General features: G+C 43.3%; 2 protein-coding genes and 1 long non-coding RNA gene across 3 annotated transcripts; 1 reads left to right on the forward strand and 2 right to left on the reverse strand.

The window, feature by feature from the left end:
- Window positions 1-9,796: 9,796 nt before the first annotated feature.
- On the reverse strand, window positions 9,797-18,804 carry LOC124551371 (prostaglandin reductase 1-like). The gene is made up of 3 exons (XM_047126415.1): window positions 18,358-18,804; window positions 17,589-17,936; window positions 9,797-10,411 (listed from the first exon to the last, which is right to left on the reverse strand). The coding sequence occupies exons 1-3, from the start codon at window positions 18,556-18,558 to the stop codon at window positions 9,959-9,961; spliced, it is 1,002 nt and encodes a 333-aa protein (XP_046982371.1). The 5' UTR covers window positions 18,559-18,804; the 3' UTR covers window positions 9,797-9,958.
- A 22,501-nt stretch (window positions 18,805-41,305) lies between these two features.
- On the reverse strand, window positions 41,306-83,819 carry LOC124551364 (prostaglandin reductase 1-like). Its single transcript, XM_047126403.1, has 3 exons — window positions 83,501-83,819; window positions 53,370-53,717; window positions 41,306-42,005 (listed from the first exon to the last, which is right to left on the reverse strand). The coding sequence occupies exons 1-3, from the start codon at window positions 83,699-83,701 to the stop codon at window positions 41,553-41,555; spliced, it is 1,002 nt and encodes a 333-aa protein (XP_046982359.1). The 5' UTR covers window positions 83,702-83,819; the 3' UTR covers window positions 41,306-41,552.
- A 19,626-nt stretch (window positions 83,820-103,445) lies between these two features.
- On the forward strand, window positions 103,446-103,804 carry LOC124602760. The gene is made up of 2 exons (XR_006978590.1): window positions 103,446-103,504; window positions 103,628-103,804. It is a non-coding gene; the product is annotated as an uncharacterized LOC124602760 (long non-coding RNA).
- Window positions 103,805-144,179: the final 40,375 nt, after the last annotated feature.

Below are 144,179 nucleotides of genomic sequence, written 5' to 3' on the forward strand. Positions count from 1 at the left end.
GATTTCCGGAAAGCATTAGACACAGTGCCACATTACAGTCTGTATGGAAGGTACGAACATATGGAATAAGTTAGCAGTTCTGTGAGTGGTTCGAAGATTCATTGAATAATAGAGCCTAGCATGCTGTCCTCGACGTCGAGTGTTCATCAGAGACAGGGGTACATCCAGGAGTGTCACAGGGAAGTGTGATAAAACCGATGTTGTTCTCTACATATAAAAAAGATTTGGCAGACAGATTGGGTAGCAATCTGCGGGTTTTTGCTGACGATGCTGTGGTGTACGGTAAGATGTCGAATTTGGGCGACGGCAGGAAGATACAAGACGACTTAGACAAAGTTTCCAGTTGGTGTGATGAATGGATGTATGTAAGATGAGGATGAGTAGGAAGAACAAACCTGTAATGTTCAGATACAGTGTTACTAGTGTCCATTTGGACACATTCAAGTCGTTTAAATATCTGAACGCAACGTTGCAAAGCTATATGAAATGGAACAAACATTCGAGGATTGTGGTGAGAAATGCGAATGGTTGACATCTGTTTACTGGGAGAATTTTAGGAAAGACTGGTTTATCTGTAAAGGTGACGTCATATAGGACGCTGGTGCGACGTATTCTTGACTGCCACTCAAGTGGTTGGGATCCGTACCAGGTCGGATCGGACTGAAGAAAGACATCGAAGCGATTCAGATGAGAGCAAAAACAAAAACAAAAAAAACAAAAAATGCAATGTGTGCGAATTCCTAAGGGACCAAAATGCTTAGGTCATCGGTCCCTAGAATTATACACTACTAAAACTAACTTATACTAAGAACAACACACACACACACGCACGCACACACACATGCCCGAAGGAGGATTCGAACCTTCAGCGGGAGGTGCCGCGCAGTCCGTGGCATGACGCCTCAAACCTCGGGGCCACTCCGCGCGACCATATGCGAGCTCCTAGATTTATTACTGGAAGGTTAGAGCAGCACGTAAGGTATACCCAGGTGCTTCGGCAACTCAAACGGGAATCCCTCGAGGGAAGGTGAAATTCTTTTCGAGAAACACCATTGAGGAAATGTGAAGAGAATCTGGATTTGAAGCTGTCTGCCAAACAATTCTACTGCCGCCGACTTACATTTCACGTAAGGATCAGGAAGATTAGATACGAGAAATTGGGCTCATACGGAGGCCTACAGACATCGTTTTTCCCTCACTGTATCTGCGAGTGGAACAGGGAAGGAAAGGACTAGTCGTGGTAAAGGGAATCCTTCGCCACGCACCATACGTTTGCTTGCGGAGTATCGATGTAGATGCACATTGTCCTAGAAGCATGACCTATGAACTCACACGAACCATCAGTTTATGTGAAAGCTATCTTTTTCCAGACGATGTTGTCCTTGAGAAATGATTTGCTTCTTTATGTGTCGTGCAGCAGGAATTATTGCAACAACTTTTCTAGCATTGATACTTCTTAGCTTGTGCTCTCTGGTTTCTTCTGCCAGAACGAGCTTTCGGTTTTGTAGGTTGTGGTGTCCGTGAAGGAATGGATATTTAAGAAATAGCATACGCAGTACAGTGGATGGTCTCCTGGACGAGGAAGTGCGAATGCGGAGTGCGCACCCAGGCTGTCCGTGCATTGTTGATATCGGCAGTGAGTCCATGGTTGTGCTGGAAGGGGTGATGCGTGTTGTCTCGTGCCAGACCTGCCCTGTGGTCTCTGTTCTGTAATATGGTGCTGGGCAGAGCTTCATAAGAAAGCCGATACTGGAACGACTACACGCAAAATACTGGACGGTAATATTGTGCCATACACCTTGTATTGGCTTGAAGTTTTGTGGACGTTGTCCATTAAATGGTGATTACTGCCCCCCCCCCCCCCCCCCTGTAGTTCTGTCTCTCTCCACTTACGTTCTGTACTGTACTGTCGATAAGCGACAGTATTATTATTGGCAGAATACCTGCAAGCATAGTAAGTCTCACTTATATGCAGCCGCAGATCTGCGAGAGCAATTTGCGTATTGGTATTTTGCTTCGCCTGTGTTATTCGTTGAAGGAATGATTTTTTAAATTATTTCTCGTGTCCTATGCAAGTTACTATAAGACTACGTATTTCAGGCCCAGCTGGTTTTGTAAGTGGATTGCTCTCTGCTTAATGGAAAATATTGAGTCGTTGCTGGCGAATTATACTAATGTATTGACCCAACAAATGTGGCTTGCATTAGCTCGTAATAAAGTCATGCTACAATTTTTGCGCAATTCATTGTGGGTCTCGGCATTGCTGTGGCATCTCAAATGTAAGGAAATACAATATGCTTGCTTTAGTGTAAAGGAAACTCACTAGTTAAACTATCGTGCCATTTGAACTGTTTACCGTATTAAAAATTGCGTGGTGTCTGCTCTTTCCGACGTGTGCGAAAGAACAGACACATCGCAGAATCCGCAGCTGTGATGTATCTTTCCCAGGAAAGGGAAGGAACTGATAATATCATCTGCATCGGGAATTTATGCGGAATCGGCGGTGATGAGCAAAAATGTGTTCCCGGCTTCGAGTCCCCGCCCTCCACCTTGAATTTACATAATCAAAATTTATTCTCCGGTCATAAATTTCGAGTTCCATTTATCAAGTATTTTCATTACTGTTGAAAGCCTCATATTGTCAATTGATCATGTACATTGTTTTGTGTGAAAGTTAAGCTACCTTAGAATGTAAGACTGCATCTTTAATAGTTTTAATGAGTTATATTTAATGTCATGTGTGATTACACACCAGTTTACATAAGAATGCTTTCTTATCAGGTCATACATTTCATATTCATTTACTGAGCATTTTCAGAACTGCTTGAAACCTCAATTTGCTCAGTTGATCATGTATGTTGTTTAGTGTGTCAGTTAAATTGCCTTAGAATATAAGATAGCTTTTTAAAATGTATCAGTATGGTATACTTGATGTCATGTGCGGTTACGTACTAACTTGTCCTGTGGATATGGCTAGAAATTATTGTTTCCAAAAGATAGTCAGTTTTTACTGGGTTCAGCTCAAAACTGTTTCGCTCCCTGCCATGTCAGTGGTAGCAAAGTTTGGTGATGTTAAGTTGGCAGTGTGCTCCGGTGTCGTAACACAGAAGATTTCAATGTGTGTACTGCATATTTTTTCAAAGTTTCAGGTAAACGTAATGTTCCTTGTGCCACGGGACAGGAAGGCACAGTGGCCCTTTCGTGTTTAACGAAGGGACAATTACAACACGAGCTTTCCGTACATCGGGTGAAGCCGAGAGCAGCGTCTCTGAATTGAATCACTATTTTGTAGGGAGCACATTGTGCTCATGTGTGAGCGATCTAGTTTCTTGTAAAACAATAAACTGGTACCCAAGTTCGCAGGAATTCTTTTTATTCCACGATTAACGGTTTCGGGGAAACTAAAGCCACCATCATCGGATCTTAGGACACATACAGGTTACGACATCAAGGCAAACAATGGTGATATTAGTAGTTGCCTACAACACGCAGTTTTTACAAAATTGTCGTAAGTAGCACTTAAGCGTTCAAGAGAGATGACATTATAAATGTTAAGTTTCTCCATCACCTACAAGCGCAAGCTAGCAAGTTGAAGAGTTGAGTAACAAAGTTATTCGTTCGCCGCTAGACAGTAATATGCTAAATTTGCAAGAAGGCTCGGAAGGGGGTGATGGTTCAATGATTGCTCAGGGTAAGCGTGAACAAGAATCTGAAGTCATGGGGAAGAGGTTGCATAGGGTCATCGACGTTGCTTGAGAAGCCGTCGAATCCACTGTTGTCCATAGCGCTGAATGTGTCAAGTCTGGAATGAAAAGTAAAACAACTGGTGCCGCGTCTTTCGCATTTGATTTATATACACAACAAATTTCGGTATTCCATTAAACCATCTTCAGGGTCATTGATCAAAGTGCATCCGAGGGATCAAATCTTGTTTGCAGTCGCAAACTGGTGTCCACAGCTCTCTGGTTTGTATGACATTATCCTTCCGTTCATCAGCCGACGAATAGCGTGTTGATGATCGAAGCCACAGTGCCACGTGAACGAGAGGTTCACTAGTCTACTTTAGATTATGTTACGCTGGGACATATAATGTTTGTTCTTTCTACTGTATTACAGTAGGAAAATGAGAAACAAAGGCTGAGAATCAAAATATCCACGGGTGTAATGCCGGTCTATAGTGTCCAACGGGCACAATATTTCGGCGATCATACATGTCGCCATCATCAGGTGAACTGACGCACTGAGCTCCGGTGAACGTGCCGGTACGGAGATCCGTACGCTATGGCAGCTCAGGGGTAACTGGGTTCGGTCGCGTCGGCGGCCGATTTAAATACCCTCCGCCCGCGGCGCACTCCCTCCACCGTCCGCGCCCTGTGCCACGGTCGCGCGGTGGAACAGATTGCGACGGCATCTGAGATGGCGTCGGTGTGATGGCTCTGTCCGCCGTGGTCGTCACAACTATACGTTTGCTCGATTTACTCTTGATTAACCCAATCGCTGGTTCTCAAGCCTTGCTAAGATTATAGCCACAGTCACGGTTTATGAGGTCGTCATTGGTGCGAATTTCGATGGCCTCTCTAACAACGCTGTCCCAGTATCTCGACGTCTGTACCAGAATCCTCGTGCGTTCATACTCCATAGCGTGATTTTCCGATAAACAATGTTGAGCGACCGCCGACTTGCTTGGATACATCAGTCGAGTGTGCCTCTGGCGTTCACGGCATCGATCCTCGACGGTACGCATCGTCTGACCAATATACGACTTGCCACATTGACACGGAATCTGGTACACGCCGGCCTTCCTCAAACCGAGGTCATCTTTGGCGCTCCCCACCAGCGCACGAGTTTTATTCGGAGGACAAAACACAGTCCCGACCCGGTGTTTCTTCAAAATGCGGGCGATTTTCCCCGAGAGTACGCCTGTACGTGGAATAAACGCAGTGCCTACCTCCTCCCTCGTGATTTCATCCATCTCCACAGGTTGTGCTGTAGTGGTTGTGCGGAGAGCACGTTGAATCTGCCACTCTGAGTACCCATTTTTTCGAAATACAGTTCTCAGATGTTCCAATTCCTGGGGTAGACTGCGTCAGAGATAGTGCGCGCCCTATGTACTAGAGTTTTAAGTACCTCATTCTTCTGTGAAGGGTGGTTGCAGCTGTCTGCGTGCAAATACAGATCAGTGTGCGTTGTCTTCCGATACACCCCATGACCTAGAGTGCCGTCAGCCCTTCTCTTGACCAAGACGTGAAGGAAAGGTAATTTACCTTCCGTTTCGGTCTCCATAGTGAATTTGATGTTGAGGTGTATGGAGTTTAGATGTGTAAGAAAGTCAAGAAGTTTATCCATACCATGTGGCCAGATGACGAACGTGTCGTCCACGTATCGGAAAAAGCAAGTAGGTTTCCATTTGGATGACGACAGGGCTTCCTCCTCGAAGTTCTCCATGTACAAATTCGCTACCACCGGTGAGAGTGGGCTACCCATGGCGACTCCCTCCGTTTGTTCGTAGTATTCTCCATTAAAAAGACATCACTAAAAAGTTAAGTGGTCTTCTCGTCAAACTTCTGACTAATCAATTCTAGTGACTCTAGTGACATCTCAGACGCCGTCGCAATCTGTTCCGCCGCGCGATCGAGGCGCGGGGGACGGACGGCGGAGGGAATGCGCCGTGGGCGGAGGGTATTTAAATCGACCGCCACCGTGACCGAACCCAGTTCCCCCTGAGCAGCCATAGCGTACGGATCTCCGTACCGGTACGTTCACGGGAGCTCAGCCCGTCAGTTCACCTGATGATGGCGACATGTATGATAGCCGAAATATTGTGCCCGTTGGACACTGTAGACCGGCAGTACACCCGTGGATATTTTGATTATCAAATACGCCAGGAGAAACTCAAGAATCACATCAAAGGCTGAGAATATTTCTAAAATCATACCTACTTGGCAAGCATTTCCACCACAGACCTAAAATACATAAAAGAAGAACATTCAGCTCAAGAGTGGAAATTGCGGAAAAGATCGATATCGTGTTGATGTTTGGCTATTGTGATCAAAATGCCCAACGGGCGTGCGGTATGTATGTTGCTCGGTATCCTGGACGACATCATCCAAATGTCCGGACCGTTACACAGCAGCACGATCATGATGCAGACCAATGCCGGACAACGGGACGACTAGGTTCCGCCAGCTGCAGCTATGGGTTCGAGACTGGGTCGGGCCAGCCGCCACGTCCACTATGTGTCTCCTTGCAGGGCTTGGTGCCAAAGCGCCGCTGACCTTCCATCTGGTCCTGCCACAGATCAACGGTTCACCTCCCACGCATGACAGTCTGCACCGGTATGTGCAGTCGATGTGTGCAGGGCCTGACTTACTGTCTGCGGCCGTTCCGCAGCAGAACAGAGTCGCAGAAGAAGAGGGAACGTGTCGCTAATGTCAGGGCCATGGCATGTTGACAGGCCAACGACCGCTTCCTGACCTGACGCCAGTAGCACAGAACCCCAATGCGTGCACGACTCTGGCCGCCTGCAAGCACCCATCCGTGGACCGATGCAGTCAGGGTCGCCAGAGTGGTGATTGTTGACCTTGCAGTATTAATGTTGTAATGTACATCTGTAGTTCAATAAAACATGTCTCTCTGTCAACAGCATATCTCAGGGCCCCCAGAACGCATCACGCCGTGCATTCAAATCTGTCGCTCTTCAGTGGTGTCAGCAGAGGGACCTTCTAGTCCGTCACCATGCCACTTGGTGACAGACAACGCTTACAGTCTCCATTAATGAACAAGAAAGATGCCTGAATTACTGCAGGTGTACAGTTTTATCGACTCGTGCTAGGGCGGGTGCAGTCTCCTTGTTTTGTTTCCGTTTGAGTGCGAGATCATGGCAAATCAGTAGTTTTTGGCTGGCGCTGATGTAGTAGTTGTGGTAAATGGAAATGAGCGTATGGCGTCGTTGGCCGGGAGGCCCCTATTCGAGGAAGTTCGGCTGCCAAGTGCAAGGCTTATTTCATTCGACGCCACATTGGGCGACTTACACGCCGGTGAAGAGGATGAAATGATGGAGAGGACAACACAACACCCAGTCCCCGAGCGGAGAAAATCCCCAACCCGGCCGGGAATCGAACCTGGGCCCGCTTACATGGGAGGAAAGGGCGTTACCACCCAGATAAGCTGGCGGACAGTGCTTGTGGTTTCAGTATGTGACAGGTGACCACAGACAGTATTTTTGAGATAGCGTAAATATGAGTGTTAATATTCACTCGGTTGATATGGCACTATTGGTGTCACGAGCAAGAGGTGTAGCTCGCTGTCTAGTAGCATATAAGTTATTAACCATTAGTAGTGATTCGGGAGGTGGAGCTAAGTTTATTCGTGGTTTCGATCTGTAGACCTAATTATGAGCAGCCATTCAGGGGTTTTAGTTAACTTACAGTGAGAAATACTACGTGAAATTTAAAATTTTCCCGGTGAAGTTCGAAGAGATTTGGAGACTGAAAGAGATTTCTCTTCGAACTTCGCCAGCTTTGATGGCTTAAATGAAGATGACTGGCAGGTGTCCAGTCGAAATATCATCGAGTGAAATTTACGGCGACCAAGTGCAACACCAAAATCTGTTCGAATAAGAAATGCTATGTTACCTTTATGGTGAAGTCTTTTCGTAATTTGATTTTGTTTTGTGCACAGAAAAGAGTATGTCTAGGTATTTAAGCATGTAAGGTAATAGGAAATGTTGGAATAGTGGCATGTTTAAGTGTTTCTTTCCTGTTCTGTTTGCGTAATTAATAAGAGGTAGTCATGTCGTGATCAGTACCACAGGGAGCAGGATTCTCGATACCAGAGTAGGTTACCGCAGAAGGGGTATTGAGAATTTTGAGAGACGAAGCAGGTAAGATGCAACTGGAAAATGAAAAGATGTCAAAGAGATGGAATGCGATTCAGGCTGAGGAGAAGGAAATAGTTTCTCGAAAATATAGGCGTATAGAGAGAAGTTGTTGAGAGAGCACAATGAATGGATCATCGAAAACGATTGGGAGGTCAAGGATATGTGGATTACGCTGAGGATGGAAAGGAGGGAATGACAAGAAGTAGAGTGTAGTGAGAAAGCGGAAGCTGAGAAGGGGAAGAGTAGGCTTATGTATTGTTTGCTTGTTCCTGCATAACGTCCGACTTCTGTTAGTGTAGTTAAATCGATCCTGGATGGATGGTCTTTTGAGTGTGAAGACTGAGGTATTTGTAGATGGTGCCGTGAAACGAGTTCCTGAGAATTTACGCAAGACGCGCAATAATCACATTGTAGAGGTTAAGAGTGGAATTGTAGAGTTTAATGTAGTGGGAATGAGTGTGTGTAGTTGTGAAGTGAAGTTTGGAAGGTAGGAGACGAGGTACTGGCAGAAATAAAGCTGCGAGGAGAGGGCGTGAGTCGTGCTTGGGTAGCTCAGATGGTAGAGCACTTGCCAGCCAATGGCAAAGGTCCCGAGTTCGAGGCTCGCTCCGGCACACACTTTTAATCCGCCAGGAAGTTTCATATCAGCGCACACTCCGCTGCACAGTGATAGCCTCATTGTGGTGAAAAAAGGTGTTTTCGAATTTTCGTTTATTGTATAATTCAGTAAACTGTTAAAGTAACAGTGATTTTAGATAGCATACGAAAATGAGAATTTAATGATAGATGTGTTCCTTACTGAATTTAACCTGAGGATACAACTTAGTACCTTCAGTACAATAAACAACCAATTCGTGCAACGCACTTATTATCAACATTATATACATTCCTTGCTAGTTTTGCATAGTTCTTAATAGCAGATACTATTTCTTGCTGAAGGGATTCTGATATGCACGTATTATGTTGTTCTATTACATATATGAGTGACGAATGAATGTTGCAATGATATTGTAAAAATGTTGCTTCATTATTGGTTGTTCTTTCCTATGCCTTGGGATTTACACTTTTATGACTTAAAGAGTTTCTCTCCCTTCTCTTTGTGGTCCAAAATTTTGCTTTACTGTGGAAAAAGACTTAATGGAGAAATTGAAGATTACTGTGTCTTTAGACTGATTTGAATTATGTTCAGTGTAGCTGAAGCTAACCTGGCGAACACAGTAATTCTGATTGTTTGATGTACAAAATGTCCCAGAGTTGTAAGCAAAGCGCCAAAGGACATGTGTTCATCAATCATTTTTCGACAGAAATAAGTGTTCCAGTGAAATAACATATTTTGATTTCAGTGTCGTCTTCTAAATGTTTTATGGCTCCAGTCTTCAAAGCAATAATGAGGTATTTTTAGAATGAACTATGTCGTATTTTTCGAGCATAGATCGATGGTTATCTGCTACCGTGTTCAATGAAATCGATAGCAGACTGTAAAAGTATTAATGGGACCTAGAATAAACTAAAAAATTAATATTATTTTATACAAACAATTATCTGTCCCTCATCCTCGTTTCCTAATGTTGCGCACAACTTCCCTCGACATTAATTTTTGTTTTGTGCGAAGTTAATATTTGGTTGGGTCGCTCCAGACTGTCGAGCCCTCTGGATGTACAGGCGGTTGCGACTTCCAGCGTGGAAATGTGAGGAAAATGAAGCCATTTCTTCCTCATAGTGTATTCTTGAGACATTGGTGATGTAATTTGATGGAACAGAAAAGTATCAGAAATCGATGGTCGCTGAATGTGACGGCTACTTGACGAATTTGATGAAATAATAGGCACCAGCGACACCAGTGTAATCGGCTAGCTGATAGGAGGATAATATACGTAAAAATTATTGTTGTTTATGGAGTGAAGGTCTACACAATAATTTTACAGAAATAACATTTTATTGCTAAGACAACTAAACATGTCTGGCAAATTCTATTCTTTTTGCTGATGATTTAACACGTACTATTTCAGTTCGTTGAATCACCAGAGTCCTTCATATCTTCAATGGAGCGAGGAGCATTTATCAAGCGTGAAAATCAACTCACACTTTGACAACCGCTTTGCCCAAGTTCTCGCCCCTGAGCATGCCAATGAAAGCTTTCGGCGTGTTCTGGAACCCTTCCGTGACGGTCTCCTTGTACTTGAGTTTGCCCTCTTTGATCCACTGCGCCATCTCGTTGAACGCCTGGTCCCAGTTGTCCAACCAGCGCCCCACGAAGAACCCCTCCATCTTGAGCTCCTTCCCCACCATGTACCTCTGTATGACGGGTGCCAGGGGCACCTTCGACTCGTTGTAGGACGAGATGCAGCCGCACACGGAGATGCGGCCGCGGTGCTTCATGTTGGCGATCACCGCACTGCTCTGTTCGCCTCCCACGTTGTCGAAGTAGACATCGACGCCATTTGGGGCAGCCTCCTTCAGCGCCTTCTCCACGTTCACCGTCTTATAGTTGAAGGCATGGTCGAACCCTAGCTCCTCCTTCAGCCACTTGACCTGAGAATGAATAGAGAAAAATTAAGTATTCACGTCCCACGCTCATGTGGCACACTAACGCCACCTGGAAAGAACAAAATGTTTGAGACTAAAAACAGAACTTTTTATTGGTAACGACAGTGACAGAATAGAAAGAACGACAATGAAATAGAAAGAGGTAGAATATCATCATGTGTTTTTACTGATAGTTCAATATACGTGAAAGAAGTGTGATAGGACTGCTGTTGTTCACCATGTCACTATTTTTACATAAATGATTTGGCGGACTCGTTGGGCAGCAATCTATCCCTGTTTGCCGATGATGCTGTGGTGTAAGGTAGGTATCGAAGTTAAGTGGCAGTAGAAAGTTACAAGACGACTCAGACAAAATTCCCAGTTGGTGTGATGAATGACAGCTAGCTCTAGGTGTAGAAAAATGCAAGTTGATTTGGATGAGTAGGAAGAACAAACCTGTATTGTTGGGATACACTATCACTAGTTTCATGCTTGACACAGTCAAGTCGTGTAAATATCCGGGCGCAAAGTCGAAAGGCAATATGAAACAGAGGGAGCGTGTCAGAAATGTGGTAGAGAAGGCGAATCCTCGACCTACGCTTATTTGGAGAATTTTAGGAAGGAGTGGTTCACCTGTAAAGGAGACCGAATATAGGACGCTGGTGCGACCTATTCTTGTGTACCACTCGACGCTTTGGGACCTGTAACAGGTCTAATTGAAGGAAACGTTGATGCAATTCAGAGGCGTACTGCTAGATTTGGTACCAGTAGGTTAGAAGAACACGTAGGTGTTAGAAGATGCTTTGGGATTCAAATCGAAAACCCTGGTGCGAAGGTGACGTTCTTTTCGAGAAACACTGTTGAGAAAATTTAGAGTACCGGCATTTGAAGCTGACTGCCAAACTGCTCTACTCCCGTCTTCATATATTGCTTGTAAGAACCTTGAACGTAAGATAGGAGGCATATAGACAGTCGTTTCTCTCTCGTCCTATTTACGAGTGGAACAGGAAATGGAAGGACTAGCGGTGGTACACGGCATCCGCCGACACGCATTTTGCGGTGGCGTGTGGAATATCTACGTAGATATAGGGGTAGATGTAGAAGTGCACCTTGTCCTCTGTTATTTTCATAAAAACAATTTATCTCCTTCGAAAATTATATGTAAATACATCTCTCTCAAGGAGGACACTGAAAACAGTAGTAGAATATTTTATGTACCTACTAACATCATGAGGCGGTGATATAAAGTTTTACTGAACGTGTCAAGGACCGAGGAAGCGAATGCTACCAACATGTATGATGTCTAGATCTCAATTCCTTTATGCCTTTATCTTCCAAGACTCAAACTACTAACAATATAACACGCAGTGCTCTGAAAATGAATATCAGCAGAGCTCATCGACATTTGTTCATTACCTTCATGAAGGACCAGTAGGTTCCACTCGTTTGTTGTATATATTCTACATCAAGCAAACGTCCGCCTATTTAGCTGAGTGGTCAGCACGCCTGACTGCCCTGCAGTGGGCTCTACTTGGATTCCCGATCGTGTCGAAGATTTTTTCCACTCGCGGACTGGGTGTTTGGTTGTCGTCCTCATAATTTCATGAAAATCGAAATGCAGGTCGCCCGGTGTGGCGTCATCTCTTAAAGAACTGCAACTTGGCGGTCGAACTACCCCAGATGAGGTCTCCCGGTCATCAATACCATACTATCATTTAGTCTTAAACAAAACAAATGTGTAGCAGTCACTTTTCTAACCAACAACCTTGCCCTTCATAAACAATGTTTGTACTGAAGGAACTATTCGAGAACAGCTTAAATTACACCAGTATATATGTCCCACATTCCAAGCTACTTAGAAGATTGGCTGTACACCTCAATGCCTAACTCTTCTAATTGAAAGGAATGGGGATACATGTCAGGAAGCATAAAAAACAGAAGGGAAAGAGAAAAGAGTAAATTTTAACCGTTCAGAATGAATAATCCATTCTCAAAAAAAAAAAGCCTGTCTTATGCCATTTTTCCATGATACCATTTCTTTGAGCAGTAGAAAACTTCCATTTTGTGCAGCGGACATACGGTGAAGCTTCGAAAGAGAGATGGTGATGCTGCAAGAATTGAAGCTGTGATTAAAAGTCATTAGTTGAGTCTAGATTGTTCAGTCTGTAAGAATTTTTCCTGCAGAAAAGTTTTATGCTCAAGTCGGTGTCAGACACATTATTTTAATACGGCACGAAGTTTCGAAAAATTGCGCTCATACTCCTGCAAAGTGAAAAATTCAGTTGGATCGCCGGCCACTGTGACCGAGCGGTTCCAGGTGCTTCAGTCCGGAACCGCGCTGCTCCTACGGTCGCGTGTTCGAATCCTGCCTCGGGCATGGATGTGTGTGATGTCCTTAGGTTCGTTAGGTTTAGGTAGTTCTACGTCTAGGGGACTGATGACCTCAGATGTTAAGTCCCACAGTGCTTATAGCCATTTGAACCATTTTCAGTTGGTTCTGTATTATTGGAAGTGGTTATAATAAAATTTTGCTACTTGTGACGACACCTAGGGGTTACTGCTACTGAGGTTGGTCTTCTAAACAGCGTCCATATGACCAAACCAGTTGCTTGTTTATCTGTGTTTGCTCGTATGTTAGGTACTTGGGCTACGCAACGCTCTGTTTAGAAGAAAGGCTCGTAATCTGTAACTATGATCCTACAGTCAAATAGTATGTACATTGGGTAGAATTGTTAGTTAATAAAATACACAGAACAACTAAATAAAAGTTCAATGTATCATTTAATGACAATGATTCTGTTATAACATGTATAATTGATGTAGACGACAGAGAATAACATTGAATCTTGTTGGCTACGCAATTTGAAACGGTAATCCTAAAATTTGGTTTTCTCCAAATGTTTTACGAAGTAACCGAGTGACTTCACGAGCAATGTGAGATTGAACTCCATCGTACATCAAAACAGTTGACACCAAAGCACCGTTCTCCCGTAGCTCAGGGATCACATGTTGGCGAGACAGATGGTAGTAACGTTTGAGATGATAGTAACGTGTGTTGTTCACGCTGCATGTCGTTGGGATCTGAGCTCCTCAAAGAAGAGTGGAGCAATTATGAACCGTGCCGTGAAGCCACAGCAAATGACGACGCTTTCTCTATGCAGAAGAACACAATGAACTGAATTTTCTCATTACAAGAGCTTTGAAGGGCGATTTGCTTTGTTTGTTAAAAATCATTGAAAAGCCAAGTTCACACAAAGTATTTTTTTTTTTATTAAAGACAACGGGATTCAGCAGTCTTGGCTGTCATCATCAGGTCTTAAACTTCTTTTTTTAATAGAATATGTTCATTTTACGCTGATCTCTTGCACAAGACGTCAAGTGGATAAAAGTTAGCACATCTTAAAAATTTGTCATCGCTAAAATATTTAAAAACGCACAACATCTTGTACAAAAGGTCATGTCTATATACATATTGCTCTGTAACAAGCATCTGTGAACGATATGTATGTGAACATGGCCTTTTGGACCAATTTCTGTGTGTTTTCAAATATTTTAGCGTTGACAAACGTTCGTAATATGCTGAGTTTTATCCGCTTGACGTCTTATGCATGAGATGAGCGTAAAATGAGCATATTTTACTACAAAAAGAATGTTTAAGACCTGAAGATGACAGATAAGACTGTTGAAAGCGGTTGTCTTGAATAAAAAAAAATTTGTGCGATCTTGGCTTTCGAATGGTTTTTAACAACTACCTGAACGTTCGTTGGCGGTTGTGAACCCCAGATGCAACAACTGTGAGCGTTAATTGGCACAGTGAGCTTTACGTGTGCTTCATCAGTTCACAAAACATTTCAAGACAACATGTCGATAACTTCAACCTCTGCAAGAAACGTAAGAGAAAAGTCTACTCGAATGTCTGCGTGACGTGGTAGAAGTTGGGGAATAGTGTTAAGTTCGTACAGATACCATTTCTCATTTGCTTGCAACACTTTCTCGAACGGTGGACCATGGAATGTTCAGCTTTCGTGACACAGCTGGTGCACTGCTTGAAGATCACACACTGCATTCAGCGTTCCAGGTGTGGTAACAGTATATTCTTTAACAACTTGAGGAGCAATTGGCCTTCGGCCTCTCCCAGAAGCAACGACCTAATCGCCAGTTAATTCGAACTTCCGAATCATGTTCTTCAGCTCCGGTGCAGAATGAGGACCTCTCCGTATTCCTTTTATGCGTCGGTTTTATGTGTCGGTGCTGCTGAAGAGCGGCAGCTCCGTTGCTGTTGTTTTAATATAACAGCTTTACGAGTAAAGCGGTGACAACCATACTACTAAGGATCTCGCTTTGTCTGCTATCCCCAGCAGCCATAATGGCGGTCAAAATCCTGAAATGGTCTGAGGAAAGGACCGAATCCGGTTGCTAACATATAAAAAAATCTGAAGACGCTATGGAGACTGTTCCATATTTGATTTTTACAAGTAAAGCCATGCTCACCTCGTCCAGATTCGCGTTGACTGTCTGGAACAGTAAGACTGGTGCCTGTATTCCAACCCCGAGTGGCCATGCTAGTACCGGCGTCTAACGGCAGATTATGGCACTAAAATTGCTAACGACGCAAATCCTGCAGTGCAAAACATCATTCCGTCTACACTGCTTCAAGCAGCGAAAGTTCAGCTCGCACCAACCTGGAGTAGTTACAACTCCATGCTACTAGCTCCAGCAATCAGCAAGGAATATGTACAGGTCTCGAGATTATCATCGATTGATCGAAACCGGTCAACATTTTCTTAAATGGAATATTTTATGCGATCTACACTGTTTTTATTAGATTAGTAATTATAAGCATCCTGTATCTCTAACCACATAGACATCGAAGATCCCCGGAGTGTACATGGTATTGGCGACAAACCGTCACAGATTTTTTCATGTCATTTATCTCAATCTAATGACTGGTTAGTGTTGTTTACAATAATTACCAGTAAGATTCTGGAAATAGTCTGAAATCCATACCTATAAGCAAACGCAGAAAAGCAACATATTTTGGCAACATATTTCTAAATGGTTATCACTGTTCCAACTAATTAATCATCCAAGGTGTGTAGAGGGAACCGTGCACTTCTACGATGACATTCACAGACACAGAATTTCCTATTCAGCAGCAAAATTAACGTAACTGTAACCTCAATTTCAGAGGCAGAAACCTGAAGGAAGCAGGAATCTGAGAATATCATGGAGTTGTTTTTGTATGTCCATCCGTTTCGCTGGAGATCTTCGAGAACACTACCGTTCACTATTGTAAGAAATTGAAACGCCTACAGGCGTCCTTGTGAACTTATTTATTGTGGAGCTACTAGTTCCTGGGCTCAGTGCGCCATTTGCAGATCCTGTTTGATGCTAAAGGGATTATCACGATCCATATATACACTATGTGATCAAAAGTATCTGGACATCCCCCAAAAGATACTTTTTCATATTTAATGCATTGTGCTGCCACCGTATGCCAGGCCAGATACTCCGTATCAGCGACCTCAGTAGCCGTTACGCATGGTGAGAGAGCAGAATGGGGCGCTCCGCGGAACTCACGCACTTAGAACTTGGTCAGGTGATTGGGTGTCAATTGAGTCATACTTCTGCACGCAAGATTTACACATTCCTAAACATCTCTAAGTCCACCGTTTACGATGTGATAGTGAAGTGGAAACGTGAAGGGACACGTACAGCACAAAAGAGTACAGGCTGACCTCGTCTGTTGACTGACAGAGACCACCGACAGTTGAAGGTCGTAATGTGTAGTAGATAGACACCTATCCAGACCATCACCCAGGAATTTCAAACTGCATCAGGATCCACTGCAAGTACTATGACAGTTAGGCGGGAGGTGAGAAAACTTGTATTTCATGGTCGAGCGGCTGCTCATAAACCACACATCACGCCGGTAAATGCCAAACGACGCCTCGCTATGTGTAAGGACCGTAAACATAGAGCGATTGTACAGTGGGGAAACGTTGTGGGGAGTGTCGAATCACGGTACACAATGTGGCGAACCGATAGCAGAGTGTCGGTGTTTGCGAATGCCCGCAAAACGTCTTCTGCCAGCACGTGTACTGCCAACAGTAAAATTCGGAGGCGGTGGTGTTATGGTGTGGTCATGTTTATTATGGAGGGGGCTAGCACCCCATGTTGTTTTGCGTGGCAGTATCACAGTACAGGCCTACATTGATGTTTTAAGCACCTTCTTGTTTCTAACTGTCGAAGAGCAATTTGGGGATTGCGATTGCATCTTTCAACATGATCGAGCACCTGTTGATAATGCACGGCCTGTAGCAGAGTGGTTACACGACAATAACGTCCCTGTAATGGACTGGCCTGCACAGAGTCCTGACCTGAGTCCTATAGAACACCGTTGGGATGTTCTGGAACGCCGACTCGTGCCAAGCGTCACCGACTGACCTCGATACCTCTCCTGATCGCAGCACTCCGTGAATAATCGGCTGCCATTCCCCAAGAAACCTTCCAGCACCTGACTGAAATTATGCCGGCGAGTGTGGAAGCTGTCATCAAGGTAAGGGTGGGTCAACACCATATTGAAATCCAGCATTATCGATGGAGAGCTCCACGAACTTGTAAGTCATTTTCAGGCAGGTGTCCGGATACTTTTGATCACATAGTGTACGACGCATCACTGGCTTATATAACTGGTTGAAGCAGACTATCTGTTCAACACTTGACAGTTGATGGTTGGAGAGACGACATCACAGTGTTACAGATAGTCTGTGTAAACTTATGTTGGTCGCTGATGCATCGTAGATATGGATAGTGATATCCCATTTAGCATCAAGTTAAGACCTGTAGATGGCGCACTGAGCTTCGAAACTGATAGCTACACAATAAATAAGATCATAAGGATAGCTGTAGGTGTTTCATTTTCTTACAATCATTCAGTTGTGTTTGGCAATATTCCGTAAAGGCGTTGGGGGTGGGGGTGGGGTTTGAGTGCGATGGAGCGAAACAGTGGGCAGAGAACGGGGATGTGGAGAAAGATAGTGACAGAGAGGAATAAAGGGCAACCTCAACTGATGGATGGAATGTATCAAAGGTTAATGAAGTATGGGAGGTGGCTGTGGTAAGACCAAAAGTTTAAGCCAAGGAAAGGGGACGACAGATAATGGGAATGTCTAGTGATTACCTTTACGTCAGAGCCTGTCATGCCGATGACCTTGCAGCCCTTGATGCGAGCTATCTGCCCGACGATGGACCCTACAGCGCCTGCCGCGCCACTGACGACCACCGTCTCTCCAGGCTTAGGGTCGCAGATGTCCAGCAGTCCGAAGTAGGCTGTAGCTCCAGGCATGCCCAACACTCCCAGCGAAAGAGACAGCGGCAGGTCTCCGTAGTTCTGCACCAGCATCGGTGGCAGAATTTCACCATCCTTCGCTGCTGGGTTCACCACTGTGCGGTCGCACCAGCCCCAGTAGCCGACGACATGACGTCCTACTGGATAGTCCGGTGACCGGCTCTCCACTATCCGCGACACCTGTAATATGGTAAAGAAACAGTATTGCAAACCTTGTCCTCTGAAACACTTGCAGATACACGTAAACGACGACTCAGTGGAATGTCATCGGTTTGGAAGGCACTCATAAACTGCATCAGCTAAGCTGGTCGAGACAAGTCTGAGAAAGAAATGACAGTTTTAGGCCAGAGACGGCTTCCCGATAATCATTCCCTGATCCCTTTCCTGAAGGGTTAGAGATATCCGCTCAGCTTTCATGTGGCAGAAATAGAAGAATACTTACTGCACGTACACTGAGCGTGATTTTTCTTTTATTTGATGAAAGTATACAGCGTCAATGACGCAACAAGAAGTACACCCAAAAGACGTACAAGTCAGATCCAGTGGTGAGGATGAAATACGAATGTGCATCGCTTCGTATCATCTTCTTGATGACTCATACCTGTGATCCTAACATGGTGGCGCCGACCTTATGCCTCTGGGAGTACGCCCGCTGGTATGGGTCCACGCTGATGTATTCTGCCTCGCACAGTATTTGGCCATCCTGCAACGCTGGGAGCTCTTCGGTCTCGATTTTGAAATCAGTAATTTTGGGCTCTCCTTTGAAGGGGCTCGTGATGACGATTTTCCGAGCATTCACCATGATTGACGGCTTCTGGCGTCTGCAGTAGGAATAACAACGATGTCAAGGAGCTGTTAACCGACTAACAGAGCGGTGTCGTGTTGCGTGAAGTACTCGCTCGCCAGCTGCTGCCCAGTTATTTATGCCCACGTCTGCTGCGATAAGACGATAACGTCCTGCACCTGAGTGCAGATAAGTCACGCACACACCGCCTGCCTAGGTGAGTCCGCTTATCTCTGTATGCGCATCAGCAGCACGGCGGCCTGTGTAACTTCTGGAAACGTATAGTCGAGATTGTTTCTGTTGTAAGATTCCACCAAGAGAATGAAGGTCACAGCCTTCCTTTAGATAATTGGTGAGGCCCACGCACTTCCGATTCACCATTATGTTCTGCTCATTAAATACACAGATTAATCATTACCTTGCAAATAAAGGAAAAACATTCATTCATATGTCTGTTTATTAGTAACTAGTAAAGGCTGCGGTGACGGTTTGGCACCAAGTGAGTTACCTCCACGAGTTGGATACTATCTGTAGAGACGGTGGCCAGCTGTCACAACATTAGACCATCATTGTCCGTCTCTGTAAGTTTGCACAACCAATCGATCGGCAATCAGCGGTGTTATGAAAATTCCAGGGAACTTCAGCAGCACTGCAATAGGTCAGGTGCGTGAAACCATGGGCATTTGCATGTCAGCTCACCCGGCCCTTACATATGTAAGTGCTCTCGAACCTATCTTGTAATGAGGATCAACCGCAGCCAGAAGCAGTCATTTTTGAACCAATAACGACCGCTTGAGTGTCCTTTGCAAATAATTTATTTAACGACCGATTTCCTTGCCTAGGAGCCACTTCATCAGTTTGTTGTTGTTGTTGTTGTTGTTGTTGTTGTGGTCTTCAGTCCAGAGACTGGTTTAATGCAGCTCTCCATGCTACTCTATCGTGTGCAAGCTTCTTCATCTCCCGGTACCTACTGCAACCTACATCCTTCTGAATCTGTTTACTGTATTCATCGCTTGGTCTCCCTCTACGATTTTTACCCTCCGCGCTGCCCTCCAGTACTAAATTGGTGATCCCTTGATGCCTCAGAATATGTCCTACCAACCGATTCCTTCTTCTTCTAGTCAAGTTGTGCCACAAATTTCTCTTCTCTCCAATTCTATTCAATACCTCCTTATTAGTTATGTGATCTACCCATGGTTCAGCATTCTTCTGTAGTACCACATTTCGAAAGCTTCTATTCTGTTTCTGTCTTAATTATTTATCGTCCACGTTTCACTTCCATACATATCTACACTCCTTACAAATACTTTCAGAAACGACTTCCTGACACTTAAATCTATACTCGATGTTAACAAATTTCTCTTCTTCAGAAACGCTTTCCTTGCCATTGCCAGTCTACATTTTATATCCTGTCTACTTCGACCATCATCGGTTAGTTTGCTCCCCAAATAGCAAAACTCATTTACTACTTTAAGCGTCTCATTTTCCAATCTAATTCCCGTAGCATCACCCGGTGTAATTCGACTAAATTCCATTATCCTCGTTTTGCTTTTGTTGATGTTTATCTTATATCCTCCTTTCAGGACACTGTCCATTCCGTTCAGCTGCTCTTCCAAGTCATTTTCTGTCTCTCACAATATTACAAAGTCATCGGGGAACCTCAAAGTTTTTATCTCTTCTCCTTGGATTTTAATATCTACTCCAAATTTTTCTTTTGTTTCGTTTACTGCGTGCTCAATATACAGATTGAATAACATCTGGGATAGGCTACAACCCTGTCTCACTCCCTTCCCAACCTCTGATTCCCTTTCATGCCCCTCGACTCTTATAACTGCCATCTGGTTTCTGTACAAATTGTAAATAGCCTTTCGCTCCCTGTATTATAGCCATGCCACCTTCAGAATTTGAAAGAGAGTATTCCAGTCATCATTGAAAAAACTTTCTCTGTGTCTACAAATGCTAGAATCGTCGGCTTGCCTTTCCTTAATCTATTTTCTTAGATAAGTCGTAGGGTCAGATTGCCTCGCGTGTTCCAACATTTCTACGGAATCGAAATTTATCGTCCCCGAGGTCGGCTTCTGCTAGTTTTTCGATTCGTCTGTAAATAATTCGTGTTAGTATTTTGCATCCGTGACTTATTAAACTGATAGTTGGGTAATTTTCAAATCTGTCGACCCCTGCTTTCTTCGGGATTGGAATTATTATGCTTCAAATGCTTCTGAGCACTATGGGAATTAACTTCTGAAGTCATCAGTCCCCTAGAACTTAGAACTACTTAAACCTAACTAACCTAAGGACATCACACACACCCATGCCCGAGGCAGGATTCGAACCTGCGACTGTAGCGATTGCGCGGTTCCCGACTGTAGCGCCTAGAACCGCTCGGCCACTCTGGCCGGCTGGAGTTATTATATTCTTTTTGAAGTCTGAGGGCATTTCGCCTGTCTGATACATCTTGCTGCCCAGATGGTAGATGTCAGGGCTGGCTCTCCAAAGGCTATCAGTAGTTGTAATGGAATGTTGTCTACTCCTGTAGTTCTAATGGAATACTGTCTACTCATTAGTTTAAATCTGTAGATAAATAGCAAGGACGCAATCACTTGTCCTGTATTATGGCTTCAGCACACCTGCATTTTCGTTTATAGTTTGGTTTTATGTAGACACAGCTTTTATAACATTAAGTACTAGCACACGTTCACTAACTCTCATTAGGACTCTATACTTGACACTGTATCGGGTTTAGACTGCTGATAAAAGCTAGTGCACGTGTGCTAGTAACGAGGATCCCACAGTAAATGCTCCAAGTATATCACTCTTTTGGTAGTGGTGGGACCTGGGGATGGCGGTAATGTGCCGCAGAAACTAGTCGTATGTTATAATAAAGACATTCTCAAGATATAGCTGTGGAAGAACGTCTTCTGATATATATCGTCAGTTGAAATCCCTCGTCCCTGCAATAAAAAGGACATCCATAAATTCTGCAGAGCATGTTTGGCTTGAACAGCGGTGTGCGGACAACCGTTATCCTGTTGGAAAACACTCTCTGGAATATTGATCACGAATGGCAGTACAACAGGTCGAATCAGTAGAGTGGCCTACAAATTCAGGGTGTGTGGGATAGCCACGACTGTGGTCCTGATGTCATAAGAAATTTCAGACCAGTGTGTCTAGAAAGCAGACAGGTTGATTGCAGGCCCTCCTTCTAGACAACACACAGCCATCACTAGCGCCGAGGTGGAATCAGTTTTCATCAGAAAACACGACAGATGTCCATCCTGCCTTTCAATGAGCTCTCACTTGACACCACTGAATTCAGGAGTGGCGGTGGTCTGGGATCAGTATTATGAATGCCGCAAGGCTTTTTTCGCAGACGATTTGTAACAGTTGGTTGTGTCGCTTTCATGCCAACTACTGCTCAAATTTCTGCTGCAGATACAGTACGACGAACACAACGGCTTCCATCTCGGTAGTGCCACGTGGCCATCCAGAGCCCGGTCTTCTTGTGACCGTACATTCTCGTGACAACCGCTGCCGGCAGTGATGTTCAGCGGCTACATTCCTGCCAAGTCTTTTTGCAATATCGCAGAAGGAACTTCCAGCTCCTTGTAGGCCTCGTTCAAACTCAATGGGGTGTTGATAATAGCAGCTTAAAGACATTCTTGACTAATATCGACTCACCACGTTCAGTGTCGAAGGCAAGTAACTCGCACGAGCGTTAAAACGTGTATTGAAAGCAAAAATAATTTCCATCCTCGAAGTGGTGCTGCTAGAGTCCCTATTAGGCGACTGAAGCAAAATCGGAAATTACATCGTGTTTCGGGGGTACAAACACGCTACCAAATTTCGTTTTTGTCGCACAATTCCTTCTTGCTGCAATTTCTTTGTGTGTCAGTGTACTTCCTGCTCATGTTTCTTTGTTGCCTGTAATCGTATTACGTTATTCGGGGCAGGATCCTATCTGTTTTGTCGGTGAATGTGACCACGGCACACAAATTTTCTATTGGCATATTGCCCCACTTCACCAGCGTAGAACCGTTTTCCGCCACCGACGTGGCTTATCGCTCAGTCCATAACTGGCCACTTTTCCGTCTGCTTGTCCATGCACTGCGATCTGCTCTATTTATAGTACGTCATTATCACACAAATTTCCCAAACAGATTTGTCTTCATGCTGTTACATACTTATACGGATATGGTGTCTGCTCTTTCGGACATGTCCGAAAGGACAGACACCATATCCATATAAGCATATAGTTCTGGCAACACCAGCCATGACCTTCTTCTTCTGTGCGGATGCACACATATTCCCCGAACTCTTACTGGACTTGGTAAGAATGTCTTCCACGAGTAATGAGTGTGTTGGGGTGGGACACTACGAATGTAGTGTGCGGACGTACAAGATGTGGATGTGGGAAATAGTCCCTGCAGTCGCACTATCCTCTGTGCCTTCGGTTTCTCAGACGGATAGAGCATCTGCCATGTAAGCAGGAGATCCCGCGTTAGAGTCCAGGTCGGGGCACACATTTCCACCTGTCCCCGTAGATGATATATCAATGCCCGTCAGCTGCTGAAGGGATTAATATAATTCTAATTTCATACTGTTATTGTTACCATGTGGGCTCTTGTTCATACTTCCCACATTTTATTAATTCTTAGGCACTCTGGGTGGGTTGTGCTTGTATATCCAATAGTTAACCGGTTAAAATCGGCCATTTGTCGTCGGCTAGGATTCTTGGTACGTGGTTTTAATTTTTAATTTTTGGATTGGTTTTCTAGCCAATTATTGGTTTTTTATTGCGATGGGTTGGAAGGCTATTTCTTGACGGTTTTTAAAGGTTGACGATCAGCTAACTGCGTTATTTATTTACAGCAAGAAATATTCAGTCCCGTCCATACTGCCAGATCAATGTCATGATTCAACGTGTAAGTAATTTTCTCTCTCACTATTGATTGTAACTGTAAGTCGAGCGCAATTGTGCAGAACGTTTATTGTAATTCGACAGATTTAATATGCTGATGTGGCTCCCAGGCTACGAATCCGGTCGTCAAATAAATTATTTACGAGAGTAGCCAAGCGATTATTACTAAAGAAGGCTCTCCACTTTGCCGACAGGAGGCACCAAATGGGCTACCGCTGCGGAGCATGCTAGAACTACGTGGCCTGTAGATGTACTGTCGTTCTACGCCGTCCACCGGAGCAGCCATCATTGTCCGTCATCCCACGGGACCACCTGCTGTATACGCACTAGCATCGACTCCTATGGGCAAAAGGTACAACTGGAGCCCTTCTGGTCATCAACCCCCAATCTTCTAGTGGCACCAGACACCACCAGCCGGTTATCGTTGACCAGAATTCGATGCGAGGAAGCCGTCGCTTCTGTCACCAGCTGCTGCTTCTGCAAGCCGCCAGCACTCTCTCTCTCTCTCTCTCTCTCTCTCTCTCTCTCTCGCTGCATATCTGCACCAGTCTGCCATGCCAGCAACTGGTTCTGTTAGCTAGGAATGCTTGCCGTGCAAAAGTGCTCCAATCCATAGCTGTGCCTAAGATGTGGCGGCCCCTGTCAAGAATACGACAGTGCATTATCGCCGTGGACATTCACTCTCTCACGTATGCCGAACCTAAGGAACGAATCAACCAGTTCCAACTCGGATGTGGGATATTCACGCCTTTTCCCGCTAGATAACAACATGCCTGAAATTAGGGAGTAGAACCCGACGCCGTGACTGCCGGCCTTCCGATCCTCGAATAGTTTCGACACTACGTGCGCTATCGACGACATCTAAGAAGAACATTGTCTTTTTTTTCTTTATTTTTTGCCTCTGTCGCGATATTTTGGCTGACTTTGCTGCTCACGTCATGAGGCATATAATATATTTCTTGTTGAAATAGAATATAATCATTTTGTGGCGTATTGGAGTAAGTGGAGCCGATCCATAACGCGAATGTTCGCTAGTTTCGACACTGAAGGTTATAAAACGGAACACTGCGTGAATTTTCTCATATTTATTTCTGACGTTATAAGACAAAATACAATAAATCTAAGCTATATTAGCTTTGTTCCCAATGAAAAGCTAACTGAATGACTCATTGACGCTTATCACATTCACATTAGATTAGATTATTAAGTATGTATAAATGGTGACCGAAGCTTTCCAACATTACGAGCCACCATATTTCTGCAAACGGACTGTTCAAAGAGAGCACAGGACGGATAGTGTTACAGGATAGATGTGATTCTTCTAGCTCGGATCTATGATCAGCAGCATGATGATTTAGAAAATTATGTAAACCATTAAATTAAAGACACATAATGTACATCCCATCCGCAAAAGATGGGTGTGCTTAATAATTGAAGAAAAATACTTGGAATAAACATCTTTTTTTGTCTTTAGAGTTGCCTGTGTCCTGTACAGGATGAAAAACTGTCACAGGGTGTCTACCCCTTAACTCACGAGGTGTGGTGATTCAGACGGCGCGAAAATTTTGTACTCGCTCTCCAAGGACAGTTGTGGTGGAATACTTCTGTACTCCCCCTGTCCCCTTGCAAACAATCACAATAGCAGCATACCTTCAAGACAAATCGCAGTGGTGCAAAACTTTTTTGCAGCGCCAGCTTACTATGTTTTGTTATCGGTTGCGGTATCGCCTTCTCTGTGTGTGGACACGTGTTATTGATAGGTGTTGGAGTCTCCTAGACCGCGCCTTCAGTACGGTACCCTACAGCTCAAAATGTGTTCTCACGAATGTGTCGGTTTTAACGTTCCCGAGTTCGATCACATTGTTAGTCGGACTGTGGAGGAAGGTGTCAGTGACATGGATGAAGAAATAAACGGAAAAAACGACGATTTTACATTAACCGTTGATCACAGTACTGCTATCGGAAAAGAATATCATTCAGAGGAAGAACTCCAGGAAAGTTTTGTTGGGGATCTGTTTCTTCAATGGAATATTTAGTGTCTGTTAAACCCGATTGTGTTCTGAGTGGTGATAAGAAAAATGTAATTCCCAGCAATGACTGTCAATTTGACAGACTTTCTTTTTGTATCTATCGGATGGAATTTTTATCCGGAAACTCAGTACTCAAACAGTCCATTTAAGTGCACTATTTAAAAGAACCACACAAAATTATATGCTTTTGTGTGATAAATAGTAATATGCTGCAGGCTTCGTTTATTGCAATAAAACGAACTAGGAGCATTTAAACAACACTTAAATACTTGCAGAAATAAATCTTATACAGCATAAATTAAAAATTTCATATGATTTTTGCCTTAAATCTCTGTTTAAATAGAGCGGTCGCAGAGACCGCACCTCGTAGTATACGTTACAGAAATGTCACCTACGCATGGACGACCCAGTTTGTATATTTTGCTTATTTTTTCATAGTTCCACACAACTTCTTCCTGTTTTCTCGATTGATCTGTGTTCAGTTTTTCAAGGCCTATCCACTGTGCCAACTTATAACTAAATCTGAGGGGGGTGCGATGGGGATGTTCCCTTGTCAGTAACGTATACACGCACCCACAGCGTAGTGAGATATCCCGACGTCAAGTTCCAAAACTGATATGGCGTAATGGGTTTGCGTTACGATTTGGAGCTTCCTGAGCGACGTGTCTGAATGGACTTTCTTGTTATCGCTCTTGGGGCTTATCGAGCATTTGACATTTCCTGCCGGGCGACACTGATGAGATACATATAGCTCCGAATCAGTGGAGTCACTGCATGAGGAAGGCGCCGACAATGGTTCAGCTTTCACAGTCGCTCTGTCACTGCTGACTAACAGAAAGTGGTGTGGTAGCTGGTAACGTAGATTCCTCTATTTCTCTTGATCTACATCGACATTCCGCAAGATACTTAGCGATAGTCGGAAGAGGCTGACTCTGCACCACTGTTATTTCTCCCACTCTCTGCCACTTCTAGAATGTAGTTTAAAAGAAACACTGTACACAAATTTCCGTATGACCGCTAACTTCAGTGATTTTTTTTTTTTTTCGTCGTGGTCATTTCGTTAGTGGCCGAGCGGTTGTAGGCGCTACAGTCTGGAACTGTGCGACCGCTACGGTCACATGTTCGAATCCTGTCACCGGCATGGATGTGTGTGACGTCCTTAGGTTAGTTAGGTTTAAGTAGTTCTAAGTTCTAGGGGACTGATGACCTCAGAAGTTAAGTCCCATAGTGCTCAGAGCCATTTTTCATTTCGCGAGAGGTATGCGGGAAGAATTAATACGTTGGCCAACTGTTCTTCCAAAGGACGAGAGTGAGTAAATAAATAAGTCGATAATGCCACAGTAATACATATCGTGTTAAATTTCGTGCCTATACATTTATAGAACGTGGCAGCAAATGTCACATGGAAAGTAGCTGATACACAGAATTCCGCGGTCAGTGGTTGACGTCCTGCAGCCAGAACAACAGAGCAGGTGTGCTGTGTGTGTGTGCACCGGTCTAGAATAACGCTATTTTCGTGAGCCGAGGGAGTGTCAGCAGAGCACGCTAGTAGTGAAATTTCTCCCGTGTCTGGTTAGAATTGTATTTCACGGATATCTGTGGTCAACTAGAGGAAAGAAAAAGTCAAAAATAAGGAGCGTACTGGTCGTCATGGTTATCGAGTGATGGCACATCACTTCCCCGACTCGGGAAATTTTTTTACTTTGTAGGTTGCAGCAAATTGAGGCACCAAATGCTGTTCACACTTTTCGAGAGATCACTCGTTAGATGTGAACGCAGACACAGGAATTCTATGCTGCCGGTTTTTAACGCCTTATCGAATGATGAATAAGTGTTTAACTTTACAAGGGGAATATGCAGAAAAGGGAAACAAATTTCAGGCTTGTGCACTCAGTTCTGACTTCTCAATCCCAGTATTTATTGACTCATCCTAATCTCGGAATTAATCAGTAGCCTTCCCCGCTATAAAAGATGCATTTATTGTAGCGACAAGCATTGGAGTTCGTTGAGGGCCTCGAACATGATTTCGCTCTTAGTAAACGATTCCGTGACGAAACATGTCGCTTTTCATACGGTATTCTCTGTATCTTCTGTTAATCCTACTTTGTTAGCGGCCCAGACTGATGAACAATATTTAAAACTCTGCCGAACAAATGTTTGGTAAGTCACTTCTTTCGTTGATCAGTTACATGTCTTAACATTCTGTGAATCTCAGCCTGGCAACAACATTTCTTAAAAATGGTTCAAATGGCTCTGAGCACTACGGGACTCAACTGCTGAGGTCATTAGTCCCCTAGAACTTAGAACTAGTTAAACCTAACTAACCTAAGGACATCACAAACATCCATGCCCGAGGCAGGATTCGAACCTGCGACCGTAGCGGTCTTGCGGTTCCAGACTGCAGCGCCTTTAACCGCACGGCCACTTCGGCCGGCCAACATTTCTTACAATTTATTTTTCATAGCTTTAACGGGGGATGTAATGTATTTTAAATGATAATTAATTGAAACCCTCAGCTGCCAACCTCGATGGGGACAGCTGAAAATGCGTATTAGGTACATTACGTATGTAGATTGTGGACAGTTGGGAATGTGGGTCCCACGGGATGCCTGCAAGTGATAAGTCCCTGCAGTCGCTCTATTCATCCGTATCCTCGGTGGCCGAGATGGATAGAGCGTCTGCCGTGTAAGCAGGAGATCCCGGGTTCGAATCCCGGTCGAGGCACGCATTTTCAGCTGTCCCCATCTACGTATATCAACAACACCTGTCGGCAGCTGAGGGTTTCAGTTAATTATCATTTATTCTAGAGAAGCTGCACGTTCATCAGTGGTATCTGTTCTTTCGAGAGCAGCTACTATCTTCATATATAGTAATGGATTTTGGTCCAAAAAAACCGATTTTTCAAAAATATTATTTTCTTGATCTACACAGGTTAATATTTTTTGTGTGTGAGTTTAATCGTGATAGCAGCTTTAAAAATGTCTTCAAATTGTTAAACTGATTAGCTATGCACTGGCGGCCACTACCACCTCTTCCGATATTTGGGAAACTGCTTGCTTGAGCGGAATTTTTGTCAGTGTGTAGGCTATTTTAATTCGATATCTTTGGCTGACATCTGTATCTCTGACTGACATCCATATCTTTGTCGGAAAACTTTCTTGCATGTGACTTAGTTACTTTTTGACAACACTGATACGTATCAGTAGGTGGAAGGTTGAATTCTCAAACCCTCACGTGGAAGTCGAGATATATGCATAATGGATGATGGAAGAACTGTGTTTATGAAACTGAGGTTTCTTGGAAATCGGTTTACCAACAAAGAGAAGGAAGCAGCGCGAAATGAAGAACGTAAGCTCTCACCTTCAGCATCGAAACTTGGGACAGGAGAACTGAACAGGTGAGTGAATGATGTTGTATGGATGCTACTGGATTCAGATGTATTTATATACAGCTTCTCTGCCAGGCTATAAAGTTTTCCTGTTCATGTTTTAGCTGTAAAAATGCAAAAGGCATGAGTGTTGTTGAAGAAAGAAGTGTGGGAATAGCTTGTGACTTATAAATTAATTTGTTATTCGTGTGCTATAATTTTTAATTTTCCTCCTTAAAAAAAAAAAAAAAAAAAAAAAAAAACGGACACTGTTACCTACGAAAGCAATTTTAGGTTAGCATATGCTCTGATATACCTTGGACAGGGCGGAGAAGGAGGTAGTTAATTGTGTGGTTTCCGGAACATGCTTCCACCTGCGCCTATCCTTGGGAACTATGACACCCCGTCATGCAGTTTCTTTTTCCTCGGCGCGATGGACAATGCAACGTGTCACAGCTCGCAGCACCGGGGTGGGTTTACAGTGCTTCCGTGCTCACTAAATCTACCAGATTCGTGATCTGTGGGACATCCTTGATCGGGCTGCTCGAGCCACATATCATCAACCCAGTAAAATATCTCATCTGGGCGCGGTCCTGTAGTCAGCATGGCTCCACATTCCTGTCGGTACCTTCCAGAATCTCACTGACTCTTCCTGCACATCACACAGCGGTTTGCGCTGCGGAAGGTGACTTTTCAGGCTTTTGGCAGGCGGTCACACTAACGTCAGTGGACAATCTATGTTTCCCCTATTTACGCATCTCCCTACAGTTTTGCATCTGTCCTCTGGACATTCCCACTTAGCCATTTTGCACTTTTTGCCAATCTCACTTTTTAGGCGGCTGTATTCTCTTTTATCTGACTCATTTGCTGCATTTTTATGTTTGCAATTTTTATCAGTTAAATTATATACCTCCTGCTTTGAAATGCCTTGCTTGTTTATTTCCGTGATCCCTCTGCTGCCTTTCCTATTTCATCTCCCAAATCTACCTCTTCGACTTATTTTGCATTCCCTTCCCTTGTTTCAGCTCATCCTATCTTAATGGTCCCTCTGAAGAAACCTAATACAAAAAGAATAACGGATCACATCTCCTTACGTTCCTTATTTTCCGCAATTTCTTCAGTTCCACTCTACAATTCATAAGCAAAAAATTGTGGTCAGAGCCATATCTGCTCCTGGAAATGTCTTGGGGTTCACAATGTGATTTCGAAATCACTGTCGAAACGTTATGTAACCAAATTGAAACATTCCAGTGTCGCTATGTTCCTTCTAAGGGATGACTAAATTATGCTCTGAGCAAAATTCTAGGAGGCTTCTACCTTTGTTATTCTTTTGCTTCAAGCGACGTTTTCCTGTTGGGTTTCCTTCTCCTCCTTTCCCTACTATCGAATTTCAGTCACCCATCACAATTAAATTGTCGTCTCTCTTAGCTATATGAATATTTTTCTGTATCTCATCATACATTTTGTCAATCTCTTTGTCTTCTCTAGAGCTACTTAGTAGCGAAAAAAGCATGTTCTATGTCTATCTTGGCTACGATAATGCATTCACTATGCCGCTGATAGCAGATTACCCATTTTCTTATTCAGTCTTAGGCCTACACCTGCACTGTCCCCGTTTGGTTTTGTGTACATAGCTCCTTTCTGAGTTGACATAAAGTCTTATTGTTCCTCCAACCACATTTTTCTGATTCTCAGTATAACTAACGTCAACACATCCTTTTTTTCATTCTTTAACCTACCTACTCGATGAAGGGATCTAAAATCCCATGCCGTGATCCTTACAACGCTAGTTTTTCTTCCTCATCACGACATATTCCATAGTAGTCCCTGCTCAGAGAGCAGAATTTGAGACTATTTAATCCCCAGAATGTTTTGTCCAAGAGGATGCCGTAATCATTAACCTGTACGATAGAGTTGCGTGCTCTCGGGAAAAATAATAACGAGTGCAGTTTTCCCTTACTTTCTACCTTTCGCAGTACCAACACAGCAAGGCCATCTTGGTTGATGTTACAAGAGGAGATAAGTCAGCTATTCAGTCTGTTGCCGCTGCAGCCCCTGAAAAGGCTGCTGCTTCAGGAATCACAAGTATGTCTGGTTTTTCTGCAGATAATCCACTAACGTAGTTGCACCTGTGATATGGCTGCCTGAGTCAATGAGGTATGTGAGCGTCCCCTTCGGAGTAAGTTCCATGGTTCATGGAACAGTGCTATATTCCTATGAAACATGGTAAGCGAAGCAGAACAGATTGCTAAGAAAATATCAAAAGAACAGCAGAAAACATTAAGAGATTTTAAATGGCCTCATGAAAGAACAAATGCAGGAGAACACACACACAAACACACACACACACACACACACACACACACACACACACACGTATATTGAGCCCTTCCAACACATATTGGCGCTGTTAAGTTACTGTATTCCAAGTAAAATACGATAAAATTTGATGAAAATGTCGTCTGCTATGTGCTTGCAGAGTCTGTTCTTGGACATACGAGGGCTATTGGGAAAGTAAGGTCCGATCTGGCGCGAAATGGAACCCACAGTGAGAATTCTATGATCCTTGGCACATATGTGGTGGGCAGTGGCTCTAGTATATCTGTCGATAACGTCACATCGCTCTTCTCAGTTCTGAGAGCATAGTGAGCACGTAAACTTGCCTACAACATTGTGTCTCCCGCCTTGTATGAGGGCCTGGTGAGAGATTTCACCTGATGTTATGCAACCCACAAAACGTAACTCTGAAGCGTTTCCTTCTTCATGCCAATTCTCGGCCGAGCTCTAGGGGGTGTAGAAGAAGTTATCGCAGCGTGTTTGATGTGGCAGTTTGATCACCCTCAGTACAGCTCGTAGCTGAACAGTTGGCTATGAAGACAACATTTTGGCACAGACAACGAACTGTAGACGAGCATAGAGAATTGGCGGAAAGCGCTGGTGGCTGCCTTCTATGACGACGGTCTTTGAAAGTGGGTACAACGCTACGACAAATGCCTAAGTAGAGAAGTAATTTGAAGGTGCAACTAACTGTTGCAAATAAAACATATTTTATTTTTAAAGTGGTTTCCTTCTCGCAACTGGTCGGACCTTACTTTCCGAATAGCCCTCGTAATATTCAAGGAACCTTAAACGCCTGATTTTCTTAGAAGTTTTTCAGTACAGTTTAACTTCACCAAACATCATTTTATGGAATAAAAGCTAACAGATAACGTTCCACATTAGAAAAATGTAACTGCCGTTGTTGACTGGCTAACATACAAGGTCGAGGCACATTAATATGAAGTCCGCCTATGTTTGGCGTCAGCGTGTAGTAACCACTGACAAATGGCAAGTGGCTGCACTAGCTATCGAGAATATAAATCGCGCCTGGTCGACACGGAAAGCAGTGCAGTCGTTGTCATATTGTGGAAAATGAGCGATTTACGTGAAGCCCAAAAAGGCTTGATCATTGGCTTTCGGGCAAAGGGAGGAAGCACATTCAAAACGGTTAAGTTTATAAACTGTTCGCGTGCCGCCGTGGTTAAAGTATACCGTAAATTGCGAAATGGCGCTGTCCAAAACTGAGACCGAGGCACCTGGGGTTCACTAAGGGCCAAAGATAGCAAGGGTGAATGACGTCTGCGGAGATGTGTACATGCAAAGAAACCTGCAACTGTTGAGCAACTGGCAGCCCATATGAACCAAGGAGCTACGAACAATGTCTCCTCAACGACGTATCAGTGAACATTGTTGCGTATGGGCGTTTACAGCATGCGCATGGATCATACTCCCATCCCAGATCACGTAAGAAACAGATTGACCGTCCTTACGGCTGAACAGGCAACCGTAAAAATAGTTTTCCCGTCGGTCAACAGATGTCGCAGGCGACGCTACAATGCTAACTGACCTGTCCATGTCGCGGAATTGGCAACGCTGTATCTTCGGTGACGTGAATGACGCTGATTTGTCTTCGGCTAGAGCGCTGCGCGCGAAATGCATTCGTCACACAGCTGACTGTAGACCATGATCGGCTATGGTTTTTCCCGAGTTTTCAATCGAAGAATGTAGATTAGCTGCTGTAATTCTGCAAACCAAGTTTATTTCTACTGTAGGGATACTTCTCACAATCATATGCGAAATGAAAAGTAATACACAATCTGCACTCGCGCATACCTGTTACTATAGGCAGTGTTGTTTTCGAGAGAAAGCTGTGTGAGGATTATTGGCGCACAGATAAAAAAAATTAAAATAGGCAGTGTCTATAGTTTGCATGCTATGCTCGTTCTCTTCTATCCTCCTCCCTTCATTCCAGTATAAACGTTTGTTCACATGTATAAATGAATGGCAGTGAACATTGGTGAATTATCTATGAATACTCATTTGCAGTAGTGTAAACGAGGTTTTACACTCGTTCACTTCGTTCGCTCTAGTATATACCAGGATTTAGAGGGACCGATGACCTAGCAGTTAGATGACGGCTATTATTCATTTATTTCACTGTTGCGATCTCAGCTCTAGAGCCATTTTCAAGTACCAAGGGAAAGGTCTTGTAAGGTAATGCTTCTTATATTGTTTACCAAATGTTACCACACTATGCTTTGCTTTTTGTTATCCATATCTTATATTGGTTTCAGTTTTCACATTGCACACAAAAACGCCTCTACAGCCAAAATTACGATAGTGAAGTGAATAAACAGTTTAAAAAAAGTCCAAATCGCAGCAAAGATTTCATTTAAAAATTATATGATATGATTCTTGTACAGGAAGGGCTGCCACGTTATATCAGAATAGAAGATCGACAAAATTTAGATAGGATCGAATGCTTAAGGCTCTTTATTAATTCATACTCGTAACTAATTTATAGACTTACCTGAATTTAAAATCCACTCGCGTAATCTTTCTTTATTTTTGACGAGAATCTGAACATTTTTAGTTCAGGATTTGTCTGTCTACTCCTTCCACAGTTGATATACTCGCAGGCCCTCGACATGACGACTCGATCCACTACCACTGGTTTGTCAGAAACAGCTGTACTTCACAGACGCCAAATAGTGGAAAGCTGCACGCGTTCGGCCGATGTTGCCACATATTTCACAGAACGGAGTGCCATCTAGTGGTTGATTCCACAAGTAGGGGTGTGACGCTGTTGCCACCTGGTGGCCGTTCCCTTACAAGGGTTGCCTGCTAGACCAAGCGATTGGGCAATCTGTTTCTTACGTGATCTGGGCTCCCATGCTGACTGATGTCCATCGGCGACGAAGGCTGGAATTTACGCGCCAGTACTGCAAAGTGGCGACAGATGGTTTTCTCAGATGACTCACTTTTTAGGCTCCGTCGGAAAAAGAAAACAACTTGCCACAACCTTCGGAGGGCTCCATGACGGAAGAGGTAGAATCATGGCCTGGGAATGTTTTCGCGGCATTCAGTCGGTGATGTTCTCATTCTGAAGATACGGTTGATCAACACAACCATGCACCTATCCTTCACGACCATACCCACCACTTCATGAAGATTGTTTTCCTCAGCACGTTGGCATCTACCAGCGGCCCAGTGCAACACGTCGCACTTCTCGCAGTGAATTGTCGTGGTTCGTAGAGTATTAGAATGAGTGTACCGTACAGCCCTGGCCACTAGACTCCCCAGATATAAACAGAATATGTGGAACCACCTCGGTTCGCGCCATGGGTCCTCACCTGAGATATCGAGCGCAGTTGGCCACGGCATTGGAATCGGCATGACTTCACATTCCTCTCGGTATCTTGCAGAACCTAGATGACTCTCTTCCTGAACATCCTGCCGTGATCGGTGCTGCAAAAGTGGCTTTTCAAGCTTTTGACAGGTGGTCACACTAATGTTACTTCGTTACTTTCGATTTTAGTCAGACCTGAAGTTACGAAACACCAGGATGGATAACGTCTTACTCTTATCTACATAAGAGACATACATAATTAAAGTAACAACTAAGGAAGAGAAGCTGCAGAAATTGACATTGTTATTACTGCCTGTCAAGCATTTCCACTGTCGCCCTACAACACCTACAAGATGACCATCATCATACTCCACAAGGCAAAAAACAACGAAATGTGTACTCAAAATCATTCAGGTCCAAGTTGTACTTCAGTAAAAGTAACTAGCATTTCCCTGCATCACAAAGCTAAGTTAGGAGCACAGACATCTATAGATCAACTGGGTGATTATAATTAAAGTTAAACTTTCAAAACGCTCTAGAGGTAACACCACTGGTCTCAATGAAGGCAAATTTCAACACAATATTATAAGAGAAGGTGGAAAACATATGGCAGAGGAAAAAAATAGTGTGAAAATTGATCAACAGATGGCGCTGTATGTGTTAGAATACGTAAACGAAAACACCTGTCATACGCGCGATACACTGAAGTTGGTATAAACGCGCCGGGTACAAGGCTTTTCCTCTTTTCGCGTATGCGACGTTCGCCATGACTATCTCGACGCAGGATAGCGCTCTGCTCGTAAAGTTGTATTACAAGAATGATGACTGTGTACACGTGCTCTGCAGAGGTTCCGGACACTGAAGAGTATGAAAAAAGGTGTTTGCCCGATGACTGCCCTCCCCCTTTATTAGTCCTCTCCCTCCTTGGTTTCCCCCCCGTTTTCGTTTTTTCCTCTCATCCCTACTTGTTTTTCCACCTACTCCAGGTCCCCCTCCCCCCCCCCCCCCCCCCATCTGCCTTGGATCGGGAGTGCCATCTTTGTGCCGCCTTTTTCGTGCAGTGTTTTACAGTGTGTTTTTCCAGTGCGTGCACCGTGTTGTGCCTTTTGGGAAGTGTAGCGAACAGCCATCATACTGTCGCTGGGTGTGCTTTTTATCACTTGCGAACAGAAACCAGACTGTCACCATGTTTTTTAATTGTGTGTCTACTATGTTACTTGTCTGATTCCTGTGTCTTTTATCTACATTGCCAACCCCTTTTGCTTTCTGTTTTAACTTTCCGCAATTTTACGCCATTTTACACTTTAAATCGCCATTTTATCGCCTGTTTTTCCTTGTTCCTTTCTTCTTTCTTTATTTAAAAAAAGTCTGTAGGCTGTAGAGCAGCGTAGTAAGCTGCTGCCGGCCCGCCCCCTTCGGGGGGAATTGAAAATCAATAAAGAAAAAAAAAAAAAGATGACTGCCTTGGGTCTGGAGAAAATGATTCGGAAATTCGAAAAGACGGGTTCTTTTGGTGCGCAACCTGGTAGAGGGAGGAAACGATTTTATTCGACGTCAGTATAAGCAGTGGTCACAGCAATGCAGGAGGAGATGAGTGGTGATGTGCAAACGCGTAGTGCACGGAGAATTGCCCGAAAATTGGACACACCCGTGAGCACGGTGCGTAAAATCCTACGAAACATCCTTCGTTGCTATCCATTCAAAATTACCTACGTGCACGATTTGCTTCCTGTTGACCTGCCAGCAAGGGACACCTTTGCTTTAGGATTTCTTGCTCACATGGAAGTGGACAATGATTGGCCGTGGAGGATTTTGTGGACAGACGAACCCCACGCCCATCTGACAGGATACGTCAATACACAGAATGATCAAATATGGGTAACGGAAAATTCACACGCAAATCAACCAGTACCACTTCATCCTGAAAAGGTCACTTTGTGCCGCGGGTTTATGGCATCATTTATTATAGGGCCATATTCTTTCTAAGAGACAGGTGCTTCCGGTCCTGTTACCTGTATCGCCATTGGTAAGCGCCAGGAGTGTATTTTGCGCGGCGACGTCACTCTACCTCTCCAACAGCGTGAACATGTGGATGGGATCATTTTTATGCAAGGTGGCGCACATCTGCACATTGCAGATCCAGTTAAGCAGCTACTGAAGCGCCATTTCGGAAATTCTAGAATTATCAGCTGCCATTTCCCTACAACCTGGCCGTCCCGATCACCTGATCTTAATCCGTCCGACTTCTGGCTGTGGGGCTGTCTGAAACATGTTGTGTTCAGTGTTCCGATTGCAAACTTAGCTGCATTGAAGGCACGCACTGCGCAACACAATCTGAACGTGACCCCGGAAACACTTCTATCGGTTGTGGAACATGCTGTTCCTCGATTTCAACTTGTTGCAGAAAACAGTGGACAACATACAGAACATGTTTTGAGCCATTCACATGGAAATTAATAATCCGATTCAATTTTGATTCATGCTCTTTGTGCGGTTTTCGGCCTTGGGTCAATTAAAAACCGATGTGAGTGTTGCCTTCCATGGGGTTCTTGGCCTCAGGACAATCAAAAACCGATTTTTCCCATCCGATGTGATATGGCCTTGCCGTGTGGGATTGACTTAAGTAACTAGCAGTATCACACCTGTACACCCATCCACACTGAGTAGTACTGTTTGTTTAACGTCAAACGTACACCTTAGGCATTGTTGTATAATTTGTTTGTTATTTGGAGTCGACCACTATTAAATTATGATGCTTACCATGCCATCTACTGCTAAATTTTGAACAATTTACTTTTCTGATACCATACGTTTTCCCCCTTCTCCGATAATATTCCGTTGAAATTTGACGTCATTCTGACAAGTGGTGTTATTTCTACAGCGTTTTGAAAGTTTAACTTTAATTATAAGTAAATATTAAATATTCAAATTAGACAATAATATGAAAAAAGTTTGAACTATAAAAACTACATAGTTTGAACTTACAGGTAGCAACTTACCATTACAACATTACTTTCTTATTCCATAAGATCGGGAAAGAAGCTAAGGTAACTAAGAATATATCAACACAACAGCAGAAAACACAAAAAATTTAAATATGTTCAGGAGAGAATAAGTGCACACGCGCTTGTGTGTATGAGTGCGCGCGCGCGCGCGCGCACGTGTGTGTGTGTGTGTGTGTGTGTGTGTGTGTATGTGTGTGTGTGTGTGTGTGTGTGTTTGGGGTACAAGCCGAGATATTGTGACCATTGGGATCCCAATAATTACCCACTTCAGTGTTATAGTTCTTTCTTCCCTGTGTCTAAAAGTCCTCTTGCAAACATGTTAAATAATTTACTTCCTAACATTTTCTGCATGGACATAACTTCACCACTAAGTGGACGACACCTGGCAGTATAGACTTACAATATTTGCTTGCACGTGACCACACTTCAAGAACTTACCTGCTGTCCAGGGGAAAATAAGAACTGGTGGCTTGATATTGCCACATGTACTCAGAGATACTACCCAACCTAAAAACATACTACTCCAGAAAGTTATAATTATTAGTCTGTGAATGAAGTAAATACCGATGTTACGTTGTTCATTACACAGTCCTCAGTAATGAACAAAAATATCGGCACTTATAACCCTCACATCTGTACATGGAAATAGTCAACGCTTCCATAGGTAAATGGCTTTATCAAAAGGAAGAAAACTGATATAAAAAATCAGGAAGATAAACAAAAAATCATTATCAATAAAGTTAATAAAGAAAAAGTAAGCTACAGGGAAAAGAGTAGACAGCCACAGAATATGACAATATGACACATAAATATTCATAAACGTAAAAGAATACATGAATAAAACAAAGATATGTTTCAGAATACATTGTTGAAGAAATAAATTCTGATCCAGTTATTAGAGTCCAAATGAAACTCAAAAAACACTCAAAACGTAAAATGTCTCAGCCCAAATTGCGTAATAGCAATAGCCCCATGAGCCTAGTAATCAGTTCCAGTAGCCCTCCAACACACCACATTGCAAAGTCCACTCCCTAACATTTAACTGCACATTAAAAAATGGAGAAGAACGGAAGTATACAAAACTCTGCCGAATTAAGCCACAATATATAAGATGTATAGATCTAAAATGTGAAAACTGGTATCTTTTGATGCCCAACATGTACACCTTAATCCCACACAGCAACACAATCAACACCATACAAAAGCAGCTATTCACCAAACACCAGTACAAGGAACTGATGCAAATTATGAAAATAGCCACGTGAGCGAAAATAAATTCAGTTTAACAACTTATCCACTTAAAATTGAAGGCCTCAGCGCAAAAGCCCAATCTCATTCGTACCAGCAAATATCTTAATACAGTAGAGCGTCGATTATCCGAAGTAATTGGGGGACATGGGTGTCCGGAAAACTGGTTTGTTTGTTCGGATAATCGAACTGTACATGTTTATTTGCCAAAAACAAGTACTGTACAGTAAATTTATTCATAAAAACAGGCATCTCTTTTAGTATTACAAACTGCGCGGAGCGGCAAGGCTCAACTCTAAAGGCCTGGCCAGACAGAATGCGGCCTGGCCGTCCGGCCTGTGGCCTTGAACCGCAGCCGGCAGGCCGCACTGTTGAATCGCTCGTTACTGTATGTATGGCGGCGGTCACACAGAGTGCGGCTCTGCCGCACCGGCAGCCGGCCTGCCGCACCGGCCGCCGCCGGGTCGTCACAGATTACAGATTCGCCGCAAGCCGGAACGGCTGCTTGCCTCTGTTGGCGCACTCAACTCTGCTGTCACACGAAGCAGCGGCGTGAGGCGGTTTTTGTCTTGCAGCTCGTAGTGCACGCATCATGGACACACAAAGACTTACAGAGGAGGTGAGAGAATAGAACTTTTTGTGTGATACACGCGATCCTGATTTGGAGGTAGAATACTTTTGCCCTCGATATACTCTTGATAGAAAGCTGAATTCTCAGAAATAGTGTTGTCACTGTGATGCCCATAACTTCCAATATCAACTACTGTAAACTCCGTAGTCTGGATCAACGATCGCCAGGAGAACTAGCTAAAAGAACTGTTTGTAACAGAAGAACTGGGATCCACTATCCTTCGGGCATTTTAACCTGATAGACTTTCCGTCTATGCTTCCAAGACAGTCCGGAAACCCCCAAAGTTCTAGAAATCCTTCTTCAGATTTCTTCCACATCTCTGTTGTAGGAGTATGTAAATAAATACTTGGGCTGTAGAACAGTCCATATTGCCTGGCACACTTCTTTCACAATATCTGAGACTGTTGAACGTCCTAACCGAAAAGAAAAAGCTATGGCCTGGTGACTGTCGCCTGTAGTCAAGAATCTGGAAAAGATTAAAATCTGTTATGCCGATAGAACGAATGGATAAGTTAACGACCAAAGATATGTTTGTTTAAATTCGATGGCAATGTTATGAATACCATGAAACAAAACAAACTATTAAGTAGAAAGGTCTCTCTAGCGGGACATACGGAACTATATGTTACTATCGTTTGCTGTATTCGGAAACACTGCAAATAAATTTATCACTCCACTCGTAACTACGTTGTGAGATAGAACTTTCTTCCGCCGAACCTTCCATATGATACAGCAAAACTGAAATGGAATAATTTGTATGACTTCTGTTTGAAGCACAAAGAGGCTACAAACGGTAAAACGTACCTCAAACAAATGGTTAGCCTGTGCCTTGTATCAATTGGCTTTCTCCAGTTCGTTGTGCACTTCTCGGTGCTACCTTTTTATCAGGCGATGCATTTCCTCGAAACATTCTCGCGACATACGAAAATATTTGAAGAACCTATCTTCGTCAGACTCTAGATCAATACACAGAGGATGGTATCCTCCTAAGCTTTCTCTCTTGCTATCAATGTCGTTTACCCAACATCTCCTCTTCTTGGTGCCATTTCGTATCGCTAGTGCAAGCTACTCATTTCTGCAATTAAAAAGAAAAAAAAAAAGAAAATGAACTCGCACAAAGATAACGTGTCCCGCGTGAAGCTTCCAAATCGTCTAACGCAAGACAATCGCGCTACGCATGCAAGCTTAACAATGGGGTTCGGCCCCTTCCACAGTGTAACGCAGCTGACGCATCAAGAGTAGCTGCGGCGTCCCTGGCCGCTGAAGGGTCCGGCCCACCGCTGCGCCGTCCGTCGCAGCGGCAGGCCGGATTCTGTCTGGCCAGGCCTTAAGCTGGCGCAGCTGTTGCTGTGAACAGCTTTGATACTGCCGCTACTTCTACTGCCAGTGCCAAGCCTACAGAAGTGTGCTGATTGTTGAAACACTGCGACTGGCGGCTTGGCCGGTCAGCAGCGCCTTGTGAAGGCCCCATTAGAAGCAATGTTCCGCCAGCGGTGGCCCAGTGCGGCGACTACTGTGGGAAACTGAGTTTGGGAGTGAGGGGGATGATGGACGGTAGGGTGGGAGAGTAACAGGTGCGAGCGAGTACACAGTTCGGTTAAGCGGTCGTTCGGTTGACCGACGTTCGGATAATCGACGTTCTACTGTAAATCACATTGATAATAGCATTTGTGAAGAATTAACACAAACCTCAAACATGAAGCTTTGTACTGTTCCGTAACTCGTCTGACTGTGCCAGGCAATAAAGCACTTAAAAAGTAATTACTACGCTCCTTAAGTTTGTTTGAAAACGTCGTTTTAGTGGAAGAGTATATAAATGGTGAAGAAAATATAAATAAATTATAGTATATGTAGAATGTAGGTTTAAGTGGTGTGAGGGGTAAATTAGTAACGACTCCTGTGTTATTACAAAGTTTCTATTTATATCCACACAGAAATAACAAATTAATTGTGATACAAAGGTCTGACGAAGTCGACAATCCCACTTATTTACAAAAGTCGTGATATGGCTGGAAACCCACTGTAATACAAGCTGGCGACTCTCTTTCCCTCTAGATTATGTGCCTGTTTTGGAGAAGCGATTGCTCTCAGTTTCCTTAAAATAGTGCTCCAATTCTTGAATTCCTGTTACACGGACAAGTGATGTCACACTTTAACGACAGCTTTACCCAGGTTCTCGCCCCTGAGCATACCGATGAAAGCCTCTGGCGTGTTCTCAAAGCCCTCTGTGACCGTCTCCCTGTATTTGAGTTTTCCCTCCTTGATCCACTGTGCCATCTCCTTAAACGCCTTGTCCCACTGGCCGAGCCACCGGGTCACAATGAAGCCTTCCATCTTGAGTTCCTTCCCGACCATGTGCATCTGGACGACGGGCGCCATGGCCACTTTGGTGGCGTTGTAGGTGGAGATGCAGCCACACACGGATATGCGGCCGCGGTGCCGCATGTTAGCAATCACCGCACTGCTCTGTTCGCCTCCCACGTTGTCGAAGTAGACGTCAACGCCATTTGGGGCGGCCTCCTTCAGCGCCTTCTCCACGTTCACCGTCTTATAGTTAAAGGCGTGGTCGAAACCTAGCTCCTCCTTCAGCCACTTGACCTGCAGATCGGATGCAACAGAGAAAACAAATTATTTACATGTAAAAAAAGGAGAAATTCATGCGCCATGCACGATTAGTAGTGTGAAGACCTTATAAAATACAGTGGTTGGACAAAAATTTGGAAACACAGCGAGAAATTTATACTTGAACTTAAGTGCAAGTACTAGCGAAACCCGCTTGTTGTGCTGTTGTATTTGGCCACGAACGGCACCTGTGAATCTCCTCAAAACGTTACAAATGATAGTCGTGACCATAACCACTGGTCTGTGTAGTCGCGAGTGGATTATGCTGGAGATGAGTGAAATCGAACGTGGGCAAACTGTTTGTGGTTGTATGATGGGTGCTTCCATACTTAAAGTTGCTGGAGTTTCAAGAGGTACCGTATTCTGGATTTATACCGCATACAAGGAAAGTGGAGAAACATCATCTGCTAAGTGACAACGCGGACGGATGTATGTGGTGACTGATCGTGACAAATGGTCGTTGAAGGAAACTAATGTACTGCTGCCATAGGACATTGTTTTTATAAAACAGATCAGAAGATGGTTATTATAGACCGAAACCGGTAATCTGTTGACAAAAAGTTTGTGATCATATACGTAAAGTAAAGGATTATAAAGAATCCCCCTCGATTGCAAATTGAAACCGGATGTCGACCTAGGTTTCGGCGAGGATAACCACGCCTTCTTCGGAACACACTAAAACTACAAACTGCCTAAAGAGGCATGGTCCAACATTAATACAGAACGCCCAAAAGGGCAAAGGACTCGCTTAAAATGTAAAATAAACGGTACGTGTGTACCATGTCAATAGCTGTACTAGCTCTCAGGTAGAGTTTACCTGAGAGCTCGCGGCCCACCGAACGTTTGTTCCGGTGAGGAAGCACGCTTCTGACGTTTGAGCTAACAAGGGAACCTCCCCATCGCACCCCCTCAGATTTAGTTATAAGTTGGCACAGTGGATAGGCCTTGAAAAACGGAACACAGATCAATCGAGAAAACAGGAAGAAGTTGTGTGGAACTATGAAAAAAATAAGCAAAATATACAAACTGAGTAGTCCGTGCGCAAGATAGGCAAAAACAAGGACACCGTGAGCTAAGGAGCGCCGTGGTCAGTCGGCTCGCAGCCGTGCTAGCGTGCGGAGCTGCTCCGCGCGCCGTGTGACGCTCCGCTCTTGGCGGTGTTTACTTCCGCGTCGCGGTGTTTGTATCTATCGAGTCCAGTACTAACGTACACCATGGCGCACTCGTACCGCCGTGCAACGATCAAAGTAACATTTAGATTAAAGTTCAGTCTTGATCACTCATTAAAACAGACATAACGTGATCAAGACTGAACTTTAATCTAAATATAACAATTTATTGATCACTGCATTCCAAAAATGTTTACCAAAATAGATCAAAGTAACGTTTCAGGCCGAACATCCACGACCCAGAGCTTTCGAAGTCGAACAGTTCATACGTGAGGATCTACGTTTGAACCCCCAGGACGTACTCGGCATACATTTTTCCATCACTGGAAGTGTTGTCTACATCAAGATGTCGACGGAGGAAATTTGCAATGACATAATTCACCGTCATGCCACCGGACTAAAATTTAAACACTCTGATGGACATATGGGTGCTGTGACAGTCGCCCATGCTGGATTCGGTCTCCGGACATTGCGGGTGTTTGAACTCCCGTTCGAGGTGCCTCAGGATGTGGTCATTGCCGCTTTCCAACCATATGGCACCGTCTTGGGTCACGTCGCGGAGAAGTGGCAAACATTTACGACCTACCCCGTATTAAATGGCGTCCGGCAAATAAAAATTGAGCTGACGAAACATGTCCCATCGTACCTGCTGATTGGCGGTGTGAGGGCCATCGTCATGTATGATGGACAGCCACGAACGTGCGCAGGATGTGGCCAGGAGGGACATGTACGTTCCGAATGCTTACACCGCCGTTTAATACAGACGCCGTTACGTGAAGAGACCCAGGCTTCGACGGTCACGTCCTTACCCATCACCTACGCCAAGGTTGCACAGGACCCCGTCGTACCAATCTCGATTGCGCCAGCAGCATCGTCAACGCCACCCGCCGCAGCACAACGCGCCGAGGACACAAGCACGGCGTCACCTCCAGTGCTCGCTTCAGGACCGTCCGGTTTGCAGGCCGAAACCGATGTTCCTGTTGGAACCATGGACGTCGACCTCGGTGTCGTGCCGACGTCTGCCTTTGTCCAGACGGGTTCGGCGTCAGACGACGGGCGACCACATTCTGATTCAGAAGGCCACATCAGAAAACAGCGGTCGCCTCGCAAACACAGGAAACGACGACGAACGCCTTCCGATGACGCCCTTTCTCAGATGGCCCCACGAGATGTCGACCTGATGTCTGACGGTGATCTCCCACATTGCGTCCAGTCACGCGATGTGGCAGCAACAGGAGCCCCTCCTGTGACGCCTACTCTCCCAGCCAGGGACGTGTCCTCGCCGTTGTCAACGAATGATGACGGCGGTCCCCCTGCCACTCATATTGCGGAATCCACAACACCCGTTACGGAAGTACGTGACCGTCACATGTCCACGTCGTCAGCTTCCTGGGCCGATGACGTTGAAGAAGAAGCGGAACAGACTGCCAGCGTGTCTGCACAGGAGTCCACCTCGGCGACACTGGGACTGGCGCCCCGCCAGTAATTATCACCACTGCGGGACCACCGGCGGGTCTCCACCTGCCGGCTACTTCTACCGCACGTTCTGCACATACTGAGGATGGCCGCGCGCAGCAACATCGTATCGCCACGATGAATCTTGCCACCATTCGTGCCCCCCACAAACTGGCCATGTTCAGAGACACTATTTACTCTGCGGATGTGGATATAGCACTCTTACAAGAGGTGTTTGTGGCTGACTTCCTAGTTCTCACCGGATACAACGCCCATGTTTCCCCCGCATCCGATACCGGTAGCGGCGTCGCCATCCTGCTACGCGACGGACTCCCTGCAGAGGACGTCATCTACCTCCCCACTGCGCGAGGTATGGCCCTCACACTGTTCGGCGTGCGTATTATTAATATCTACGCTCCGTCCGGCACTGGCCGCCGTCATGACCGACAAACTTTTTTTGCCGAAAGCGTCACACCCCTCTTCACCGGTCCGCAGGACGATTTGGTACTCGGTGGGGATTTTAACTCGACACAAGAGCCCGCGGACCAACTCCCGCGACATTCCCCTTGTGCCTCTCTCTCAGTGGTCATCGACCGTCTCCGACTTGTTGACACATGGAAGAAGCTCCACGGAATTCAACCGGGCTATACATTCTACACCTCTCACTCGTCAAGCCGCATAGATCACATCTACGTTACCCGCTCCCTTGCTGATGGCACACGTCATGCGGAAGTCTGGCCCTTGGCCTTTTCAGACCATTATGCATACCTCTGTGACGTCACTCTCGCCCGACAGCAAGTGTGGCATAGTCGTGGTCTGTGGAAACTCAATGTCGCTCACCTGACCTCCTCAGACTGTCGCCATATGGTCGAAGAAGCGTGGGCACGCTGCCACCAACGTCGAGAAGCCTATGACTCCACCTTATCATGGTGGCTCTCTTGTGCAAAGCCGACCCTCAAGAAGACTCTGATGAGTTTTGGGAAGGAATTAAAGGCGTGGCAAACTAATACCCTGCACTTCTACTACACCATTCTACGTGACTGTGCGACGATGCCTTTCTCGCCAGCCCGGCAGTCGATGGTCCATCGCACGAAGGCGCAGATCTCCTTGATCATGCGTCGTAACTTGGAAGGCACTGTAGTCCGTTCTCGAGCTTCTAATCGAATCCCTCAAGAACGTCCGTCGATGTACCACCTCCTTCAGGAAAGACAATGACGACGACGAGCTCTGATCCAAGTCCTCACTGGTGTGGAAGGGCGCCTGCACGACACCCAACAAAGCATCGGTCGTGCTCTCCATGCTCATTTTGCCGGGCTATACGCAGCCGTACCGCATTCTGCAGCACCGATCACAGAAGTCGCTCAGCTCACTACGAACACTCTTCCGGAGGATGCTGTGCATGACCTCCAAGACGACGTAACCACAGATGAAGTGGTAGATGCTATTAAGGCGGGTTCCGATAACAGGTCTCCTGGACCTGACGGTATACCCATCGAATTTTATAAAAGTTTTCAGTATTTGTTGGCTTCCACGTGGACGGCAATCGCACAAGAGCTGATGTCACCGAGGACAGTGGTCCCGAGCGCCTTTCTAGAAGGAATTATTATCCCCGTACATAAACCGCGCGGGTTATCGAGGGTCCAGGACTATCGACCAATTACTTTGCTCAACAGCGACATGAAAATATTCACACGGCTACTGGCATCGCGACTCAAGAAGGTCGCACGTTACGTCACATCCTGCGACCAGACTTCCCTAGGAGGCGACAACAACATCCGTACGGCCCTTTGCCGTTACAGAGACATGATAGCATTAGCGCATCATCAGCGTCTCCCTGGCGCCTTGGCTTCACTGGACTTTAGCCAGGCTTTCGACCGTGTTGACCACTTCTATTTACGGACAGTTCTTCAGCACATGGGTTTTCCTGGCGGTTTTGTAACAGTGGTTATGCGCCTGTTGAGTAGTGCAACCTCTAAAATCATGTACAATGGTCGTCTTACACCGTCCCTGGTCATCGCACGATCTGTACGGCAAGGATGCCCTCTTTCCACGATTTTGTATGCTTTCGCCTTGGAACCCCTGCTCCAGGGCATGCGCCAACGTTTGGAAGGCATGGCTGTGCAAGGCCACCGTTTTTGTTGTACAGCCTACGCAGACGACATAGTACTATATCTGCGCAGTGAAGATGAAGTACGAGCAGCACTGACATGGGTGGCGACTTACGGCGAAGCGTCGGGGAGCTGCCTCAACGAGTCAAAATCCAAGGTCCTGCTCATTGGTGAGGGCTTGCCGGAGAGATGCGCTGCCCCCCTTAGTGTCGCCGCCACCATACGGTGTCTTGGACTTGATTTCGCAGCAGACCTGCGCCGCTCAGCGGCTATCAATGGTAGACGCTTGCTACAGACAATCAGAGCAAATCTCGCAGATCACCGGCTACGAGCTCTCGACGTTATCCAACGCGCGCAATACGTGAACATGTATCATGCTTCCCGTATACCACACGTGGCTCAAGTACTACCAGTCCCAAATCTCCTGGTGCGACGACTGTTGATGGCTTTCGGCTCCTTCGTCAGCTCGGGGATGTTATTCAAGGTGCAGTATGAATCCCTTGCACTGCCACGAGATCGTGGCGGGGTGGGACTCATCCACCTGCCGACTCGTGTCAAGGCACTATACGTCAGCTCCAACTCAAACTTTGGCATCGTTCCTCGCAGAGCCTTACTAGCCTCCTGCTTCACAACTTTGCACCGGCCTCCTTGTCCGCCCCAGTACTGATATCGACCATTCCAACCCCCTTTTATTACATCCACCGATTTTTCCTGGAGTTCAGTTATATCTACCGGTCCTTACCACTTCCACGTTTGTACCTCACGAAAACAGTCTCCGAATTGTTACAACAGTGCCGCCCGTCCAACCCCATCGAACGTAAGTATCCACAGTACGTGTGGCGACACATATGGAAGGCGATCCATGCGCGTTTTCTCGAATCGGACGTTCAATCAGCGTGGTACATCACCGTGAATGGCAAACAAGTTAACCGAGATCGTCTGCACCGCATACATCTCGCCGATTCATCCCTCTGCACCCACTGTGGCGTGGATGACACGGATGTCCACCGGTTCCACTGTGGCACAGCGCTAGACGTCTGGACACTTGCGCGGCGAATTTTGGCGTTTCTTACTCGCCAGACACCGGCTCAGATCGACGTCCACATGCTTTTGTACCCCGATAAGACTTTCTACCGCTCCGCCAAAACTAACTCTGTGAATTGGATCTGTGGCCACACGATCCGCTATCTTTTTACTTCAGGCGACAAGTCTACGATAGGATATTGGACTTATCTCAACGAACGTCACTACGTCCTGATACGCAACCCACGCTATAAACAATATTTTTCTCATTTCTTACGGAGCACTTTCGATGACCCACCTAGTAGCTGGAACGTCCAAGCCCTGAGAAGCTGAAAACTGTATAAAACGAACCGAACTGAATAGATCTGCTACCCAGAACTCACGCTTACGCCATGAGAAGACACGTTTGGACGAGCTGGCATGCTGTAGGCGGATACACTTCAGGAGCTCCTGTAAGAACTAGACTTTAACTACAAGTCGCATGACGACTTAAACAGCTTTTCCTTATTTCTTCCTCATAGTTTGTTCTTAAAGGAAAAAGAAATTTGATTTTGGCTTTGAAAGAAAAAAAAAAAAGAAAAAATAAATTTTTTTTTTTTTTTTGTTCCAAAGGATTGCTTCTTCGTCAACAAGACGAAGGAGACTCATTTTTGTATACTGGAAGGAGAAACCAGTATAATCGGAGTCTTTGTTTTCTTTCAAAAAAAAAGAAAAAAAAAAGAAAAAAAAAAGAAAAATGGTCCCGTGGTTGGCGTGAGCAGCTGCGGAACGAGAAATCCTTGGTTCAAGCCTACCCTCGAGTGAAAAATTTACGTTCTTTATTTTCGCAAAGTTATGATCTGTCCGTTCGCTGATTGACGTCTCTTTTCACTGTAATAAGTTTAGTGTCTGTGTTTTGCGACCGCACCGCAAAACTGTGCGATTAGTAGACGAAAGGACGTGCCTCTCCAATGGGAACCGGAAACATTTGATTGCAAGATCCTAGGTCAACCGACTCCTCCACAGGAAAACACGTCTGATATATTCTATACGACAATGGTGACGGCATGCGCGTCCCATGACAGGAATATGTTGTCGACTCACTTAACTTGTACACTTGGCGAATGGGTAAAAGATTCTTCTACCTTGCCCGATTTAGGTTTTCTTGTGGATGTGATAATCACTCCCAAAAAAGTGATGAAAACGTAAGAGTTTGTCACATAAACTGCAACAAATGAAAGCAACAGTTTCGCAGTCGCACAGTTTTCCCTGTGCTCTTTCAAAACATATGTCTTTATCGTTTTCAAATTTTTCCGCGTGTAGACCGTCAAATGCTGCATATGTCCAAGCAAATCTGAACATGTCCTGGAATTTTGGAGAGCGAAGTTGATTATGTGTGAGTGCCTGAAGTTTGATAATTGACAAACGATCACGAAAACAATACTGCTTTGTTTACCTATGCAGCTTCGCAAAATAATTGTCTGAAAAAGAAACTTTTAACTCTAGGTTAGACTTGAACCAAGGATCTCTCCTTCCGCCGCTGCTCACGCTAACCACGGGACCACGGCGCTCCTGAGCTCAGACCCTTCTTGAAGTTACATATGTTACGCATGGACTACTCAATTTGTATATTTTGCTTATTATTTTCATAGTTCCACACAACTTCTTCCTGTTTTCTCGAGTGATCTGTGTTCATACTGTGTCAACTTATAACTACATCTGAGGGGGGTGCGATGGGGAGGTTCCCTTGTAAGTACAGCTATTGACATGGTACACACGTACCGTTTATTTTACATCTTATGCGAGTCTTTTGCCTTTTGGGCGTTCTGTATTCATGTTGGACCATGCCTCGATAGGCAGTTTGTAGTTTTAGTGTGTTCCGAGGAAACCGTGGTTATCCGCGCCGAAACCGAGGTCAACATCCGGTTTCAATTTGCAGTCGAGGCGCATTCTTTATAATCATTAAATTATTCACGATTGCTGACGCACTGCCATGTTAAAAGTTCTAAAGTGAAGGAAATTTATTATATATTCGGGTCATTGTTTTACTCGCGACAATGTCGCAGCTTGTGATATTGAAGAAAACTGTGACGGAAAATGGATTGCAGAACTGCATGTCCCACTCGCGAAACCTGTCAGCACCAAAACAACATATTCAGGGACTCGTAGGGCGAGCCGTAGTTCCAAAACCAGGTATCAGTCACAATAAAATTACCGTAGCAGAAAATATGCAGCCGAAACCTTAAAACACTGTCAATAGAGCAAGATAAAAATGATATTCGGACTGATGAGTCTGGTTGCACATCGTTTCCAGCTTCTGGCCAAGTTTACGTCCAAGGTGTGGAGCATGGTGGGGATCGGTTATGATTTGGGCAGCCATATTTTGGGTGGTTAATCCATACTTCCTCAGACGTGCACCATCTTCTATGTTGAAATGCCAGTAGGCTTTTTACCATGGAACATATGATACTTAGAAATGAACTATGTTTCTTCGATGTCTAACCAGTTTTCCGTGTACTTAAAATGGAAATTTATGTTACCTGGGAGTAGGTACTGCCTCAAAATATTTTTAAATTATAACTGGAATTTTAATTCCGAATAAAATCAGGTGCTGACAGGTGTGGAAACTGCAGAACTATTAGTTTAATAAGTCACCGTTGCGAAATACACTCCTGGAAATTGAAATAAGAACAACGTGAATTCATTGTCCCAGGAAGGGGAAACTTTATTGACACATTCCTGGGGTCAGATACATCACATGATCACACTGACAGAACCACAGGCACATAGACACAGGCAACAGAGCATGCACAATGTCGGCACTAGTACAGTGTATATCCACCTTTCGCAGCAATCCAGGCGGCTATTCTCCCATGGAGACGATCGTAGAGATGCTGGATGTAGTCCTGTGGAACGGCTTGCCATGCCATTTCCACCTGGCGCCTCAGTTGGACCAGCGTTCGTGCTGTACGTGCAGCCCGCGTGAGACGACGCTTCATCCAGTCCCAAACATGCTCAATGGGGGACAGATCCGGAGATCTTGCTGGCCAGGGTAGTTGACTTACACCTTCTAGAGCACGTTGGGTGGCACGGGATACATGCGGACGTGCATTGTCCTGTTGGAACAGCAAGTTCCCTTGCCGGTCTAGGAATGGTAGAACGATGGGTTCGATGACGGTTTGGATGTACCGTGCACTATTCAGTGTCCCCTCGACGATCACCAGTGGTGTACGGCCAGTGTAGGAGATCGCTCCCCACACCATGATGCCGGGTGTTGGCCCTGTGTGCCTCGGTCGTATGCAGTCCTGATTGTGGCGCTCACCTGCACGGCGCCAAACACGCATACGACCATCATTGGCACCAAGGCAGAAGCGACTCTCATCGCTGAAGACGACACGTCTCCATTCGTCCCTCCATTCACGCCTGTCGCGACACCACTGGAGGCGGGCTGCACGATGTTGGGGCGTGAGCGGAAGACGGCCTAACGGTGTGCGGGACCGTAGCCCAGCTTCATGGAACCGGTTGCGAATGGTCCTCGCCGATACCCCAGGAGCAACAGTGTCCCTAATTTGCTGGGAAGTGGCGGTGCGGTCCCCTACGGCACTGCGTAGGATCCTACGGTCTTGGCGTGCATCCGTGCGTCGCTGCGGTCCGGTCCCAGGTCGACGGGCACGTGCACCTTCCGCCGACCACTGGCGACAACATCGATGTACTGTGGAGACCTCACGCCCCACGTGTTGAGCAATTCGGCGGTACGTCCACCCGGCCTCCCGCATGCCCACTATACGCCCTCGCTCAAAGTCCGTCAACTGCACATACGGTTCACGTCCACGCTGTCGCGGCATGCTACCAGTATTAAAGACTGCGATGGAGCTCCGTATGCCACGGCAAACTGGCTGACACTGACGGCGGCGGTGCACAAATGCTGCGCAGCTAGCGCCATTCGACGGCCAACACCGCGGTTCCTGGTGTGTCCGCTGTGCCGTGCGTGTGATCATTGCTTGTACAGCCCTCTCGCAGTGTCCGGAGCAAGTATGGTGGGTCTGACACACCGGTGTTAATGTGTTCTTTTTTCCATTTCCAGGAGTGTACTAACACCAATTGTTTACAGATGTATGGAGAAACTGATAGTAGCTGACCTCGGAGAAGACCAGCTTGGATTCCGTAGAAATGTAAGAACATTTGAGCCAATACTGACCCTATGACTTATCTTTGAAGATAGGTTAAGGAAATGCAAACCTCCGTTTATATCATTTGTAGACTTAGAGAAAGCTTTTGGCGATGTTGACTGGAATAGTCTGTTTTAAATTCTGACGGTGCAGGGCAAAAATACAGGAAGCGAAAGGCTATTTACAATTTGTATAGAAGCCAGGCGACAGTTGTAAGAGTTCAGGGGGCACGAAGGGAAAGCAGTAGTTGACAAGGGAGTGAGACAGTGTTGTAGTCTATCCCCAATGTTATTCAATCTGTATACTGAGGAAGCAGCAAAGGAAACATTTGGAGTAGGAATTATTGTCCAGGAAGAAGAAAAAAAATTGCGGTTTGACGATGACATTATCATTCTGTCAGAGACAGCAAAGGACAGGGAAGACCATTTGAACGGAATGTACAGTGTCTTGAAAGGAGGATATAAGATGAACATGCACAAAAGCAAAACGAGAATAGTGGAATGTACTGGAATTAAAATCAAATGATGCTGAGGGAATTAGATTAGGAAATGAAGTACATAGAGTAGAAGACGAGTTTTTCTATTTGGGAAGGAAAATAACTGATGAAGGTTGAGGAGGGAGAATATAAAATGCAGACTGTCAATGACAAGAAAATCGTTTCTGTAGAAGAGAAATTTGTTAACATCAAGTATAGACATGAGTGTCAGGTAGTCTTTTCTGAAAGCATTTGTAAGGAGTGTAGGCATATATTGAAGCGAAACATGGACGATAAATGTGTTCAATCTTGGAAACCATTCGGAACTGGGCATATGTCCAGGTGAAGTTTTTCGATTCAAATGGTCGTCCCTTTGTACACCTGAATATTATTGATTCCTCCTGGCATACGCAGTGTGCCACATGTCGTAACGATACAATGGAGTCAAGTTTCCATTTCCAGTCTGTAATTATCAGAATGTAACTCCCTTCTGCTGATATGCCCCATCCTGTTTTAAAGTACCTCTTCCATGAAAGTTAATAGCGGATAAAAACCGTGTGAGACACCGAGACTCGAACTCGGGACCTTTGCCTTTCGCGGACAAGTGCTCTACCGACTGAGCTACCAAAGCACGATCGACAACCCGCCCTCACAGCTTCAATTCTGCCAGTACCTCGTCTCCTACCTTCCAATCTTCACAGACGCCCTTCTGGTTGCGTATTTGCCAGCGAAAGGCAAAGGTTCCGACTTCGAGTCTCAGTCCCTAACACAGCTCTAATCTGCCAGGAGGTTTCATATTAGAGCGCACTTCGCCGCAGAGTGAAAATTTCATACCGGAAATATCTCTTCCATGGATGGTACTGTCATTTGTTCGGCCCTTAACGAAGTAGTCTTCACTCTTAGGAAATTGCCAAATAAAAAGGGAAAAGAAGTAAATGGGAAAACTCACACTAAATGATTACCTTTATGTCGGAGCCCGCAATGCCGATGACCTTGCAGCCCTTGATGCGCGCTATCTGCCCGACTATGGAGCCCACGGCACCCGCCGCGCCACTGACGACCACCACCTCCCCAGGCTTGGGGTCGCAGATGTCGAGCAGTCCGAAGTAGGCGGTGGCTCCCGGCATGCCCAATACTCCCAGCGCCAGCGATAGTGGCAGGTCTCCAAGGTCAGGCACCAGAACCGGCGGCAGGGTGTCGTCATCCGTCGGCGCCACGCTGATCACTGTTTGGTCACGCCATCCTAATGATGCGACCACGTGACGTCCAACCGGGTACTCTGGCGAACGGCTCTCGACGATGCGCGCCACCTGTAACCAACCAGACCGAAAACTAGCTGCCAGTCTGACAGCAGTGGAACCAATCCTGAAAAAAAAAAATTCAACTGCAGGAGACCACACGTATGTATAATACGGTATTGGGCTTTTGAAATGGCCTCTGTTTGGTATAGCTCCATGTTAAGTAAGACACCCCACTTACATTTACAACATGCTCGCTTACTGAGACCATATTACCCATACATACTATAACAATTATATAGTAAGTACGTTTCCAGATTGGCCCTGAACAGTGCCATTTGTATAACTTTAATAGTGTTGTTAATTTCGTAATCACTGTTGGAATTATCAATACCTCACAGAACTCTAGGCAACCTCTTAAGTAACATGTTAAGCAATAGGCGGTTTAAAGTACATCAAGGAGAAGAGAAAAGCAGTTGGCATGTACTCAGTGACGGACTACCTCAGGGCTGTGTTCTTGATCCAGTGTTATTCAACCTTTACACAGCTGACCTGCCGAATTTGACCCGCCGAAAATTTCAGTATGCAGGTGACCTCACAATTTCATATCAGAGTGAAGACCTATCTGAATGTGAAGAACACCTGACGAACAGCTTTACTAAGCTTTATGGGTATTCTGAGACATGGCGACTGAGACCAAATGTTTCTAAAACCGAGGTAAGCCTGTTCCACCTCTATAATCGCCTTTCATCAGCAAAGATCACAGTTCGGCCCTCTTGGCACAGTCAGATATAACGAAAGCCCAGAATACCTGGGAGGCACTCTGGACAGAACTTTAACATACAAAAAACACCTTTCCAACCTGGCAAAGAAGATACAAACACGAGTGAACCATGTGAGAAAGCTGGCAAGCAGTACATGGCGAGCAACCACATCAGTCCTCTGAGGAGCATCCCTTGCACTGGTATATTCTGCAACTGAATACTGTGCACCAGTTTGGCTCTGAAGCGCCGACGTAGTGAAAGTAGACATCCAACTGAACTCAGTTGTGAGAGTAATTAGTGGTACAGTCCGATCTACACCTACTTGCCGGCTACCAGTGCTTTAAAACATCTGTCACCAGACCCCCGTCGAAAGGCTGCTCTTTACAACCTCTGTCAGCAAGTTTCTGAAAACAACTCGTTCCCTCTTCATGACGATTTGCTATCACTGCCCAGGAAACGCCTTAAACGTAGAAGACCAGCATATGAAATGGGTGTCCAAATGCTATCCACAGGATTCGATCAGGACGCAGAGTGGAAACGCGAGTGGCAAGCTACAAGAACCTGAAACAACGAACTTGCAGACAATCCAACAGTTCCAGTTCCAGGCTTCCACCAACGAAGGACGGTGTGGGTGCAGTTAAACAGATATCGAACTGAAGAGGGTAGGTGCAGACACAACATGCACAAGTGGGGCTTTTCAAGTGACAGTGTGTGTGACTGTGGTGACACCCAAACAATGAGCCACATTGTGAATGACTGTCCAATCAAACGCTTCCCTGGTGGCATTGAGAAGCTCCGTCAAGAATCCCACGAGGCACTCCGCTGGATCGAGTCCATCAACATCCGAGTGTAGTCTGAGCCATTTTAAAACTCGTGTACTGTACATAATTTCCCATGTTCATATATATATATATATATACAGGGTGAGTCACATCTGGATATATTTCGTAAACCACATCAAATACTGACGAACCGATTGCACAGACAGAACGTGAGGAGAGGGGCTAGTGTAATTGTTTAATACAAACCATACAAAAATGCACGGAAGTATGTATTTTAACACAAACCTGCGTTTTTTTAAAATGGAACCACATTAGTTTTGTTAGCACATCTGAACATATAAACAAATACGTAATCAGTGCCGTTTTTTGCATTGTAAAATGTTAATTACATCCGGAGATATTGTAACCTAAAGTTGACGCTTGAAACCTCCGACGTTCAGTTGCGTGTTGTAACAAACACGGGCCACGGCCGGCGAGCAACATCTGCAGGGACATGGTTACGATGACGACCGTGTTTACGAGTGTGGCTGTAGTGCACTGTTGTGGTTTGGTCTAGCTATCGCAGTGTCCGTATGTAGCGCTTGCTGCTATTGTTATTCTGCATTTGTCTCCGAACGCGGACCAACTGTAGTACACCGTGTTACCAGACGTCTGTGATAGTGTAGTGTTGTAGGAACTGTGACCATGGTGTATTCTAACGCTGAAAAGGCGGAGATAATACTCATCTATGGCGAGTGTCGACGAAATGCAGCTGAAGCCCGCAGGGTGTATGCAGAACGGTACCCGGACAGAGAGCATCCAAGTGCCGCCCATTGCAAAACATCTACCTCCAACTGTATGCAACATGTATGCTCGTAGCACGCAAACGGGTCCGTAAGAGGCCCATCACAGGAGAAGTGGGTGCAGTTGGTGTGTTAGCTGCTGTTGCCATGCACCCACACATGAGTACACGGGACATTGCGCGAGCCGGTGGACTGAGTCAAAGTAGTGTCATGCGCATACTGCATCGTCACCGCTTTCACCCGTTTCATGTGTCGCTACATCAGCAATTACATGGTGATGACTTTAATCATCGTGTGCAATTCAGTCAATGGGCATTAACAGAGAATGCGTTGCAGTTCTGCCTGTTTACCGATGAAGCGGGTTTCACAAACCACGGGGCAGTGAATCTACTGAACAAGCATTACTGTTTCGTGGACAATCCTCGCTGGCTCAGACAGGTAGAGCGACAGCGACCGTGGACTGTAAATGTATGGTGCGGAATCATTGGCGACCACCTCATTGGTCCTCACTTCATTTCAGGGGCCCAAACAGCATACATAGCGTTTCTACAGAATGATCTGCCAACGTTGCTCGAAAATGTTCCACTGGAAACGCGTCGACGTATGTGGTATCAGCATGATGGTGCACCTGCACATTCCGCAATTAACGCTAAGTTGACCCTTGACAGGATGTTCGTCGGGCGTTTCATAGGACGTGGAGGACGCATAAATTGGCCAGCCCGTTCTCCTGATCTTACGCCTCTGGACCTCTTTCTGTGGGGTACGTTAAAGGAAAATGTGTACCGTGATGTGCCTACAACCCCAGAGGATATGAGACAACGTATTGTGGCAGCCTGCGGCGACATTACACCAGATGTACTGCGGCGTGTACGACATTCATTACGCCAGAGATTGCAATTGTGTGCAGCAAAGATGGCCACCACATTGAACATCTATTGACCTGACATACCGGGACACACTCTATTCCACTCGGTAATTGAAAACGGAAACCACGTGTGTACGTGTACCTCACCCCTCATGGCAATGTACATGTGCGTCAGTGAAAAAGACAAATAAAAAGGTGTTAGCATGTGGACGTAATGTGCTGTTCCAGTCTCTTCTGTACCTAAGGTCCATCACCGTTCCCTTTGGATCCCTACGTAATTCGGTGCTCTCCGATACACACGATCGAACAGCGGAGGAGTGGTAATATATATGTATAGGGTGAGTCACCTAACATTACCGCTGGATATATTTCGTAAACCACGTCAAATACTGACGAATCGATTCCACAGACCGAACGTAAGGAGAGGGGCTAGTGTAACTGGTTAATACAAACTATAAAAAAATGCACGGAAGTACGTTTTTTAACACAAACCTAGGTTTTTTAAAAATGGAACCCCGTTAGTTTTGTTAGCACAGCTGAACATATAAACAAATACGCAATAAGTACTGTTTGTTGCATTGTAAAATGTTAATTACATCCGGAGATATTGTAACCTAAAGTTGACGCTTGAGTACCACTCCTCCGCTGTTCGATTGTGTGTATCGGAGAACACAGAATTACGTAGGGATCCAAAGGGAACGGTGATGGACCTTAGGTACAGAAGAGACTGGAACAGCACATTACGTCCACATGCTGACACCTTTTTATTGGTCTTTTTCACTAATGCACATGTACATTACCATGAGGGGTGAGGTACAAGTAAACGCGTGGTTTCCGTTTTCAATTACCGAGCGGAATAGAGTGTGTCCCGACATTTCAGGCCAATAGATGTTCAATGTGGTGGCCATCATTTGCTGCACACAATTGCAATCTCTGGCGTAATGAATGTCGTACACGCCGCAGTACATCTGGTGTAATGTCGCCGCAGGCTGCCACAATACGTTGTTTCATATCCTCTATGGTTGTAGGCATATCTCTTTTAACGTACCCCACAGAAAGAAGTCCAGAGGTGTAAGATCAGGAGAACGAGCTGACCAATTTATGCGTCCTCCACGTCCTATGAAACGCCCGTCGAACATCCTGTCAAGGGTCAGCCTAGTGTTAATTGCGGAATGTGCAGGTGCACCATCATGCTGATACCACATACGCCGACGCGTTTGCAGTGGGACATTTTCGAGCAACGTTGGCAGATCATTCTGTAGAAACTCGATGTATGTTGCAGCTGTTTGGGCCCCTGCAATGAAGTGACGACAAAGAGGTGGTCGCCAATGATTCCGCATCATACATTTACAGTCCACGGTCGCTGTCGCTCTACCTGTCTGAGCCAGCGAGGATTGTCCACGGACCAGTAATGCATGTTCCGTAGATTCACTGCCCCGTGGTTTGTGAAACCCGCTTCATCGGTAAACAGGTAGAACTGCAACGCATTCTCTGTTAATGCCCATTGGCAGAATTGCACTCTATGGTTAAAGTCATCACCATGTAATTGCTGATGTAGCGACACATGAAACGGGTGAAAGCGCTGACGATGCCCGTGTTTGTAACAACACGCAACTGAACGTCGGAGGTTTCAAGCGTCAACTTTAGGTTACAATATCTCCGGATGTAATTAACATTTTACAATGCAACAAACGGCACTGATTACGTATTTGTTTATATGTTCAGATGTGCTATCAAAACTAACGAGGTTCCATTTAAAAAAACGTATGTTTGTGTTAAAAAACATACTTCCGTGCATTTTTGTATGGTTTGTATTAAACAGTTACACTAACCCCTCTCCTCACGTTCGGTCTGTGGAATCGGTTCGTCAGTATTTGATGTGGTTTACGAAATATATCCAGCAGTAACGTTAGGTGACTCACCCTATATATATATATATATATATATATATATATATATATATATATATATATATATATGTTTTGGTAAATGTGTATTACTGTAATTGATGCATACATTAATAATAATAATAATAATAAAGTAAGTACATTTATATTTATAACAGGCTGTTTTACAATTCATGCTACACACTTACCCAGGCTGAAGAGAGGACATAGTACATCAAGTTTTACATAGTAACCCTGTCCAGAAACGTCACAGATATATACAGGGTGACAGTTATTGAACTATATGGAAAAAAAAAATCGTCAAAGCTACTGAACAGTTTGCATTAGGGAATTAAAACTACACAGTTGGCAGTAGCACATGATGGGAATTAGTCTGCGCTCTATGGTTTGATTTAGCGACGAAGTCCACTTTCATTTCGATGGGTTCGTAAACAAGCCAATCAGGAGCATTTGGGGGACTGAGAATCCGCATTTCGCCATCGAGAAGTCTCTTCACCCTCAACGAGTGACTGTGTGGTGTGCAACTTCTAGTCACGGAATAATCGCCGCGATATTCCTTGATAGCACGGTGACTACCGAAAAGTGCGTGAAGGTTTTGGAAGATAATATAATCCTCATTATCCAAAGTGACCCAGATTTTGATAAGATGTGGTTCATGCAGGACGGAGCTCGACTCCATCGATGGAGGAGAGTGATGTCCTGGAGGATCACTTTGGGGACCGCAATTTTGTTCTGGGGTTCCCAGGCGCCACTGGCATGGACCTCGATTGGCCACCGTATTTTCCGGAACTGAACATAAGCGCTAGATGTTGAAAATACTGCTTCAGTAATAAAATTGTTCAAATGGCTCTGAGCACTATGGGACTCAACTGCTGTGGTCATTAGTCCCCTAGAACTTAGAACTACTTAAACCTAACTAACCTAAAGACACCACACACACCCATACCCGAGGCAGGATTCGAACCTGCGACCGGAGCAGCAGCGCGGCTCCGGACTGGAGCGCCTAGAACCGCACGGCCACCGCGGCCGGCCTCAGTAATAAATTTCCTTTATTATCACAACCGGTTTCGGGCTCTCATAAGACCATCCTATGGTATGCGGTTTGCTACCTATGAGTGCAGAACAGTAACTGCCTGTTCTGCGCTCATAGGTAGCAAGCCGCACCTATTACGCGTCCACCGTGGGGCTCGGGGGCCATAGTACAGTTGCGACACCTGAGGATGGGCTTACGATAGTCCGGAACCGGTCGTGATACTACGAGGTGGAGTCAAATGAAAAACTTAAATATTTTTTAAATATTATTTATTGCGCAGAAGTGGTACAAAGCTGTATCACTTTTGAACACAATCTCCCCTTCTCTCAATGCAAGTCCTCCAGCGCTTACAAAGTGCATCAGTACCTTTAGAAAAAAATTCTTTTGGTAGTCCGCACAACTACTCATGCACCGCGTGGCGTACGTCTTCATCAGAACGGAACTTCTTTCCTCCTATTGCGTCTTTGAGTCGTCCAAGCAAATGGAAATCACTTGGGGCAAGGTCTGGTGAGTATGGTGGATGAGGAAGACACTCGTTTCCGGCTGGTGGAAGTGAACCCAGATTTCGTCCCCAGTAAGGCAGCCATCACCTTCATGTTCAAAGCGCCGAAGAAATTCTTCACAAGCATTGTCGTTCTCTCATTTCAGGAGTCAGCTGCCGTGGCACCCATCTTGCAGATACTTTGGAGCACATCGTGCACAATGTGGTATGTTGACCCACGACTAATCTGTAAACATGTTGCAATGTCATTCAGTGTCACTCGGCGATTTTCCTTCACTATGACTTCAACTGCTGCAATATTCTGTGGAGTCACAACTCGTTGTGCCTGACCTGGACGAGGAGCATCTTCCACTGAAGTCACAGCATTTGCGAACTTCCTACTCCATTTGTAGGCTTGCTGCTGTGACAAGCATGCATCACCGTACTGAACCTTCATTCGTCGATGAATTTCAATAGGTTTCACACCTTCACTACGCAAAAACCGAATAACAGAGCGCTGTTCTTCACTGGTGAGAGTCGCAAGTGGGGCGGCCATCTTTATACCGACACTGCGGCGGTATGTGTGCATCTACACTATACTGCCACCTACAGGCCATTCTGCAAGCTGTTTGTAGCACGCTTACCAACTTACAGGATAGCGGAATGAAATTTCAATTTGTTATTACAAATTCATGGTTTTCATTTGACTCACCCTTGTAAAAGTAATTTACAACTGAAGCGGTATTTTCAACGTCTAGAATAATGTTCAGTTGCGGATGTTCGTCGAGAAGGATGGTTTGAACATAACGACTCCTTTTTGTGGGGATGTATTAAAAAACAAGGTGTACAGCAATAACGCCAAAACCACTGATAAGCTGAAAACAGCCATTGAGGAGGTCATCGACAATGTACCGCCGGTACTGTTGTCAGTAAGAATGTAAGGTATGAAACTTACAGAAGTGCTAAAATGGACCAAAAGAAGAAAAGATGTCCAGTAAATATCGCTCTAAAATGTATACCTGAGGAACACTTGATCATCTTCGCTAGTGTGAAACATCTCTATTAAAGAAGTGCAAATAGCTCTTTGAGGTATGTCTTTTAGAGCTCATGTTTCCTAAATATTTTGTCTTGGCTTGGTCCATACTATCACCTCTGAAAGTTGCATACCTTACATTGACAACAACAGTACCGTAACATGTACAGGGGATATGCAAAACAATGTAAAAACAGTGGTAGCAATGAGATGGTTGTGATTGACAGTCAACAACGAGGGTAAGGCACGTGTCGCGCTGGACTGTGCAAGTTCAATACACGCTAGGCATCAGTGCAGATTGTTTACGAATAGTGCACACTTCGTACTTGCGTTCAGAGGCCGAGGTCGACGTGCAATGAAAGATCTAACAGACTTAAAAACAGGGCAGGTTGTGGGGCCCCGATTAGCTAGAGCAGCAGTAACCAAGAAAGCCAACTTATTGGATGTTTCAAGAGCACCGGTTTCAATAGTTATGACAACCTACTCAGAACATGGAAAGACATCATCAGGTAAACGTAATAGTGGGCGCAAATCAAAACTAAATGACATAGTTCGTCGTACGCTAACACGAATTATGTGAAAACAACACCAAACTACGGCGGCTAAAGTGACTGCATAGCTCAATAGCCATTTTCGAGACCCTGTACCTAACGACACTGTCTGCCGAGAACTCCGTAAAACGAATATTCGTGGACGAGCTGCTATACCGAAACCATAAGCGACGACAACCAACGCAAAGACGCGTAAAACATGGTGTCAGGGGCACAAATCCTGGACGGCTGATTCGTGGAGACACTTCATACGGTCCGACGAGTCAACGTTTTCGATATTTCCAACATCTGGCCGGGTTTACGTCTGGAGAACGCCAAAAAATCCCATCCATCCTGATTCCTTGATTCCAACGGTGAAGTATGGAGGTGGAAGCGTGATTGTGTGGGCAGCCATATCATAGTATTTAGCTGGTCCCCTCATTACTCTCAAGGACATTTTACAGGCAGCAATTATGTGCGCATTTTAGGTGACCAGGTGCACCCCTTGATTCAAATGTTGTTCCCCAACAATGATGCCATATTTCAGGGCGATAATGCTCGCATTCACACAGGCAGGACAGTACAATCTTGGTATGAAGGCGTGCAACTGAACTGTAGCGGCTTCTCTGGCCAGCACTGTTCCCAGACTTGAACATTATCGAACCATTGTGGAGGACATTGGAGCGCAGGAGGTTCTGATCGAAGAGCACCATAACATTCCACTAGAGATTATATAATCACTATATGCCAGTATTCCCAGAACAATCGCAGCTGTATTATGGGCAAATGGAGGTCCAACAGCCTGTTAATAAAACATTCCCAAGTAAGCACAGGTGTTCACATTATTTTGCCCATCCCCTGTATTCCACTGTCAGAGGTATGAGAACGTTTCCGCTTATAACTCTCGCCTCGTTCGTTTCTATTAGTGAGACCCTTACCTCAAAGTGATGCATTTATCCCTCTCAATCATCCTAGAAAGTTTGTAACATCATCACAGTATCACCCTGCACATACATACATTTACAGGCGACTGGTCCAATAACTTTCATGCTTTGTAGTATCGATGGATGACGTTTCTGGATGTGGGTTCGTATGACAACCTTTCTCTACTATGTCCCCTCATTAAAGTTAGCTGTGAAATATCCTGTATATGTATGTATATGTATGTATGTCTGTATGTTCCACATCCCCTAAACCACTCAATGGATTTCAACCAAACTTGGTACACATATCACTTACTGTCTGGAAAGAACCGCTGTGGGGGTTAGAACAATGTAGCTTTCAGAGGGTCTAGGATGAGAATGAAAAACAAGTGTATCCCACGACGCGGGTATATCCCTAACTTGGTCATGCATTACTTGAGAATGAGAACGCTTAGTGAGTTGCAACTAACTTTGTACAACATTTAAAACGTTTAGGAAACTATTTCTCCCCGAAAACCCTCCACAAAATGATGAAAGGAAAAAGTTTATCGCTCACTACATTTCCACTGTTCATGCAGTGAAACTGCTGAATGATGCACGACGTTTTAATTTATAAGTTGTTTACCACTGTCTATATTTGTGACACGTTTTGCAGGCGGTGTTCACATATAGCACTGAATGCACCAGAAATGTTATATCATTAAACAGCATATAACTCAGAAGATATGACTTCATAAACTCCGAGACGCGTGATAAACTGCAGCAATACGCAAGACGTTTAAATTTCTTACTTCATTGATGCTTACTCTATACACAACGTTTTTCGCAGACAGTATACACATCCACCGCTGAATGTACCTACGAAAGCAATCATAGTACGAAGAGTAGTGGAGGAGATATGACGTCAAATACAGACATGTTTGGGAAAGTGTGGCATCGTGCACAACGTTTTAATGTATTACTTGTTTACTACTAACTCTATTCACAACACACTGCTCAGACGGTACCCAGACATACCACTAGATGTACCAACTAAATTACGTCATTTTACGGCACCTAGTTCGGGAGATATTACGTCGTAAAAATTGAAATGGGCGAAAAACTGCACATCATGCATGACTTTATGGTATATCATTGTGCAACGCATTGTTCAGGAAATATGACGTCATAAATGTTGAGCTCACGAAGACGAAACAGCACAGTGAAATTCGCTACGGATCAGGTATATAGCGTGACAATTATTGAACTATATGATATAAAATCATTATAACTTCTGAACAGTGTACTAGGACGTTCTAACTATACCACTGGCCGCAGGGCACGATGGGAATTAGTTGTTTCGGCCATTTGAACTTGAAAGTGTCACGGCAGAACGCGCCTCAGAGTATAGCGCTTGCGAAGGCCTACTATGCGAGCAATAACAGACTAATTGCGGCACAAAGGAAATTTGCAACCGAGTTCAAGCTGAAGACAACCGGTACAAGTGTGCTAACAATCAAGTTTGAGAGAATGGGTAGCGTTCGTGACGACAGTGTTGGCAATGTCAGTCAACCAAAAAGGGTGAAAACGCCGGAAAACATCGAGAAGACAAACGCTGTGTTTGAAACCAGCCCTAGGAAACCGATCAGACGAACTGCACAACAGATTGGAATCAACTGGGAGCCACTGCGACAAATTATTGTTGAAGGTCTGCAACTCTTCCTACACAAAATTCAAATCCGTCAGCCATTAAGCCCTAGGGCCATGGAACAGCAGTTGTGTTTAGCCAACACTATTGCCCACAGAATTGACGAACAAGATTTTGATGTGAATATGGTTGGGTTCAGCGACGAAGCCCACTTTCATTCGGATGGGTTTATCAATAAAAAAAATTGGCGCTTTTGGGTGACTGAGAATTCGAATTTCGCGATCGAGAAGCCTCTTCCCTTCAACGGGAGACTGTGGTGTGGGATGTCCAGTCACGGAATAATCGGTGGGAAATTCCTTGATGGCACAGCTGCTACCAAATGGTACGCGAAGATTTTGGAAGATGATTTCATCCCCATTATTCAAAGTGACCCTGATTTCTCAAAGATGTGGTTCACGCAAGATGGAACTCGACCCCATCGAAGCAGGAGAGTGTTTGATGTCCTGGACGAGCACTTTGGGGACTGCATTCTGGCCTTGTGATACCCAGAGGCCACTGGGATGGCCCTCGATTGGCCACCACATTCTGCGGATCCGAGCGTATGTGACTTTTGTTTGTGGGACTACATTAAAGGGTTTATAGCAATAACCCCAAAAGTATTACTGAGCTTAAAACAGCTATTCAGGAGGTCATCGACAGCATCGATGTTCTGATACTTCCGTAGGTCATGCAGATTTTCGCTATTCGTCTGCGCCACATACTCGTCAATGTTGGCAGCCATATCGAACATGTCATAACCCAAATCCGAATATATGTAATGTCGTTTACATACTGAATAAAGTGTGTGCACGCCGTAGTTTGTTACAAATTTACGTTTTCTTTCGTAAACGAGTAATTGAGTAATTATCATCCTCTATGTGTGACATGTGTGCACTTTGGCAAGGCATGGGAAAGAAGCTCCTCCTAATATTCTCCATCGATTTGAACCAAAGTTGGTACACCTATTACTTACTTCTGGAAAGATGTACTGTCCGCGTAATAACCATAAGCCTGCGGTTGTGGTGGGTGTGATAACTTCGTGAGGGATGAGGAGATGTTGGACAGAGAGAGGGGAAAGAGGAAGTGGACAGTGATAGGGAAGAGGTTGGGACGCACAGCGAGAGGGCGAGGGGAAAATGAACAGAGGGAGGGCAGAAAGAGATGGACAGAGACAGGTGGGGACGAGGAGGTTGACAGAAAGAGGGGGAGGAGGAGGTTGATAGGTAGAAGAGGGTGGAGAAGAGTGACGCAGGGATTTGAGGTTGAGAAACTTAGTGAGGGGTAAATGAGATGAACTTAAGAGGGCTGAAGGGGACATGAATTTAAAGGTGTGATCGAGGTGATGGGGAGAGAGTGGAGGAGGGAGCAGATAAGCGGGGAGAAGGGCAGAAGGAAATGGACGGAGAGTGCTGAGAAGTGAATATGGACAGAGTGGGAAGAAGGAGATGGGTTAGAAGATTTGAATAAGTACATACCCGTGCAATACTGGGTAACGGAAAATAATATTTAACCTCAATGGGCTGCGACCTCCTTCGCACCCTGGTGGGCTGTATTGGAATCTGCAAGTGGTGTGGGTGACGAAATAAAACACAATATCTTTCACCAAGTTGCTGAAAAATTTCTAAACTGTTCACAGGTGCTGTATCAGCTTGGAGCCCCCACGTGCTATTTCACGAAAATATTTACCCACAAACTACACAGCGCGAACACTTCAATGAGCCCCCATAGATGTTGTTGGACTTCAGAAGTTTGGCTACGTTTCGTCTATGGGGCACCAAATCACATTCGTCGCAATGTACACAATGTTCGACAAAAGTATTTAATATGAAAGCAGGCGGAATTTGCTATGCAAAATTCACTTACACGTTCACGTATTTTTTAAAGTATCACAGTGTCGAGATTATTTCCAATAAGGACATATGAAAAGCGGAAGTCACAGTTCACAGTAAATTAATTTCAGAGCCTGACCGTGTTTCTTACGATCTTGGAGGCGGTTGAATAAAACACGTGTAATTGCGTGAGTTTTCTTTAGAAAACCGTTGAAGTTCTGCAGTATCTCAAATTATAAATTCCACAATGGCTGCACACTGAAACATTCTAAGTGTAGCTTGTATCACATGCAATCCGAAAAATGACAAGTCCATTAGATGCTGAAAAGTTTCTATGTTCGAAAGCAGGAACTCTGAATAATTCACAAACGCAAACTAGTGGCTATTTTATAGCTCATCAGATAAAACTCTCTCGAAGCACAGAGTAACACAGCTTGACAACGTCCAACGCCGTCCGAAGCTACAAAATGCCGCTGGTCACCCAGGAAACCTCGGTCAAGGACTACTGAAGTCGGTTCAACTACTGAACATAAATACTGCTGAAATTCTTAATTTTAACCTTTTATACACACACAACACATCAGATCACACGGAAATTTTCCGATAAATATTATTCTCTTGTCAGTTATCTTTTGTCTGCCTTAGTTTGCTTATAAACAATACTTTCTATGATTTTCCTCCGTTTTCGAGTTTATAAGTGTAAGTATTAACAAGCAATTTAAATTGTACTTTAAATAATTTCCCATGTATCTAAAATTTACAGTACTGCCGCTACTTTTAATGTTTCTCTGCTTATTCAGTAAGAAAAGCTGTTTTTAACTGTGTGAAATCCACTTTTCGGCCTCTCATCTAAATGTGTGAATAATTTCACTATATACTATCACAGTACGATACAGTTGTACCAGATGTACCCGTAGACACCTCGTTAGCTTCAGCCGCATAATGCGTTGCCGAGGTATTCACTTCCACTGTTCAGGAATTGTTTATAGCATTTAACTTGCAATAACTTATAAACCTGCGCAGATATCGAAGGCGCGTCTTCACACGTATATGGTTCAATATTTATTAATTTTGGGGCAAGTGTTTTTTTTATTTTATTTTTTTTACTGTACTAGAAAAGCGGCCGTGAGAGACGAGCAACCGTTGTGCTGCCCAACCGAAGGGTTTTCCCAGTCACGCGGTCACCTTAGCGGCCGGTGGACGCCCAGAGATAACCCTATCAGTGGACCACAGTGTGAAACTGGCCCTCCACGTGCTTCTCGCCAAGCTGATTTCAGCTGTCAACGAGTATGACCAGATCTTAGCCGCCACCTGTGGATCCGCGGTCGCATGTTTGTGACTGGATAAAGTGTCTCTCCCCTTTATAATAAGCTATCGTGTTACACTGGACACCTCGCAAGATATAATCTGTTGGATTAGCCTCACAAACTTTCTTCGCTCCGAAGTAGTGAGAATAAAAGTCCGATAAACTCCTTGCCGGGAAATTCGTAAGTCCTTTGTCCTCGTCTTTTGCTGCGTATGTTGGAGAAACGTTTCTTGGTCGATGACGACTATTCTAATCCTCTTGCTTGTAATGAGAGTTCCTGTGTAGCTCATGAATTACTATTTGCTCTAAAGATTCCAGAAGCCTGTTGTTAGTTTCTGCTGGAGCTTTAATTCTTTCACCAAATCAATTGAGTTTGAGAGCTCGATCCCTCTTGCGAAAATATTAACTCTCCCATCTACTATGGTAAGAAGTGCGCTGGCGTGAGCCCTTCGTCATCAATCTCGGAGGCGAGTGTCGAGCATAGTTCGACTTCAGGACTTACAAGAAATATTTGGAACCACTCCTCCTCCAGACTGCTTCGCCTGAGTACTTAACGACGGCATCGTTTTACTGAACCAATCATTCTTTCCCGACGCTTCACCACGAAGCCACACCTGGGACAATCAACTTCCAGGTGCTGCGTTCTGCTTGCAGCGATGAATGCTTCTGCTTTCTTCTGCGCGGAGAGACAATAAGCTCGACGACCGAGCAGGGTAGAACAGTGGTTAGCACATTGGACTATTGGACTGCAATTAGGGAGGACGACGGTTAAAACCGGTGATCGGCTATCTTGATTCAGGTGTTGCCTGATTTCCCTAAATCGCTTAAGGCAAATCCCGGGATATTTCCTGCGAAAGAGCACGGCCGCTTTCTTTGCCCATCCTCCTTTAATCCGAGCTCGTGTTCCACTTCAACGACCTCGTTGTCGTCGGGACACTAAACACTAATCTCCTCCTCCCACCATTATTAATCCTGACGGTAGTGGGATGGGGGGAGGGGGGGAGAGAGAGATTCAAACTTTTGTGATGCTAGAAAAAGCAGCAATGGTACTAATATGTAAAAATGTACCTTAATCTCTGATATTTAATTCTATTACGAATAACTACTAAACAGTTAATTATTTAAAGAATAAAATCATAAAGATCAATAAAACAAGATTATTGATGCAGTAATGTACATTTACAACAGCCTAATTCTGAAGGTGGCAGGGGTAAAATACAGGGAGCGAAAGGCTATTTACAATTTGTGTGGTGTCACCGCCAGACACCACACTTGTTAGGTGGTAGCTTTAAATCGGCCGCGGTCCATTAGTACATGTCGGATCCGCGTGTCGCCACTTCAGTGATCACAGACCGAGCGCCACCACACGGCAGGTCTCGAGAGACTTACTAGCACTCGCCCCAGTTGTACGGACGACGTAGCTAGCGATGCACACTGACGAAGCCTCGCTCATTTCCAAAGCAGATAGTTAGAATAGCCTTCAGCTAAGTCCATGGCTACGACCTAGCAAGGCGCCATTAGCCTTACATAGCTTGTATCTAAAGAGTCTCACTTGTATCATCAAGAGCTATGTACCACAAGGATGGGTTAAAGTTAAGTATTCCAGGAGCTACGTACTTTTCTTTATAGCATTCATTACGTATCCTGTTGCAGACCTATCTCTATTCTGCGTGAGCTTAGCGCGTGCCTTTCGGCTTCCTCTCATTGTGTCTAGGCTGTCTTGTCTAGACACAACAATTTGTACAGAAACCAGATGGCAGTTATAAGAGTCGAGAGGCATGAAAGGGAAGCAGTGGTTGGGAATGGAGTGAGACAGGGTTGTAGCCTCTCTACATCTACATCTACATTGATACTCCGCAAGCCACCCAACGGTGTGTGGCGGAGGGCACTTTACGTGCCACTGTCATTACCTCCCTTTCCTGTTCCAGTCGCGTATGGTTCGCGAGAAGAACGACTGTCTGAAAGCCTCCATGCGCGCTCTAATCTCTCTAATTTTACATTCGTGATCTCCTCGGGAGGTATAAGTAGGGGGAAGCAATATATTCGATACCTCATCCAGAAACGCACCCTCTCGAAACCTGGACAGCAAGCTACACCGCGATGCAGAGCGCCTCTCTTGCAGAGTCTGCCATTTGAGTTTATTAAACATCTCCGTAACGCTATCACGGTTACCAAATAACCCTGTGACGAAACGCGCCGCTCTTCTTTGGATCTTCTCTACCTCCTCCGTCAGACCGATCTGGTACAGATCCCACACTGATGAGCAATACTCAAGTATAGGTCGAACGAGTGTTTTGTAAGCCACCTCCTTTGTTGATGGACTACATTTTCTAAGCACTCTCCCAATGAATCTCAACCTGGTACCCACCTTATCAACAATTAATTTTATATGATCATTCCACTTCAAATCGTTCCGCACGCATACTCCCAGATATTTTACAGAAGTAACTGCTAACAGTGTTTGTTCCGCTATCATATAATCATACAATAAAGGATCCTTCTTTCTATGTATTCGCAATACATTACATTTGCCTATGTTAAGGGTCAGTTGCTACTCCCTGCACCAAGTGCCTATCCGCTGCAGATCTTCCTGCATATCGCTACAATTTTCTAATGCTGCAACTTCTCTGTATACTACAGCATCATCCGCGAAAAGCCGCATGGAACTTCCGACACTATCTACTAAGTCATTTATATATATTGTGAAAAGCAATGGTCCCATAACACTCCCCTGTGGCACGCCAGAGGTTACTTTAACGTCTGTAGACGTCTCTCCATTGATAACAACATGCTGTGTTCTGTTTGCTAAAAACTCTTCAATCCAGTCACACAGCTGGTCTGATATTCCGTAGGCTCTTACTTTGTTTATCAGGCGACAGTGCGGAACTGTATCGAACGCCTTCCGGAAGTCAAGAAAAATAGCATCTACCTGGGAGCCTGTATCTAATATTTTCTGGGTCTCATGAAAAAAAAGGCGAGTTGGGTCCCACACGATCGCTGTTTCCGGAATCCATGTTGATTCCTACATAGTAGATTCTGGGTTTCCAGAAATGACATGATACGCGAGCAAAAAACATGTTCTAAAATTCTACAAGAGATCGACGTAAGAGATATAGGTCTACAGTTTTGCGCATCTGCTCGACGACCCTTCTTGAAGACTGGGACTATCTGTGCTCTTTTCCAATCATTTGGAACCCTCCGTTCCTCTAGAGACTTGCGGTACACGGCTGTTAGAAGGGGGGCAAGTTCTTTCGCGTACTCTGTGTAGAATCGAATTGGTATCACGTCAGGTCCAGTGGACTTTCCTCTATTGAGTGATTCCAGTTGCTTTTCTATTCCTTGGACACTTATTTCGATGTCAGCCATTTTTTCGTTTGTGCGAGGATTTAGAGAAGGAACTGCAGTGCGGTCTTCCTCTGTGAAACAGCTTTGGAAAAAGGTGTTTAGTATTTCAGGTTTACGCGTGTCATCCTCTGTTTCAATGCCATCATCATCCCGTAGTGTCTGGATATGCTGTTTCGAGCCACTTACTGATTTAACGTAAGACCAGAACTTCCTAGGATTTTCTGTCAAGTCGGTACATAGAATTTCACTTTCGAATTCAATAAACGCTTCACGCATAGCCCTCCTTACGCTAACTTTGACATCGTTTAGCTTCTGTTTGTCTGAGAGGTTTTGGCTGCGTTTAAACTTGGAGTGGAGCTCTCTTTGCTTTCGCAGTTGTTTCCTAACTTTGTTGTTGTACCACGGTGGGCTTTTCCCGTCCCTCACAGTTTTACTCGGCACGTACCTGTCTAAAACGCATTTTACGATTGCCTTGAACTTTTTCCATAAACACTCAACATTGTCAGTGTCGGAACAGAAATTTTCGTTTTGATCTGTTAGGTAGTCTGAAATCTGCCTTCTATTACTCTTGTTAAACAGATAAACCTTCCTCCCTTTTTTTATATTCCTATTAACTTCCATATTCAGGGATGCTGCAACGGCCTTATGATCACTGATTCCCTGCTCTGTACATACAGAGTCGAAAAGTTCGGGTCTGTTTGTTATCAGTAGGTCCAAGATGTTATCTCCACGAGTCGGTTCTCTGTTTAATTGCTCGAGGTAATTTTCGGTTAGTGCACTCAGTATAATGTCCCTACCACCCGTCCCCGATGTTGTTAAATTTGTATATTGAGCAAGCAGCAAAAGAAACAAAAGAATTCGGAGTAGGAATTAAAATCCATGGAGAAGAAATAAAAACTCTGAGGTTCGCCGATGACATTGAAAATCTGTCAGAGACAGCACAGGACCTGTAAGAGTAGCTTAACGGAATGAACAGTGTCTTGAAAGGAGGATATAAGATGAACATCAACAAAAGCAAAACGAGGACAATGTAATGTAGTCGAATTAAATCGGGTCATGCAAAGGGCATTGGATTAAGAAATGAGATGCTTAAAGTAGTAAATGAGTTCTGCTATTTGGGGAGAAAAATAACTGATGATGTTCGAAGTACAGGGGATATAAAATGTAGACTGGCAATGGCAAGGGAAGCGTTTCTGAAGAAGAGAAATTCGTTAACATCGAGTATATATTTGTCAGGAAGCCGTTTCTGAAAGTATTTGTACGGTGTGTAGCCATGTGTGGAAGTGAAACGTGGACGATAAATAGTTTGGACAAGAAGAGAATAGAAGCTATCGAAATGTGGTGCTACAGAAGAATGCTGATGATTAGATGGGTAGATCATTGTAACTAATGAGGAGGTATTGAACAGAGTTAGGGAAAAGAGAAATTTATGGCACACCTTGACTAGAAGAAGGGATCGGTTGGTAGGACATGTTCTGAGGCATCAAGGGATCACCAATTTAGTAATGGAGGGCAGCGTGGAGGGTAAAAATCGTAGAGGGAGACCAAGAGATGAATACACTAAGCAGATTCAGAGGAATGTAGGCTGCAGTATGTACTGGGAGATGAAGAAGCTTGCACAGGATAGAGTCGCGTGGAGAGCTGCATCACACCAGTCTTTGAACTGAGCACCACAACAACAACAATAAGCTGAGCCATTCTTACGGCATATGTGTTGATGACATCATTAATGATGCACTGGAAGTGGAAATGGGAGTACACAGAACACGTTCAGAGAGTGTGCTTGGTACTTCATAACTGATGACGTACTTTAAGATAAAAGAAGAAACATCAGAAGACGACTCCTCTGATTTGTTATGAACAACATACTTAAAAGAACGCGAGTCTGTACTAACAGCGTTTATATTTATTTTTTAAGACCTACCATCAAGCATCGTTCTTTGCAATCATTATCACAGAATTCTTGAAATTTCAAAACATGTTCTTAGTGCTGTCATTTTCACATCCTTGTCATTAACCAGTTGCTCAATTTTATTACTCATACTTTCCACAGATTTCCTTATTCTTCATAGGTTGATTCTAGTTCTCCGTGAATATCACACTTTCAACTTCCGTTGCCTCCACATGTAGATTTTTGATTTTGTTTGGTGTCTCATTTCCCATTTTGTCTTCATCGCAATAGCAAAGGGAGCTTATGTGGCTTTAATGTACCAGTGTTGTGGAAAAGAAGCACAAGGAATTGCGGAGTTTTGAGAGTGACTGTTTTGCAAAACTTTACTTTGAAACGTCATTTAACGTATTACCCAAATTCACTAAAGCTGCAGTGACATTGTAACATATCATTTCTAACAGGATTCCTCCCGCAATGCCTGCTAAATCCGCATCCTTGTGTAAATGTTCTCGTGGATGATAATTGACTTGTAGCACAGGAATATACACTCCTGGAAATGGAAAAAAGAACACATTGACACCGGTGTGTCAGACCCACCATACTGCTCCGGACACTGCAAGAGGGCTGTACAAGCAATGATCACACGCACGGCACAGCGGACACACCAGGAACCGCGGTGTTGGCCATCGAATGGCGCTAGCTGCGCAGCATTTGTGCACCGCCACCGTCAGTGTCAGCCAGTTTGCCGTGGCATACGGAGCTCCATCGCAGTCTTTAACACTGGTAGCATGCCGCGACAGCGTGGACGTGAACCGTATGTGCAGTTGACGGACTTTGAGCGAGGGCGTATAGTGGGCATGCGGGAGGCCGGGTGGACGTACCGCCGAATTGCTCAACACGTGGGGCGTGAGGTCTCCACAGTACATCGATGTTGTCGCCAGTGGTCGGCGGAAGGTGCACGTGCCCGTCGACCTGGGACCGGACCGCAGCGATGCACGGATGCATGCCAAGACCGTAGGCTCCTACGCAGTGCCGTACGGGACCGCACCGCCACTTCCCAGCAAATTAGGGACACTGTTGCTCCTGGGGTATCGGCGAGGACCATTCGCAACCGTCTCCATGAAGCTGGGCTATGGTCCCGCACACCGTTAGGCCGTCTTCCGCTCACGCCCCAACATCGTGCAGCCCGCCTCCAGTGGTGTCGCGACAGGCGTGAATGGAGGGACGAATGGAGACGTGTCGTCTTCAGCGATGAGAGTCGCTTCTGCCTTGGTGCCAATGATGGTCGTATGCGTGTTTGGCGCCGTGCAGGTGAGCGCCACAATCAGGACTGCATACGACCGAGGCACACAGGGCCAACACCCGGCATCATGGTGTGGGGAGCGATCTCCTACACTGGCCGTACACCACTGGTGATCGTCGAGGGGACACTGAATAGTGCACGGTACATCCAAACCGTCATCGAACCCATCGTTCTACCATTCCTAGACCGGGAAGGGAACTTGCTGTTCCAACAGGACAATGCACGTCCGCATGTATCCCGTGCCACCCAACGTGCTCTAGAAGGTGTAAGTCAACTACCCTGGCCAGCAAGATCTCCGGATCTGTCCCCCATTGAGCATGTTTGGGACTGGATGAAGCGTCGTCTCACGCGGTCTGCACGTCCAGCACGAACGCTGGTGCAACTGAGGCGCCAGGTGGAAATGGCATGGCAAGCCGCTCCACAGGACTACATCCAGCATCTCTACGATCGTCTCCATGGGAGAATAGCAGCCTGCATTGCTGCGAAAGGTGGATATACACTGTACTAGTACCGACATTGTGCATGCTCTGTTGCCTGTGTCTATGTGCCTGTGGTTCTGTCAGTGTAATCATGTGATGTATCTGACCCCAGGAATGTGTCAATAAAGTTTCCCCTTCCTGGGACAATGAATTCACGGTGTTCTTATTTCAATTTCCAGGAGTGTAGAATGAAATGTCCGATTGGTAGTCAGCAAGTGGATGTCGACAGCTTCGGGTACTTTTAAAAGAGTTCGGTCTCAAGCACACTGAATTTCATGTGTTACATTTTCTCGTTTAGAAACATGAAAATTTTTTTATAAATGACCTTACTACATGTTATGAGCATTTTATTATAGGAGGTTTCTTATTACAGTTGGTGGCAGCAGCTGAGAAAAAGTGTGCTCTGCAGTGAATGTGCGGCGCTCGTGCCTCCTTTTCTCTAGTATAACCGAACACGGACCCCCAGCGGCAGATCCATTAAAGTTAGCAGCACCATCGGAAGGGCATGTTACTAGTTGACCGTTAGAAAATTTTCCTCAATGCAGTTCACTGACAATTAATGTAAACATAGATTCAACTGTAATACTCTTCAATTAAACCAGAGATTAAAACCTCTACTCCACTTCTAAAGACGGAGGCAGCACAAGATAAGAAACTATCAAACATTGGTCACTCCGATTAGAAACACTTGTTGATTTTTTTTCATTAAGTAAAAGTATTTATCATGGAGAATTGTTTCATACTGGTTATCTACAACCTTACCAATCCAGTTTACCAATTCTGAAACAGAATATTTGCTAATATATGTCGATCTTTCATTTTAAAATTTAATTCACTTTTCAAGATTAATGTCGCTTTTTGGTATTATCTTGGGAACTGGAGGTTTATATTTTGTTTTGTGGAGAATTTCTTCCTTACTGGCAAGATACACGTTTCGGACTAAAGAAGACACTGTTTGGCGATGTAACACTTTCTCAGTTTCATTTGATTTAATTATATGCTCACGAATTGGAGCGTTTAATCCCTGTAATTCAGAATTTTCAGATGCAAAGGGTTTGGTAGGTCTTTCTGACTTGGTGTGCTTTTCCAGTTTTCCCCTGCTTCAGTAACTTTTAGGAATTTAGTCAAAGGTACAGAAATGAACACTTTCGTAGTTTCTTGCAGAGCTTCGATATTATTTTTCAAATGCATTTTACACAATTTGGAAAAAGACCCACCCCAATCGAGCTGAAATTACAACCAGCTCCACCTACGTTCCCATTTTCGGTGGTACTTAATTTCGTGTTCAACACTTTATTTAGGATGACGACTTAATAATGTATCAGAAAAGACCGAGGAAGAGAAACTAAAGATTCAATACGCAAATCACCATCACATTCGCAAGTATTTGGTTGTGTAGAATCAAACTGAAATAAGATGTCTTTTATAAGAAAAGAAACCAAAAGTAGACTGTAGCTTCGACACTGTATTTCGGCGCTAACGATTCTTTTTATACGACGAAGTGACTAACACGGCACGCAACCTGTATGATCACAACACTCCCCCATGTAAGGGATAATATTATTGCAACTGGAAGATATTTAATAGCACTTGAAATTTGTGAAGATATTGATAATCCGTTCATTTACATCGTTGCCGCTGATACAGTAAACAGTGTAAGAACTGAGATAAAATACGATCTTTGTTGCGGAGGATTATATTTCATCTTTTTGTATATTAATCACATTTTGCCGAATTATTCGCATCGTATAATCGTTTTTATGGACTGCGTGTGCAGTGACCAGTTTCTGTAATGTGAAGATGCCTTTCTCTGCTTTTCTTGTTTTTGTGTCATCAGTCTTTTGACTGGTTTGATCGGCCCTCCGCAAACTTCTGTGTGTCAACTTCTTCATCTCAGAGTATCACTTGCAACCTATGTCATTTATTTGCTGCATTTACTCCAATCTCTGTCTTCCTGTACTGTTTTGGTTTCTACAGCTCCCTTTAGTTCCATGGAAGACATTCCTTGAAGGCTTAACAAATGTCCTATCACCCTACCTCTTCTTCTTCACAGTGTTTTTCACATATTCCTTTCGTCTCCGATTCTGCGCAGAACATCCTCATTTCTTACCTTATCAATACAGCTAATTTTCAACATTCGTCTGTAGCACCACATCTCAAATGACTCGATTCTCTTCTCTTCCAGTTTTCCCACAGTCCGTGCTTCACTACTATACAATACTGTGCTCCAAACGTGCATTCTCAGGACGTTCTGCCTCAAATTAAAGCTTATGTTTTATATTAATAGACGTCTCTTTGCCGACAACGCCCTTTTTGCCAGTGCTAGTCTGCTTTTCATGTCCTCCTTGCTCTGTCGGTAATTGGTTATTTTGCTGCCTAAATAACAGAATTCCTTAACTTCATCTACTTCCTGACCTTCAATTTGATGTTAAGTTTCTGCTGTTCTCATTTCACTTTCGTCTTTCTTCAATTTACTTTCAATCCATATTCCGTACTCATTTGACTGCTCATTCCATTAAGCAGATCATGTAATTCTTCTTCACTTTCACTCAGGATATCAATGTCATCAGCGAATCGTAACACTGATATCCTTTCACTTTCAATTTTAATCCCATTCCAGAGCTTTCTTTTATTTCCACCATTGCTTCTTCGATATACAGATTGAGTAGGAGGGGTGAATGACTGCATCCCTGTGTTACACCCTTTTTAATCCGAGCGCTTCGTTTTTGGTCGTCCACTCTTATCTTTCCCTCTTGGCTTTTTTGTATATTATTACCCGTCTCTCCTTATAGCTTACCCCTATTGTTCTCAGAATTCAGAACATCTTCCACCATTTCACACTGTCGAACGATTTTACCAGGTCGACAATTTCTATCAAAGTGTCTTGATTTTTCTTTATTCTTGCTTCCATTATCAACCACCACGTCAGAATTCTCTCTCTAGTGCCTTTACCTTTACTAAAGCCGAACTGATCGTCGTCTAATACATCTTGAGTTTTCTTTTCCTCTCTTATGTATATTATTCTTGTTAGCAACTTGTATGCATGAGCTGTGAAGCTGATTGTGCTATAATTCTCGCACTTGTCATCTCTTGCAGTATTTGGGATTATGTGGATGATATTTTTCCGAACGTCGCATGGCACGTCCCGAGACTCATACATTCTATACGCCAACGTGAATATTCGTTTTATTGCTACTTCAACAATAATTTTAGAAATTCTGGAGGAATGTTATCATCCCTTGTGCCTTATTTGATCTTAAGTCCTTCAACGCTCTTTTAAATTCTGATTCTAATACTGGACCCCGTCATCTCTTCCAAATCGTCTCCGTTTCTCCTATGACATCAGACAATTTTTCACCCTCATAGATTTCCTCAACGTAATTTTTCCACCTATCCGCTCTCTCCTTTGCATTTAACTGTGGAATTCCCGTTGCGCTCCTAATGGTACCTCTTTTGCTTTTAATTTCACCGAAGGTTGTTTTGACTTTCCTACAGACTGAATCACTCATTCCGACAACCATTTCTTTTCATTTCTTCACATTTTTCGTGTGGCCACTTCGTCTTAGTTTTCTGCACTTCCTTTTTATTTCATTCCTCAATGACTTGTATTTCTGTATTCCTTAATTTTCTTGAACATTTTCGTACTTCCTTCCTTTGTCGACAAACTGAAATATTTCTTCTGTTACCCACTGTTTGCTGGCCGCTGTGGCCGAGCAGCTTTAGGCGCTTCAGTCCGGAACCGCGCTGCTGTTACGGTTGTAGGTTCGAATCCTGCCTCGGGCATGGATGTGTGTGATGCCCTTAGGTTAGTTAGGTTTAAGAACTTCTAAGTTTAGGGGACTGATGACCTCAGATGTTAAGTCCCGTAGTGCTTAGAGCCATTTTACGCAGTTACATTCTTTGTATCTATGGTTTTACTTTTCATCTTCTGTGATTCCTCTTTTTACAGATGTCCCTTCTTCTTCAACTGTACTGCTTTCTCAGCTGTTCCTTATTGCTGTATCTACAGTCTTGGAGAACCTCAAGCGTATATCGTTGTTCCTTAGTACTTCTTTGCGTATTGATTTTTCCTGACTTATCACTTCAGCCTACTCTTCATCACTGCTACATTGTGATGAGACTGTATCTGCTCCTGCGTACGTCTTACAATCCAGCATCTGATTTCGGAATCTCTGTCTGACCATGATGTAATCTAACTCAAATCTTCATTCAACACCCAGCGTTTTCCAAGTATACCTCCCCCTCTTGATGTTATTGTACCGAGTATTCCCTATTACTGGCTGAAATTTATTACAGAACTGAATTACTCTTTCCCTCCTCTCATTCCTTGCCCAAAGCCCAAATTTTTCAGTAAACTTTTTTCTACTTCTTACCCTACAATAGTCCCACATGACTATTAGATTTTCATCTCCTTTTACGTTCTGTATTACACTTTTAATAGATCCTCCTATACTGTCTCTATATCTTCGTCTTCAGCTGGCGACGTCGGCATGTGTACCTTAACTGCAGTCGTCGGTGTTGGTTTGCTGTCGATTCTTATAAGAACAAAGCTATCACTGACCTGTTGACAGTAATACACTCTCTGCCCTATGTTAATATTGTTAACAAATCCTATTCCCGTTATACTGTTTTCTGCCACTGTTGTTGTTACCCTATACTTATCTGCCGAAACCCTTGTCTTCTTTACATTTCACTTCACTGACCCGTACTATATCTAGATTGAGCATCTACATTTCCCTTTTCAGATTTTCTCGGTTCCCTACCACGTTCAAGCTTCTGACATTCCACGTCCCGACTCGTAGAAAGTTATCCTTTCGTTGGTTATTCAATCTTTTTCTCATGGTCACCTCACCGCTGGCAAGCCCCTGCCGAAGATCCGAATGGGCTACTATTCCGTTATCTTTTGCCAATGGAGAGATCATCATGATAGTTTTCGAATCACAGACCAAATGTCCTGTAGTTACACACTATGCGTCTTTAATGCAGTGGTTCCCATAGCCTCCTGCACCCTCTTCGAATTAATCACTGCCGATTCTTCCCTTTTTAAGGGAAGTCTCCCACACCTAGGAGAAGAGAGTGCACTGAACCTCTGTCCGTTCCTCCGTCCTCTTTGACAAGGACGCCGGCAGCATGAGGGTGACTTCTTATGCTGGAAATTTTCGGTCGCCAATGCTTCGTATTAATCAAACTTTATCGGGGCGGGTTTCAAAGCCGGCAGCGAGGAGTTATCAAAGACGCTACCCCTAGGCCACGGGTGTGGTAGATGTCTACCATTCGCGAAACGAGTAACTGAAGTTAGAAAATAAAAATCTCTGCACCCAAGACCGGAATTTTATTTTGTATTGATAATTACGAGAGATATTTTTTATCTTTTTCTTCTTTCCTCCTTCTACTTCGTTTAGTCTTTGATGATTTAGAATATTTGTTGTTTTTTCGATAATACGAAACGAAAAATTGATTTTTTAAATTAATATTGCTACATCAGTCTCTTTTACCTGAGTATGCAAAAGTGTCAACATATATTTGATCTTCTTTGTAATGCTTTTGTGAAATGCGCTGTGCGTGAAAACGTACGTAATATGCAGCACAGCTATGTGCACTGCGTTTCTGGAGCAATATCGATAGATTGCAATCGAAGAGTGACATTAAGTGCATCGTCGTTGTGTGCACGCCTGGGTTGTGCAATCGTTCTAGAAAGAAGCAGTTGAAAATCTACGGCTCCGTTCTTATTTTTTCGATCTCTGTATAAACTAAATTTCTCCGTGGACGTTACGAAACGAAGTGGAGGACAATGAATACTGTGAGCGTCATTGAGTACTATAAATAGCAGCGATAATACTCAAGCGAATGGAGTGTAAATATCGCTCTTAGAACAGTACTGTTTTGCACGTAACTGATTTCCACGAGTTAATGTACTTTGAACTTATTATCTTGTGTGGAACTTAATGAGCTGCCTCGTGCGTTAAAGCATGGCTGTTTGTCGGGGGGACTTCTCAAGTGTTTACAACGTATGATACTGTTTCCGCCAGGACCTTGAATTTGCGATTGTTACTGCTAAAATCGGACGGACTGTAACTTCGCCATCGGCGAGTAAATGTGCTTTCTACACTGTTTTGAATCTGTATACGGGACGTTAGAAACAGAAACGCGGGTGTAAAGAATGTTGTAATCGTACACATATTAATGTCAATTTATACAGCAACAAATACGTCTAACTGGTTTATGACAAAACAGGTGCAGCACAAGATAATATAATCATAAACTGAAGATGTATCCATTGAAATTTCTTTGCTGATAAGGCTACAATAATTAGGCTGCCAGCATCACCGAGAGGCTGCTGACGTCACAGTGCATCGTCTACAAAAAGATAAGCTGCAACGCTAAGCTCTCTGTCCCTTTAAAGACACAAAGAATTTCGTTTAGTTTCAAATGTAATGTCTTTCTCTGTTGCGATAAACTTTTCGCAATATTGTTTTCCTTAGAAATCAGTGTAATTTCAGTGAAGTGTGTTTACTATCTATGACTGACATTCTTGATCCACCATTAATATTAGCTGTTGCCACTTACTACCAACACCTTCCTTATTCATTTTGTTGTGGTTGTTACTGAAGGTGTATCATGTATTATTTTTGTGGGGTGTGTTCTCATGCTTGTGTGTATCCATTTCATCGAGCGCATCTGGCGCATTTACGTGTTTTGTTGTGGTATGTCCGCCTATGTTGTGCTGGACATTACCATTAAATTCTGAGCCACTACCAGTCCGAAAAAAAATGGTTCAAATGGTTCTGAGCACTATGGGACTTAACATCTGAGGTCATCAGTCCCCTAGACTTAGAACTACTTACACCTAACTAACCTAAGGACATCACACACATCCATGCCCGAGGCAGGATTCGAACCTGCGACCGTTGCAGCAGCGCCTAGAACCGCTCGGTCATACCGGCCGGCTAACCAGTCCAGGTTAGGCGGCTAGTCCGCCATTGTTGCGACGTACGGTAGTGGTGGGACATTCCAATCTGACAGCTGACAGCCGGCCGCGGTGGTCTCGCGGGTCTAGGCGCGCAGTCCGGAACCGTGCGACTGCTACGGTCGCAGGTTCGAATCCTGCCTCGGGCATGGATGTGTGTGATGTCTTTAGGTTTGTTCGGTTTAAGTAGTTCTAAGTTCTAGGGGACTGATGATCACAGCAGTTGAGTCCCATAGTGCTCAGAGCCATTTGAACAGCTGACAGTTGTTTACATTCAAGAAGACCGTATTTTGCAACCTACTCATAAGCAAGTGCGGATTTAAATGGCTGCTATAGTTATAACTGTAAAAAATTATAGGCATTTCCTTATTTAATACGAATTTATTTGAGGGAGTTTTCGTGTTTTACGTTATTTAGGTGTTTGTTACCAAACTTTGGCGTGGTTACTTTCGTTAAGTTTGAAACGAAAACGATTTTTTGTTAGTTTAAATTACCGAAATTCACTGCCAAAGTCATGCAAAGTAGATCCCCGAGAACCATTTTCTTCACATATGGCTCAGTTTGCGACAGGACTAAGGAACGCAGCATGTTAGGGCTTAATTTGGTTACACTACTGACTCATTTTCATCACACACTTAACTTCAATTCAGTCAGTTCGTAAAACTAGATACAGTGCTAACTAACTAAACTTCAATGTGCATTGTAGAGCTCATACTGGGACCCCCAGGGCTAAGTAAAAATGAGCAAAATAGTAATAATTTCAAACTGCTGGTGAATTGAACATTTAATTCAGTAAAGTGACTATTACAAACTTCTTAACCTGTTCGCAAGCATTTCATGTGTTTTGATTTTAGTAACACTGGCATAGCAGAAGTATTTGTTGTTAGGTAAAGTCATTACGAGATTTTCTGAATTTATACGAATTTATTATGAAATAGTGGTTAGCGTTCACATGTCAAGAGTGGAAACGAGTTTAATTCATCACCCCATATCTTGTTACCGTGAACTGAGTATCGACTGCAACTAACACCTTAGTATGATAATGAGTTCCATATGAGACCAACTCATTTGGCTCATTTGTAAATTATATCACATACAAACCAACGGAAATTATTACATGATTTCAAATTGAATTAAAAGCCTGATATGAAACCTAACATTTACTCAGCAGATGCTGGAAGACAAAAAGATCATGCAGTGCACATTTGTTAGTAATCCAAATACACTAGATGAATTAATATAGCTTCGCCTCTCAAAATTCAAGAGCTGTTTTGGAATCAGCACCGAAATTCGTTTGAGATGAGGCACTTCAGTCGTAAATTGGGATCCCTTTCAATTTCGAGAGATATTCACTTCTTAAATTTTGATAACATGTGACAAGTGAGAATCAACTATGGTTACTACCACATTATTATATATGAATAATAATATACAACAGAAAAACTAAAGTAAATATTAATATAAATAAAAAAAGCCTTCAAGTAGGTTAATTATATTATTTAATACTTGTCTTTACATTGTTTTGTGACAAAGCTTTCCTTAAGCTGGTGGGGAGAGACACGTCTTTAAAAACATTTCTTGTAGACGGCAAGCTTCAGTTGACAGTGAGTTAGTGTTGCGGTAGACCAGGCTGATCTATAATTGAAGGCATGCACGTGTAAACGGGCTAACCCTCACATGATATTTGGAGGTGAGACTAATGTCAATTTTGATAGTTTCCGTACCCAGTATTAGTAATCATAAAATTCTGATAATGGTGACAACAGTCATAGCACAAGTGAACTTCTGGATTACGGACCTGAATTCGAATGCTGCCATCGAATTCATCACATTATGAAAGAGGAAACCTTAAGGTGGGCTTGTGAAATAGTTATGTCTCTGTAGGTGACGTCAGATGGGACAGAAGAATGAATAGGAATTTAGTGCTACTGTTAGCTGAGTTTGACAAACAAGTGTAAATAGTGCGTACCTGTGATCCGATCATGGTAGCCCCAACCTTGTGCCTCTGCGTGTACGCCCTCTGGTAGGGGTCGACGCTGATGTACTCCGCCTCGCACAGTATCTGGCCATTCTTCAATGATGGCAGTTCTTCTTTCTCGATACTGAAGTCGTCAACTTTCGGCTCTCCTTTGAAGAGACTTGCAATGACGAACTTGCGTGCCTTCGACATAGATAGCTGCTTCGTCAGTTAAGTACGGTAATATTCGCGACTTCTTTAGCGGCCTTAAGATGGAATGAATCGGATGTTGTCGTAGCTGAGGCGCTCACTTAGCTGCTGCCGACGCCAAGTCTTTTGCAAGGTTATACGCCGAGCCAGGTCTCTTTATATCAGGTGGCTTGATGATGCAATAGTCAAGGACACTAGGGTAGTTGCGAGGCGCCTGCCATCTGTGTACGGACCGGCAGAGAAGGAACCGCTGCGTCATTCGAGCATATCAGCGAGCCAAGTCCTCCACACAAGCCGAAGTCCCCTTGCGACGTGCCGTATTGAGCGTTGTAACATTTCGAACAACTTCCTTGTACCGCAGTGATGATATCTCGTTCAGTCTCCCATGTATTGTTAGCAGTAGCACCACATCACCGCCAGGTCTTCAAGGAATCTATCTCCCATATATAAAACACCGTTTCTAAAGTTTGTTGGAAGTCGTTAAGTGCTCTCATTGTTAAACACTGGATGAGTATGGTATTTTTAATTCGCCCTTCGATTTAAGAGAAGCTAGTTTTCACGCTTCTCAATGCTTAAGACGTCATGTCTTTTGAGGTCATTTCCTCTGATATTCGACTCTGAGTTGGAGTGAGGGAAAAATGACTGTAGTTATCTACAACTACATGTGCATCTACGTGGACACTCTGCAAATCACATTTAAGTGTCTCGCAGAGGATTCATCGAACTACCTTCACAACAATTCACTATTACTGCACTCTCGAACAGCCCACGGAAAAAACGAATACAAATGCCTTTCCATGCGAAATCTGACTACCTTTATTTTATTATGATGAATTTTTCTCCCTATGAAGAACGGTGTCAACCAAATATTGTCGCATTCAGAGGAGAAACTTGGTTACTGGAAACTCGTGGGGATTTCTGCCGCAACGAAAAATGCTTTTATTTTGATCCTGAACCATGTCCGTGACACACTCTCCCTTATTTCGTGATAATGCAAAACGTGTTGCTTTTTTTAGGACTTTTTCGATGTTCTCCGTCAATCATATCTGGTAAGGGTCCCAGACCGTGCAGCAGAGAGGATGGACAAGGGTAGTGTAGGTAGTCTAATTATTAGATCTGTCGCACTTCCTAAGTGTCCTGCCAATAAAACGCAGTCTTTGGTTCGCCTACCCCGCAACATTTTCTATGTGTTCTTTCTAATTTAAACTGTTCGTAACTGTAATATCTAGGTGTTCAGTTGAATTTGCCGCTTTATGGTTAGACTGATTTATCGTGTAACCGAAATTACTCATGTAGATAACCTCACACTTTTAATTATTTAGGGTGACTTGCCAGTATTCGCACGATTCAGACATTCTTTCTAAATCGTTTTGCAGTTTGTTTTGATCTTCTGATGACTTTACTAGACGAAAAACGACAGCATTATCTGCAGATAACCTAAGGCGGCTGGTCAGATTGCCTGATAAATCGTTTATATAGATAAGAAACAGCAGAGGGCTGTTACATACGTTGTGGAACGCCAGAAATCACTTCTGTTTTACTCGATGACTTTCCGTCAATTACTACGAACTGTAGCCTCTCTGACAAGAAATGACATATCCAGTCACAAAATGAGATGATATTCCCCTAAGCACGCAATTTCACTACAAGTCGCTTGTGCGGTAGAGTGTCAAAAGCCTTTCTGAAATCTATAAAAACGGAATCAATTTGAAATTCCTTGTCAATAGCACTCAACACTTTGTGTGTGTAAAGGGCTAGTCGTGTTTTACAAGAAAGATGTTTTATAAATTCGTGTTGACTCTGTGTCAATAGAACGTTCACTTCGAGGTAATTCATAACGTTCGAAAATAATATATGTTCCAACATCCTTCATGCCTCCGTACAAGCTCTAATTTCTCTTATATTCGTGGTCCTTAAGTGAAATGTATGTTGGCGGCAGTAGTATCAGTCTGCAGTCAGATTCAAACGTCAGTTATCTACATTTTCTCAACAGTGGTCGTCGAGAAGAACGTCGCTTTCCTCCAGACATTCCAGTTTGAACTCCCGAAGCTTCTCCTTAATACTTTCGTGTTGTCCGAACGTACGGTACAAATCTTGCAACCTGCCTGTGTGTTTCTTTTATTTCTTTCTTTAATCGGACCTGGTGCCGGTCCCAAACCGTCGAGCAGTACTTACGAACGGATCGCACCAGTGTCCTATAAACGGGATCCTTTACCGCAAAAACCAAACTTTCTTACAATTCTCCCAGTAATCCGAAGTCGACAATTCGCCTACCTTGCCACAATCACGAGCAGTGACAGGACTGACTGTCTGTTACCGGTGGCTTTTTTTTTCTTTTTTTTCAATCTCCTGTATATTATTCTTGTCAGCACCTTGGATGCATGAGGTGTTGCACTGACTGCGATACTTCCCGCACTGGCCGACTCTTGCTAAGTTCGCAACTGTGTGGATGATGCCTTTTCGGAAGTCTCGTGTTATATCGACAGTCTCAAACATTCTACGCATCATCATTAATAGTCGTTTGGTTGCTACGTCCACTAATGGTTTTAGATATTCCAACGGAATGTTATCTATCCCGTATGTCTTATTTTATCTTATGTCGTCCAAAGCTCTTTTAAATTCCGATTATAATACTATATCCCCTCCCTCTTTCTTCCCCTCCACTCCCCCCCTCCCTGTCATAGACATGTCTTCAGTGCACTCTTCCCACCTATCCGTTCTATCCTCTGCATTTAACAGCGGAGATACCATTGCACATTTAATGCTACCGCCCTTTCATTTAGTTTCATCGAAGGTTGCTTTGACTTTTCTCTATGTTGAGTCAGTCGTTCCGACAATTATTTCTTTTTCGATTTCTTCACATTTTTCACTTAGCCGTTCAGCCTTAGCTTCCCTCATTTTGTATACACTATATTCCTGAGTGGCGTATATTTCTGTATTTCTGAATTTCCCTGAATATTTTTGTAATTGTAGTTCCTCGATCAAGTGAAGTATTTCTCCTGTTACCGGTGTTATTTCTTTGCAGGTACCTTCCTGGCACCTGTGTATGCTCTGTCAATAACATCTCAATATTTCACTATTTAATTACATTTCTTAGCTCTAGACTCCGCACTCTTCATTGGAAGTAGACCAGTCAGAGAGCTTCTAAGCCAGTGCAAATGTTTACCTCAGACAAATCCCAACAACAGCTCATCCAGTCAGATTTCTTCAACTTCGTAGGCCAACCACACTTTTTGGAAATGAGCCGAACAAAGAGCTTCGTATCGCTTGGATGGGAGGGGTATACCACCATTCTCGTCCAGTGCTATTGGTAACTTCATAGTGTCTGCGTGACACAGGACATTTTTGCACTATTGCCAGTGTTAGTTATTTACATCGGGTGCTTAAAATGGGGAAACCTTATACTACGAGTAGCTTCAGAGGATATAGTAGCGTTATTTTGCTTGATTTTTCTGTTTTCGATATACCTTTTGCGAGCAATATATCACTAAACATATGTGAATGACCACGTGGGAGTCTCAACAGTACTAGCGTAATGCCGTAGCGGCTTTTTTCGTCTCACTTTTGTTTGCTAAATCTGGAAGTATTTGTACACAAATTGTAAAACCATATACTATAGTTTTCCACTGTAGATGTTGTTATTGTTGTCGTGGACTTCAATCAAAAATTGATTTGATGGAGCTTTCCATCTGTCCTCTGCTGACTTTCCTATTTAGTTTCTGATAACCAACCCTTCGTCTTCTTTTGTATTCCTTTCCCCGTTTCAGCCCATTCTGTCCTGATGCTCCCTCTGAAACTCTCAACAACGTTTCCCTCACATTATCTAGGTCCCATCTTCTTACGTTCCTACGTTTCTGCAATTTCCACAGTTCAGATGAGCGGTTCATGAGCGATAAATTATGGTCAGAATCAACATTTGCCGCTGGAAATGTCTTGGAGTTAAAAGTATGATTTCGAAATCTCGGTCGTACCTTTATATGATCAAACTGAAACATTGCAGTGACACCAGGTCTCTTCTACACATAAAATCTTCTTTCATAATTCTTAAACCAAGTGTAAGCAATGAATCATTTTAAAAATACGAACTGTCCACTTTGACTAGGGGGGTTGTTCCAAAGTAAGAGCACATAAATGGGGAGGAAAGAAGTAAATAATTTTAGGATAGGGAGAACGGAAAGACAAAATAATGTGTGGAGTAAATTGGAAATGACTCACCTGTCATTACAAAGTTATTCTTTATTCTAAGAGAGAAATAACAAATTTACATCCACACAACGGGCTAATGTAATCAACTATGCCGCTTACTTACAAAAATCACAGTATTGCTGGAAACCCGCTGTAATATTAGCTGGTGACTGTCTTTCCATTTGTAGTATGTGCCTAATTATCACAAGTATTTCCTCCCAGTTTCCTTAAATCAGTGATGTAATCCTCAAATTCCAGCCAAACATACGAATGACGTCACACCTTGACAGCTTTCCCAAGGTTTTCACCCCTGAGCATACCGATGAAACATGAAACCCTCCATTACGAGTTCCTTCCCGACCATGTGCATCTGGACGACGGGCGCGATGGCCACCTTGGTGACGTTGTAGGTGGAGATGCAGCAGCACACGGATATGCGGCCGCGCTGACGCATGTTGCTGATCACCGCATTGCTCTGTTCGCCTCTCGCGTTGTCGAAGTAGCAGTCGACGCCATTTGGGGCGGCCTCCTTCAGCGCCTTCTCCACGTTCACCGTCTTGTGGTTGAAGGCGTGGTGGAAACCTAGCTCCTCCTTCAGCCACTTGACCTGGAAATAGGATAAGACACAGGGAGAAAATTATTAAACTGCAATAAAAGTGTAGACCATATTTTCACATTACGACAGATTTTGGAGAAACATAGCGAAAAATGAAAAAATATAGGATTAATTTTCATAGATCTAGAAAAAGCGTATGATACTGTTCCAAGAAAATTACTTTGGAGAGCACTACATATGCCAAACATAAACCCTTCCTTGATTAAAATAATACAACAGATGTATAAAGATAACATTTGCCAAGTGAAAGTTGGTAATAAACTTTCACAGAAAGTTAGAACAAGCAAAGGCCTTTTACAGGGCTGTCCCATGTCACCATCATTATTTAAAATCTATTTAGATATTAGCCTTAGAACATGGTCTCGTAAATGTAATAGTATGGGAATAGAAATAAGAGATGGAGTTTATCTACATCACTTATTATTTGCTGATGATCAAGTAGTCGTAGCACAAGATGGAGAGGATGCTAGCTATATGTGCAATCAACTAGCTGCAGCATACAAAACTTGGGGTTTGAAGATTAATTACCAAAAAACAGAATACTTGGCAAATGATTCAGATGACCTATACATTGAAGGAAAGAAAATCAAAAAGATAAACACTTTCTGTTATTTGGGATCCATTTTAGAAATCGATGGAAAATCAGAGTCAGAAATCAATAAAAGAATTAGTAGCGGACGGAGGGTCATTGGGATGCTTAACTCAGTCTTATGGAGCAGGAATGTAATGAGCAGAACTAAAAAATTAATATACAAATCCATATTAGAGAGTGGGGTTCTGTATGGAACGGAGACCTGGACAATTAACATGAAGCACGTTAAAAAATTACAAGCTCGAGAGATGGACTTTTGGAGAACATCGGCAAAAATCTCCAGGAAAGAAAAGATAAGGAACACCGAAGTAATAAGGAGAATAGAAATAAAAGAAAGAATATATGACGTAATGGATAGGAAGAAATTACAGTGGTACGGGCATGTACGACGAATGGAGAAAACCAGAATACCAAAATTGATACTGGAGTGGGAGCCGGAGGGGAGAAGAAGAAGAGGACGACCTATGACCACCTGGCTCCAAAATGTACAGCACACAATGAGGAGAATGGGCGCAGAGGAAGAAGACACACAAGATCGAAACACCTTGAGAAATATTTTGAGACTTTAGTTTAAGAACGTTGATTGTTTGTGTTGTAATTCCCAAGTAAATTATTATGTTGGAGATAAGCCTCTGTAATGAGGAAAAGCTCAAAATAATAATAAAATAATAAATTAATAAAATAATAAGTAAATAAAAGACGGCCGGAGTGGCCGTGCGGTTCTAGGCGCTACAGTCTGGAGCCGAGAGACCGCTACGGTTGCAGGTTCGAATCCTGCCTCGGGTATGGATGTGTGTGATGTCCTTAGGTTAGTTAGGTTTAATTAGTTCTAAGTTCTGGGCGACTGATGACCTCAGAAGTTAAGTCGCATAGGGCTCAGAGCCATCTGAACCATTTTTGAAATAAAAAAAAGTGAAGACATGGTGCGTTGATGCTTAGAAGCACGAAGTACGTACGAGGGAGAAAAACACTAGGGTAATGAGTGCTTGATCATAATTTCGGATGCTAGCCAAGCCTTCACGTTGCACTGTTGTGTTTGACCACGAATGGCACATGTCAAATGTACCCAATACGCTGCAGTTGTCAGTCGTGATTACAAAGGTGTTCAGTGTATTTTTGAGTGCAGTATGGAGGAGATAAGTGAATTACAATGAGTGAAATTTGGTGGTCCTCTGATGGCGGATGCTTCTGTAAATAAGGTGTATCAAATATTTTATGTTTGAAATGGCGTCGTATCGAAGATTTATACTGCATATAGAGAAAGCTGCAAAAGGTCATCCGCTAAGTCAATGCTGATGAAAGCGTGTGTCGAGTGACCGTAACAGACGGTCACTGAAGAGGATTGTGACGAAAGGTAAGACGATGACGGCTGAAAATGTCACTGTAGAACTGAATGTCATAAGCATTGTGAAAACTGTCAGCAAGAAGAGGGAAGTCCGTAAAAGGAAAACGTAGTACTGAGACCGTATAACCGGAAAAAATGGTGCAATGGAAGTAAGCCACTTGGTAGGATCAGTTTTCAGAATGGAATTATCGCTCTGCAGCGGAGTGTGCGCTGATATGAAACTTTCTGGCAGGTTAAAAGTGTGTGCCGGACTGACTCGAACATTTACCAGGCTGTGGCTAAGCCATGCCTCCGTCATATCCTTTCTTCCAGGAGTGCTAATTCTGCAAGGTCCGCAGGAGAGCTTCTGTGATGTTTGGAAGGTAGGAGATGAGGCACTGGCGGAATGGAGGCTGTCAGGTCGAGTCGTGAGTGGTGCATGGGTAGCTCAGATGGCAGAGCACTTGCCCGTGAAACACAAGGTCCTGAGCTCGAGGCTCGGTCCGGCACACAGTTTTAATCTGCCAGTAACTTTCAGAGTAAGCTACTACAAACAACATAGTGAACGCATTATTGTGGCCAAGATAGACACGCAGCCCACGCCTACTACAGTAGCACAAGTTTATATGCCAACTAGCTCTGCAGATGACGAAGAAATTGATGAAATGTATGATGAGATAAAAGAAATTATTCAGGTAGTGAAGGGAGACGAAAATTTAACACTCATGGGTGACTGGAATTGAAGAGTAGGAAAAGGGAGAGACGGAAACATAGTAGGTGAATATGGATTGGGGCTAAGAAATGAAAGAGGAAGCCGCCTGGTAGAATTTTGCGCAGAACATAACTTAATCATAGCTAACACTTGGTTTAAGAATCATGAAAGAAAGTTGTATACACGGAGGAACCCTGGAGATACTAAAAGGTATCAGATAGATTATATAATGGTGAGACAGAGATTTAGGAACCAGGTTTTAAATTGTAAGACATTTACGGGGGCAGATGTGAAATCTGACCACAATCTATGGGTTATGAACTGTAGATTAAAACTGAAGAAACTGCAAAAAGGTGGGAATTTAAGGAGATAGGACCTGGATAAACTGAAAGAGCCAGAGGTTGTACAGAGTTTCAGGGAGAGCATAAGGGAACAGTTGACAGGAATGGGGGAAAGAAATACAGTAGAAGAAGAATGGGTAGCTTTGAGGGATGAAATAGTGAAGACAGCAGAGGACCAAATAGGTAAAAAGACGAGGGCTAGTAGAAACCTTTGGGTAACAGAAGAAATATTGAATTTAACTGATGAAAGGAGAAAATACAAAAATGCAGTAAATGAAGCAGGCAAAACGGAATACAAACGTCTCAAAAATGAAATCGACAGGAAGTGCAAAATGGCTAAGCAGGTATGGCTAGAGGACAAATGTAAGGATGTAGAGGCTTATCTCACTAGGAGTAAGATAGATACTGCCTACAGGAAAATTAAAGAGACTTTTGGAGAAAGGAGAACCACTTGCATGAATATCGAGAGCATTGATGGAAACCCAGTTCTAAGCAAAGAAGGGAAAGCAGAAGGGTGGAAGGAGTGTATAGGGGGTCTATACAAGGGCGAAGTACTTGAGGACAATATTATGGTAATGGAAGAGGATGTAGATGAAGATGAAATGGGAGATATGATACTGCCTGAAGAGTTTGACAGAGCACTGAAAGACCTGAGTCGAAACAAGGCCCCTGGAGTAGACAGCATTCCATTAGAACTACTGAGAGCCTTGGGAGAGCCAGTCCTGACAAAACTCTACCATCTGGTGAGAAAGATGTATGAGACAGGCGAAATACCCTCAGACTTCAAGAAGAGTATTATAATTCCAATCCCAAAGAAAGCAGGTGTTAACAGATGTGAAAATTACCGAACTATCGGCTTAATAAGTCACAGTTGCAAAATACTAACACGAATTCTTTACAGACGAATGCAAAAACTGATAGAAGCCGACCTCGGGGAAGATCAGTTTGGATTCCGTAAAAATGTTAGAACTCGTGAGGCAATACTGACCCTACGACTTATCTTAGAAGAAAGATTAAGGAAAGGCAAACCTACGTTTCTAGCATTTGTAGACTTAGAGAAAGCTTTTGACAATGTTAATTGGAATACTCTCTTTCAAATTCTGAAGGTGGCAGGGGTAAAATACAGGGAGCGGAAGGCTATTTACAACTTGTACAGAAACCAGATGGCAGTTATAAGAGTCGAAGTGTATGAAAAGGAAGCAGTGGTTGGGAAGGGAGTGAGACAGGGTTGTAGCCTATCCCCGACGTTATTCAATCTGTATATTGAGAAAGCGATAAAGGAAACAAAAGAAAAGTTCGAAGTAGGTATTAAAATCCATGGAGAAGAAATAAAAACTTTAAAGTCCGTCGATGACATTGTAATTCTGTCAGAGACAGCAAAGGACTTGGAAGAGCAGTTGAACGGAATGGACAGTGTCTTGAAAGGAGGGTATAAGACGTACATCAACAAAATCAAAACGAGGATAATGGAATGTAGGCGAATTAAGTCGGGTGATGCTGAGGGAATTAGATTAGGAAATGCGACACTTGAAGTAGTAAAGGAGTTTTGCTATTTGAGGAGCAAAATAACTGATGATGGTCGAAGTAGAGAGGATATAAAATGTAGACTGGCAATGGCAAGGAAAGCGTTTCTGAAGAAGAAAAATTTGTTAACATCGAGTATAGATTTTAATGCCAGGAAGTCGTTTCTGAAAGTATTTGTATGGAGTGTAGCCATGTATGGAAGTTTAACGTGGACGATAAATAGTTTAGACAAGAAGAGAATAGAAGCTTTCTAAATGTGGTGCTAGAGAAGAATGCTGAAGGTTACAAGGATAGATCACATAACTAGTGCGGAGGTATTGAATAGAATTGGGGAGAAGAGGAGCTTGTCGCACAACTTGACTAGAAGAAGTGATCGGTTGTGTAGGACATGTTCTGAGACATCGAGGGACCACCAATTTAGTATTGGAGGGCAGTTTGGAGGGTAAAAATCGTAGAGGGACGCTTAGAGATGAATACACTAAGCGGATTCAGAAGAATGTAGGCTGCAGTAGGTACTGGGAGATGAAGAAGTTTGCACAGGATAGAGTAGCATGGAGAGGTGCATCAAACCAGTCTCAGGACTGAAGACCACAACAACAACAACAATTTTCAGGATCCGTTTTCCTCCCAAAGCTGTTTTAAATTTCTGAGCGACTATACGTCCCAAAACGAAAACATGCCGGTGGTACGATGAAGGTTTTGCCTGCCATATCTTGGTATTCCACGGGCCCCATGGTTACTTTACAGGGTCGCATTACTGCCGAGGATTTTCTGAGCATTTTGGCTGATCAGGTCCATCCCATGTTACAATCTTTGCTCCCGAATACTGATGTGTTCCTGGACGAGAGGGTCCTTTTGCACACAGCTCGCATAGTCCAGGACTGGTTATTTGACCACGAGAATCAATAGCCGGATCCCCCATGGCTACCAGTCAACTGAAAACTATACGGGATCTGTTTTTATGTACTGAACACGAATGAATGATTTTTTTTTTTCAGCGGTTTCTTGACAGGGTATTAGCCATAGATTGTGCTGTGTTTTTGGTGCTTCATTATTTTTGTCCACTACCTGCATCGGAAAGGTCACCCAGGTAGTTGGCTGCAGTGCTAACACTGCAGAATGTGAGATGAGGTGATGGAATCACGATAGCAGTTTGGCACCTGTGCTACCACAAGGAATAATACCATGAGAAGATAGTAGTAGCACCCGACTTGATCCGAATAGCGAGGTGATAATAATGAATCCACACGGAGGTTACGTATTAGCAGTGTGTCACTGCGAATCTTCGGGAACCGACTGCTTGCAGATGGATTGAGATTTCGGTTCCCAAACTGACGTTTATCGATTACACGAAACCATAGAAAACGCAACTACAACAATAACTCACATTCTGTGTTGTTCAACAGTGAGTCTTGCTTGTGCTGTCAGATAATTGTGACTGTAGACTATTTGCTGAAATATGTGAGGAAGCAACTACTGGATACAAGAACTGAATTGATTTACTATTCATTGAAAGGGAGGCTTACTGCTCAACTGTATTTTTCCTGATTGTTGAAATCTGCTGTCGTACCATTCTGGACCAGTATACCAAATGACACACTCCAACGGATCAAACAGGAACCAACAGCGCGGTTCACACCACAAAAGCACTGAGGTTCCTGATATTCATGCCAGAACCTTGATTTGACAAACATAGAGCATGTCTGGAATATGTTGGGGTAACGTATAACTTCATAGCAGCCTCCAGCCAGTAACAGTCATGAACTGATATAGTCGGTGTTTCTGGCATCCAAGAAATTTCTAAAGATGAAGTCTGTCAGCATCAAAACAATACGACGGGAGCTCCATAAGCAGGGAATTGCAGGGTGAGCTGGAATTCCAAAACCACTCATCAGTGACGCAAATGCCTGTAACAGGAAAACGTGGTTCCGAAGCCTTAAAACATGGACTTTCCAGCAATGGAAGAGTTATTTGATCTGATTATTCTTGTGGAACGTTGTTTCGAAATTCTGACCGAGTTTACACCTCAAGAGTGGAACATGGCGGGGTTTCGGTCATAATTTGGGCAACAATATCACGGTATTCCGAGGCCAATATGTGTAACCTGTCCCGGCGGGGTCAGGGATTTTCTCTGCCTCGTGATGACTGGGTGTTGTGTGATGTCCTTAGGTTAGGTAGGTTTAAGTAGTTCTAAGTTATAGGGGACTGATGACCATAGATGTTAAGTCCCATAGTGCTCAGAGCCATTTTGTGTACCCTGAAAAGTCGCATTACTGCCGAGGAGTATGTGGCCCTTTTGGTATTCAGGTCCATTCTACAGAATAACGATGATGAGGAGGAGGATGATGATGATAATGATGATGATGCTTTGTTCCAATATGACAGGGTCCCTGTTCACACAGCTTACATCGTACAGGACTTCTTTAGTGAGCACAGGATGATTTGCTTCGTCTCCCCTAGCCACCACAGTCAGCCGATTTCGGAATTATTAAGCCTACATTTGGAGAGAAAGGTGTTTGATCGCTATCCTCCCCCATAATCGCTGTCTCGGATTGCCACTATTTTGATGGAAGGCGTATACGATTGAAGACCATACAGGACCTGTATTTATCCATACCGACATGACTGGAAGCTATATGGAATACCAACTTGTTTTCTACATGATAAGGTGTTGCGTTTGTGGTGTTTCCAGATTTTTATCAACCCTGTATTTTCTATATCAATATCAAAACAAGGTTCATATCAGAGAATATAGAAATGTAAAAAACTTTAAAAATAATCAATAAATTTCTAATTGACTATAAGCTACACATGTAATTATCATCTGTCAAGCAATCTGCATATACTAACATATATCATTGATACTTGTCATTGGAAGTGTAATGAAAAACAGCCACGCTGCACACCACTCGTTAGGCCAGAACATCTCGGACAATTCATCGACTCATCTCTTTAGGCAACACACTAACTCTCTCCCCGCCCAGTTCGCAGCTGCATTCTGTAATAAAAAACTGAGTCAACTTGACTTGAAAGAGTGTCATGGGACATCAGCACCGAACAAATGCAACGAACAAAATCAAATAAAAGTGAGAAGAATTTAAAAAAAAGTGGCTAGCATTGCTACTTCTGGATCACGGGGTCCCGGGTTCGATTCCCGGCTGGGTTGGAGATTTTCCCTACCAGGGGATTGGGTGTTTGTGTTGTCTTCATAATTTCATCATCATCCTCATTATTAGTGACAATGGCTTGTCTGGACTGTGAAAAAATTGGGACTTTGTACGGGAGCTGATGACTGGGCAGTTGAGCTCCCCACAAATCAAATATAATGATTATTATCTCCCCACTCTCCTACTAGCTCCCCAAACACAAGTAGGCTCAAGTATTTTTATCTGAAAGAAAACTGTCCTAGCTATAAATCAAAATTATTTCCTAATCTTGACTTTAACAATGATTTGTGGGAAAAATTTCAAGGTACTAAGGTAACATGAAAACCTTCTCGATATACCCAGTCGAGAACCCTCTTGTCCAGGTCTCAGTTGACTGACTGGCTGCACATAAGGGACCTCTACGATAGGCAGAAATCTGAAACGGTCAGAGGCAAAGAAGAAAAAAGAATCCAGTTTGTTATCAAGTGACTGAGGAATACCTGCCTGCACCACCTTACCTGGATAAAAGCTTGAGGATGATTAACGCTTGTTGCCTTCTTCTTTTGGTCGTTCTTATATTGACACTAAAAAATATACAGTGTGAATCAGTTGCCCCTACCACTGTTATTATACGCAACCCGAAATGTTATAGGTGGCCTTCGTAAACCACGAGCGAGATTTTCATATTTTCTCGCTCGCTGCTCGAAAACTATTAGTCCCACGGAAAAAATAAACAAAACCTTTTTGTAGGAAATTCAATGTTATCGCCAGAGGCCGTAGTTTACGAGTTATTCGAGGGAAACGTACAAAAGTGACCTCCAAACGCATTCCGTCCCCACTGGTTAGGATTTCTAGTTTGTTGTTCACCATAACCCTATCAACCACTGTATGAATATTTGCAATTGCACGGATTATTTCCCAAATTTGTCAAATTTGGATCTTAATTGGCTCGCATCATTACGCTACTGGTTTAATCTGTAATCTCCCCCTCACTTATCGACCTTAACGACAGTGAAAAATTAAACCACGTGCACCTAATGGGAATTTGGGAAAAGCAATCGTCACCGAAGATAATTTGTCGGTAAAGAGGGAGGAAAGGGTTACATCTAAATGAAAGGAAAAATGCAAATGAAATTGGTGGAAACTAATTTTGAGAAAAGGGTAAAATTAATAAAGAAAGTAAATGTGCGGTCGTTACAATTAATTGGCGTTAATTAGATATTTGAGATTTGGGGAAAGTCACTGTCGCCAGTCCTATGGACAACTACTATAATAACTGAAAATGAAAGATTATTGCACATATAATTAGCACTAAAAGCGTGGCAACTGAAGGTTTACACGTGTTATGTGAAAGCTGAATGTTTGTCAGAAGTAATAAATTTCGCTACACTCTGACTTAATTTAGCAAAAGAATTAATAAAACCGGAAAATTGAAAGTTAATTTTGTGACTGGAATTAATAGTGAACTTCGTTTCTGAAGCACTACGAAATTCAATAAAATAAGGTTCGTCTTGGGCTACCTCAACAATCATTCCAAAAGCTACTTGAATCCACACAATTAAGAAATAAGAGATTTAACTTTGATCTTGAATTAAGTGATTCAGAACAATTAACAATAGCAAAATTTAGTACGTACCAAGCTGAGCTGCAGTCACAGGTAAGCTAAAATATGGTAACAAAAGTCGCACTCTTAATTTGTGCTTGTGTAATCTAAATATTGTAGCCAGCTATGAATACCTTAACTGAACTTTGAAATTAAAGCAATGAAATGGAATGATATTACTTTAATGCTGGCGTTTGAATTTCAACGACACTCGGGTTCATTCCAGAAAAGGAAGGCACCCTGCTCGTTAATGCAATTGGAGCAATGAGCAACAAAGGTTCATGCTAAGTTGCTGTAATTTTGCGATGCAACAGTTTAAAAAACCTGAGGTCTGCCATACAGTTCTAAAACTTTAGGTGCTTCCAGTCTTCCTTGCTGGTTGATTGAAGGTTTGCAGTCGTCGATTGGGGAGGTGGCGACAGTCACTCATTGTCGGCCGTCGCTGTTGCAGAAGCTGGATGTTGGCGCGCCTTCTTCTCGACACGGTCACCAGGCAAAACGGGCTCTTGATGTGCGCCAGCTAATGCTTCCTGTCCGCCACACTGTGGCAGAAACTATCATAGTAAGTCGAGCGCAATTACATGCTGGCAAACCCAGAAAGCGCGGCAACTCGCGGGAGCGTCACACAACACACCTGCACCACCGCCCTACTCCAGCCCGACACCGCTCTGCCCGCGCTCCACGCGGCAGAGTTCACACTACCAAAGATACTATACACTTCGGCTCTCCACACGACCTATCGATGTAATCCTTCGATAGAATAGTTTTCCCTACGCAAGACCCAGCGTAAAAATACAAATAATATTTACAAAATAAACCAATTATACATCGACATAAATGCATAAATATATGTATACAAATAGTGAAACAATTACAATATATAAAGACACAGAAATGTCATATCTTCAGGTAACAAAATAAGGAAAAAAATTTATAGTACAATAGATGGAAATAGGATACGCATTTCCGGCGTTACACGTGCCCCACATTGTCTGAGGACGTTCGTGTAACTTAAACAGACTCAGAAAAGTCCCAAAAAGGAAAAAAAAACAGCGGAAATGCATATGCTCAAACATCAAGTACATTTAGCATTAGGCTAACTAACTATAAACCATTTTTAGACCATAATAATTGAGTGGAGAAATTTCCAACCTTATTCCACTCTGTCATCTTACACAAAAGAAAACAGGTTGACAGTATATTAAAATTTATAGAAAACATAGAAAATGGTTTAGCTATTCTAAAATCACCAACATTCCAACATCAAGAAATGGAATACTATTTACAAAATTAATCAGACTACATGGTCATAAAAACAGGTAGATCAAAATACGCAAATTAATAATTAATTACATAGAATATACATTTTTATATAACCTTTTCATAATTAATATTCTCGTCATGAGAGTCCACTTAACGCTAAACAAGAGAATAATATACAGCAGATCGAAGAAAACATACATATGGACAGCAGAATTCTTTCACCTCAGCTGTCCGGGAAGAAAAACAACTTCGCCTTCAGTACCCGCAAGCACAAAGAATGCCGATTGCGGCACAAGAGCCGACAGCGGCTCCATCTCACTCGCCTGTATAACGGCATTTCCAGAATGTCCGATTCATTGAATTCTTTCGGAAAAACTCACTCCCGAGTTATCTCAAGGAGTCCATTAACACCACCACAGTGGATAACTCAACACTGTCCATCATCACACGCTTGTACTGCCCTGAAACTTAAAACAGCGTCTAAGTATATCGGCAATGACTAGTAAATCACATATTTATGAAATTTTACAGTTAGTTACAAAATCATATTTACATTCCTTAATATATTGTGACTCAACTGAAAACTTAAACTAGCAGCTTGGATTTTTCAATTGATTAATAATCAGTTACTCTTAAATCATTTAATCAAAATTAAATACTTATTAATTACAACTTCTTTAATGACCTCTTGGTCAGGCAAAAGGATGGCAACCTAGCAAGTCCTTAAATCTTACACTATATATTTACATACTGTACAAATTATCCATTCTGTGGTATTAATCAATCCTTGGTTGGTACAATTTCAAGTCTCCAATGTTCCGTATACCTAATAGTTTTCCACAGCTTGGATACTCTAAGCAATAAGCTTTGGTGAGAGGTATACCAATGACTTTATATGATCCATTATAAACAAACTTAAATTTAGAGATTTCATTGTCTATCTCGCTCGATTTCTCATGAGCTTTTACAAGTACTAAGTCTCCGATTGCAAACTTAGCAAAACGCGCTTTAGCGTCATGACGACGTATGCGAGCATCGGCTTTTAGTTTCATTACTTCTCGCAAACGATCCTTTTTCACACCAATACTAATGTTAATCCGTGGAGGGAATTTGATTATCTCTTCCAATTCACTTTCTACACTTTTGTCAATGCCGGAATTCCTCATGTTACGGCAGTTCAAACTCATTCCTACGTCAATGGCATCCAGCCAGTTAACAATGTGTGTGTAGGCTGGTATTGACTATTCGCACAGTCTCCTGCGTCGTCAAAACTAACTACTATTGTTTTATCTTGTGTCGTACATATCAATGTTTTGCTCTCGCAATTAATCACTGCACGGTACTTTAATAGCCAATCTAACCCGATAATTACTTCCGTAGTTACGTCTGGGACGACGACAAACTCTTGTTCAAATCGTGCCCCACATATCTCGAAGCTGACAAAAATCTGTTTTGTGACCGGTTTACTGGCCTTCCCAGTAGCACCGTTAATTTTCACTCCTGTTACTGGCATAACTAAGATACCAGGTCTGTCTTTCAGTAGCTGAAATATTTTCCCAGATACAGCACTCAATTCAGCACCGGTGTCAATCAATACGTTTAATTGTAGGCCATGCATATTAACAGACACTACTATCTGTCTACACTTATCCTCGACTGTTTCTTTATTTTCCCACAGTAAATCCTCGTCTATATCCAGGTCATTCCAGAAAAAACCATCCGGCTTTGATCCTAAATCCAGCTCATCTGGCGACTTTTTCAGCCTCTGTTCACATACAGTTTTAATTTCAACACGTTTGTCCTGAGGCTCAGTCTGTAGCTTCCCCTCCAATATCGAAACCTTTTCCTGTAACTCGTCAACTAGTGAGTGTTGCTTTGCTATCAATTCACTAATTTTCACCTTCGTTGATTCCTCTTTGGTCAGATTGATCTCATCTGCCAATCTACCTGGAGGAATGTGCCCGGTAGTATCTGCAATTACTTCCTCTTGATCTGCGCAACCCACACTGCTACCATCTGACCGTATAACGTCAGCTCTAACCTCATACACGCTGTAATCTACGTGCTTTTCTACTAATCGTGTCCGGCTGTCACTAAAATTTTCATAATCTTTCTCCTTAATAATCTCGCTATGTTTAAACTGGAGTTTTGCGTCGGATGGGTCGGCTATTTCTACCACTATAACTTTCGGTAAGGTTTGTCGGTTAGGGCCAGAACTGTCCGTTACTACTTCAACATCCAACTCCTGCGGGACGAAACACGACGAATCTTGCTCGTGCTCCCCATTAACATCAACTATTTATGGTAAAGTCTGCCGGCTAGGGCCAGGACTTTGTATCACTTCACAAACACTACCTTCCTGCGGGACGAGACGCGGCAAATCCTGCCCGCGCTCCCCATAAACACTTCTCCCGCACAGGCCCCTATAATCTCTTACTTCGTCGTATAAGCGACCGAACTGCCTTAACCAGACCTCATCCCTCTCTACATCCCCTCGCTCGATGACGGACGTGTTATCCGACATCTGATCTTCTCTCAACAATTGCGAATCATTCTTAAACTCAATCTCCAGTTCCGCTGTGGGTGTTACAGCCACTTTATAATCGATTTCCGGAACACTACTTAAATTGTTCTCACTGACAGTGAATGTATTTTCTACCGCCGTGTCTACAGCTCTATCTACTACTTGTGGGTGCACTCCTTTCTCCTAACACTGGCACACTCTCCCGCCGTTGATTATTCCATACGGAATTTTCATAACGACGACTCCTGGATTTTCTCCCGTTATTGGGCCGCCAAAATTTCTCCACACCCGGTAGTATTGTAACAAGGCCAGTCCCATTCCAAAATACTGTTATCCATGATGGCGGCCATGACGTCAGAGTCATTATGAAATGTTTTCATAACACCGTCACCATTCCAAAGCATCGTTAGTCGACAACAACAAGGTCGCACGCAGTGTATCTGGCACGTGTTGCCTCTCTAGTCTTTATTACCGTAGCGGGTTGTGACTTAGAGAGAGTCCATTCCAAAGCATCGTTAGTCGACAACAACAAGGTCGCACGCAGTGTATCTGGCACGTGCTGCCTCTCTAGTCTTTATTACCGTAGCGGGTTGTGACATAGAGAGAGTCCATTCCAAAGCATCGTTAGTCGACAACAACAAGGTCGCACGCAGTGTATCCGGCACGTGTTGACTCTCTAGTCTTTATTACCGGCGCGGGGTTGTGACATAGAGAGAGAGTTAGCGCCATCTCTCTCTATGTCGCAACCCCGCGCATACATACACGCGCTAGGCAGGACCTATATAAATCAATGCACGACCTACCTCACTCTCACACTGCTCGTATACTTCATTCATCCAATACTTGTCACGTCTTCGTAATTAAACGTGTAAAAATGAAACGATCACGAACCGCCAGTGACAGCAGCAGCAGCAAACGTGCTCATGTGGACGAAGTTCCATTCCCTGGTAAGTACATTTTCAGTATTCTGATATCTACACCCTTTAACTTTGTGCGTGAGTGCTACATATCTTTTATAATGCTCTCTATAAAGATCGCTCCTCCACTTGTTCTGTGTGTGTTCCGGCTTACGTTTTGTACCCTTTTGAATCTCTCTCTCTATAAAAATTGCTTATCCACGCCTTTTTTTTTACCTCTAACTTGGGTGTCTGAATCTTTTATTTTAACTGTTACATTTGTTTTGTACTGCTCTCTATAAATATTGTTCATCCACGTGTTGTATGTTACGTGTTATACCCGTTTTCGATCTCTCTCTCTAAAGTTTACTAAGTCTTTTAACGGATTCTATGTTTGTGTATGTGTTAAGTCTTATATCCGTTTTGGACATCTCTATGTAAAGAATGACTTTCCACATGTTGTATGTGTTATAATTAATTTACCGTATCCGCTATAAAGATAGAGCTTCCACGTGTTGTGTATCTGTTATATTCGTTGTGCAGTGCTCTTTGTAAATATTTCATTTCGTTCCTTTTTTTTTTTTAATTTGCTGCTCCGCTTATTTCTCTATCACTTAACTGAAAGCACACTTCCCTTTCCATATGCGATATTATATGCAGTCTTCTCCATCTTTCTAGATTTCTTCCAGCAAATCACGGCTGATCTAGACAACCAGATCGAGATGGACAGGGCTCAAGCGCAGCTCGAATGTAAGTACATTTATAATACAATCATACTTCTTAAAATTAAATAATTTCATCTAATATATACCCGTTTCCTGATTGTATACATTTAGTCCTCATAAGCCGGTCTTTTCTTTGTAGATGCGCCTAATTCAGCATTCGGTTCAACCACCCAAAACGTTCAAGGAGGCGACGGTAGCGTTCAAACGGCGCCCGCCACACAGGACACTCAGTCTTTAGAGGAGAAGGAGACCAACCTGCCTGACCCATTTGAGGAGATCAACCTACCTGAGTGGTTTGAGGATCTACTTGATTTTGGCAATGAGTTGCTCAAACCATGGAGTCAGAGCGGAGAAGGTGAATAATTTTAAACATTAACATTCCTTCACATAACCACCATTATCTACTCTTATTGTTATTATTTATCGCTCTTTTAAATATAAATCACTAAATTAATTTTTTTCCTTATTTATCTTACAGGTATATCACACGGCGTAGGCCGTGTTCCTAGAGCGGTGGTTGCGGGGGCGGGACTCGGGCGCACCGAACCGCAAAGACACGCCGCGCCTTGCGTAGCCCCTATAAGGGCTTCGCGGGAGACGGATGCAGAACACGCGCCAGCTCCTCCCCCAGCGCTGTCGCAACCGTTTGGCTGCGCAGCCCGTCCGCCGTCGCCACAGCCTGGCCCTTCAAACCGGCTGTCACCCCCTCCTCCTCTAGAAGCAGCAGCTCGCCGCCGCCGCCCACGCAAGGTATGCGTTCCGAGACGTATACCTCTCCCCGCAAATGATGATGATTACGATCACCCATCACCAGCCCATTCATCTATCGGGTGGACTCCTAGTTGTAGCAACAGTAATAATAGTAATTTCCTTATGGCTAGCGGTAGTTCTCTCCCCCGTCCTATCGATAACGAATTCGATCAGAATAACGGCGTAATGACTCCCTTAGAATACTCAGCAGTTGCTAGAGGGTTTGAGGGGCGAATCTCTTTCACCAGAATTGAGAATCCAGGCGGGAGGTATCGCGATCCTGTAAGGTTTTTGGAGGCGTGCCTCCCCGTCTTGGAGACCGAGCTCCTCAAACTCTTAGAAGATCCGGAATTTAATGCCTTTAAATGCAGTGTTGTGTTATGCTGTGAACTGAGTCACCCCCCTAAACATCAAGGTGACGCGGAGACGGCTACTCTACATTATATATGGGGTGACAATGGCGTTATTTCTCGGAGCACATCGATTGCTGAGTGGTATCGAGAATCCACCTTGAGCGCTATTATGGCCCGATTTTCCGAGATGGAAGTACGTGGATCCGCTAAAGCGCTCAGCAGTATACCACACCTCGACATCCATATACATGTCTATGATCCAATGAATGGAGGGTCCAGTTATATTAAACTCCCTATAGATATTGAGAAAAAGCAAGCATGCATTAATGTTCAAAATAAGTATGATAACGCGTGTTTTGCATGGTCAGTCCTGGCTTGCGAGAGAAATTACAATTACAAACATCATCCCGAGCGTCCCAGCAGTTACAAAGTCAAAGATATTAAGAGACAGTATAACTTTGACGGAGTAGAGTTCCCTTTAAGAGTCCAGGACATACCTAAGTTTGAGGCTCAGAATACCGCAATATCGGTCCACGTTTATGGCCTGGAGAAGGAAAGCAAGTCAGATGAGCAGAACAAGCATACAGTAGTAGGCCCCCTCCATTTCTCAAAATTTGCAGGTGAGCGAGAGTTGCATGTCAACATGCTGCTCTTCTCCGAACGTGATAATTATCACTACGTCTGGATCAAAGACATGTCCCGACTCATTTCCTCCCAGTTAAGTAAAAATGATCATAAACAACATATTTGTATAAGGTGTTTGAATTATTTTTCATCTCAAGAGTTATTAGCAACACATCTATTAGATTGTGCATGCAAGGACCCGGTACGTGTTGTTATGCCCACTGAGGAAAATAACTTCATTAAATTTAAAAATGCTCACCACCAGCAGCGTTGTCCTTTTGTTGTGTACGCCGATTTTGAATGCTTGCTGGCTCCTATTACTCGTTGTGAAGGGAACCCCTTAGCCTCACACACAACCTTCACACAAAAACACGTACCTTATGCGGCGGCGTTCCAAGTTGTATGCGCATATGATTGTAAACTTAATAGCTATCAGTCTTATGTAGGGAACGACCCGGCGGTTTGGCTTCTCACAGAGCTTGAAAAACTTTCTTGGCAAGTTCACAAACTCTACAGCATCAATATTCCCATGACCAAATCAAAGGAAAATGATGACTTGTATGAAAAGTCTGTTAATTGTCATATTTGCGGGCTGGTCTTAGATAGAAAAGCGGAGACTCCTCCTAGAGACCATTGTCATCTTACGGGTAAGTTCCGCGGTGCAGCCCACAATGCATGCAACTTGAAGTATCAGTTACCTACACACATACCCGGCTTTTTTCATAATCTGAGCGGGTATGACGCTCATTTTCTCGTTGAGCACTTGGCTAAGTTCGGTATGAAGAATGATCAGGTCAATACCCTGCCTGAAAGTGTGGAAAAGTACATTTCTTTTTCAAAACGAATGACGCCGAAAATTACGCTCCGCTTCCTTGACTCTCTACGATTTATGCAAACTTCGCTTCAGAAACTGGTTGAGACTTTACCTCGGAATGATATACATATCACTCGATCTGCATTTACCGATGAGGAATAGTTTCAACTTGCGACGAGGAAAGGAGTTTTCCCGTACGAGTATCTTGATAGTATGGCAAAACTCAATGAAACCAGGCTTCCCGACATAACTTCTTTTACCAGTACTCTCACTGGCGATACCATAACTATCACAGATTATGAGCATGCCGTTAATGTCTGGCAGGAATTCAACATCCCCAATTTGGGAGAATATGCAAGGTTATACATGGACACGGACGTTCGTTTGCTTGCAGATGTTTTCAAAAAGTTCAGGAGTGTATGTATGACCACGTACTCTCTGGACCCTGCCTTTTATTACACGGCACCTGGGTTGTCCTGGGACGCTATGCTCAAAAAAACGGATTGCAACATTGAACTTTTGACTGATGCTTCAATGCTTCTATTTTTTGAGCGAGGGATCCGCGGTGGACTTTGTCAATGTGTTCACAGACACGCCAGGGCAAATAATCCGCGGATGGGTGTCGAGTACAACGCATCCCTTGATTCTAGTTACATTTTGTACTTAGCTGTTAACAATTTATATGGGCATGCTATGAAGCAACCGCTGCCGGTTGCCGGGTTCCAATGGGTGCCTGAAGACGAATTGAAGGGATTAGGTGGACAGATAATGGGTCTTGCGGCCGATTCTGATGTAGGGTATGTGCTTGAGGCAGACATCGCGTACCCTAATAATTTGCATGGAGAGACAAGCGACTTGCCGTTATGTCCAGAGCAACAAATTCCACGAGGAAGCACCATCCCTAAACTGATGGCCACTGTTGGGGATAAGCAGAGGTATATTATTCATTATCGTAACCTCCAGCAGTGTCTCAGATTAGGAATGGAGCTCATTAAAATCACCCGGGCAATCTCCTTCAAGCAATCCCCCAGGTTGAAGGAGTATATTGAACTAAATACCGAAAAGAGGGCGGTCGCGAGTAATGATTTTGAAAAAGACTTTTATAAATTAATGAATAATTCCATTTTCGGGAAAACTACGCAAAATGTAAGAAATGAACGCGATATTGTTATTAGAACCGCATGGGAAGGGCGTTACGGCGTGAGAAAATGTATAGCCAGGCCAAATTTTAAGCGTGCCACCATCTTCAATGAAAACTTTGTTGCTGTGGAGATGTCGAAGACTGCAGTAGAGTTTATGAAACCCATCTGTTTGGGGATGTGTATACTTGATATCTCCAAATTCTACATGTACCGATTCCACTATGAGTTTGCGAAACCTCATTTCGTAGATCCAAAATTACTTCATGTGGATACAGACAGCTTTATCTACTGGATCAAGAACTGTGATCCATATGAAGTAATTAGGTGCAATGGTAAAGAATTCGACACCTCTTCTTATGAGGTCAATAATCCTTATGGTATTGTTCCACAGAACAAGAAGATTATCGGTCTCATGAAAGACGAGTCGAATGGTTTACCAATTGTAGAGTTTGTGGGACTGAGATCGAAAATGTATGCATATCGCACAGTAGACGGGAGCACTCTGAGACGGGCAAAGGGTGTTAGACGGATCGCGTCTCGTGCGCTTACGGTCGAGGACTACTTGCAGTGCCTGTACGGTCGTAGCGTTGAAGGCGCTCATCCACACATGGTTCAACAAACTAGCATTCGATCACGAGCTCACGAGGTGTACACTGTGCTGCAGTCTAAAGTCGGACTGTCTCCTCATGACGATAAAAGAGTCATTTGTGAGGATGGGGTGGGAACCCTCCCATACTCACACTATTTACTTGAAACGAAAGTAGGGGTGGGGTACTCTAGTTGAGTGATAGAGAGGGAATGAGCGTGTGAATGTTACGAATGTGGGCTATGCGTGGAAATAGTATGGCTCTTTTATCATAGTGTAAATAGTTGATGAGAGTGTTTTGTTGCGTGTATCAGTTTGCGTGCTTCCATGCATGTCTGAGTGTGCGAATGAGCGCGAACTTGTGTTAAGTGTGTGTGTATGTAAATATAATCATTATTTTTTCAAAGAAAATCATAATAAATAAAATAGTCTTTATATCTACATATTGCTGACCATTATTAATATATATATATATATATATATATATATATATATATATATATATATATATATATATATATATGAAAAGCTATAAATTTAGCCAATTAACTTCTGTATGAACAAAAAAAATAATAAAATTTTCTCACGTAATATATGCATCACTTCTAGTCATTATAGAGCTTAGATTTTAGTTTGTAAGTTTCACCTACCGCTAGCCACCCAGCCAGAACTAGTTTTTAAGTGTATGAGTTCCACTAATTAAATTCTTTCTATATGTTCAATTGCTTGTTCTAGCGGAAAATGTTTCTAGACGTCCACTTTAAAGAAAAATATATATGTTCACCTTGTTCTTCTAGTTGAAAATCTTTAAATCGACTTACTTGGAAAAAAATATATATTCAATTTGTTGTTGTTCTTTTCGAAAATGTTTAGAGCCATTGACTTGAAGCAAATAGGTTTGGTATTAATTAAAAGTGCTTTGTTTTTCTGGTAGAACTTCATTAGCGATATTAGTTACTTTGTAAGATAGGGTAGTACCTCTGCATTAGCTCTAAAATTATATATATAATTTATCTGAAGAGAATGCTTATATATATTTCTTAATTATCTAAAATTGTTAAAAAAATTATCTAAAAAGATGTGGAATTTCAGATTTTTGGTTAAAAACCAATCTTATATCTGTAAACTCATATTTATATATAATGTGAAAAATGTTAAATTCTGAATTCAATAATAAACTCTGTTATTTCCTTCTAAAAAAATGTTGTTATTATTTGATACCCTAATAATGATTATTCTTTTTATTAAAAATATTATAAATTTATTTATTGTGTATGCAGAATACGTACATACAGCCACATCGCAATGCATAAAGTTATAAGGTTTCCTGCTTTTAATCACAAGTGCCGGACTTCTGCTAGTTGTCACGAACACACACAGCCCACTGCAGCGCTATCTCTTACAGTCCTACGTCAACAGATACTTTAGAGATCGTAATCTGACGCATCGCTTTCCACAGCGGCTGCGAGGCCGGCAACTGGTGCAACCCCCTACCAAGCGTCAGCGGCTGCGCGTGTCTGTCGATTTCGACGGAGGTCGCGAGATCGGCATCTGACGCATCCGCGCCTAACTATGACAGTAGGCTCATTCCACGTCAAAGGCCGGGGTATGTGTCTCTCTCGGACTGTTCCCTTCATATACAATATAAAAAGAATAAACTTACAATACTAGGGACGTTGGATGTCATAGAAAGAAAAAACACTCAATCTTATAAATTATTATTTATTTCTAATAAAAGTGAAAAGTAATTTTACATTCTCATATGCAGATACAAAAGCACTTTTTTGGTAATCGTTCTTCAGTCGATGGATGGATGGACATCCGTACCATTCAAGGTCTTGAATAGATGCAAATTTAAATATTTGACGCATCCAGGAGGTTTTGTCCTTTCCCTTCACGTAAACGATGGTGTCCCTGTGATCGAATAATTTAAGTGCGATCACCACATCTTTATAGGGTATGCCGGGATCATCCCAGTGAATTCCATGATAAAAATTAGTTAACCACAATGCACTGGTCCGTGTTTTACAAGATTTCACTTGCGTGAACGGTCTTGGTGATCGAATATTTGCGGAGAAGGTTTCAATTATTCCTGCGTCTTGTGTGTAGGCCACAAAAGCAACTTGTTTAAATACGAGCTGTCTTCGCTCTCCATCATGGAATCCTTCATGGAATCTTCACAGGCTGAGTTGCCATCGTCAAATGATCAATGCACAGGACAGCATATTTTCATTTATACAGCTCGTTGCACAACACCTGTGAGCGGTGAGTAATTGATTATTCTGTCGTGTAGGACTAATGCATATGCAGCGGTGTGTTCTGGGAAATTTGTCGATGATTCAAATTCAATTCGAACGTCTATAGGTCCAGACTTAATTATCTCATTCTGTTTAGAGCAGTCTATTACAATGATCGGTGAAAGCTCTTTGAACTTACGAGGACTCAGTAGACACCCCCCTCCCTCCCTTTCAGCAATTTCATAGTAAGAAGGACGAAACCTTGCATACATGTCATACGCGAGGCTGTATACATTTTCATTCCATTGCAGATGTAGATTGTCATATGGGTAGAATTCTGAATTAAGGTAGACTTTGGCGTTAGTTAACTTGCAGTTATCGAACACGGTGAAATCGTTTGATGTATTTGCTCTTCTATCAGTCTGAAACGCAAGTATAATGAATCTGGGTGTCTCGATATGACTGGAGGTCTTAATAGCCCATGTTTGTCTGCTCGCGGTCGGTAACACTGGATACTCAAAGATCTCCCATGAGCGGAAGGTCAGTGACAGAAATGTACCTGAATTCAACACTTTCAAAAGTTTCAATCGTTCCTCGTCGGATACACTGACGTGAGGCGTTTTCCATATTAATTTGTTGATTGTGATCCTATTCTCTTCTTGAGCTCCTTGAATGTACGAGTTATTGTCTGTCGCACTCCGCACCAGAATAAGTTCCTGTTTAGCGTTCATAATAATCTGTCTCATATCCTCAAAATATCCCATAAGTATTTTTAGAGGTATGCATGCAGTAAATCGCTTGTACTCCTGGGGTGTTCTATCCTCCGCATCGTCTATGAACCATCCAGCATTTTCTAAACTGTGCAGATCTGCTGGTGATGCCGAGACGTATGTTTTAAGGGTCGATGTTAGACCAACATAGCGTGTACGATCAATCTCAGAACCATTCAGTTCATAGCGAATCTCTTGGAAGGGGAATGCCAATGCGTTGCGTGTCAGCTTGGACCCCACTGTATCGGTGCCATCAGTTTTCTTGAATGACCCTTCGAGATATATGAAACTCTTGCACGGAAGAGTGAGTGTGTCCTGGTGCTGTATGACAATCCTGATTTCATCGTTCTTGTTAAACGTGGTTGAAGCGTAAGATTTATGAGAGAAGTATTCTTGACGTATAATTCTGTCATCATACTCTACTGGATTGGTTATATTGAGTGATGACGTCATTGCAGGGTTTGAGACCAACTGATTTAAGAAATTCGTAGTTCACAGGTGTTATCAGTTTGCTGTTCAGTAGCGAAGTGGCGCGCTGTGTATTGCGTGCACTTGTTTTATACCGCAAGCCCATCTTGTTTTAGATGTAATCGTATAATGATTTCCTCACCGCGAAAGTCGACAAGTTTATTATTCTGATCCACAATACGCAGCTCCAAATAGCCCAATGTCTGAACAGTCACTGGAAGGTATATTGCATTGGCAGGTGTCTCAACAATCTTATACCCCGCTGCAACTGAGGGGAAGAATCCGTAAATAGTGTGAATGAGAGTATCGTTGAGATAGGAATTCGTAGCAATGTTACACTCGACACGTATTGTGCTGACTGGGAGTATATCCACAGACTGATTGGACTTGTAAAATTAAGTTGGATCTTTCTTCAAAATCTGCCCTTTTGTGAATCCAAGCAGGGGCCCTATTGAATGTTTCTGGCTAAAGTCAATCGTTGCATTTAGAGTCCTTATTTCAGATTTAAGTGTATTGATGTTTGCACGTAGTTCAATACCTTTTCCAGACTGTTTTAAGAGTTCGTTTAAATCGTCAATATCGTATGCACCAGATTCTATTTCAAGAATATCTTTTTCACCATTAATATTGAGATGCAGTTTATATCGAAAGGCCTCGATACGACAAATTCGCGCCAGACACTTTGTTTTTTTGCTCTGACCAGTATTCAGCCAGAAACAAATTTTTAAACTCGTCGAATGTCACCAGCCAACACGTCAATAACAGCATTAATTTTTCTCTCATTAGTCCATGATCTGGGTAAAACTCTTTCACATTTTTTTATGAAATCCGTCGCGTGTATACCGGCTTTTTTCAAGGGGTCGAACCGCTCCTCTTTCGTCAACAATTCCGAACTATGTGCACAGATTGGCACATAGCCCTGTTTTTCGTCAAGTTGCTTTTCTAATTACTTGGCAAGTGGTTGTCGCAAGCGTTTCCACTTCCCTCTTTTTCTCTTCGCAGGTATTAGCCTGCTCCCTCACTTTAGTATCTACTTCGGACACTAAATCCTTTATAGTTTCCACCTTCTGTTGATGCTCTTTTTTCACTAATTGAATTTGTTCCGTCACCTTGTTCTCGACGATCAGAGCAACTACTTCTCCTACACTTTTCTCTATTCTGCTAATTTCGGAATGAAAAAGAGTATTTATGCTCGTGTAAAAATACAAATACTATTTACAAAACATACCGATTATACATCGACATAAATGCATAAATATATGTATACAAATAGAGAAACAATTACAATATATAAAGACACAGAAATGTCATATCTTCAGGTAACAAAATAAGGAAAAAAATTTATAGTACAATAGATGGAAATATGAGGATATGCATTTCCGGCGTTACAAGTCGAGGACCTAAAATTGTAAACTGACGTTTTATCTAGGTTTCACATAATACTTTTGTGAATTCTACTAGATACGATAAGCAATTACATAGTTGTATTCGTCAATCTTCGTACCACAGAAGTTCTTTGGTCGTAAGGTGTAAGACTGCATCGAATTGTCAGAGTCATTAGTTTTAGAGCAAAGTTTAAAAAAACTCATTTTTCTTCCGCAGCTCTAAGGGTCACGTTAACGAATTATCTTGTTGGCACAATAGCCCAATCAATAGAGATCACAAAAGGTCGAATATCGGGAACAGTTTATCTAGTCGGAAATATTTGTACAGTGGTAGGAGGGATTCCCACGAACAACATAGCAGAAATCCTAAGTCGTGAGGGATACGTGTGGAATAGAGGTGCGTTTGAAGGTCCTTTTTGTACGTTTTTTCTTGAATAATTTTAAAACTGTAGCCTCTAGCGAAAACTTGTCTCAGGACAAAATTTAACTACATTAAAATGCCTCCAAAAACGTACTATACTTTTTCTTTGTTAGAATATTCGTTTCACGTAGCATCAACAGAATATAAAATGTTTCAGAACAAAAACAGTGTCGGTTGCGAAATCATTTAATGTCAATGAGGCGTTTCACTATTTTGGGGCATCATCAGATTGTCCATAAAAAGAAGAAAAAATCAGTTACATACAAATGGAGGAAAAGGGGATGCTCCTATCTTGCACGGCTATACAGACAATGTGAACGTAAAAGTAGCTGGATACGTCACGAATCAGTCATAAAACCACATATAATGTAAAATAGACACCAAGATAACCGGATATACACTGAAATTCCAAAACAATTAGTGTAGGTGTGCATGTTCAAATACAATGGTACTGAAACAGGCAGGATACGGCGCTACAACGCCTATATAAGACAACAAGTGTCTGGCGTAGTTGTTACATCGGTTACTGTTGCATTTAAATGAGTCTGAACGAGGTGTTACAGTCGGCGCACGAGCGATGTGACACAGTGCCTTCGAGATAACGATGAAGTGGGGACTTTCCCTTACGATCATTTCACTAGTGTACAGTGAGTTTCTGAAATACGGTAAAAAATCAAATCTCCGACATCGCTGCGACCAGAAAAAAATCCCGCACGAACGGGGCCAACGACGACTGAAGAGATTTGTTCAACGTGACAGAAGTGCAGCCCTTCCGTAAATTGCTGCAGATATCAGTGCTGGACCATCAACAAACAACAGCGTGAAAACCCTTCAACGAAACATCATCGATATGGGCCCACTCGTGCACCGTTGATGACTGCGCAATTCAAATCTTTACGCCTCACCTGGACCCCTCAACACAGACATTAGGCTATTGATGACTGGAAAAAATTGCGTGGTCGAAGGAGTCTCGATTCAAATCGTATCGAGCGGAAGGACGTGTAAGGGTACGGAGGCATCCTCATGAATCCATGGACCCTGCATGTCAGCATACAACACATGTGTCTATGGTTCATTTAAATTTTATGTAATTTTTTGCTTTAAAATTTTCGTATACTGATACTATATTTATTACATATATAAAATGAGCTCTACCGAAGATTGAAGTTCTTTGCATTGTATGAGAATAGTGCATGTAAAATAATAGGTACATTGTTCATTACGTTAAATAATTTTCTGTTGACATTTTGTATTTAAAAATATTTGTGTGTATGGTCTGTTCACGTTGAAGTAAATTGAACAATTTAAGGAATAATGTAAGAAATAAGTGTTATGTAAAAGCCAGTGTGCTTTTGTTTGAAACGAAAGTGGTTCTGGGGAGTGGAAAAGGCGACAAGGGCGAACTGGCGCGCTACCTAGAGCAAGCGTGGGAAGTAAGTCACCCAGTAGGCAGCGGTTCATATGGTTCAAATGGTTCTGAGCACTATGGGACTTAACATCTGAGGTCATCAGTGTCCCTAGATCTTAGAACTATTTAAACCTAACTATCCTAAGGACATCACAGACATCCATGCCCAAGGCAGAATTCGAACCTGCGATCGTAGAGATCGCGCGGTTCCAGACTGAAGCACCTGGAACCGCTCGGCCACACCGGCCGGCTAGGCAACAGTGACTGATGCAACACGTTTATGGAGCAGGAGAATCTTTGCCTGCAAATTTGCTCAAAAATGCCTCGTACGAAGACTGCAAACGGCTTGCGGCATAGCTGCGAGTTGTTGGGCTATTGTATGTTGAACTGACTAACGGCAAGTAGAGAAATTGAGCCAATACGGCAAGGTAGATGCGTGCCGTACTGTGGGTAGTGTAGCCGCGATAATTGTTCTCCACACGCAAGCCAACAGCCAGCAGATAAAATTTTTTTTGGTATTCTACTGAAAGGGTACAGTACCGCCCGACATTGAAAATGGATACAACATACTTCATTATTTTTGTCAGAAGAACACATTTTTTTGTAAAATAACTCAATTTCAATTAATACAGCGAAGCCGGATACCAGTGTGGGAAAGAATGACAATTTATTTATTTAATTGATCACATGTGCACTCCCACAAAGTAAATCCCTACATCCAGTTTGGTGAGATCTGTGAAATGAATGAATGTATGGTCGTCTGCTAACCGCAGATAGTGAATGTGAATATATGATCATCTTTGAGTCGATCCTTTGGCCACCTTTGGTGCGACCAAAGAGATGAAATTTGCCTGAGCTTTGAGCGCCTGAAATGTGGCTGACCAATGCGGTAGAAAGGTGCTCCCCCCACTTCAGCAGAGGTGGAGAGGACCTCGAGAACGGCCATGTTTCAGCACTCTGCCGCTGGATCTTGTGCTGCTAAGACCTGTTTTAGTTGTGCTCCGTAATGACAAAAGAGTGGAGACACGGTATGCATGTGGAATATTTAAGAGTAGTTTGAAATAATAATTTCTCTATTTCAGGAACTTTTGTGGGGTGAATTAAATGTCAGGCAGGTAATGTTAATGGGATTGTAGTAATCTTTGGAAGTGACCAACGGTCACAATGAAACCACGTGTAGCAATAAGTTGAAATACTTCCGTGTGCTTAAGTTAAGCTGAATTACTAGCGTGTGTATCATAAGTTGAAATATTTAAGAAATGGCGTGTGCAGGACTTGAAATTAGAGACGAGTACTTCCACGTGGTGAGTACTGTGTGAGTCTCAAACTGTGTATGAGACAAAAGATAAAGCGAATTACTCGTCCATGGTATCAGTTGAGGACTCGCGTGTGTGATGAATATGTTCTTAATGTTACATTGCGTGATATGATTCCGTGTGACGCTAGATGTAAACTCTGAGAGAGAATCAAGGTGAGTCGGCCGCCTATCCAGCAACGCCACTTCGCTTGCATTGCACAGGAAGACGTGCATATATCTCCAGAGTTCATAGTAGGAAAGTAGAATTACGAAGTGGGGCAGTGTCGTGTGAAACTGGGATAAATATTAATTGAAGTGGGAAAGCTGAAACTGATAATGTTGTGACCATTCTCTGTGTAGTATTTCATGTTGTAGTGTGGTGTATGTCATGTAATTTGGGTATGTGTGGTTTGCATGGGAGAGTAGCGAGGTAGTTTCAAAAGATTAGTGGGTTATGCTTGTGCCTTCGGTACTGCTCGGTCTGGAGGAAAGTTTAGTGATGATGATTGTGAGAGTCGAAGTGTGAGGCATAATAAAAGATCCACCATCCTATCCAGAAAGTGCACTGTAGCGTTAAAAATAATTACGAGACCATAATATAGAGATTCACCAATGTAAAGCCATGCCCACTGGGCGCAATTTCTCATGTGTTATTGTTGTAGGTTATAGAATTTGTGTGTTTAGGTTAGAGAATTTATCGGAATAAATAAGATAGTGAAAAGAAAAAGATTGATGGACTTTTCCTTCGAATTGTATGTTGTCAGAATGTCCCGAATTTATAATGTGTGCGCCATTCATATTCAGTGCGGTGGCCACTTGTTGACAAAAGCCGTTAAATAAAAAGGGAAAGAAAATGTGGTATTGCCAGTGCGTAGTGTACAGTCAGAGTTCTGTAAATTACTGATAGTCAGATGCGTGTTTCCGTTGCGTATTAATCATATAGGAGGATAATTTGTAACTTAAGTGTGAGTACTAGAGTTCATGTTACTCGATAAATAAGAATGAATCCACTCGCTTGTCAGACCACTCATCTTGCAGGCTTGACTGCTTGATGCCACAGTATGAGCAAGGCATGTGGGTGCCTCTCACTACTTTTGTACAGCGTGGACCATTAATTTAAGCTTTGGTTTATTAGTGAATAATCTTCCTTGAACTTTAAAGAAACTGGTTCACCTACACCTATATAGGGTTACTTCTTGGTGTTTTTTATTAATCCAGGTATCCTACTTTACTGACTTATGAAGTGCCAGCTTAATATAAAGAAGCACCAATTAAATTATTTTCATGTAAATAATGAGAATAATATCTTTTGAAAGTAAATTCCAGATATAAAGAGGTTTCCTTGAAATGAAATGTTCAGTATAAATAATTTGTGCTTTAGCATCTAAGTATTTTAGTATTTAAATTGGTTGGTTATAGAAAGTTCTTTTCTAAAAGTCCCTCCTGGCCAAAAAGTTTTAGCCTCATTGAAATTATCTACTGGTTTTTTACCTCTTTTAAAACCATAATCCATAAGGGTGTGGTAGTCAAAAAGAAATTCCGGTGTCTGCACCAACATAGTTTACATGGAGGTATATTTATTTGAAGAAGAAACTTAAACAGTAGCGAGATAGGAGGCAAAATTCATACTTCTGTTTTTCCAACATTTCACTGTCTCATTGCCTGGATAGGCTGACGACCGTTGGTACATATTTGAAACCACTAAATGAACTTGGAACTGAGTTGTCCTAGCTTCAATATAATACTACGCGTATTCATACTGCGTCAACCGCTAGGTAAGATCTTAGGAAAAGACTAAAATAATCTGACTTACTTATCCATTAGACACAACACACGGTCATATCCTGTGAAAAGAGTAACTCTAGTGATTAGTTTTTTTGTATTCACAGGATTGTCCTCTCGCAATGTACTTTGTTTGGTAACTAAACTAAGTTTAGTAAGAGGGCTATACATGGCAACATAGAGACAGGGTTTTCTGTTATTTAGGTAAAAGCATACTAAAGGACAATAGTAGTGGTTGGGCTATAAACAGGGAACTGTTCAAGCTGGTGGAGGTTCTGTAATGGCGTGGAGCGTGTGCAGTTGGAGTGATATGGAAACGATTCTGACAGATGACACGTATGTAAGCATTCTGTCTGATCACCCACAGCCATTCATGTCCAGTCTGCATTCCGACGGACTTGGGCAATTACAGCAGGACAATGTGACACCCTACACGTCCAGAATTGCTGGAGAGTGGCTCCAGGTACACTCTTCGCAGTTTAAACACCCCCACTGCCCACCAAGCTCCTCAGACATGAACATTGTTGAGCATATCCGGGATGCCTTGGAATGCGCTTTTCAGAAAAGATATACAGCCGTATGTGCTCTTACAGATTTATGGACAGCCCTGCCGGATTCATGGTGTCGATTCCCTCCAACACTCTTTCAGACATTTGTCGAGTCCATGCCATTTCGTGTTGCGGCACTTCTGCGCGTTCGCGGGGGCCCTACACGATGTTAGGAATGTATACCAGTTTCTTTTGCTCTTTCGTGTATAATCCATCCGTTATGAAATTTCTGAACCATAAAGTGGATCTAGTGAAAGAAGAGAAACAGCCGAATAATACAGAGAAAGTGCAAACATGTGGTGAGAAAATTTTGTAGGACTATCATAAGTCTAAATCTTCCTGGCAGATTAAAACTGTGTGCCGGACCGAGACTCGAACTCGGGACCTTTGCTTTCGCGGGCAAGTGCTCTACCAACTGAGCTACCCAAGCACGACTCCCGCCCCGTCCCCACAGCTTTACTTTTGCCAGTACCTCGTCCCCTACCTTCCAAAATGTACAGAAGCGCTGCTGCGAACCTTGCAGAACTCATTCATAAGTCTACATTTTACAACTTATGTTTCCTTATTTCAACGACTAAGAATGTTTTTTTCTCTTGTTGTCAATGCAAAAGACTGCACCAGATCCAGGTATCTTGAAGTTTTATCGATTCAGAATGTATACGCTATGGATGTAGTACAAAATTTAGCTGTTTTACTCCGTATGACGGAGTTTTAATGACATTTTTAATCGTTGTTTTTCATGTAATTATTTTACCTATTCTTTGTGCGTTATATGGGGGCGTTTTCATTTTTGGGTTTTATGCATCTCTGAATTGGTTTGTTTATAGGTATTTTAATTACTAGATTTAAACTTTTCTTTTTCGAAAATGTGCCATAAGACGGTCATTCGCTCAACCTGGGTACTTCTTGCCGCACTAATGCCCCTCTTATATCTCAGTTTGCCACACTAAAGTTTGTGAGCGCGGCAATACACACACTCTACCGTGTGCGGTTCGTACCACTGTTTTGCAGTCGTGGCCCTATCTTGTACTGCCTACCTTATCGACTGATAAGCATCACATCTCAAATGCTTCGATTCTTTTACAGTTTTCCCACAGTCCATGTTTCACTACCATATTTTCCATGTTTCACTACGATATTCTGCTGTGCTACGGCCTCGCCGCAGAGGTAACAGTTGTTCCAAGTTAAGCACTGTCGGGCTGGGCTAACTCCTGGATGGGTGACTATCCAGTCTGCCGTACGCTGTTGGCAAGGGTGGTGCACTCAGACCTTGTGGAGTAAACTGAGAAGTTACTTGACTGGGAAGTGGCGGCTGCGGTATCGTAATCCGACATACAACCGGGAGAGCGGTATGCTGACCACATGCCCTCCTTATCGGTATCAAGTGACGCATGTGGGCTGAGGATGACACGACTGCCGGTCGGTACCATCAGTACCATTTGGCATTCATGGCCTATTCAGGGGGCGGGGGGGGGGTTAGTTTTATGTTTTTGTGCTCCAGACGTACATTCTCAGAAATTTATTCCTCAAATTAAGGCCTATAATACTAGTATAATTCCGTAGACCAGGAATGCCTTCTTTCTCAGTGTTATTCTGCTTTTGATGCCCCCCTTGCTCCGTCCATCATGCCTAAGTAGCAGCATTCACTAACGTCATCCACTTCGTGAACACCAATCCTGATGTTAAGTTTCTCGCAGTTCTCGTTTCAGCTGCTTCTCACTACGTTTTACTCCGATTTACTCTCAATCCATATTCTGTACTCATTAGACTCTTCATTCCATCGAGCAGAACCTGTAATTATTCTTCATATTCACTGAGGATAGCAATGTCATCAGGGAATCTTATCATTGATATTGTAGGGAAGCAGCCTACTCACACAGTATAAAATTCACATCAGTCTTTCCATTGTGTGCCAGCCTAGTCCGCTGTAACTAGCTCTGACATCAAAAATGTTGCGCAATACTTTAAAAATCAACTAAATAACCTGAAACGTTCTAGCATGTCAATAGTAATACTAAATCAATATATGTTGAATATCACAAAACTGTTAAGGCCTTCGTGGCCACTTGTTAACAAACTGCCTATTGGCTTCTGTCTCGGGTTCTTCGGCCAACGTTCATCTAATGATTTTTCTGACGTTTCGCCAGCACGAGTGGCTGGCATTGTCAAAGCTTCACCCTCCATTGCCGGTGGTGAACTGGAGCCGAGCTTGCGGCCGCACACTATATGTACCTGGCGCGCCAACGTCCGAGGGCTTCTCCGCAGTCATTTCCGGTGCGGTTCTCCTCTTGCTACGTGCGACGGTCGTTCGCTGCAATACGGGAAGCCAGGATCCGTTTACCTTAAGGCTTTCCTCTTTCTCGTTCAAACTGTTCGCGTGTTTTTGTATTTCTACAGATTCTCTGAACAAGCGCGTGTGATAGTCCTTCTCTACAGCCAGAACTTTCGTGTCGGCGAATTTTATTATGTGCTCGGTCTCTTTCAGTGCGTGCTCTGCCACGGCCGATTTCTCCACCTGCCCCAACCTGCAATGTCGCTTATGCTCTTTGATCCTGGTGTTAATGGATCGTCCAGTCATTCCGACATAAACTTTTCCTCATGTGCATGGTATACGGTATATTCCCGACAACGCAATTGGGTCTCTTTTCTCCTTCGCCGATCTGAGACATTCTTTGATCTTCCTTGTCTGTTTGAAAATCATCTTTACGCCATGTTAGCGCAATATACGGCCGATTCTGTCCGTCACTCTGGGAATGTATGGCAGAAAGGCCGTATCCGACATTTCTTTTTCTGGTACCTTACTTCGCACAGTGTTTGGCTCTGATACACTTCTAATATAATTTGTGGAGTACCCATTGCTCCTCAGGACAGTTTTCAGGTGTTGCATTTCTCGTTTGAGGTGTTGCGGCTCACATATTCGTCCTGCTCTCGTTACGAGCGTACTAATCATGCCTCTTTTCAGGCTCGGGTGGTAGTTTGTGTGGTATCGGTCTGTGTGTGTCGGTTTTCGATACACGCTGTGTCCCAGGTTTTCGCCGTCCTTTGTGACCAGTACATCTAGAAATGGCAGTTTCTTGTCCTTTTCTACTTCCATGGTAAATGTAATGTTGGCATGAAGGCTGTTCAAGTGTCTTAGGAAGTTACCGAGCTGTTCTTCACCATGGCTCCACACCACGAAAGTATCATCGACGTAACTGTACCACACCTTCGGTTTGCAATTCGCCGAGTCCAGTGCCTGTGCTTCGAATTGTTCCATGAAGAGTGACGGACAGAATCGGCCGTATAATGCGCAAACATGGCGTAAAGATGATTTTCTAACCGACAAGGAAGATCAAAAAGTGTCTTAGATCGGCGAAATAGAAAAGAGACCCACCTGCAATGTCGGGAATATACCGTATACCATGCACATGCGGAAAAGTTTATGTCGGAAAGACTGGGCGATCCATTAACACCAGGATCAAAGAGCATAAGCGACATTGCAGGTTGGGGCAGGTGGAGAAATCGGCCATGGCGGAACACGCACTGAATGAGACCGAGCACATAATAAAATTCGCCGACACGGAAGTTCTGGCTGTAGAGAAGCACTATCACACGCACTTGTTCAGAGAAGCTATAGAAATACAAAAACATGCGAACAGTTTGAACTAGAAAGAGGAAAGCCTTAAGGTAAACGGATCCTGGCTTCCCGTACTGCAGCTAACGACCGTCGCACGTAGCAAGAGGACAACCGCACCGGAAATGACTGCGGAGAAGCCCTCGGACGTTGGCGCGCCAGGTACATCTAGTGTGCGGCTGCGAGCTCGGCTCCAGTTCAACACCGGCAATGGAGGGTGAAGCTTTGACAATGCCAGCCACTCGTGCTGGCGAAACGTCATTAGATGAACGTCGGCCGAAGAACCCGAGACAGAAGCCAATAGGCAGTTTGTTGAGTATCAGTTCAATAACTTTGACCATTTTCGAAATTTGGACATATTTCTGCAAAAATCATTGGCGTAACAGAAAAGAGCTAGAAACTTGAAAATTTATATTTAGATTCCTTTCGCATAGTAATTTAGTAGAAACAGTATTCTGGATCTCACAAATTAAAATTTTTGTTGAAATTCATGATTTTCTGGTTTTTGTCTTAGAAATTAAGGAAGCAAGATAGATTAAGTTGGCGAATAAATAAGGCTAGGATGTTTAAATTTAAGTAGAAGCGAGATCCGCTATAATCATAAAGATGTGAGAAGTTTCAACTGAATAACTATAAAACTAAAGCGATAGCGTATCTCCAAAGGGCAAGTTCAGAGCTCGACTGCTGCGTGTAGTGTAATTAAATAAATTCTCTCGCCCAAAATATTTGACTTAGCCACGTCAGACTTTTATTATGATTACTTACCTGTGTGCTGATTGCACAATTAAATTGAGAGCTTCATTGGCAATCAGCAGAAGAAGCAATGATTTATTCGATAACTTAAAGTGGTGCATTACTAGCCCAGCGGCTAGTCGGGAGAGCGGATTTGATCAGGCGTTCCCTTAGCCGTCCGCACCGCGGCTTTATATATAAGAACGCTGCGGGAGAAAGAATGGCCCCAGTTCTCTCCAGACGCTGATTAGCACACCTCCTGTGCCGGGAGTCGCGTCGCGTCGGTATCATTGCTATAAACAGCCTCGGATGCCGTAATAAGTTACTTGGTATACGCGTAACCATGAAATCGTTTTCGAGTGAAGTGTTAATTCTGAGATGACTTTAATGATCTATTTTCAGTTTGAATATGTCGTATTTTCACGTGCCGTCGCGGGACAGATATTCTACCATTATTTAGCATGGCGTTTGATGAACTTTAACATCAAATTATGGCGAGCATTCACTTAAACATTTAATTTGAACAGTTATAGTGGCATCAGCGCATTAGACTCTGAACTGCTCTGGTGGTTGGATTGTGTGGATTCTTTTTGGTCTGTGACTTTCAGAATATAGTGAACATTTTAGAGAAAATGGTTTTTGATTATGAATCCCAGACATTCTCCTAATTCCTCAGAGCTATAAGCTGGAGCTATAAATGTATTTCTCAGATGAAGTGGGCACTAGGAATTCTAATTACAGGCTTCACGTTTTGCTAATCACTTTCTGGTTGCCAATATTGTAGTTAGGGAGCCACTATTGAGAACGGCAAACAACACCATTGAATAAATAAATACAAAACATTTAATGACAATTATTCCACCCGATGCCCCACATATGGTGCATCGGCAGCGAAAGAAACTGAGCAAAAGTGAAAGTGATTTTAAATATTCGGATTCGGGAGTGAAATGCGACGCGCAACTGAATAATAGAACAGTGATAGTGTTACGTGTGTATGTGGAAGACGCAATTGGATTAACAATGCATCTGGATTAACGGAGCTGGCACTGAGTCTAGCGGCACTTCTGGCATCGCGAGAAGCCAGTTTCGCCTCACCGCAGTCGTCCGCCGGAGCAACCGGAGCCGCACCTGCAGTTGCGGGCCACGCAAACACACAGCAGCCGTCGAAGTGCCGTCTGCAGTTCAACGCACCATGTCGCATCAGTAATCCTGGTATGCCACGTCGGCAACGCCATACGTCGTGCAGAAGGAACTAAGTTAAGTGAAAAGCTGTTAAAAATTATGCTAACCTGCACTAAAAGACTGTCGGCGATTGAACCGCCAGAAGAAACTGAGGTTAAACTTAAATCAGAACCTATGTCTGTTGAGGGAACTGTAAATCCAGACAACGGTTCAAGTGTAAATATGCATGAAAATAGTAATGTTAAAGTGAAATATGAAGTATTGTCTCCTGACAGTAATGTGAAAAGGGGTAATGATTCAATAATAGACCCCTGTAGTAAAGCAGAAATCAGAAATTGTTAATTTATTGGATGATAGTTTATCTGATGGGTTAAAAACGAAACAGTCATCAGAGGTGGTAGAGTTTAAAAAGGATAAGCTAGATATGACTGATCAATCAGAAGTTTCATTTAGTTTTGATGATTCTGGTATTGGAGCTAGTTTTTCGTCGCCTGAGTGTGATAAAAAGCCAGCTAGTGAGCAACCCATAGATACTGGGGCTATTGATTTAAATGTTATATTACAAGCAATAGCTACCAGTAATGCTAAAATGACAGTTGAATTAAAGTCTGAAATAACTGAGGTCAAAAGCAGTAATGCAAAAATGTCAGCCAGTAATGCTAAAATGACAACTGAATTAAAGTATGAGATTGTGGCCAGCCAAACTAGTTTTAATAAACGATTGGAGGTAATGGACAATACCTTCAAGGCTGGTTGCAACAAGTTGAAAGAGGATCTGGACAGTTTGAATTATAAAATTGATTACAATCATGAGGATATTAAGAAAAAAGTTGCTCAGCAATTTTCTGAGATGTATAAAGCAGTAAAATCCGAAGTTGCTGAGGCTCGCAAAGACTTCCAAATGGAAGATGTGAAGCTGGAGCAGCCGGCTGAAGTGGCCGTGCGGTTAAAGGCGCTGCAGTCTGGAACCGCAAGACCGCTACGGTCGCAGGTTCGAATCCTGCCTCGGGCATGGATGTATGTGATGTCCTTAGGTTAGTTAGGTTTAACTAGTTCTAAGTTCTAGGGGACTAATAACCTCAGCAGTTGAGTCCCATAGTGCTCAGAGCCATTTGAACCATTTGTATCTGGAGCACAAGTTAACAGAAAAGATCGAGGCGGAATCTGAACTGTGCTCAGATAGGTTTAAAGTTGTTAATATAAAAGTAAACATATGTCAAACAGAAGTGGATGCAATCAAAACTGATACTACTCATATTGTGCAAAGAGTGGATAATGTTGAAATGAGCGTAGAAAATATTAGTACTAACACTGCTAACATTGAGAGTAAAGTAGCTTCAGTAACTTCTGGTAATGGTAGTATACAACAAGTTGTAGCTGCAAACGCCGCTTTTATCGGGTGTCGGCAGTTCTTGCGGTTCGATCCGGATAAAAATATCCATCCGCTAAATTTCTGGAACGATTTTGAAGATGTGATTCCACCAACTTGGTCTGAACAATAGAAAATCTCATTTATTAGAAGCCATTTAGCAGGTGACGCCATGCATTGGTCAGCTGATGTTATGTTGAAGTTTAAAACATTAGCGGAAATTAAAACAGCTTTCATTAATGAGTATTGGTCTAGCAATAAGCAAAATGAAGTGTTGAGAGAATTTTGGAGTGGAAAACGCTTCAATGTAGGCAAGGAATCTATTAAAGAGTTTGCTAGGTCATGGATCTCACGTTTGTCACATTTGACCGAAAAGCTAAAACCTGAAATGATAATACTAGGTCTTGAAGCCAAACTGCCATGGTATTGGCAAACTAGAATTATATCTGCCCCTAGAGACAATATGGATCGTTTCATTGAATATTTGGAACGTGTAGAGCGTGTGGCTGCCACTGAGGAACAAGCACATAATAACAGAAATGCTAATAACACTAGTAGTAACTTTAAGAACGAGCAGAATGGCAATGTAAACATCAGAACAGTAGGTGTTCGCCATCCTAAGAGAGGTAGGAATTGGAGAAATAATTATCAGAACCAACAACGGCATCCAAATGATAGTAATTTTGTTCCGAACAAAATTATGCAGGTAAACAACAGTGCGGAAAGCAATGCTGAGCCAGTTAACTATAATGGAAATAAAGGAACCAGTAGTAGGCCGAGACAGGAAAACTAGTTCCCGTCTATGAGGACACTGGCGCTCACCAGGCGGTTACTTTTCCTAAGCCAGTAATTACAGTAATTGGTAAGACAGATCACAATACTCAGACTGAACATGTGGATGAGGGGTCGGTAGCATCTAAGGATACAGCAGAATTATTAGATCACTCACAGTATTTGATAGATACCGTGTTAGAGACGCTTTCTAAGTGGGAAGAGAAAGAGAAGGCGCAGTAGTGTAACGGTAGGGAAGAGCTACAAAATACTGAATTGTCAGGTGAACAAGCAGAAGAAACACATGCTTATATTTACGATGAGGTTGATGTGTTCTTATCTAAAGTGCCTGTGCAGGATGTTGATACTGTACTAATAGATTTAGGACAGGAGGTAAGTGAGAATGTAGAGGATAGCCTGTTCGGGGTCGATGAACCCAGTAGCTGTGACCAGTTGTCACTTGAGAAGGAACACGACGATAATAATGAAAGAGGTTTAGCTGTAACTAGTGTTATGCCCGGTCTGGAGGCGCAGAATCGCTCAGACTACAGTAATTTGGGTCATGTTCAGCAAACTAAATGTAATGAAGTCGTGCGATGTTTCGATTTGAAATTAATAGAACGACTGGAAAATGCAGCTGAAAATGTAGTTCAGGAAACCCCTACACACTTTGACCTAAATGTAATGAAGACAAATGTCGATCACTTTAGTTGGAGACAAATCCAAAAGGAACTATTGGATGAGTTTGAGGAACCACCTGTACAAACTAGAATAAGCCACCGTATAATAATAGTGAATATGTTGGGTATCAATGTACGTTGTCTCTTGGACAGTGGAAGTGAGGTGAGGGCAGTATCTCAGTCCTTCTTTGATGCATTATCTAGTAAAGACAAGCTTACCGTAATGAGGATATCAGGACTAAGAATAATTGCTGCTACTGGCAAGGTGTCAAAAACGGTAAAACAAGAAGCTCTGCTGCCCTTTAACATTAATGTTAATTTAATTGATCATCCATGCTTAATTGTAAACAATCTCGGTATTGAGGTTTTAATTGGCATATATTTCTTGTCGAAATATCAGAGTGTTGTTGACTTGGAAAGAAGACAGTTAAAATTGGTCTTACCGATAACCGGAGTAATTACGGTACCTTTTATAGATAAACATGTACTAACTAATGATGAAACTTGGGAGCTGCCTATACGAGTTCTGAAAAATAGGAGATATTGGGACGAAGGTGTTAATCTTAGTAAAAGTAAGCTAAACACAGAAGAAGAAGAAGCAATTATTTTGGACAAAATAGAAGCTAAATTGCAGGAAATCGATAAAATTTCAGCCAATCAGAAGGAAGAACTGAGACAGGTTTTAAAAAGGCATGATGCAACTGGCTTTGCGCCTTGCTAATTGATGTTTGGCCAAGAACCGCACAATGTGATTGCAGATATGGTACAATTCCCTATTCTAACGCAAATATCCACAGACGAGAAGAAGTTAAAGGCTAGGGCAAATATAAGAAAAAGAGCATTGGAAAGGAAGAAGCGCCATGACGCAAAAGCTGTACCCACTAGTTTTGAAATAGGTCAGTTAGTCCTTGTCAAAACCAAGGAAAAATCAAAGAAAATAAATGCAGAAACAAAGACATTCGTGTTCGTATACCAAGGACCTTTCAGGATCATAGGAAAACCACATGCCAAAGCATATAGGTTAGAGTACCCTGGTTGCCAACGTTGGAAGTTTCGATGTCAAATCAAACACCTTTCAGCCGTCTAGTTCCCTAACTTATTTTATTTGGTTACCAGTTTCGGCGAATTATTACGCCATATTCAGGCCCATGAGAGACGTGTACGAATTTTCCACCTCGGTTCTGGTCAAAACAGAGGCTACAGAGAGCAGAAATCTGCTAATACCAGTATCGCTGGCCAATATTTTGACCAGAACCGAGGTGGAATCTTCGTACACGTCTCTCACGGGCCTGAAGATGGCGTAGTAAATCGCCGGAGCTAGCAGCCAAATAAAATAAGTTTGGAATCTAGACGGCTGAAAGGTGCTTTATTTGACTTCCTGTATCGAGCAGCCGAGTCCCACAACCATTTCTGAAAATATAGACATACAGAGTATGGAAGTTTGAGTCAGGCAGTGTGCCGTGCCAAATTGTAAGGCGACCGCTCGCGATAAGCGAGTCACGGCCCGGCGCAAAGTTTTTACTATCGTCATTCCATTATACAGCTGATGATTGTCCATATTCGCAACTGCAAGTACGTGTAATGCTTATAGTTCGTTCTGTGAGAAGACTTTCCTAAAGTTAGTGGGCAGAAAGAATTTTTCAATAACTTTTTTGTAGATGTCAGGCGCCACTTGAGACTGAGCTGATGTTGCAGTGGGTCAGGGTGATCTAAACTTCTTTTATTTTTTTGTGATATTCAAGGAAATGCAGGTTTGTGAATACGGAAAAACTGGTCTAGTTAGAGTCATGAGGGACTTTTAAGAGTTATTGGAAAAAGAACTACTGAAATGTGAAGACATATTTGGTTTTACCAATATTTACAACGCACATCGCAGAACCTGATAGTGCAAGTGAACTTCAAAACCAAAGAGAAGAAATCGACTGTAGCCATCAGATTCATTAGCTTAATATGACGAAAGGGGCAAGTGGGATGTGTGGAACACTTGTACTATTTTTAATGAGATTCAGCCCTTACATTTATTGACCTCAAGCAGAGGTGACGACACATGTTACAGACGATTTAACAGAACTGTAATTTAACTGTACTTGACTGCCGACCGTAAACTTTACATACCTGTGATCCAATCGTGGTCTCCCCGACCTTGTGCCTATGTGTGAACCCCCTCTGGTAGGGGTCGGCGCTGATGTACCCCGTCTCGCACAGTATCTGCCCATCCTGCAACGGTGGCTGGTCTTCTTCCTCGATTCTGAAGTCGTCGACTTTCGGCTCTCCTTTGAAGAGATTTGCAAGGACGAACTTGCGTGCCTTCGCCATAATTAGCTATGTCAGTCCTCGTTCAGTTGTCCTAAGATGGGATCAACAGGGTGGTGTACCAGCCGACAAGCGCATGTAGTTGCTGCCGATGCGACGTATTCTGTGATGTTATACGGTGAGTCTGGTCTCGTATTATATCAGGCGGTTTGTTGCATGAAATGTCAGATAATGTGTGAGTCAAGGTCGCTGCGGTAAGCTGCGAGGCGCCGGCCACCTGGGTAAGGACCGGCAATGAAGGAACCGCTGCGTCATTCGAGCATATCTGCGAACGGCTTTATTTACGCATGAGTCAGTACGACTTTTATTCAAACGATAGCAGGCCTTCTGTTTTGTGTCAACACGGTGACAAAGCGCCATGCGACGGCGCCTTTCGCAGCTTTGTGTCGTTTCGAGTAACCGCATTTTCTCGCATAGCTGACTTCTTGTTTAGTCTCGTATCTGTTGTCATCACTTGTTACGTCCCCCTTTACATAACCGGGTTTTGAGAAAATATGTTTGACCGCTTTCGGGTGTGCCTAACAAAAAGTAAAATTTGGCAAAGCTTTCGTTTCCCATGGAAAATGTAACACTGATTAGTGAGGGAGTTGGCCGGCCGGTGTGGCCGTGCGGTTCTAGGCGCTACAGTGTGGAACCGTGTGACCGCTACGGTCGCAGGTTCGAATCCTACCTCGGGCGTGGATGTGTGTGATGTCCTTAGGTTAGTTAGATTTAAGTAGTTCTAAGTTCTAGGGGACTGATGACCTCAGATGTTAAGTCCCATAGTGCTCAGAGCCATTTGAACCATTTTTGAGTGAGGGAGTGGTTTACAAGTTATCTCTAAGGACAATGTATTCCTCCTACTCTACTTTCAATTAAATTTCGTTCATTTATTCAAAACTCTGCTATTATTCATGTATTATACCAACGAAAAGAAGTACCACGGAACTCGAGATAGAAAACAGCAAACTTTACAAATACTTTTGGAATAATTGAAAAAAAGAGTTCCCATCCTTATTTTGTTCTTCATGACACCTCCTAAATCCCCTCGAGCGAAGTGTGCCGGTGTAATTTTGAAACACCCTGTATATCAGCAATTTTTTTCTTTCAAGAAAATGTATTGTGCTTCCCTTTTTTTAATAAACATAAGTCCGAAGTTTGTAAATATTCCACTTCCCACAGATGCAAGTACCCGATGAATTTATGGTCTTTCTCAGCAGCAGAAGTAGATGGGATATCAGACGGAAGCTTTCTGTATCATTAGCGCCGAAGCGAAGACGACGAGAACTTTCTCTGAAAACAGCGAACCCAGCACTTGTATTCGCTCCTATACACACCAGTTGAAGTAGGAATTCTTCCTTCTAGTACAGTCATTATATCTGATCAAGAGTTCAGCACCAAGGTTTAGATCCGAGGTATTGTGTTACCTTTTTGTGTAGGCTTTCTCAAATACCTTGGTTTCGTATTTTTGTTTATATTAGCACTGTGTGAGATGTGTAATGACCTGCTTCATCACCGAATGGCTTTGACTCAGATCGTTCCGCGGAAAATTGATGTAAGTGGAAGCGATTTTAATTTCATGACAGTTTGTTTTTGCACACACAATCTCACATTTTTAGTGGTATTTCGGTTATGTATTTAGCCATGGTCTGATGGAAGCGACACGTGTATGAGACAGCAATTCTCATGTATCACCTGTGGCAAGGCCGGTAGATACAGAGCGAATGACGCTTCCCGGGTATTTCAGTAGCAACGAATATCTGGACGGAGTGGCAAAGGCACGGAATAGAACTGCTGCTTCACGCTGACTTCATGTAGAGCAACACCTCCTTCTACAAGAGTCTTAGTCTCGTACATGGATTTTCCCTCTGCCTGGTGAGTCATCTCTGAGGAGAGGTTCAAATGGTTCAAATGGCTCTGAGCACTATGGGACTTAACAGCTGTGGGCATCAGTCCCCTACAACTTAGAACTACTTAAATCTAACTAACCTAAGGACATCATACACATCCATTCCCGAGGCAGGATTCGAACCTGCGACCGTAGCGGTCGCGCGGTTCCCGACTGCAGTGCCTAGAACCGCTCGGCCACTCCGGTCGGCTCTGAGGAGAGGGGCTCATGCTGACTAATCACTCAGGGTACTTTACTGTCGTTGTCTTCCTTTTCCTACGCGTACACATCAAAAAGAGCCAGTCGATTTCTGGAGGACGGCGTTTTAGGTACCGGTAATACAGAACTCAGTAACGAACACTTAATTACATTCATAGGAACAGTTAAGTGCACACCAATACTTTCTGAGTTTCATATGCTGCACTATAATTAACGTTTGAGAATCCATATGAATGTTGCTGCACCCATATCACATGATAAATAAGACATTAGCCATGAAGTATTCTCTTTCCGAGCGAACAGGTCATTTTCATACTAATTTGCCGTTCAGCTGTGTTTATGATAAGGCTGGTCACATGGAACAGGGAGTGGTAAACTACAGAACTCGACGCATCCAGAAAAAAATTTTTTTAAACATGTACTTGCCTAAGCGGCATTCGAAAAATATTGACAACAATGGACAGCTGTATTCCAGAGAAAATAGTATTTTGAGAATTATTTTGTTTTTTTCTATAGCAGACGTTGAAAGACCCGCCATAAGGTTACTAATGAAGCTCTTAATCAGAATGATACTCAAGTCAAAAGATTATTATTATTATTATTATTATTATTATTAAGCATTACAATCCATGAAGGCTTTTTGCTGCAGAATGGACAATGTTGAACCACTTTGCTCTGTCTTTACAAGTAATTTGCCACTGTCTGTCATGTCCTAGTTTTCTGAGATCGTCTTGAATATTGTCCAAGTATCTCATGCGTGGGCGTCCAAGAGGTCGTCTTCCGGTGGGAATCTCTTCAGTCACTTTCTTGATGGTCCTGTTTGGTGGTGCTCTGATGACATGCCCTATCCATTTCAGTCTTTTGGCTTTAATTTTGGCCACTATATCGGAGTCTTTATATAATTTGTAAATTTCATTGTTATTTAGCAATCTCCATTCATCACTGATCCTATCTCTTATGGGTCCAAATATTTTTCTCAAAATTTTTCGTTCAAATACTCTTAATCTGTTTTCCTCTTTTTTTGTGAGAGTCCAGGTTTCAGATCCATAGGTGAGTACTGGTATAATCAATGATTTGTATACTTGTAGTTTGGTGTTCCTAGAAATTAACTTGCTTTTGAAAACTGTCAAGAGACTATAGTAGCATTTGTTAGCCTTCTGAATTCGTGATTCTATTTCAATTTTTATGGAGTTGTCAGAGGTTACTATTGTACCAAGGTAATTAAATTCATTTGTCTTTGTGAAAGCTGTGTTATTAATTTGCAGTACATTATTATTTGATGGATAGCGGGATAAGATAAAGTACATTGTTTTGTCTGTATTCAGCTGGAGGCCTGTGCCATTTGTGGCTTTAATTAATTGTGCTGTAAGAAGCTTCAAATCATTCTCACTGTCAGATAATAATGCAATGTCATCAGCGTATGCTACAATGTTAATTTTGCTTTCCAGTTGTGCTCCAATTTGTAGTAGCTTTACTTTTTGGATTATTCTATTGATTACTATGTTAAAAAGAACTGGTGAGAGTGAATCCCCTTGTTTGACTCCAGTTTTAACCTCAAAGTCTTCAGAAAGTTTGCTAGCTACTTTTATTTTGTATTTTGAGTTTAAAGTGCAAGATTTTATTAAATTTATCAATTTGTTAGGGATGCCAATCTGCCTCATGCACTTCCATAAATATTCCCTGTTGATACTGTCAAAAGCTTTTTTAAAATCAATGAAAAGCATATGTACATTTTGATTGAATTCATATTTCTTTTCACCCAACATCCTTAGGACATATATATTGTCAATAGTCGATCTGTTAGGTCTAAATCCACATTGGGCATCATCTAGGGAGTCTTCAACGTAAGGGCTTATCCTTGCTAACAGTATATTTGTCAGAATTTTATATGTTGTGTTTAGTAACGCAATTCCTCTGTAGTTTGAACAATTTGTTGGGTCCCCCTTCTTGTATATAGGGCACACAACTACTTCTTTCCAATCATGTGGGACCTGTTCCTGCTTCCAGATGTTGGTGATGATTTTGTGTAAGCAGTTTACAAAAGGAAATTTACTGAGCTTCCATATATCTGTGTCTATACCATCACTTCCAGGAGCTTTATGTCTCTTCAGCTTCTTGATGCTTTCTTTAATTTCTGCTAAGCTGGGCTCTTCGTCCGATGGGTCAGCAGTAAGATATTCATTGTCATCTTCCTGAGAGACGCTTATAGTTGGAGCATTTAGTAACTCATTAAAATATTCCTTCCATCTGTTAGCAATGTCACTTCTTTCTGTTAGCAAGGAGCCATCTGGGTCTGTTATGAACTGTCCATAATTTTTTATATTCCCACTTTTAAACATATTTATGCTCTTGAAAAATCCTCTGGAGTCTGTGGTACGGTCATTCTCAGCTCTTTTTAATTTGTAATTCATAAAATCCCTTTTCTTTTTCCTAATGAGTTTCCTGGCAAGTTTCTGTTTCTCTTCAAAAATAAGTTTGTTTTGTGTTATTGGTTTTTGTAGGAATTTTTCCCTTGCTAATTTTCTATCTTCGATAGCGTTCGAGCACTCGGCATCAAACCAGGGGTTCTTAGTTGTAGTAAAATGTCCCAAAACTGAGGTAGTTGCTCGTGTGATATTTTCTTTCAGAGCGTTCCAGGCTTGATTAGTATCATCATTGTTAATTTTACTTTCCACTTCAGGTTTGTGTGTTTCTAATTCTCTAATGTACTGGTTGAGAATGTTTGGGTTTTTCAGTTTCATTGTATTAAACCTAGGAACACCATTTAATTTAGACCATTTATGTCTTGAGAGTGAGATCTTGAACTTGGCTTTTACAAGAAAGTGATCCGAATCACAGTCTGCTCCCCTTTGACTTCTGATATCATGTATGCATTTATGATGTTGTTTTTCGATTAATACATGATCAATTTGATTTTTTGTGATGCCATCTCTTGAAGCCCATGTTTGTTTATGTATATCTTTATGTGCAAAATATGTACTTTTGATCAACATGTTTTTGGAAGTGGCAAAGCTAATAAGTTTTGTTCCGTTTTCATTACTCTGCTGATGTAGACTATGAGGTCCAATTGTAGGTTTATAATGATTTTCATGTCCTAACTTGGCATTGAAATCTCCTAGAATTATTTTAATTGAATTTTTCGAGAATGTATCATATACCTGTTCCAATTTGTTGTAAAATTCTTCTTTAATATTGTCCTCTTTATCCTCTGTTGGAGCATGGCAATTTATAACATTTAAAGTCTTATATTTGCATTGAATCGTAATGTGAGATATCCTTTCATTCACTGCCTCAAATTTCCTAATAAAAGGTAACAATTTGTTGTTTATTATAAATCCTGTCCCTAGTGCATGTATTTGTGTATCATTTCCCCCATACATTATTGTATACTTATTTTTGTTTATACTTCCATTACCCGTCCATCTGGTTTCTTGTACTGCAACTAAATCCATTTTATACCTTTCAAGTTCCTGTATGACATTTATCAGTGATCCTGATCTATAGAGACTTAATACATTCCATGTTCCCATATTCATAACCTTTAAATTTTGCAAGTTCGTCATCAAGTTTGGTGGCCCAGCATTCTTGTCATTCTGATTCGTAGCAATCCATTTTCTCCTACAGGATCCTGTGATAGGGTCGCTGGCCCTAAGCACAACCCCCAACCTGGAGGACCAGGGTCTTGATTTCGGGGATGCCTACACCTAGAGCAGTTGCTTTCACTTCAGCTAACGAACTTGCTCTGCCCGGCCTGTTGGTCCGCGGGAGGTATTTGATTTCCCTCCTACCACCCATATCTGGGAGGCGTTCCCCGATCCGCCACCTGGGGACGCGCCCTCTAGGAGTTACAGGCTCTCCCGAGGGCAAGTCAAAAGATTGAAGCATAATTTTAAAATTTTCACGTCTGCGTTTCAGATCCCATAAACACTAGGAGAGTCAATATTTAAAGATTTTACAGACTGATCAACAATTTTCCGTTATTCTGCAGATGAGTCAACAGAATGCCCAATTGATACATAAACAATGAAAGCGTTAACAGTATTAAATTGTCATTGAAAGAACTGAAAACAAACACGTTTGGTTAATAATCCGGCTTTGGCATTAGGGGACCAGTATTATCTTAAGCCACACATCTCTCTGTCCCTTTATTAGCTCAGATTAGGTGTCCGAAAATCTATAGAGGCCAAAAACTTAAACCACTTAGCTGCAAGAAGACAACAAGAGATATGAATTCCAGAACGCAGGCAGAAATATCTCATAACTTAACTGTGAACATCGTGCGCTTTTCACATTTCACCCACATCATCTTGATTTAAAAAACGCAATAGTGGGAATTTAACACATGAGGGAACAAATTATCCGAAAAGATTAACTCTTCGTGACATCACACATAGCCCTTTGCAAAGGGAGGACAAAATTCCAAATTCATCAAGTCTTTCTATACCAAACCATATCTGAAGGAAACAATGAGAGTTTCGGTTCGGTAAAGTATTCTTTTTCACAAGCACATAGCCCTTTGCAAAGGAAGGACAAAATTCCAAATTCATCAAGTCTTTCTATACCAAACCATATCTGAAGGAAATAATGAGAGTTTCGGTTCGGTAAAGTATTCTTTTTCACAAGTGGTCTTACGAGTTACTCGGACATCTTCTGGTAACTCGGAAAGACCGATCCATATCGATGACTAAGACAAATATAACCGTTACGTGTTAGAACCCAACTTAGTTTCTACACCAAGACCTCGCTCAGAGAAGAGGAGTTTCGGAATCACATACAATACCTCAGTCACACGTAACAGAAGGTGCTCAACGATTACCTTCTACGACGGCCCTTCACAAATAGTACTTCAGTCACAACTAACTAAAGGTGTTCACGGTTTACCTTCTACGCCGGCCCTTGGCTGCTTACTAAATACCGGCAACCAGGAATCCACTAACCGAAGCAGTAGAAACGACAAACGTACCGAATCTGAAGACACGAACTCGCGACCACAGAGTCAACGGAAAGGAGTGATCCTTCGAATGGCTGGCTCGGCTCTGAGCACTATGGGACTTAACATCTACCGTCATCAGTCCCCTAGAACTTAGAACTACTTAAACCTAACTAACCAAAGGACATCACACAACACCCAGTCATCACGAGGCAGAGAAAATCCCTGACCCCGCCGGGAATCGAACCCGGGAACCCGGGCGCGGGAAGCGAGAACGCTACCGCACGACCACGAGCTGCGGACCTTCGAATGGCGTAGGCACAGTTTTCACAATTAAGGACCAACATCCGTTTCATGAGAGACTGGACCTCTGTCCTCGCTGAACAGCCGTACAGAACAGCAAGCAAAGAAGCCACAGCGGAGAGAACAAATGCGGTTAAATCCGCTTTGTGATGCTACAGTGTTTTCCAGTCAAAAATGTGGCTAAACTTCACTTGAACTATGTAAACTGGCGCCATATGACAGAAAGGTATTACAAACATCACAGTATTTGCACTTAAAAAATACACACATCAAGTTTTGCATCACCTCGGTTCCGAGAGTTGTGGAACCTCTACAGAAAACTGTAATAGAGATCAACATAGACATCATTTCCGCCATTTTTATTGTTCATGAAAACCACACATTCATGTTGTACCATGATCCAGATTGCTGTACACACCGGTACCTCTAATACCAGGTAACACATCCTCTTGTATTGATGCATGTCTGTATTCGTCGTGGCATACTATCCACAAGTTCAGCAAGGCACTTTTGGTCCAGATTCAATGGCGATTGGGCGTCGATCCTTCAGAGTGGTTGGTGGGTCACGTCGTCCATAAACAGCCCTTTTCAATCCATCCCACGCACATTCGATAGGTTTAATGTCTTGGAGAACATGCTACAAACTCTAGTCGAGCATGTCGTTTTCCTGAAGGAAGTCATTCACAAGATGTGTACGACGGGGGCGCGAATTGTCGCCCATGAAGATGAATGCCTCGCCAATACGTTTCCGATATGGTTGCACTATCGGTCGGAAGATGGCATTCACGTATGGTACATCCGTTACGGCGCCTTCCATGACCACCAGCGGTGAACGTCGGCTTCACATAATGCCACCCCAAAACAGCAGGGAACCTCCACCTTGCTGCACTCGCTGGAAAGTGTGTCTAAGGCGTTCAGTCTGACCGTTTGTCTCCAAACATGTCTCCGACGATTGTCTGGTTGAAGGAATATGCGACGCTCATCGGTGAAGAGAACTTGATGCCAGTGCAGAGCGGTCCATTCGGCATGTTGTTGGGCCTATCTGTACCACGCTGCATGGTGTCGTGGTTGCAAAGATGGACATCGTCATGGACGTCAGGATTGAAGCTGCACATCATGCAGCCTATTGCGCACAGTTTTAGTCGTACCACGACGATCTGTGGCTGCACGAAAAGCATTATTCAAAATGGTGGCGTTGTCGTCAGGGATCCTCCGAGCCATAATAATCCGTAGGTAGCGGTCATCCACTGCAGTAGTAGCCCTTGGGTGGCCTGAGCAAGGCACGTCATCGACAGTTCATGTCTCTCTGTATCTTCTCCATGTCGGAAAAACATCGAATTGGTTCACTCCGAGACCCATGTACATTTCCCTTGTTGAGAGCCCTTCCTGGCACAAAGTAACAATGCCGACGCGATCTAATCGAAGTATTGGCCGCCTAGGCGTGGTTGAACTACAGACAAGACGAGCCGTGTACCTCCTTCCTGGTGGAATGACTGGAACTGATCGGTTGTCGGACCCCCTCCGTGTAATAGGCGCTGCTCATGCATGACTGTTTACATCTTTGGGCGGGTTTAGTGACATCTCTGAACTGTCAGATAGACTGCGTCTGTGATACAATATCCACAGAAAACGTCTATCTTCCTGAGTTCAGAATTTCGAAGAAAATTGTTCAGGCTCACTTGACCGGCGTTGATAGCCACTGTCACACAGACAAACACACACACACACACACACACACACACACAAACACACACACATGGCAAATGGTACGCTTTATGGTACACAGGTGGTTGATTCCCAGTTGGAAATTTGTGCTGTGTTTCCTCAAGTCAGTGGAGAAGGTCCATGAGGGTTAAGCAGATTTTCAAACTCTAACAATAATTCCGTCATTTGTAATTTTTCCGTTTCTTCTCTTTTAACTTTTTCTGTAACGGAGTTAAAATGGGGACTTGTTTAAGTTTAGGGTTGTCACTTAACCTAGTCCAGTGAACCCCGAAACACATTTTAGTACCTATTGCTCCTGGAGATACGACTATTTTGTCAGCTGGAATTAAACGAAAGGAGAGACAACAGAAGTGGATCCGGGGTTGGTCAATAATACGGACTAGCTAATGTGAAGCTATACGGCACGAAGACTAAAAGCAGAATGCACAGAATGACAGAAACCTAACAGCAGACTGAGTAACCTGACTGAAATGGGTGAGCATTGGTCATAAAAAGACAAGCGCTAGGACATTTTTCGATTTATTCCGTAACTGTTTACAAATTCTGTGGGTCAGAAAGTTCATTTTACATTGGCTGTTGAATTTGTCTTCATATTTTGTTGGCGTATTATTTATTATGAGCAACATTTATTAAAATAAGCAGTAGTAATTTATGCATACGCACTGAGACTCCCGAGTTTATGACCATGGGATACATCATGCATATTAAAATTTAGCTATTGAAAATTTAGAAATTTTAAATTAAGAACTCTTGTTTATTAATACGCATGTCAACAGTTTCAGAGCCGGCCGCGGTGGCCGTGCGGTTCTAGGCGCTCCAGTCCGGAGCCGCGCTGCTGCTACGGTCGCAGGTTCGAATCCTGCCTCGGGCATGGGTGTGTGTGATGTCCTTAGGTTGGTTAGGTTTAAGTAGTTCTAAGTTCTAGAGGACTAATGACCACAGCAGTTGAGTCCCATAGTGCTCAGAGCCATTTGAACAGTTTCAGAAAAAATCAGGCGATCAAAAGTATATCAATAAATGACGGAAATTTACAGTAGTTTGGATATAGTCGGCAGTGAAAGTTTGGAGTAGGTGATTTCTGTAACTAGCAATATCTCTAAAACTATTTATGTTTGGCCTGAAGTAAACACTTTAGTGAAAAAAGGAAAAGAAACTCTTTGATTTGGAAGTAACCTTCCCCTCTGAATTTACTTAGTATGTCATAAGATCTTCCCTACCCCTAGTTGTGCTAAAACTGATAATTGCATTAACTTTTGGTGGCCATAATTTTGCTGTAACTAACTAGCTCATTGCAGCCAGGAAAAGAAACTCTATGATCTGAATGCTGAAGTTTTGTGGACGGGGGAATTGTTTGTACCAACTGCATAATTTTCATGATATGAATGTATATATCTTAATATCGGAATTTTGAAAATAAAATTAGGGAAAATTTAGTAATGACCTTAATACATGAAACAGGAGTGTATACCAAGCAAGATGGTGGAGGTCAAACTGCTTTGTCACAGGGTCCGAATTTATTGTATCTAAATCATCCTCATTCATAACGTCCAAATTCACAACCTACAAACCTTCAGACAAGTTCATGTCTTCGTCTCGAACTTATTCATTCTGACGATCTTTACTTACACACTGTCTGTCTGTAGCGTGCTCCGGCGTACCAAGGACTGTGCTTTGTCCAATTCATCATTCGCCTTCCATACCTCAGTCATACATAACACTTTTACCGGCAAGCCAGTTCCTACACTCAGGCATACTGGTTTCCCTGAGCCTTGCGGTACTTAATCGCACAAATTAACCTTATTTGAAGTCAGGAACAGCAGCCATCTATATATTACTCTAATAAAAATAATGAGTCATGACCGCAAACGATGGTTTACTTCAATACTGGTTAACGGGATTGCGTCTTCATAAATTACCTTTGGCTTGTGCCTCCAGACAAATACACTGAAGCGCCAAATAAAGTGGTATAGGAGTGTGCATTCAAATACAGACATGTAAACAGCCAGAATACTGCACTGCGATCAGAAACGCCTATATAAGACAACAATCGTCTGGCGCAGTTGTTAGATCGGTTACTGCTGCTACAATGGCAGGTTATCAGGGTATAAGTAGGTTTGAACGTGGTGTTAGATGCGGCGCACGAGTGATGGCACACACAATCTCTGAGGTAGGCATGAAGTAGGGATTTTCCAATACGGCCATTTCGCGAGCGTATCGTAAAAATTGGGAATCCGGTGAAACATAAAATCTCCGACATCGCTGCGTTCGGCAAAAGATCCTGCAAGATCGGGACCAACGACGACTGAAGAGAATCTTGCGAACCATTCAACAAGACATCATCGGTATAGGTTTTCGGAGCCGAAGGTCCACTCGTGCACCCTTGATGACTGCACGACACAAAGCTTTACGTCTCGCCTGGGCTCGTCAACTTCAACATTAGACTCTTGATAAGTGGAAACATGTTGCTTGGTCGAACGAGTCTCGTTCAAAATTGTATAGAGCGGAAGGACGTGTACGGGTATGGAGACCACTCAGTGACTCCATGGACTCAGGATGTCAGCGGGAGACTGTTCAAGCTGATGGACGCTCTGTAATGGTGTGGGGCGTGTGCTGTTGGAGAGATATGGGACCCCTGGTACGTCTAGATACGACTCTGACAGGTGACACGTACGTAAGCATCCTGTCTGATCATATGCATTCATTCATGTCCATTGTGTATTTCGACGAATTTGGGCAATTCCAGCAGGAAAATGTGACACCCCACACGTCCAGCATTGCTACAGAATGGCTGCAGGAACACTCTTCAGAGTTTAAACGGTTCCGATGGTCAAAAAACTCCCCAGACCTAGACGTTATTCAGCATATCTGGGACGCGTTGCAAAATGCTGTTCAGAAAAGATCTCAACCCACTCTTACTTTTACGGATTTATGGACAGGCCTGCAGGATTCACGGTGTTAGTTCCTTCCAGCACTACTTCAGACATTAGTCGAGTCCGTGCCACGTCTTGTTGCGGCACTCCTGAGTGCTCACAGCGTTCCCAGACGATATTAGGCAGGTGTACCAGGACTGAAAGAAATAATGAATCATGACCGCATATTAAGTTTAATTTCGTTGCTGGCGACCGGTTTAGGTCTTGGTGAAGTATCTTCAGACTAGTGACGGCGTGCCTCATCGTATATGCGTGTCGACCTTGTCGTCACCCACTGGTCTCAAGATGGTCTACTAAAACTCAAACAATAATGAAATAAAACATCCTTTGTGATCATTATAGTACTCATAGGGCGTGTGCACTGTTTAATTTACTCCCCTCTCGTGGGAGATGAACCATACGGCAGCATGCTACTGGCAGCAGCTATCCACAGGTGAAACGATGTCCGATGGAGCTCTTCTGTACGCTGTCCCAGGTCAGCTTAAGCGTGGTGTTAATATTGGAAAACTTAATCTTGAGATGACACAGTAACAATTGGATATACGAGGCAAAACTTTCATATACACTCCTGGAAATTGAAATAAGAACACCGTGAATTCATTGTCCCAGGAAGGGGAAACTTTATTGACACATTCCTGGGGTCAGATACATCACATGATCACACTGACAGAACCACAGGCACATAGGCACAGGCAACAGAGCATGCACAATGTCGGCACTAGTACAGTGTATATCCACCTTTCGCAGCAATGCAGGCTGCTATTCTCCCATGGAGACGATCGTAGAGATGCTGGATGTAGTCCTGTGGAACGGCTTGCCATGCCATTTCCACCTGGCGCCTCAGTTGGACCAGCGTTCGTGCTGGACGTGCAGACCGCGTGAGACGACGCTTCATCCAGTCCCAAACATGCTCAATGGGGGACAGATCCGGAGATCTTGCTGGTCAGGGTAGTTGACTTACACCTTCTAGAGCACGTTGGGTGGCACGGGATACATGCGGACGTGCATTGTCCTGTTGGAACAGCAAGTTCCCTTGCCGGTCTAGGAATGGTAGAACGATGGGTTCGATGACGGTTTGGATGTACCGTGCACTATTCAGTGTCCCCTCGACGATCACCACTGGTGTACAGCCAGTGTAGGAGATCGCTCCCCACACTATGATGCCGGGTGTTGGCCCTGTGTGCCTCGGTCGTATGCAGTCCTGATTGTGGCGCTCACCTGCACGGCGCCAAACACGCATACGACCATCATTGGCACGAAGACAGAAGCGACTCTCATCGCTGAAGACGACACGTCTCCATTCGTCCCTCCATTCACGCCTGTCGCGACACCACTGGAGGCGGGCTGCACGATGTTGGGGCGTGAGCGGAAGACGGCCTAACGGTGTGCGGGACCGCAGCCCAGCTTCATGGAGACGGTTGCGAATGGTCCTCGCCGATACCCCAGGAGCAACAGTGTCCCTAATTTGCTGGGAAGTGGCGGTGCGGTCCCCTACGGCACTGCGTAGGATCCTACGGTCTTGGCGTGCATCCGTGCGTCGCTGCGGTCCGGTCCCAGGTCGACGGGCACGTGCACCTTCCGCCGACCACTGGCGACAACATCGATGTACTGTGGAGACCTCACGCCCCACGTGTTGAGCAATTCGGCGGTACGTCCACCCGGCCTCCCGCATGCCCACTATACGCCCTCGCTCAAAGTCCGTCAACTGCACATACGGTTCACGTCCACGCTGTCGCGGCATGCTACCAGTGTTAAAGACTGCGATGGAGCTCCGTATGCCACGGCAAACTGGCTGACACTGACGGCGGCGGTGCACAAATGCTGCGCAGCTAGCGCCATTCGACGGCCAACACCGCGGTTCCTGGTGTGTCCGCTGTGCCGTGCGTGTGATCATTGCTTGTACAGCCCTCTCGCAGTGTCCGGAGCAAGTATGGTGGGTCTGACACACCGGTGTCAATGTGTTCTTTTTTCCATTTCCAGGAGTGTATATCCAGAAATGTGTTACTCCCACCTGCAAACTTATTTTCGGAGACGCCAGCGAATGCACGTCATTACGACCCTCTCCACGTAACTTGCATTGTAATAGGCTTAACTGCTCTTTATCACGAGATTCAGACTTTCTGCAGACATGCGCGCACCTCTGTTCTGGTGCTCTCATTGCTGTCTGACGCTCGGTTACCGTTACCATTCTGCGCTTTTCCTCCATACCTCCTATTGGGCCTACAGATCAGTTCCTGGTGCCCTTTTTTTCCTAATTTCTTACGCTGCCCCTGACGGCAGAATCGCCGTATGCAGCCTGACCTCCCACAAATGTAATACTTGCCGTCAGTAGCAAAAGTCTCCCTTTTATCGCGGACTCGGATCACCGCGTCTACATCCTATAACGCTGTAGCCGTGTTTCATCATCTTCCTTCCACGATACGTCTAGTAACCCTCGCGAAACTGCTAAGGCTCTCTGTTCTGCATCCTGCTTAAAAACCTTATTTGTGTATCTCACATGCTTTCACATTAAGCTTCCTAAATTTGTCCACAATTCTTTTCTGTTTATTTTTTTCCTTTTCTTTCGGCTTCCCTTAGCCAACTCGTGTTTTTTTGTCGAGCCCCAACGGTATTGGGTTTCGAGGCTTGCGTGTGTCTTTCATTTTCCTTTTCTATCGCTAATGGCCAGAGGATCCTAGAGTCTGTTCAATCTGCCGACACCTGTTAGGAATCAGAACTCTGAGAAACGTCCACCGAAATTTGGTGAATGAATCAGACCTTGAAGAATTCCTACTCCTACTCCTAAGTCCAAGAAGACATGAGAGTCGCGTGACCTCTGCTCAATGCAAGTCGTACAGTGTCTGCACGCTATGTAGGCAACAGGACAGGATGAAAGGCGCATTTTGCGGCGCTTTCAAATAACTAGAACATATCGGCTAAGGGATTTAGCCCCAAAAGAAAATCCTGGGCCTCCTAGAAAGGGGGTTGACCAAGTGGATGTAACCAGCTCTCGGAAAACGCACACTACTCCTAGTACCACAAGGAACCTCGGAAACAGTATGGTCTTAAAGGTCAGTGACGAAGCTATGAAAAAGGAAAAAAAGAGACGGGTCATCAGATATGTCAGAGTAGTCACCTGGAACGACAAGGAATTTCCCAGAAAGAAATAGAATTAGCAGCTATACTTGAAGACATGGATATAGATGCTGTGGCAACCACAGAAACGAAAATGAAAGTGAGAGGTAATAAATACGTAAGCGATTACATTATGTTCTGAAAAGGAGTCGAACAAAATGAAAGAGCAAGCAAAAGTGTGGCATCACTCCTGCATATGAAATGGGAAAGAGAGATAAAAGATTGTACATACATAAGCGGAAGAATACTCACAGCTAGACTGAAACTGAGAAGAGACAATAAGCGTATACGGACGAGAAGAAGGAAAAAAAGAGTTAAGAAACTTCTATGAAGAGCTACAGTAAACTCTGAATAAATACAGTGCCACTGATGACATTATTACGATTGGTGATTTCGATGAAAGAATACGAAATATCCCAGTAACGAATGTTACTGAGCCTTTTGAAGAACCGGTATGTAATGAAAATGGAAAAATTCTAAGAGGATTTCTCACTTGCAATAATACAAAAATAACAACCTTTCCTTTTAAGAAAGGATACATACACAATAATTAATTTAGAGAGATTCGCTTCATGTACTACCATTTATTCAAACGGGGCCCGGTTTCGCGATTTTAAAATACCATCGTCAGGTGTATGAAATTATTGTGTTTGGTAACACATAACATGCGTTTGGGCCAATCTGTGCGTGGTTTGCG

Source organism: Schistocerca americana, chromosome 1 (genome assembly GCF_021461395.2).
Source record: "Schistocerca americana isolate TAMUIC-IGC-003095 chromosome 1, iqSchAmer2.1, whole genome shotgun sequence".
Taxonomy (NCBI): domain Eukaryota; kingdom Metazoa; phylum Arthropoda; class Insecta; order Orthoptera; family Acrididae; genus Schistocerca; species Schistocerca americana.

Coding starts and splice junctions, on each gene's coding strand:
- LOC124551371 (XM_047126415.1), bottom strand. CDS start 18,558: ATGGTGAATGCTCGGAAAATCGTCATCACGAGCCCCTTCAAAGGAGAG. Junction 17,937..18,357: donor CCACCATGTTAGGATCACAG/GTATGAGTCATC, acceptor ACCATATTACAG/GTGTCGCGGATAGTGGAGAG. Junction 10,412..17,588: donor TGACAGGCTCTGACGTAAAG/GTAATCACTAGA, acceptor ATTCATTCTCAG/GTCAAGTGGCTGAAGGAGGA.
- LOC124551364 (XM_047126403.1), bottom strand. CDS start 83,701: ATGTCGAAGGCACGCAAGTTCGTCATTGCAAGTCTCTTCAAAGGAGAG. Junction 53,718..83,500: donor CTACCATGATCGGATCACAG/GTACGCACTATT, acceptor GGTTGGTTACAG/GTGGCGCGCATCGTCGAGAG. Junction 42,006..53,369: donor TTGCGGGCTCCGACATAAAG/GTAATCATTTAG, acceptor TCCGATCTGCAG/GTCAAGTGGCTGAAGGAGGA.